Raw genomic sequence first — 144,179 nt, 5'->3', positions numbered from 1 at the left:
ACTGTCGTGGTTTGTGCTCAAGCACCAGCAGGAATTATACCGTTGGCGCAAATATCAACACAGTGGAAAGGGCAAATGATGTCTTAGAATTATTATAAAAAATGTTGCTTACCTTTGGGACCTCCAGAGGCCCACAGAGACTAACTCTGAGAACTGCTGGTCTGTTAAAATCATTCTACTCCATACTTCATTTGAATAATATAGAAATTAATATAGAAATATATCTTCTGATAGACTTACACAGTAGCAGATATACTTCCTCCAACTAAAACTCAGTATATCCCAAGAACTGCACGTGGCACTCCAGGAGCATACCTCCCACCGCCACCAAAATTTTGGGAAGATATGGTTGTTCTCCTTGACAAGAGTCTCGGAGGTTAGAAATGTGTCTACTTCATTTTAGTTTTTCTTGATGGAGCTGATATTTGTGAACTTACCTATATCTTTTTTGAAATTATTTCCACATTTAGCCTAGACACTCTTGGACTAGTAAGTTTTGAAACCTTGTATGTCAGCACTACTTTCTTGCCCTTTTTCCCCTTAAAGAATAGGTTCCGGGACTTCCCTGGTGGCGTAGTGGTTAGGAATCCGCCTGCCAATGCAGGGGACGTGGGTTCGAGCCCTGATTCGGGAAGATCCCACATGCCACGGAGCAACTAAGCCTGTGCGCCACACTACTGAGCCTGCGCTTTAGAGCCTGCGAGCCACAACTACTGAGCCCGTGTGCCTACAGCCCGTGCTCTGAAACAAGAGAAGCCACGGCAGTAAGTCCGCGCACTGCAACGAAGAGTGGCCCCTGCTCGCTACAACTAGAGAAAGCCTGCACGCAGCAACGAATACCCAACGCAGCCAAAAATAAATAAATTAAAAAAAAAAGAATAGGTTCCAGTTCCAAGGAATCTGGTAAAGAAGTATGCATTAACTCATTTTCGAACACAGTGCTGTGCTCAAATTAGGCACTCAATAAATATTTGTTGACTATAGAATTAATTTGTTTACCCTTTATAATCTTGATAGTTTTATGGTCTGATGATGACTTTCAGCCTCCATCCAACTAGACAGAAGAGGACTATTTTTAGACCTCTGTAACATTTGAAGGCAAATTAAGGCTCTATACTGAAAACAGAATGACTAAGGAAATTTCGACATACTAAAAAGTAAACCTGCTACCTTACCCAAGGCCTTTCCAAGGCATGGCCATGGCAGCCAAGACCCTGGCTGCCAGTCTTATCCACACACTCCTATCATCAGGCAAATGAATGATTCTGTCTGAGAAAACTGATAAGCCCAAGAGATAAGACTTAAAGATAACTGGCGGGCTTCCCTGGTGGCGCAGTGGTTGAGAGTCCGCCTGCCGATGTAGGGGACACGGGTTCGTGTCCCGGTCCGGGAAGATCCCACATGCTGCGGAGCGGCTGCGCCCGTGAGCCATGGCCGCTGAGCCTGCGCGTCCGGAGCCTGTGCTCCGCTACGGGAGAGGCCGCAGTGGTGAAAGGCCTGCGTACCGAAAAAAAAAAAAAAAAAGATAACTGGCATTTGGAGTTTTCCCCAAAGAACCAGATGGTGGACTTTTCTGGTGGCACAGTGGTTAAGAATCTGCCTGCCAATGCAGGGGACATGGGTTGGATCACTGGTCTGGGAAGATCCCACATGCCGCAGAGCAACTAAGCCCATGCGCCACAACTACTGAGCCTGCGTGCCACAACTACTGAAGCGCACGTGCCCTAGAGCCCATGCTCCGCGACAAGAGAAGCCACTGCAATGAGAAGCCTGCAGACCGCAACAGAGTAGCCCCTGCTCGCCGCAACTAGAGAAAGCCTGCACGCAGCAGTGAAGACCCAACACAGCCAAAAAAAAAAAAAAAAGAACCAGATGGGTCTTATGTACAGAAAGGCCTACCATTTGAGAAGCCTCACTTCATACAGAAGAAAGAGGAAGATGGTATCCAGCAGAAGAAAGGTGATAAGAATTTCTAGAATGTTACTGAATGAAGTCCTGGGATAACAAGTAAGTCAGATTGATACAAGCTGGAGCAGTCCAAGAGGGATGTCTCCAAGGGGGGTAAAATGGAACATAGAAATTACCCATTGAATTTGACCATATTGAGGGAAATTTTAGAGACCTAAATGGAGAGTTTAGGGATAAATTAATAGGTAAATAGAAAACTATGCAAGTATAAAAAACACAACTCCTGGAAAATTTTAAAGTTATGCAAGAAATGTGTTCCATGTACCACATGGCTCAGCTGAGAACAATGTTTATATGGGCCTCATAATGTAAACACTGTACATTGATTTAGCCAAAAATCATGAAAGATTTATGCTGGGAGGAGAGTGGTGGTAAAGTATATGTGTGTACTAGAGTCTAGAGGTGGTAGTTATAAAAGAGCCAGATCCTGATCTAGCAGAGAAAATCATGTCTAATCAAAAAGTAGCAGTATAGGTATGGTACTTCAAAAAATGGAAGTTAAACCCAGAAGAGCATAGAAAGTTGAAAGTAGTTCCTTTAGGTTGTGGAACTCAAGAATGGCAGAGTTAGGGAAGGTAACTATTATTGTTCATTATAAACCTTATAGAGTTATTGATTTTAACCTTCCTACATAGGTTTTCAATTACCTTGATAAATATAAAAAATGGAAGTTAGCAAGTCAAGGGCATTTCACTTTCCATGTAGATGGGTCTGACTGCATAACTAGACTTGTGCCTAAGAATCTCTTTTAAATGACTCTGTTTTGATTTTCTCCATGTAGAGACCACTAGCAGCCACATTCCTGAATTTCCCTGACATCCTTCCATCAAAATGTATCTGCTGTGCATCCTATTTCCTCAAAATTCTGACTTTATATAATTAATTAAATTGCAAATTTGATCTAACTTCCCTTTCCAACCTGATCCCGCTGTATCCCACGTGAACCATTCTCTCTGGCCAGGCTGCTCTGCTTCTTACCACTTGATTATGTCATTCTCATTTGGCCAAGGTTAAAATATCCCCCACCCCGCCAAGTCTTTGCCTACCAAGCTTTCGGTGGTAGCCCAAATCCTAATTCCTTGTGGAATCTACTCTTTTTGTTTAATCGTAGTTGATTTGCAATGTTGCGTTAGTTTCAAGTGTGCAGCAAAGTGATTCAGTTATACATGTATTTTTTTTTTAGATTCTTTTCCCTTATAGGTTATCACAAAATAGTTCCCTGTGCTATATAGTAGCTCCTTGTTTGTTACCTCTTTTATATGTAATAGTGTGTATACGTTAATCCCAAAATCCTAATTTATCCCTCCCTGCCTCTTTCCCCTTTGGTAACCATAAGTTTGTTTTCTATGTCTGTGGGTCTCTTTCTGTTTTGTAAATAAGTTCATTTCTATCATTTTTTTAGATTCCACATATAAGTGATATCCTGTGATATTTGTCTTTCTCTGACTTACTTCACTTGGTATGATAATCTCTAGGTCCATCCATGTTGTTGCAAGTGGCAAAATTTCATTCTTTTTTGTGGCTGAGTAGTATTCCATCATATATATATACCACATCTTCTTTATCCATTCCTCTATTGATGGACGTTTAGGAATCTAATCTTTTTTTTTTTAATTTATTTTTGGCTGCATTGGGTCTTTGTTGCTACGTGCGGGCTTTCTCTAGTTGTGGCGAGCAGGGGCTACTCTTCGTTGCGGTGTGTGGGCTTCTAATTGCGGTGGCTTTTCTTGTTGCGGAACACAGGCTCTAGGCATGCAGGCTTCAGTAGTTGTGGCTCGTGGGCTCTAGAGTGCAGGCTCAGTAGTTGTGGCGCACGGGCTTAGTTGCTCCGCGGCATGTGGGATCTTCCCAGACCAGGGCTCGAACCCATGTCCCCTGCATTGGCAGGCGGATTCTTAACCACTGCACCACCAGGGAAGTCCTGGGAATCTAATCTTGACCACTTCAGTTGGAAGTGATTTACTCCTTCTCATATACTATCTGGTTTCATTAACTTCTAACTTTTTATTGTAAAATGTACCTTCAATATAAAAGGTATGCATTATGTATCTGTACAGCTTAGAATAAAATAAGCATCACATAATTCACCTCTCAGTTTAAGAAACAGGACCTTACTCTTCAGAATTGCATCTCCCCACCCCCACCTCATAGGAGGAACTGCTATCCCTATTGGGTTATTCATTGTCTTGCTTTTCTTTATGACTTTATCATAACTAGGTGTATCCCTACATAATCTCTTAACTTGTTTTGCCTTGAACTTTATATAAGTGGAATCCTACTTTATGTATTCTTCCTTAGACTTTCTTCTTTTGCTCAAACATTGTTTTTGAGAATTAACTATGTTGGTGCATATAAGCTGTAGTTCCTTCTTTGTCATCATTCTACAGTGTTCAATTGTCTGAATATACTATGAGCTATTTATAGTATCTGTTGTTCATTGACTAACAGGTTGGTGTCAGAACTTTTCAATGATGACCAATGTTGCCGTAAACGTCCATAAACATGTCTCTCGGTGCATACTTCTCTAGAGCAGTGGTTCTCATAGTGTGGGCATTAGCTTGCTAGAAATACAAGTTCTTGGGCCCCATCTCAGACCTACTGAATCAGAAACTATAAGGGCAGGCCCAGCAATCTGTGTTTTAACCAGCCCTGGCGGTGATTCTGATGCTCACTCAGGTTTGAGAACCACAGATCTAGTGTGATCATGGCTTTGTCAGTTTCCTCTTGTAGTTCTGTCCATATTTAGTTTATATATTTTGAAGTCACATTATTGGGATATATGAATTAGAATTGATGTATTTTCCTGGTGAATTGGAACTTTTATGAAAATGTAGTGATTCTCTTTATTTCTAGCGATGCTTCCAGCTTAAAATCTATTTTGTCTGATATTAGAACAGTCTTGCTTTCTTTTGCTCTCTGCTTATTGTTTAGTTTTCCATCCTTTGACTTTTACTCTTTTGCTGTACTTAAGTTTTGGTTGAATGTGGACCTTGTAAAACAATATATTACCTTTTCAAAATCCAGTCTAATAGTCTTGTAGTTCAGTTTAGTCCACCTATACTGATTACTGGTCTATTTTAATTCCTTTCTACAATCTTATTTTCACATTGTTTGCTCTCATTTTTCCTTTTTTCTTTTTCCTTTTTTGCTTCTTTGGATTATTTGAGATTTACTTTTTCCTCATTCTGTTGTTTCCTCTGCTTGTTTTATGCTTTTAGTGTTTTTCCTAGAAATAATTTTTAAATGCATGTTTAATTTTTAAAGTCTGAATTTAATCAGCATTTCTACTCTGAACAATATAAGAAGCATATGACATTCTAATGTTGAATGGAACTCCTCCTGAAATGTGTTTTCTTAATCAAGGATTTTAATTTTTAAACTTACGTCTTAACTCCATAAACTAGATTTTATTGTTTTATTCCATTGTTCATGTTTATAAACCACGTATTGCTATTTTTGATGCTTACTATTATTCCTTGTAAATTAAGTCTTCTGGGATCCTTTTCTTCATGAAATCTGTCATGAAGTTCCTCTTTTAGGGACGCTCTGGTGGTGGCAAATTCTCTCAGTTTTTGTAATGAAAGGTTCTCTATTTTATCCTACATTTAAATGAAAGTTTCACTGGGTAAACAAGTCTACCATGAGAGTTGTTTTACCTTCAGCAGTTTAAAACTAGTATTCTAATATCTTCCCATTTCTGTGTTGTTGAAAAGTCAACTGCCTAATTGTTCTTTAGTAGTAAACCTGCCGTTTCCTCAAACTGATACTCTTTTTTTACTTTTTTGTTATACTTCTAGTTTCTCTACAGTGTGTCTCAATGAAGATTTCTATTTAATTTTCCTAGGATTTGTTGGGATATCTGAATCTAAGACTTTTTGAGGATTTGTTGGGATATCTGAATCTAAGGTCTTTTTGAGGAGACAACAATTCATTTATACAATTTTCATGTAACTTAAATTCTGTTACGTTTTCCTATGATCTTTTCTAGCAGTCTGATTAGACTGGATCATCTCACCCCTTGCTCAGTACCTCTAGGCCTCTCTTTTATATATTTTCACTCCCTTTCAAATCCTTCTGTTTTCTTTTAACTTTATTTATATATGATAATTCCAATATCTCCTGCCTTTGTGGATCTGTTTCTGTAGTTCGTTGTTTTGCTGATTCTTCCTCATGGTGGCTTGTTTCTCCATCTTACTATGATTTGGGAAGTGGAGGTGGAGAGAATGATGATGGCTGATGTTCCTTGGAACTTGACCTGTAAGAATTCATTTGAAGCCTGGATTTAAGGAGAATTTGTGTTGCTTCTGCTAGGTGTCTGGGGACAATACCAATTTGGGATCTTTTTAAACTCTGTATAGGTATTGGCAATTAGGGGTAACATTTAAAAATATTTAAACATTTAAAAATATTTTCCTATCCTTGTTTTTTATTTGTATTACACTACATTAGTTGATAGTGTCTTTTACTGCAAACCTTCTTATATCCTCTTTGAGAACACTTTTCAATCATCCCTACAAAATGAAAGGGATAAAGAACATCTAAAGGCTGGTTAATTATAACATTGGATTATTTTAAAATAAAACTTTGTTAGGATCTCAGGCAACACAATCCAACGTATCATGCTTTTAAAGTAAGTTTAGTGCATTGCCTAAGGCAATGATAGAATGAATTGATTTTAAAGAGCGCTTAGGCAGGCTCAAAATATGAATGAGGAAAACGTGGAAGTTCCAAGTCAACATTAAATATTTATATGGAAGTTAAGACTTAGGGACTTAGGGATTCAGACCTGGTTTGCTTCCCAATGTGAATAGGCAGGATGGAGCAGTATGGGCCCTGTGTAAAAGAGGATAATAAAGCTTCAAAATATGCTAGGGAAAACCCATAAGGGTAGAACAGTGTGTATAGTGTGCTGCCTTCCATGTAAAAATAGGAGGGGATGGATATGCCTTCGCTTGTGTGTGTGCATGACATACCAAGGGAAGGATACCCAGGAAGTCCAAAATATTGCTTGCCTCTGGAGATAGGAACTGGATGGCGGCGGGGAGAGGTGGGGGACAGAGGTGATACAGATTTTTCCACGTGTACCATTTTGAACCTCTTGAGTTTTGAGCCATGAAAATATATTATCTATTCAAATAAACGGATATACAGATGCATAGATAGATATAGACAGGAAGTCAATGAGTAAATGACTGAGAGAGTGAGTGAATGTATCCCCTCATTGGATGCACCAGATACTGGCTGTTGTCTGAGCCCTCTGTGCCTTCACTTCCTCATCTGTAAAATGCAGAGAATGGCACCTACCTCACTGGGTTGTTCTGAGAATTAAATAAGACAAGTTGTCAGAACAAAGTTTGGCACATAGTAAATACATACAAAAAAATGCTAGTGTCATTATTTGTTTTGCTAGAATCCTTGTGATCTTGAGAACATGGGCTTGTGTTCATCTATACCTCAACCTCTAAGTAGGTTCTCCTACTTCTGTGAGGATTTTTAACTTCTCTTGCCCTCAGTTTCTGTAACTGTAAAATGTGAATAATAATAATATAACAAAAACGATAATAATTAACTCAAGAAGACATCTCACTGATATTTGTTGATATTAGAAAATAATTGTTAATGTTTTTTCAATGTGGTAATGGTATTGTGTTTATTTTGGGTCCTTATATTTTATAAATACATACTAAAATATTCATGGATGAAAATCTTTTCTTCAAAAAAAAATACAGAAAGGAATATATGGTAGCATAGATCAAAAAGAGTGACCATGAATTAATGATTGCCATAACTGAGTCATGGGCACATGGGGATCATCAGACAACTCTCTCTGATTTTGTGTATGCTTGAATTTTTCCTAATAAAAAGCTTTTTCCTAAGAGGTTGTCATTAAGTGAGAAAATACATCCTCCAGTAGCAGGAATGCAGTCATGACTCAGTGAATGGCTCTGGAAGCGGGGTGTAGAGCTGGTGGCTAACAGGAGTTGTAGCATCCTATCTATTTTTATTAGCCTCAGTTAGATGGTCAGGAACAAAAGCTTGCAGCAAACAATGGATTAACTGATACATGTGAGGAAAACTGTCATATTTTTTAATTCTCCTGATGAAGATCCCAGCTTTCTGACATTTGGGGAAACACCAACCCACCCTCCCACCCCCGTTACAGAAATCTGCAGCATCCTGACACTTAACAGTCATAGCTCTCAGCCAAAAACCAGACCCTGGAAAACGGTAGGATTCTCTTTCCATTGTTAACTGGCAGTAACCATTTTACCTTCATTTTGAGCTTCAATTTTGAGCTTAAATTAAACAGTACCAAACGGGGTGGGTATTTTTGTCTTTTCATGCAAACATACCTTTACAATCAAATACCTTATTTTCAGCCCTTTAACCCTGAAGAACAAAGTATATTTCAGTGTGTGGTCAGTTTTAACGTGGACACTCATTAGTATTGGAGGAGTGGGGATTTGGAAATACTGCCTTCAAAAAAAAAAGTTTCCCCTTTAACTTATTTTTACCCTTCCCACCTCTGTCTCCATGGAAATGGGGTCAGAGGCCACAGGGAGCTCTCAGGGAGCCAGCAGCTGAGAATGAGAATTCTCACTTAGAGATTTCAGCTGAAAGCTATAAACTCCTTTACAAAGACCAGCTGAGTCTTGGCCACTATGGTCTCTGGTTTTTTACACTGATAAAGAAGGTGGGTTTTTTTTTTTTTCTATGTGGAGGAGGAAGAGATGCTATTAAGTAAAAACCATTTTTGCATTTAAACTTGACTTCTTCTGTGCAGTAAATCAAAGATAGAGACATTCCTTAAGAAATTATTTTCAACTTCAAGGTTTTAAATGATAGTGTACATTTGGAATTAAGCAATTATCACTAGTTTTATCTCTTTCCTTCTTTCAAGCTTATGATAGTACCAGATATTTGAAGAAAAACATATGTGAACTTATTCATTGCATGCTATCAATTGTAAATGATTCCGTCTAATGGAATATCACCATAGCACAATTCAAAATCACTTGAGTGAAAATAAAAATCTCAAGATTATGGGCGGCCAGTACCATTCCACAGAATGTTTTATGAATTAAAGTATAAACTACTATTGGCTCCTTATTTTTCCTGAACTGTTAACAATATTTCTTTCCTTCTTTCTTTCTATTTTTGTGTACTTTAAGCATTCAGTTTACTTTCTTATAAACCATTTGAAAATATCTGAGAAGGCTGGACACTCAACTATGCCAACTATTTTAAATTATTTTTATATATTACACATTATTCTGTTATTCAGTAGCAGCCAAGTAACTATTGCAACAATATGAAATGTAAATCTGGTTTTGAAAAAGCAGGTCCTGATTAAATTTGGAGCTAAAAAGTCTGTGTTTCAGGCTATTCATTTTTTTTTTTAATATTCTTTTTCTCTTCATGCCACACATCTTGATGGTTCAAAGTTTATAGATTCAGCATTATTCCCAAGCACTTCTGCAAAATTTCATCCTTACTCTGACATAGAACATTCAGTTATTACTTTTAATCATTAATCACACAACTGCTCTGAATTTTCCAGAATTTAGTTTCAGTGAACATCAGAACCACAGCACCTCTCTCGGGGGCTCTCATCAATCTCTCTCTCTCCTCTCCCTCCCCCCGACACACACACACTTTCACGTGGCCAGCAGTCTAAGGATGTCGTCTTTATTCCCTAGCATTTCCTTTGTCTCTTAGCCCTCTCGCATGTCTGTGCTGAGCCCTCTCTCTGTCCTGGGTTGCGCCCTTATTCCACTTTCCTTTGCTCGCAGAGTGAACCAGAACACTGTGTTCTGAAGCTGCCCCGGCACACATGCTTCACGATGCTGCCAAGTTTGCAGCTGACCAATTGGCCTACTTTAGAGGGCTTGATTTATAAAATTTACAACCCTTAATTTCCACCACCCCATTCCTCCCTCCCACCCCTGAAAAGAGTGTGCCAAATGTACTGATAAATCAAGAGTCCTTTGGTTTCGTTGCAACAAAACGGGCCGTCGTTTCTCTTCCCTTCATTGGCTCTCGGCCTTGCCATTCCCTCCTGAATAGATGGAAAATAGCGGTTGATGTGTTGCAGGAAGACATTTGATAGCGGCTGCCTCTGTATTAATAACTCATTTTAAAAGAAATGGACTAACAAAATGATACGCTCTTCAGTTTCTGGAACTCTGCACTTCTAAAGTAATTCCCATTCCAAAAACCAATTCAGGCAAGTTTGTCTTCTTCCAAATTAGGAAGACGGAGTTGGGTCCTTGATTTTTCAGTGAGGTTGGGTCAGGCAGGTCTTTTGTATTTAGATATTTTGAATACTCCTTCATTGGACCCTTCTAGGCTTTTTAAATAGATGCAAGACCAAATAGGAGAAGGTGAGGATTTAATGGAGTAAAGAAAAGCTGTGTGAATTGGTTTCTCATGATTTTAGTGATTTCTTAGGTTCTTTCTCCTGCCCACTTCTTCAGGAAAAAGAGCTCTGTCAGAGTAGATCCAGAAATTTACAAGGCCTGAAACTTCTCAAATATGGAGCCCTCTTTATGAAAGAGAATATGAAACTAGGTTCAAGGTATAGATCTATTTTGAATAAAAAAAAGAAACCATAACAAATTACAAATTCTAAAAAGCATGCAGGAAAATACCATTATTATCACTATTATTAATTAACAGTTATTGTTACTGTTGCAACTTAACTGCTTGACCCGCCTATATAATACATCTTTTCCCTATATTTTTGGCTTTATACTCTCTGATCTTTCTTCACATGGTAAAAATTTTATAGTACCATTTTGTGCAGAGAGAATAGAAAGATAATTTTGCCTTTCTTCTGGCATAGTAGATAGAAATATTTTTTTTGTTATTGATGGTTTAGGAAAGTTTCCTTAAGCTTCAGAACTTCTTGGTCATGCCACAGCTCAAACAATTTCTTGCCGTGGAGGTGCCTTGCGTCCTAGGAAAAGCCCTCAGAGGCTGCAGGCCTTTGATACCACTGGAGTGGGCTTCAGCTGGCCCTTTGGCCATTGCCTCAGTGGCTGGTCCAACTCAGCCAGTTCTGGCGTCTGGTTAGTGGTCCTGGGCAGGGGGAAGGGGACTGCAGGTGCAGTGGTGCTCATGATGGAGCCTCAGTCTGGCAGGCCCTCAGTAGAGAGGGGAGCAGCATCTTATTCAGAATCTTCCTGATGCCAGAGTTGGGTTCAGGATATTGGGGAGGTCCCACATAATGTAGAATGTCATTGGGGGCCAACCAAAATGAAGGGGTTACTGGCAGCCCACTGACCTCACCCGCAGATCAGGATATAGAGGCAACCCCCTTGCTGGGGAAGGGTCTGTGTATCCATGAGTCCCAAATCCCTGAGGAGGACACACAGAACCTTAGAAGGGGCCCATGAAAGCACGCAGCCATGAAGCTTAAAGTTCATTAGTTTTACTGAGAATCTAACTCTGTAGCTCTGTAGTATACAGTGGGCGTTCATGTAACTGAAAATAACACTGAAGTCCCTGGCCAAAGTGACCCCTAACTTAATATACTTAAAATTGTAGGGTCCACAGGCAGGTTCACAGCTGTATCCTTATCATTTAGAACAGTACCTAGCACATAGTTGGAGCTCAGTAAATATTTGCAAAATGAATGAGAAGTCTTTTTTTCTGAATATTTTTCCGTTTACAGAGAGGACCAAAATTAGTTACAAATGCCTTTTATTTTCCTGGGTTAAAACAGGCCAGCCAACTGGAAGCCACTGGGTATTGCTCACTTTTAATGTCTTCATCCACCCTTGAGATACTCTTTCTTACATCACCCAAGCTCCTCCCACCAAATGGGTGGCAGGGGGGAACTTTAATGCATAGTTTAAGCAACATGTCATTTTCTTCTCATTTTGAGTACGTGCTCTATTGCTGCCCAGATAGTCAAATGTCAAGCCTTTTCGACTGGGATTCTTCCAGTTATGCTATAATGTCCTGAACTTTTTCAGAGTGAAAAAGCTGTTTACTCTTTTAAAAAAAAAAAAAATTTAGTTAAAATATCGAGAGATTTTTTAAAAATATGAACATGTTTTCTTCTTGTTTCCTGAGGATTCTGGGGTGCTCCTTTTGACCTGTGGGGAGAAAATAACAGAGTCATCATGTTTAACGTGGGGATTTTTGTGACCTTTTCATTTCTGAAGCCTGCAAGTCACAATGTAGCCATATCATTATCCAGATAGTGAGTAGTGACAAAAAGAACGCATGAAGCTCGTAGAAGACATAGAGTCTCATGGTGACGAGTGACCTCATGTATTCTACCTCTTTATTAGTGAAGAAACTGCTGCTCAGAAATGTTAAATGAATTGCCCAAAGTTATAGTCATGACTGGCATTAATCAGAAGTTCTATAATGGCAGCATAATAAAGCTATTCCTCAATATAAGTTTTGGAACTTTTCTTATCTTTTATATTCATTTCCCTGTCAGCTCTTATCTCTAATACCATAACCCCAGTTAACTGTCTCTGCATCAGTAATGTTTGAAAACCCCATGTTTTATAAGGCGCACTGGGAAACCAAGTGCATCAGAGATGCTGCCTTGGAGGAAATTGACATTGGCATGGTGCCGAGCACCTAGTGGGCATTTGAAAAACACTTACTGAAATAAGTTGAATACACTGAATTCTTGTTTCTAATTGCCTATACGATACTGTGAAAATGTATTCAGCAAACACCTGTTAGACCACTACTCTAAGTCATGCACTTTGCTCACGGGCCTGTGTTGATAATTAAGACATGAACCCTGCCTTCCAGGAGATCACTGTTCAGTGAAGACAGTTGCATCATGTATTAGTTTCTATGGCTATGTAAGAAATTACAAATTTAGCAGCTTAAAACAACACCCATTTATTAGCTCACAGTTCTATAGGTCAGAAATCTGGGTAGAGCACAAGTGGGTTCCCTGCTCAGGGTCTCACAGGGCTAAAATCAAGGTGTCAGGTAGGCTACATTCTCATCTGGAGCTGGGATCCTACTCCAGGCTCATGTGCTTGTGACAGAAGTCAGTTTCTTGAGGTTGTAGGATTGAAGTTCTTTGCTGGCTATCAGCCAGGGGCTGTCCTCAGATCCTAGAGGCTGCCTGCATTCCTTGCCCTGTGGCCCCCTCCATTTCCAAGCGATACTGGATTATCTCCCTGGTATCAAATCCCTCTCACATTTTAAGTCTCTTTTGAACAGCCTCATCTCTTTTCAAAGCTGACCTGATCAGGTAGATCAGTCCCACAAAGGGTAATCTTACTATCTTAAGGTCAACCGATTTGGCACATCGATAAAGTCCCTTTTGCCATATAGTGTTACATAATCATGGGAGTAACACCTCACATTCACAGGTCCTCCTCACATGCAATGGGAGGGAATTATACAGGGAGCTCATTGGGGGATCATCTTAGAATTCTGCCTACTGAACATAACAAAAGGTTACAATCCACCAAGGTGAATGATATGTTGAAACTAGCTACAAAGAGCTATGAGAACCCAGAGGAGTGAACAAATAGCTCTGCCTAGTGAAATGGATAGAGTTAAGGTAAGAGAAAAGGTAAAGTTTAAGCTGATCATGGAGAATGAATAGGAGTGCAACAGATAGATAAAGGGCAGTCTCGTGTGTGTGTGTGTGTGTGTGTGTGTGTGTGTGTGTGTGTGTGTGTGTGTGTGTTTTATTTCTTCCTTGAGTTCACAGAGCATGCCACCTCTGGGGACTCCCTCCCCTCACCCTCAACATACCAAGTCTGCTCATGGGTTCATAAATAAGGCTTAAGAAATATTTTGATTGATAGACTATCAAATTTATGAGCATTGTATAATCTGGAACCTCTCACCTACCTTTTTCTTACCCATCAGAGATTTTAAAAATATAAAATTTAAAGTTATTTATTAAACAGTTGGGGAAATCGGAATGCTGATGTGATATTAAATGATATTAAAGAATTATTTTTAAGTGTCATAATGGTATCATGGATTTTTAAAAAGAATCTTTACATCAGAAATACATATGGACACATTTATAAATAAAATGATACAATGTCTTAAAAAAATAAAAATAGTAGTAAACTTTTATTTTGCAAAAGGTTTTAAGATTTTTGGAGATAGGCATGTGTGCATACACACACAGGCACACACAGAGAAATATACACCTGATTCTTGGTGACTGACTTCTATTAACTTCTCCCATATTTTTCTCTTTTGCTTATCCTACCGTTTTATACTAGGAATGTTCAGGCACTTATTAATTAAAGAGATTTGGGGTTTAAGCAACGGAATCCGACTCTACTTAATTCAAGGGAATTAAAAGGGGAAATTACTAGAAGAAGACTTGTTGTCCAATTGCAATAGCTAGTCTCTAAAGATGGCCCACAATGAACCACACTTCCCAGAGTTTGTGACCTTACATAGGTCCACACTGAATCTGGGCTGGTGCTGTCACTCTTTTTGTTGTTGTTGTTTGTTTGTATTGTTTTGTCTAGTTTTATTAAGATATAATTGACATTTAATATTGTATAAGTTTAAGGTATACAAAATAATGATGTATGTGTAGATTGTAAAATGATTACTACAATAAGATTAGTTAAAATCCATCACCTTATGTAGTCACAATTTTTCCTTGTGATGAGAACTTTTAAGATCTACTCTTTTAACAACTTTCAAATATACAATACAGTATTATTAAATATACTCACCATGCTATACATTATACCCCCAGAACTTATTTATCCTATAACTGGAAGTTTGTACATTTTGACCACTTTCAACTAATGTCCCTGAACCCCCAACCCCACCTCTGGCAACCAGCAATCTGTTCTCTGTTTCTTTGAGTTTGGTTTTTGTTAGAATCCACATATAAGTGAGATCATACAGTATTTACCTTTCTCTGTCAAACTTGTTTCACTTAGCATAATGCCCTCGAGTTTCATCCATGGCGTCAAAAATGGCAGGTTGTCCTTTTTATGGCTGAATAGTATTCCATTGTGTATACATACGACAATTTCTTTTTTTTTCCTTTTTAAAAAAATTGAGATATAATTGACATTTAACATTATATTGGTTTAGGGTGTACAATATAAAGATTTGATGTGTGTATGTTATTGTAATATGATCACGAAAATAACTCTAGTTAACATCCATCAATACACACGGTTACAAACTATTTTCTTATGATGAAAACTTTTAAGATTTGCTCTCATAGCAACTTTCAAATATGCAATACAGTGCTATTAACTATAATCACCATACATTACATCCCCAGGATTTATTTCTTTTATAATTGGAAGCTTGTATCTTTTGACCACCTTTATCCATTCTGCCTGCCCCAGTCACCCATCTCTGGCAACCACCAATCTATTCTCTGTATCTATGATTTTGGGTTTTGTTTGCTTGTTTTTAGATTCCACACATAAGTGGGTCAAACATATGGCATTTGTTTCTCTCTGTCTGACTTATTTCACTTAGCATAATGCCCTCAATGTCTACCCATGTTGTCACAAATGAGAGGATTTCCTTTTTTATGGCTGAAATACATACTACATATATATATATATATATATATATATATATATATCCTGTTTTCTTTATCCATTCATTCTTCAATGGACACAAATTGTTTCTACATCTTGGCTATTGTAAATAATGCTTCAATGAACATGGGGATGCATATACTTTTTGAGTTAGTATTTTCATTTTCTTTGGCTATAATTATTCCCAGAAGTGAAATTGCAGTATTAAATGGTAGTTTTATTTTTAATTTTTTGAGAACCCTCCATAATGTTTTCCATAGTAGCTACACCAAGTTACATTCCCACCAGCAGTGCACATGTGTTCCCTTTGCTCCACATTCTTACCAACTCTTGTTATTTCTTGTGTTTTGTATAATAGCCACTCTAATAGGTGTGAGGTGTTATCTCATTGTGGTTTTGATTTACGTTTCCCTGATGATTAGTGATGTTGAGCATCTTTTCATGTACCTGTTGGCCATCTGTATGTCTTCTTTAGAGAAATGTCTATTTAGATTCTCTGCCCTTTTTTTTAAAATCAGATTGCTTGTTTTTGTTTTTTCTCTATTGAGTTGTGTGCATTTCTTACGTATTTTGGATATTAACCTCTTATCAGATATATGATTTGCAACTATTTTTTCCCATTCTGTTTTCATTTTGTTGGTGGTTTCCTTTGCTGTGCAGAAGCTGTTTAGTTTGGTGTAGTCATGTTTGTTTACTTTTGCTTTTATTGCCTTTGCTTTTAGTGTCAAATCCAAAAAAAAAAAAAAAAAACATTGCCAAGACCAATGTCATGGAACCTATGTTTTCTTCTAGGAATTTTATGATTTCAGGTCTTATGTTCAAATCTTTAATCCATTTTGAGTTGTTTTTTTTTTTTTTTTTTTTGGCAGTACGTGGGCCTCTCACTGTTGTGGCCTCTCCTGTTGTGGAGCACAGGCTCTGGACGCACAGGCCCAGTGGCCATGGCTCACGGGCCCAGCCGCTCCACGGCATGTGGGATCTTCCCGGACCAGGGCACGAACCCGTGTCCCCTGGATCGGCAGGTGGACTCTCAACCACTGTGCCACCAGGGAAGCCCTTGAGTTGAATTTTAAATATGGTGTTGAATGGCTGTCAACACCATATTGACATCTACCATGTGGATGTCATCCACCATGTGGACCATGGTGGTCCACTTTTATTCTTTTGCATGTGGCTGTCCAGTTTTCCCAACACCATTTGTTGAAGAGACTGTCCTTTCCCAATTATGTATTCTTGGTTCCTTCATTGTAAATTAATAGACTATATATGTGGGGGTTTATTTCTGGGCTCTCTAGTCTGTACCATTCATCTATGTGTCTGTTTTTATGTCAGTACTATACTGTTTTGACTACTGTAGCTTTTAAACATAGTTTGAAATCAGGAAGTGTGATGCCTCCAGCTTTGTTCTTTTTTCTCAAGATTGCTTTGGCTATTCAGGGTCTTGTCTGGTTCCATACAAATTTTAGGATTGTTTTTTCTAGTTCTGTGAAAATGCCGGTGAATTTGAATAAGGATTGTATTGACTCTGTAGATCGCTTAGGGTAGTATGGACATTTTAAAAATATTAATTCTTCCAACCCATGAGCATGGAAGATCTTTTCATTTATTTGTGCCTTCTTCGATTTCTTTCATCAGTGTCTTAAAGGTTTCAATGTACAGGTCTTTTACCTCCTTGGTTAAATTTATACCTAGGTATTTTATTCTTTTTGATGCAATTGTAAATGGGATTGTTTTCTTAATTTCTCTTTCTCATAGTTCGTTATTAGTATATAGAAATGCAACTGATTTTTGTATATTGATTTGGTATCTTGGAACTTAATTGAATTTATTTATTAGTTCCAACAGTTTTTTGGTGGAGTCTTTAGGGCTTTCAATATATGGTAGGATGTCATCTGCAAATAGTGACAGTTTTACTTCTTTGTGATTAGGCTTTGTTTTTTCTTTTTCTATTTCCTGAGGTGTAAAGTTAGGTTGTTTATTTGAGAACTTTCTTGTTTCTTAGTGTGTTTACCATTATGAACTTTCCTCTTAGAACTGTTCTTTCTACAATCCACAAGTTTTGGTATGTTGTATTTCCATCTTCATTTGTTTCAAGATATTTTCTGATTTTTCTTTTGATTTCTTTGCTGACCCATTGGTCATTTAGAAGCATGTTGTTTATCTCCACATATTTGTGAATTTTCCAGTTTTCTTCTTTGAATTGATATCTAGTTTCATATCATTGTGGTTAGAAAAGATGTGTGATATGATTTCAAACTCATTAAATTTATTAAGATTTGTTTTGTGGCCTAACATATGACCTATCCTGGAGTATGTTTTGTGTGAGCTTGAGAAGAATGTATATTCTATTGTTTTGGATTGAATGTTCTATATATGTCTGTTAAGTCCATCTGATCTAATGTTATTTAAGGCCAGTGTTTCCTTATAGAATTTCTGTCTGGATGCTGTATCCATTGACCAAAGTGGGCTATTAAGGTCCCCTAGTATTACTGTATTGTTATGTATTTCTCCCTTTAGGTCTTTCCGTATTTGCTTTAAATATTTTGGTGCTCCTAGTTGGGTGCACAAATATTTACAAATATTATATACTCTTGTTGGATTGACCCCTTTTATAATGACTTCTGTATCTCTTATTATAGTTTTTGTTTTAAAGCCTATTTTGTCTGATACAAGTATAGCTACCCTACTTTTCTTTTGGTTCCCATTTGTGTGAAGTATCTTTTTCATTCCTTTACTTTCAGTCTGTGTGTATTCTTACAGATGAAGTGCATGTCTTTTAGGCAGCATATAGATGGGTCGTGTTTTTTATTTAATCCATTCAGCAACTCTGTGTCTTTTGATTGAAGAATTTGGTCCTTTTACATTTAAAGTAATTACTGATGGGTATGGACTTACTGCCATTTTGTTCATTGTTTTCTGGCAGTTTTGTAATGCCTTTGTTCCTTCTTTTTCTCTTGTTCTCTTCCTTTGTGATTCAATGATTTTCTGTAGACTCTTTTTTCTGTGACTGTTTTCAATTAACAGAATGCAACAGACAGGATATTGTAATAGTTTGGGCCCTAAACCTTAAGAAGGTATTTTTATATGGGGAGCCCTGACCACCATGCACTCAGTACTATCACTCAGCTGTTGGAGTAAGCCTCACCTGAAGCTTACATCCTATTGAACCAGATGGACTTAACAGACATATACAGATAGTAAATTTCTTTTATTACTTAAACCTTTATAAGTTGTGTTTTCTGTTAGTTATGTCTGAAATGATCTTTGTATCAGGGCCATTACCAAACAAGAGAGAATTTTTATGAGCTAGGCAAATACCTCAAGAGGTATCTACAAAAAGGAATGTGACTCCCTTTCACTTAGATCAAGAGCTATCTCATAAGCACAGAAATTTGGGACAGTAGAGGAGGATATGAGGTCACATGGTATCCCTATTTCCATCACAACTCTGGCTTCTGCGTGTCACCTGTTAGGAAGGGAGAATGATAGAAAAAGTAATTAAAACTAAAACTTACTGAGCCCCTACTATGTGCCAGACACTTGCCTTGGTTCTTTACATATCTTACTGAATCTTCACAAAAACCTTTTGAGTAGCTACTCTTAACACTGCAGATGTAGAAGGGGCAGCTCAGAGAAGGTAACTAACTTGGCAAACATCGTGCTCACATCGCTAAGTATCAGGCAGGTCTTCCATCTGGCTCCAAAGCTCTTTCTCTTCCCCTCTCCTTTGATCAATCCCAGAGTCACCCTTTCCTATCAGTTCTGTTATCACCACCATTATGCATAATTATCAGTGAGGTTAAGGAAAGGAAGGCATAAAAGCAACTCTGGGCACATAAAGCCCTGAGGGTGGGATTGGGGGCATAAGACTTACCCTCAGCTTCACTCTGTTGGTTGTACAGGCTGGCAAGTCTCATGGCCATATGCGTTCAGTGCAGAATCACTGAATGTTGGAGCAGTAAGAGAAACTTGTGTCATCTACTCTGATCTTTTCCTTTTACAGTTGATGAAGCTGAATCCAGGGAGATGAAATGACCCGCCCTAAAGTCACACAGCTAGAGACAGTGCTTGAACTAGAAACGGAGTGTGCTTTTAGCTCCATCCCTCTGGTCCATAGCATAGTGTTATTTCAGATTTCCAATACTGGAGCCATACTGCCTGGATTCAGTGCTTGGCCCCGCCACTTACTGAGTGGGTTGGGCAAGTTATTCCCTCACCTGTTAAATGGGGCAAAATAACAGCACCTCTCTCTTGGATATAAATAACATAAAACAGTGTCAAGAACATAGTGAGTGCTCTGTGTTTCTTATCATTGACCAGCTCACAGCACATGGTCTCAGTGGCACTGATTCTTTTTGCATCCTGGCCTCATCTTGAGCACCTCTCAGGGGCTTTGTTATACTCTGGTTACCTTCACTGTGAACTGACTTACAGTCTTTCAGTCATCTGCCTATATCTGCTTTAGAAAAGAACTTTTGATCACTGCACTATGAGGCAAGGGGGACAGTAGGACAAGACCCGTAATTTTGGTCTTAATCCATCTAACCTTTAGTTTTCCCTTTTCCTGAATGTTGGTGGAAATAGAAAGAGGAAGGCTCCGTGTTCTCCTCTTCCCACCCTCTCACTTTTGAAATCTGCCACCAGGAAAGGATCTGATAAGCTTATTCTTTAGTAACATACTGATAAGGCTTAACCAGTAACCTCTGCTTTTAGGGACATTTTGCAGTTTTACAACAGGTTAAAGCCTAAACCAAAGGATCTCTAATGTTAGGGTTTTGGTATCAGTCAGGAGTGGGACAGGTTTACACTTTGGTTTTGTGTTGCCGGTATGGGATTGGGGAGAAACAAAGCGGGGAAACCCATGTCTTTCCCATAAATTCGGGTTCCACCCTCCAGACTGGGAGTGAGCTAACCAGGTGGGCAGATGGGGAAGAAGTATTGCATTTTTTCTAGGACTTTCTGAGGTAGCCCAGCTAGGGTAGAAAATCAGAATTGCCTTCAGGGGAACCAAAGAGTGGTGTTGGAGGGTGGCTTCACCAAGAAACAGGGCCTTTACTGAGAACAAAAAGCATGCATCATATCTAAGAAGCCAGAATAGGACAGAGTGACCCACAAATAACCTCAGAAATGAGTCTGAGCCCAGAGGTCACACCCTTTTTTAATCTGAGTTGGCTCTGTGTCTTGGGGCAGGAACAGATTCAAGACCCCAAGACACAGACACTCATTGCTGCCCACTCTTGCTGCTCTCAGGGTTGGTACACTGTCCAAAGAGTTGTGGATGAAGGAAGCCATTGACCAATGTGACCAAGAGTTACTTGGTCTCTGGAAAAGCACCAGAATTCCAGCCAGGTCAATCCATCAGCCCATGTGGCGTTCCCTTCTGCACTTCCTTCTCACAAAGTTCTCTGGAGATGAGAGGAGGAAGTGGATCCATAGAAACTGGAAGTCCAGGTGGACCTGTTCATCTACTAGAAGAGAAGAACTAGGTCAGGTACCTAGTGATGGGCATGGGAGTGGGCGGGGTGGGGGGGGTGGGGAACAGCAGAAGTGCATGCTTTCCTGATTAGAGGTCCCAGGGGTTATTACAAGGCCTTATGCAGCAAGCACTAACTACAGACTTAGCAGATAACATGTTTTCACATATGTATGCCATTGGTTTTTCAAATGCATATGGAAGCTATAGTGTGGTAATGTGATTAATATCATCCCTAATTTATAATTATTTACTTTGCAATGAATAGATAGTAACATACAACTACTCTCATATGGGGGCCCATGAAATTATTTTGACTTTCAAAAGAGATTCTTGTTCTTGAAAAGATTGGAAACACTGGGTTACATCATTGCCTTTTCATTGCCACTGCCGTGTGCTTCAATCATAGGTTTATGAATATGATACCTTTGCCCACCACCTTTACCACCAGAGAGTGTGTATTTGGTGTCTCTTCTGAACACTGTATAAAGTAAATCAAACCAATATGTCTGTTAAAAACTTCCTTTAAAATATCACTCAGTGTCTTTTCATTGAGGATTGTCATTTCTGTTCTTTTTTAGGGTGAATTTGCTTAATCCATCCTGCCTACAAGCTCCTTATATAGATTTGGGGGCAGATTCTTCTAGAGAAAATTGAACTCTGCTTTCTGAATCTTCCTGCTCACACACACACACACACACACACACACAAATGTAGGCAAATGTGACCTACAGGCAAGATATACCAAAGTAATCTGGGACCTTGATAACATGTTAAAAAGCTTGCTACTAAGATTACTAGTCAAATGACAGTTCAAGGTGAAAGGCATCCCGCTAACTTTGTTCAGTTTCCTTTCTACTAAAGTAAGTTGACTTTCAGACAATTTTTAGTTATATTTCTAACATAAAGTTTAACTGTTTCAAAGTTGTTTAATTTACAAAAATATACTGTAAAACATTTAAACAAGACAGAAGTATACAAAGAAAGAGTGTTCTCATTAGTCCAGACAGAGGTGATTAAAATTTGAAATGCTTAGGAAGATAATGATTGTGCTTACATCTGAGGTTATTTTATGGTTGTTCATATTTTCTTTTCTTTTATATATACTGTTGACATCCAAACAAATGCTTGTGTATATAACATTGAAGAAGTGATGTTTCCTCCATCTCAAACTTCTATCCTCCTTCATCACCTTTGTCCTCCTCAGCAGCATCAAAGAATCAGCTGCCCTTTGTGTTTTGTTGGGAAATCCATGTTTAGAGTAGCTATCTGTTCCTACGTGCAGCGAGCAGACTTTGTTTCCTTGAGTTGAAACATCACCCTGAGACCCGGTAAAATGTGCTTCACCTCACTAACTCCTCTGTGAAAGATGGGGGCGGGGGGCTGTGGCGCTTAGGACATTGATCCTGAAAACACTCTGCCATATTTATGTTATTCAAAATAAAAACAACATTGGTCCCTAAAATAAATGTCAGGACACCCAACAAATTTCTGAATATCCCATGATGACTGCTTCCTTGCTTTCAGGAAATATTAAATCTGAAATTCTTTCAAGACGTGTATGTATTTCTGCTTCCTCTGGCTATCTGATAACTCAATCACAAAAGAGCTAGTGCACTTTATACTCTCTGAGCTCTGAAAGTCTATGATTTGATAGTTAAAATTTGGAGAGTGGGAGCAGAGGTGAAGAGATTAATTAACATAAATGGTAACAAATCAGGCTAAACAAGAAGAAATCACTTTGAGCAATGGGGGAAAATGAATAAGACTGTTTTAAAAGTCAACGAGCACCCCACTTAGGTGTGGGCTGTGCATAGTGACTTTGAAGGAACACACTATGGAAGGGGGGAAAAGAGGTAACTTTCCAGTGAGGAAATCTGACAAGCACTACCTCAGCCAGGTGATCAAGGTCAGCATCAACAGTCATAGGTCATGTTGTTAGTATATACCCTTGATATGGTGTGATGAAAATGGTACCTTACATCTGAGCTCCTCTACCCCAAAACCCATTAAATTAGTCTAATCATAAGAAAAACATCAGACCTATCCCCAAAGAGGGGCATTCTCTTACCTCTTATTGGTACACCTCAAAACTGGCAAGGTCATCAAAACCAACAAAAGCCTGAGAAACTCTCACAGCCAAGAGGCGCTTTAGGAGACATGACAACTAAATGTGATATGGTGTCCTGGATGGATCCTGACACTGGAAAAGGCCGTTAGGTAAAAACCAAGGAAATCTGAATAAACTATGGACTTTAGTTAATAATGTTTCGATATTAGCTCATTGATTATAACAAAGGTGCCTTAATTATTAGATGTTAATAATAGTGAAAACTGGGTGCAGAGTATAGGGGAACTCTCTCTGTACTATCTTCTCAATTTCTTCTGCAAATCTTAAATTGTTCTAAAAACTGGTATCTATTTTTTTATTAAAAAATTCAGGAGCAATTATTTAAAATAAGGACAATGACATTACATTTTTTCTTTACAGGTTCACCAAGCCCACAGTGGGGTGGGGGGAGGAGGGGAGGGTCTTATTCTTTCAGTATTGAGAAGGGATCCTTCTGCCATTCTGCCTAATGATTTCTACCTCATCTGAATTTTCCTGAAATTCTCTGTGATGAAAAGAGTATATAAATTATTGACTTACCCTGTATTCCCATGGCCAACTTGCCTTTCCTAGGTCACAGCCACCTGGCACCTTGAATTTAAAATTTACAAGGCAGAAGCTATATATTTCCCCCAGAAAGAGTAAAAGGTACTTTATAGTCATACCAAGATTGGATTCCTGGCTGTACCATTTATAAGCTGTGTAAGAATATTGAACAAATCATTTAACCTTTCTGAAACTCAGTTTTCTCCTTTGTTAAAAAAAACAGCAAGACGTTGCAGGATTATGGCGAGCACAACAACATGCAGTACTTAATTCAGTACCCAGCACATAGAAGTTCTCAGTAAACGACAGTTAATAATAAACAGGGTCATCAGTCCACATCAAGAGGCGAGCATCGCCTTTGGTTGTACGGAAATATAACGCAGAGGTTTTCCCTTCCAATCCTCCTTCACACCCCAGCAGGTCGCTCTGCATGGAGCATCTAGAAGACTCTCTGGCAGCAGCTGCAAGTGGTTTGTTATCTAAGTGAGTCTTGGTCACTTAGCAAAGTCAGGGCCTTTGTTATTGTTTTCATCACCGCTACTGAGCAGAGAAAGACCAAGCCACAGGGTACATCTCTGCCTGCCAAGGTCCTGTGTTCCCGAAACAAAAACGCAATAAAAATGGCAGCTAGTGGCAGACACTGAGCCCAGACTTGGGAGCCGGTGAGGAGGGGCCCCTCCTTCTCCTCTTCCTCAGCACCTGTCAGTGAGACAGGGTGGCCCAGCCCCGGCGGCAGCTCCAGCCCCTCGGCTCCCAGCAACGCCGCCCAGCTCACTCAGCGACTAGAAAGCACCCATTGAGGGCTTGCAGCTGCCGGTGCCGGTTGCCCAAATACTACATAAAGCCTCAACTTCAGCTCCGGCGAAGAAGTCACTACTGTGTTCTTCCTGAGCCCCAGTCACGGCTATCAAACATTCAAAGCAAACTGGCGATGGTTAAACACGGCATGTGTTTACACCCCGAATCTTGAATCACAATGGGACGGCTTGAGCTGCCAAGGCCCGGCGAGGCCCGGCTTTATCCTGGACACTGGAGTCTGCTCTCTGACCCACCCGACAGCAGTAGAGTTGAGTAAATACCAGATCGCTTTGCTTTTCATAGATGTTTGCTCTCAAGGACTTCAATGGGATTCGTCTCCAGGCGGGGTTGAAGGGCACATACTTGCGGAATCAAGATGCTGTCTCACGTGAGTGGGCGTTCAGAAGCTTTGAGGCTTTGGAAACCATCCCCAAAGAGAAGACCCAAGCTCTATAAAATAAAACATATCCAAACAAATGAAAGGATAACTGGGATCCTTTGAAAGACTGCTTTGAAAAAAAAGTGGGGAGGGGAAATGAGAGGAAAGAAGGATGGCAGGGTGGTTAATGGGGTGAGCTGCAGGGTGGAAGTTTAGGACCTCATAACACTGTTCTCTACTCTCGAGAAGTTAGACATTTTATTCATTAAAAAAATGCTACGGTAAAAAAAACCCTTTGCCTCTCTCCTTTATCCAGGCTACAATACAAAACATAGATTTTCTTTTAAATGTCCCAGTTTATTCTGTGTTTTTAACTTTTTCAGGTTTTTTTTTTCTTTAAATAACATGTCAGGATTTTGTTTTTTTCTGGTTATAAAAAAGTACATTATCATTGTGGTAAATTGAGAAATGCAGAAAAGACGTATAAAGAAGAAAATATAAGCCCCATATCTTTGAATTAGAACTTGTTAGTATTTCCTTTCAATCTTTATACACGCAGAGAGAGAGAGAGAAAGAGAGAAAGAGAAAAAGGTAATTTTTAACACACTTTAATGGAATCCAATTCTATTTAGCTTTATACTGTGCCTTTTTTTTTTTTAACTTCTAATGACCGTTCTCCATACCATTAGTTATTTTTAAAAGAATGACTCGTAATTACTTTGGAATGTTTTCACCCTATGTTTCTCAATGCCAGAAAATGTTCAAAACAGAGTTTTATTTATACCATGCCATACTTTAAAAAAATAGAACAGGATTTTTATAGCTAGAGGTTATAAGGAAATTTATTTTGCACTAGATATATACCACTTTCTCCAGAATAATTTAAGAATAGCAGCTGGATTCAGCATAGTATTTGGCAAGTACAAATATAATAGTAAGATGAAGTTTTCTCACCTTCAGATGTGCTCCAAAAGGGAAATGAGAAAAAGGAATGGAGAGCACAAGAGCGGGTTGTGGATGTGAGAAGTGAAGCCAGAAATGGGAGACGGTGACTCAGCTCACACACACACACACACACACACACACACACGCACACGACTTCTGCAGACCGTGCACCAGCTGATGAGACGTCTGTCTCTTATGAACTTTGGAATCAAAACTCAAAAGGATCCAGTGAAAATAACAAAGATTAAGAGAAAAAAACATATTACTTATTAGAAATGCAGAGCAAATGAAGTGATGGCAGGCAGATCCAGGGACTGGCTTTCCAGCATTGTCTGAGCACCTGCTACACATAGAGCCATACATTGGATACGAATATGAAAGAATAAGCCACAGTCTTTGGCCCCATGGAGCTCCCACCCTAATGGGGAAGACAGGATATAAGCAAGTCATTTCAGCTCCACGTGAGAATTGCATGGACGGAAAATTAAGGCAGCCCAGGGGGAGCCCGGGAGCAGACGGATGAGGATGCACGTGCGATCAGAAGGTCTCAGAGAAGATGCAACCTTGGAGCCAAGCTGAGAAGAATGAGACCTTACAAACCTAGGAGGAAAGGAAAAATCATAGGGGAACAGTCGAGTTAGCAAAGAAAAAAACTCTATTTTAAAATGTCTTTTTGTCACAGGCTTGGGACCCAGTGTTAGTTGATAAAGACTTGCCCTTTTTTTCTGTAACGTATGTACAGAATAAATAAATGATAAATATTCTGAAGTATTCCTGAAAAGTTTTGCACAGGACAAGCTTTGATAATTTTAAGCATATTCCAAATAAACAAAGGGACAGCCATTTAAAGAAACCCTACTGAATTTGTTTATCTAGATAACCCCTTATTCGTCTGGGTTTTTTTTAATGTGGGGTCTTACATACCACCTGCAGTTAGTACAATCGTGAAGATAGATGTCTCCCCACTTGTTTCATTCATTAGTTCCAAACCCAAAAGGACCTTGAATGAATTTTATGTTTATTTTCTGACGCCCCTTCTCCCACATATACATACCCATTTTCTTACTCAACTTATATAGTGCATATTAAAATTCAGATGACAAGAGGCAGGTAACAGCACAGGCAAACGTGGCCAGGGTGAATGCAAGTTTTAAAGATTAACCTCTTTTGAAAAAACAAATTGAGTTGATTTTGAAGACTACCGCATTTGCAAAGCTGATGTGGTATTTTTAATTCTCAGGCTTTTTTTTTTTTTTTTTCAGTCAGTTTGCCACCTCCCCCAACCTACGCAGTGACAGTTAAGGTAGGTCAGGACTAGAATTACAATGTGGCAAGTAGAGAAACCAAAATGAAGAGGCCAGGTTAGCTGTTAGCTGCTCTCCCAGGTAGGCCTTTAGATTGTCACCCATTAAATAGAGGTATTTTCTGCAGTGACGGGAGGATGCATCCTCAGATAAGCTCTAGGTCCGCTGAGTTATGACGCAGTCATTTTTAGGAGATGGATCATGCCCTGTACGTTAATCATAGCCCTCAAATCTTGATGGTACTGAAAATAGCTATGAGTTTCTGGTGGGATGGTCAGTTGCCCCACGAACTAGCTGAAGCGAGAGGAGATAGGAGTCTGTTCCTGTCTGCGTGTGTTTTTCCTCTGACCCCCAGGCCAGAGTGTGTTTCACTGCAGTTAGAGTAAATAAAGACTCAGGAGGTGACTTCTTTTTTCCCACACACACAAAAAATTATTTGTCCTGAAGAAGAGCCCTGATAGTATAAAAGAGGACAACTGTGGTTGTTACTTAAGGTATCATCTTGGTCTCATTTTTCTTAAATTGAATTTTTGTTGTTCACAATATAATGTTCCATGGATACGTTTCTAGTTTGAGGAAACAAACTACTTTTCAAGGCTATACTTTAAAAAAATAAGGCATTGTAGAACATTGCATGATTGTTTTATGTGGGTTTTAGGTCACTTGTACCACGCTTATCTTTCTCTCCTTGAGTATGCACTATATACTTATTGGAAAAATTCTTAGAATATAAATGTTTCTATGTTAACTGATTCTGGAGGAATTAAGAATAATTTTGGTGATGATGTTGTTGTGGTTGTTATTGCTGCATTAACACATTACCCTAAAACCAGTAGCTTAAAACCACCATTTTATTTTGGTCACAGTTTTGTGGGTTGGGAATTCAGAAAGAGCTCAGCCTAGGCACGTCTTGCTGTGGATTTTGCATTCTGTTGCAGTCAGGTGTTGGCTGGGGCTCCTACCATCAAAGGCTCCACTGTGCTCTCTCCTGAGTCCGTGGTTGCAGCATCCCCCTGGGAGCTCAGCATGGTTAGTTAACAGAGCACCTACACCAGCATGGCAATCCTGGGGTACTCAGACTTCCTAGATGGTGCACAGCTTCCCCCACAGCCAGCGTCCCAAGAGAACCAGGCAGTAGCCTTTGCCAACCTAACCTCCGACATCACACAGCATCACTGTCACAAGACTCAGCTGGTTACAAGAGAGACACTAAGCTTGGGCCCCTCCTGTTGGGAGGAATATCAAAGACAGCTTCTTAAACCGCCAGATGTGTGTTTTTGTGTTTTTCTTTAAAAATAACAACTTAGAGTGTATTATCTTAAACTAGCAACCTGGATCCTCCTGAAGACCCCACAAGTCTGTCAGTTCATTTTGTACTTCTGGATCCTAGCTCAGGCACTGTGTTGTAGTGAAAGCTCCAAAGTACATGTTAAACTAAACATAAGGCTGACAAGCTAAAGACCCTCCAATCCAAACCAAGGACTTCATGGCTGCCAAATTTTTACCTTTGGTAAGCTGCAAGGCTTATCATGCTGATAAAACCACTCTATATGGAGATAACAGAAAAGCTGGGGGGTTTAAAGGTAAAGGAGTCTCAGAGATCCTGTGGTCCCATCCTCCTCCCTCCCAGCCCTCCTAACCCCACCCCAGTTTTTTCCAGCTGAAGCCCAGATAAGTTAAGTGACGTAACTGAGAGAGATGGAGTCTCTAGCCATAAATTCTAGTCATTGCTTCTTTTCCATTGTAATACTTTTTGTCAGTCACTGTTGGGGGTTATGACTTTATCAGACTGTAGGGTCCCTGAGGTTTAGATCTTTTTTGCATATGAAGGTGAATGAGACTGAGACTCTGCGCACCTGTTGACCTCAGCCTGAGTCCCTTTCCTTCTGAACCTTTCTATCCATTCCATCGGGCAGATAAAGAAAAGTCCCAGAAAGATTTCACCGGGAGGCCCCAGGACTCCAAGTGACTCTCTTCAGATGTAGGCCAGAAAACCTAACTTCCTGACACTTTCCTCCTGTCTTGCAATAAAATATTGTAGTTTCTATATCTGGGGAAGTGCTGAGTCTGGAAGGCTTCCTACAATTTACAAAAAGCTGTGAGGTAACTGAGATGTCCCCGAGACTGCCTAAAGCCTGTCACAGGGACTGGCTGTATTTCTAGGTAGTGACCACACAGCGTACTGTGATCGTGTGCGACACCATCCTAGCTGTTTGGGGTCTTTGGAGGTAAAAAGTCAAGCCACTTATTTTGCATCACAAAGATGCAGTTTTATCAGGAAGAACAGTATTTTTAGAATGACCACCCAGTTAATTCACACAAGTAAGGAAATCACATCTTCTCCTTTGAAGCGTCTACAGCTCCCCTTAGCAGGAGAAGGCTCCTGCCTTAGCCTCTGTCAGGGCCATGTTCGAGGCTTGTTCAATTTAATAAATTCCATAGTTATAGGAAAAGGCAAGCAATACAACTGGTGTCTCAGACTTGTTCCTAAACTAATTTCATGGGTCAGTCAATATTCCTTTAATTCATTACAGTGATCTTTGTGAAAAAGACTGACTCATAGCAAGCACTCAGTACATGTTAACTCCCCTTTTCCACCCCCTCAGGACCGAACAGTGACTGACTCATGTTCACAGTGTTTCTCTAAAATCTTCTGAATCTTTGTTAGCAATGAAATGTCAATAATATTTGGCCTTCTGACCTTACTAAGGCAGAAAAATCCTCTGAGTTCCTTGTATTTGGGTTCCCCAGAGAACCAATAGAAAAAAAAAAAAAAAAAATATATATATATATATATATATATATATATATATATATATGTACATAGGGAAAGAATTGGTGATTATGGAGGCTGACAAGTCCCAAGATCTGCAGTCAACAAGCTGGAGACCCAGGAAAGCCGATGGTTTAGTTCCAATCTGAATCCAAAAGCCTAAGAGCAGGAGAACCAATAGGGTAGTTCCAGTCTAAAGGCCAGCGAGCTTTCGACTCAGGAAGAGCTAATGTTTTAGTCTGAGTCCCAAGGGAGGAGAAAAAGTCCCAGCTCAAGGAGGAAATACCCTCTCATCTGTGGGTGGGTCAGCCTTTTTATTCTATTCAGGTCCTCAGATGATTGTATGAAGTTCACCCACATTAAGGAGGGCAATCTGCTTTACTCAGTCTACCTACACACATGTTAATCTCATCTAGAAACACCCTCACTGACACATCCAAAATAATGTTTGACCAAATGTCTGGGTACCCCATGGCCCAGTCCAGTTGACACATGAAATGAACCATTACATTCCTCTTCCAAGGAGTGCTGGCCAAACTGAACTTAGAGATGAAATTTGTATGGTTGTAACACAAATGACTTTCCAGTTAAAATGGATGTGTTGCCAAGGATGTGTATTGTATCCAATTATCTGTGCCGTCAGGTGTTACTGTGTGCTCAGAACATTTCATTCTAGGGCATGTGAATAAATGGGATGCCCTCCATCCCTGTCCCTGCAAGCATATTTACAGGGATGATGCAAGGCCAGATGGAGGAGGATGTCCTATGCAAAGGGTCGCCTCTATCACTATCCCAGGAAGGGATGCCGATGCAAGCTCTCCATCTTCCCTTCAGAAGGTGAGAGACTTGCCTTTAGAGGTGTTACAGGACATGGAGATTATAGCACACTTCACAGACATTCGTGGACAGAAATGACATTTTAGTGCACGTAGTTGGAAGGCAAATCATCTGCACAATTACGAGTGATCTAAGATTCAGACGTTGTAAATGTGCTTCACTTTGGTCTTATTCAGAAACCAGAAGGCTTTTCTCATTGGATAGCAGAAAGTTTGCACTGTAGCATCAGGGGGTGTGGGTTGCAGTGGTTCAGAGCATGCAACTACCGGGACACCTACTGCAGATTCACCAACACAGAAGCAAAAATGGGGAACCTTGCAGAGTTTTAGAGTAGGAATAAAATTATAAAAACAATAGCTGAAGAAGGCTTGTGTTAGCTAGAATTTGTGCTCGTGTTAGCTAGAATCTGTTGTCTTTGTAATGAATCTCTACAGAGATTATATCTATATAATGTTATATACCCGTTGTGAGGGACACACTCTCATCCTTCCCATGGTACAGTCTGAAAACAGAAACATAGAGAACATAAGTAACTTGTCCTAAGGTCCCATAGCAAGTAAGTAGCAGAGCTCCCTGTAGGGGTTTGAAAAGAAAGAGTCTGGCTCCAAGTCTAATCACCAAACTAGATGTCCTGTGGTTGGATGGGTCCTCTCCTTGTAAGTCAAACAAACCCACAGTCTGCCCTAGTGACCCCACATGGTTGCTGCCTTGTCCTGCCAAGCCCACAGGGATTATTGGGCACACGTTCTCCTTTTTTGCTTTCAGGCCATGCCACTTAAGCCACAGGCAGAAGTTTATGGGGATGAAATGGAAGACCAGACCCGGTGGGGTCAGAGACCTTTCCTCCAGACCCTTCACCTGTCCTGAGTCTTTTACACCCCACTCCCTCCATCTGCCATCAACCACATGCCCCTTAAAGTTTTGTACTGCCCATTCCACTCAAGACTTGGGTTGCCCTCTGAAGTTTTTGTTAGTTTTGTAACAAAAATCTTGGTGCTGAATTTTAACTTCTGTAGCAGTAGGGCTGCCCTCAGGAAATATCACCCTCTCCTCCCTTGGTCCTCATAACAAAGAAGGAGGGAGTTCTATTCCAGAGGTAGACTGGGGACTGGAGATGCAGTGGTGAGCAAAGCAAACATGGCCCCTGCTCACAGAGTTTATAGCCTAATGGGGAACACAAACATGATTCAAACAATTACACATAAAGGTAAAGCCTACTGTGACGAGTGCCGTCAAGGAAGGGTTCAGAGTTCGATGGGCCCAGAATGGGAAGTTGACCTACTTGGGGAGGTCAAGCAAGTCTTCCCTAAGAAGGTGATACAAAGTGCAGATCTGGAGAAAAAGGAGAGTGTGTCACAGGTAGAAGCTGCTCAGAGGCCCTAGACCCAGGCAGGAAGGAGTGTGGGGACTTTGAGGAACCAAGAAAAGACCAGCATGGCCGAAGAACTGAGGATGGGGATGTGGCAGGTGATGAGGGCAGAGAAGGAAGCAGAGACAAGAGCATGGCCGGCCCATGTGAAGGATTTTGGCTTATATACCTTGACCAGCTCTGGCTTTTCATTAGACTCACCTGGGGAGCATTTTAGAAATGCTGATTCGGATCCCACTCCAGAACAATTAAATCCGGATTTCTGGAAGTGAGATCCAGGCATAAGTTTGTTCATTTGTTTGTATGTTGGTTTGTTGTAAAGCTTCCAGGTGATTTTACTGTGAAGCCAGGAAGGAGAATCATTGCCTAACAGCAATGAGGAAATCATAAAATGTTTAAAAGAGGATATGTGTATTGTGCGTGTTTGGGGGGAGATGGATGTCATCATCAAATTCACATTTCAAAAAGCATCCTTTGTCTAGAACTGTGGAGTTAGGGATGCTAGGAGTTAAGAGGTTTCAGAAAGGAGACCAATTAAGTGACAACTAAATGATGCAACTTTGGATTAGGGTAGCAGCAATGGAAATGAAATGGATAAAGATGAGAGATTTCTACTTGGTTAAACCACTGGGACTGGTGGAATGGTGAAATGATGGACTTGGTACAGGAGAAAAGAGAGAGGGTAATTACCTGGGTTTGGCTTACACAACAGACTGGATAATTGGCTATTTGTTGAGACAAGGTTAGAGTGAGGGTGGGGCTTCAATTTTAGCCTGTGGAGTATGCTTTCCTTCATCGCATGCTTTATTTCTCTTTTCTCCACGTCAGCAATATGTCACTCACTAGTCCTTCCTCTTTATTATTCATTAAAACAAACAGCAGAAACAACAACAACAAAACTGTTGAGCGCTAACAAAGTTCAAGTCATTGGTCTGATTAATCTGCTTTCAAGTGTAACTCGAAGAAGCTTACTAATGAGTAAATAAGCTTTCCTAGTAAATACACATATTTTCCTAGCAAAATTCGATTTCATCTTCTTAAAAATTTTTAATGCTGTGTATTTCTTGAGATGTTTAGTGCCTGCCAAGTGACAGAAGCCCCACTCCAATAAGCTTAAGCAGAAAGAACATTTCATTATAAGGATATAAAGGTATCTCATGGATACAAAGGTGAATGTGCAAGAAAAGCTGAAATCAGGAACTCAGGACTTCATGGTGGCTCTCCTCAGTTCCTCTCTCTGCACATCTGCTTTGTTCTTCTTTCTCTCTCCTCATGACCTTTCTTGTCAATATAAAAGGAAACATGGCAACTGACAGCTTCTGAAGTTTAAGTGTTAGAGCTCAGACTAACTCTTTCAACAGAAAAATCCAAAATCCTGAGGAAGGAACTCATTGGCTCAGCTGAGCCACATGTCCTCCTTTGGACCAATCATCCATGGCCAGAAAGTAAGACTTGAGGAAAAAGGGATGGTCATCCCACATTGATTCATATACCCCACTGAACTGTGGCCGAAATGGATGCTTCTGTGATAACCCTTGGGAATTGCGTTGGGACCGGGTTGCAAATCCTGGAGAAGCAGGGGCTAGGCAGATAGTGCAAGTTTACCAATACATCCCAATGAGTAAATTAACATGTGTGAGCCATCAGCTCTAACTGAAAACAGTCCCAAGAAGGTTGATAATTTTACAAAAGATTTCCTCTCTCTGGCCTGGTGTTACTATGGCATCTGAAGTTTCCAAAATTTCTAGAATTTCATATTAGATAGTGATGTACGCCAATAAATTTGCATTTGTATATGATTTGGACTATGAAGTTTTGAACGGATTCAACAAAGCAACACACTAGTCGTGAAATTATGCTGATTTTAAATGTCATTTGCATTTCTGTAGATAGAAAATTATATAACGATTTCTAGCTCTTTTGATTCTCATTAGTATTTGATTAACACTGACTCCCCAAAGCCCTAAAAGAAGGAGCAGGGGTTGTGATTTCAATTGCTTTTGGGAAAATATGTACTTTGTTCCCTTGGAAATGAAGGAGAACATGTTAAGTGACAAGTCATGAAGAAGCTGGTTTTGACAGTATTCTTTTGAAGCTCTAAGATAAAATGAGGGCTTTGCAAATGACTGGTGATGAAAATGAACAGAAATAGAGATCTCAGCTGAGCTTTCTTATGGGTGGGCCTTGAAAAATACTAGGAAATAATCAGGTCGATATTTCCATTCTGACTTCTCAGGGTGGGGCCCCCTTTGCAGACTCTATACCTCACGTATTCATGACCTTTGGAATTTCCCTCAAGCCATTTACAATCCAGTTAGGACTAAATGAATACATGGTTAATAATGTTTATAAAATCATCTATTTTTGAGTGTCCGGTAGACAGTCTACACTAGTTTAGAGAGAAGTCAAGGGCTGGGAGCCCAGGCAGGCTTGAGTGGCCCTGCCCTGGCTGGCCCTCAACAGAATTGTGAAGAAGTAGCTGCCTGTGTACACCTTTATCGGCACAGACTGGGTTTTCTCCCTGTTGGCCTCTCTGTACTTACCTTTAACTTCCTTCTGCATCTGCTGGATGGTCCCTCTGATTTGTTCCAGTCTTGTTCTCAACTCATCTTCAACTAATTCCTGCTCAGGCGCTAACTGAAAATTGAGGGGCTGTCTCAAACACAGCAGGACAGTGGGTTGGGGATTTGTGTTCTGGACCTGCATCTGCTGTTATCAGTGTCATCTAGGGATCATTTTTCTCATGTCCCCAGACCTCAGTTCCCTCTCCTTGAAGACAAACGAGAAAGAATTTGATAGATGCTAAACTATCTCCCAGATATTAAATTGTTAGTGTACATAACCACAGCCTTCAGATGTGTTTGTACTTCTAAAAGGTGAGAGAGGGACGGTCTCGCTCCTTCCCCAGTATAGTTCAGAGCAAGGGTCAGCAAACTCTTTCTGTAAAGAGCCAGTAAGTATTTTAGGCTCTGTGGGCCATGCTGTCCCTGTTGCAACTACTAACTCTGCCAAGCGAGTGTGAAAGCCACACAGATAATGGGAGTTATTTATGAAAATAGGTAATGGGCCGGAGTTGGCCTCTAAGATAGAGTTTGTAAGCCCCTGGTTTAGGAGATGCTGTCTGGGACCAGGTTGCTTCAGTTCAAAGCTCAGCTCTACCAGCTACCTAGCCTTTTGGTGCCAGTTTCCTTATCTGTAAAGTGGGAGGAATGGCACTATGGAGACTAAATGAATTCATATATGTGCAGCACTTGGACCAGTGCTTGATTATGTAATTAGTGTGGTTAACTATCATTCTTCTCCCTCTTTTCAACTTCATGTTGTGTTTCTGCACGCTTTTTTTCTGTTCACGAGTACGGCACAACAACTTTTTCTGCAGGGAGATGGTACTAAGGCAAGAGGCACTCGCCTGCTGGGTGAGGACCTGTCCCCGTAGAGAAACTTCTGTCTTCTGAACTTTCTACTGGTGAACAGTCATCAGTCTCTCCAAAGCTTCTTTTACTAGAGCAAAAGCATAGGAACTTGGCCTGCCTCAAACTAATGGCTCTTGTGCTCCTTTGTCGGATGCTACTTTGACTCTAAAACAAATGGTCTTGTAGCCTCCTGCGGGGTAGCTCTTGGTAAGCCAAGAAGTTTCTGAACCCCCTTCCAAGAAAGGATGAATAAGGAAAAGCTTGGCAAAGCCACCTCTGTCAAAGTACTGAGCCTCATGATGGGTAGAATACTAGGTTTTTAGTATCACACAGGGATTGGTGAGGGAACGTTCCCCACATGAGGGGACTATCAGGGCATGCTTTTAATGCGGTCCAACATGGCTTGCAGAAAGGAGGTGGTGTCGGTGGCGGTAGGGGGGGGTTGTGTGCCGACATTCATGGCCAGGTAAATGGTTTGGGAAACAGGTACATATTCTTTTTTCCCCTCGAATTCAGTGACTGAGGAAATAGCAGGAATTGCCATCTCTTTGCCATGGAACTGGGTGTTAAGAGTCTTTTACAGCATTTCAGGTGTAAAGAGGTTTTGTCCTTAGAGCGCATCATCAGCCTGCATGGTTCCTCCCGTCTTTCATGTGGCACAGTGCCTAAATTACGTACAAGATTATTAATCCTTTACAAGGCCGTTGTTGACAGACCCATAATCATGCATACACGTCATGAATCTTGTCTTCCATAGGTCAGCAGTACCTGTTATATTTGGCAAGGGCTCACCGGGCACTAGCTAAACCAGAATCGTACTGTGATGCCACGGGCTAGCCCAGTGAGGCCTACGGCCAGAGTTAGGAGACATAGGTTCTTTTCATGATTCTGTCACTAACTGGCTGTGTGACTTAGAGCATCACCTAACTCTGTGTCATAGAGACAGTTATCTAACTTCTCTGAGACTCTGTTTCTTTCTCTGAAAAAGAGAGAGTTAAGCTAGATGAGGCAGGCCCTTGCCAACTCTGTGATTTAGGGTTACCCAAGGGGGGAGAGGAGGTGGTCTCAGAGGTCTGAAGTTCTCTGTTGATCAGCCTAGATCCCTTTGGGCCCTTTCGCAGTTTCTCCTGGATTGGTAGTGATGCTAGATTAGCTGATAATTGCCATAGTTAGACTGAAAGTTGCCTAGAAGTGGCTGATCACAGATTCAGGGTAAGGAGCGCATCAACCGGAAGGGAGGTGTCACTGAACAATGAGGCAGCACATGCCGCAGTCCTAGAGTCGGAAAGCCCCAGCAGAGATTTTATTCCACTGCTCTCAGTCTATGAAACCCGGGTCAAATCACATAGTCTTCCCGAGTCTGTTGCTTCATCTGTAAAATGGAAATCAGGATGCAGGCTCTGCCTATGACCCAGGGATGATGCATCAGATAAAAGAATTCATGTTCAAGTCCTCTCGAAGCATTAAAATCTGATACAAAAGCCATCATCATAAGCACGGCTCCCTTCTTACAACAGAAAACCTAAGATGTATTTTTCAGACATATTCATGGTTAAAGAAACTCATGCCCTACAAAATATCATAAGTGAGGAATAGTCATTCCTTCACAATGCATTTTGTTCATAACTGAAGAAAGGAAATCCTTGTTAACATTGTGATACAATCACCCAACAAAAGATTCTAAGAATCTTAGAAAATTGGTACTGTCAGAAGATAACCTTACCTGATCTAAAGCGTTTTCTTTGCATACACAGCTTGGCAAGCCCCAGAGAAAAGGCAGTGTGGTAGGGGCTAGTCTGGAGAGGTTGATGGTAATGGGTTTCCTTTATTCTGCGAGGCTGTCTGAATACTCGGGGCTCAGTTCTGTCAGAAACACTGACAGTTCTGGATCCCCTCCAGTGGAGGGAACAAAGGCTGGGGTTTCTTTTGAAAAATTCTTTCTGAGCAGTGAGATTGTCCAACACAGTTTCCTTGATAAAGGGCTCATTATCTATCGGTGTGACTTTGCCCTTAATTTTTATGTTGGCAGTGCCAACATGAGCATATTTAAGCCAATCCTTTTACCCAGACAGCTGTAACAGCACCCTAACAATTTGTGTCAGTGCTCAAAGCTGGGGTGTAGAATATAATCAACTACGGGCGAAATTTCCAATTAGTTGAATCACCAAGAAATATAATGTATCAGCTTGCTTTTCATCATATTTACACTTTTTGTCATTTTTTAAATGCGAGCCCATTTTAAATTTAAAAAAAAGTAGCCGAATGTTTCAGAATTGCTTCCTTAGCTTAACGGATACATGCTTATGGATCTAAGTGGGTTGATTTTGTTGGAGAAAGGTGGCTCCAGAACTCTGGGAAAAGGTGACCCTCTGAAAGAGAAATCCACATTAACAATGAACATGTGATAAACCAGTCTGAGAGGGAGAGTCTGTCGATGGTGATGGAGAAAATCTTGCATCACCCAAGTCTAAATGAGGTGATTAAATTTTAGCCTCTAAAACTGGAAGGACTGGAATATGGTGTTAGCTCAGGAAGCTGAGAGCTAACTAAGCGTATACTATAAACTTTGTAAAAGATTTTTAATCAAAATGAGGAAGCTTCACGGAACCTACACAAAGGGGAGTCAGAGAGTAAGAGTGAAATAGAACCAGGCGCAACGTTTGTGATGTGGGACTTGTAAACACTGTGCTCACTAGGGAGGGGCACATTCCAGCGGGTGCCTGGGACACTTCAGTAAGGTTTTCCAAAGCCAGGATGAAACATCCCTCAAGCCTCCCCACCACCATGTACTCTGGATGTTTCTGAGGTTAGAACTCCATGTGTCAGAACTCCATTCCTTTTTAAGGCCAAATAATATTCCATTGCATGTCGGTACCACATTTTGTTCATCCATTCATCTGTTCATGAATACTTGTGTAGTTTCCTCCTTTTGGCTATTGTGAACAATGCTGTTCTGAACATTGCATACAAGTATCTATTTGAATTCCTTCTTATTGCGGTTTTAATTTGCATTTCCCTAATAACTAAAGTTGTTGAGCTTCTTCTATACATGAGCTTATTTGCCATCCGTTTATTTTCTTGGGTAAAGTGTTCAAATCTTTTGTCTATTTTTAAAAACTGTTTTTGCTTTTTAAGAAAATATTGTGTTGTGAGGGTTCCTGACGTATTCTAAATACAAGTCCTTTGTTGGATATATATTTTGCAAATATTCTCTCTAAGATGTGGCTTTTTATTTTCATAACAGTGGCTTTTGAGGAGCAAACATTTCTGATTTTGATGAAATTCAATTTACTGGTTTTCTTCCTTTTATAGTTCATGCTTTTTGTGTCCTAATAACTAAGAAATCTTTTCTAAACCTATATTCTCTTTTAGAAGTTTTATAGTTTCAGCTTTTAAATGTAGGTCTGTGATCCATTTCCAGTCAAATTTTTTATATGGTAGGATACCAGGATCAAGGTTCATTTTTCCTTGCACATAGCTTTCCAGTTGCTCCCAGCCTGGTGATGTTTTAGCAGCACTCGTAGACTGGCAGCATTTGTGACCCTGTTGCTCCGTCCTCAAGTCTGGCTCTGACTTAGGCCCTCAGAGGTTCTATCTGAACAACACTTGCATTCTATTCCTTTAACAGTTGCACATATAAGAATTTCATGTTGAGTTTCCTTTAAACCTCCAGACCATTCTCCTTTACTGAGTGCCCACTGTGTACCAGGAAGTCTATTATTTGCCGGAGTTATACAAAAATAAAGGTGGCCCTGGCATTCAAGAAAATAACTGCACAAAATTTTGTTTGTGTGTCTCATAGTTTATCAACTGAGATTACTGTGTTGTAATTTTTTTTTTAATCCAGCTTCTTATTACAGGGGATTTTGAGAGCAGATACAGAGTAGAATTAACTGAAACTATCACTAAGTTGGTTCATTTACTTCCATTGCTTGCTGGTTGATTTATTTAGTTTTATTCCCAAAGTATAGAGGACTGAAGAGCTGAAAGAGACAAGAATGCCCAGACCACAGATTATGACCAGGGAACTCTGAGTACAGGTGATTATGATCTTACGTGTTCTCTGGGGGTACAGTCAGGAAGTTGCCTCTCCTTCTAATACCTCAACGTGGTTAACAGCAGGTACAAGCTCAGAAATAACAGAATGAGAATTCTAAAACTGTTGGCCTTCTGAATTCTCCCTCTGCTAGGAAGCACTATTCCAGCCAATAATTTTTTTCATGCTTCTCTTAATATGTGTTTAACCTGGTTAGCTCACAAAGAGGGGAACATTTTCAGCTAAGTAATACAAAGATTGATTTTTCTCCCATTTCAGTTATCAGGGCAGGAGATAGGGAAAATAAAAATACTGGACGAAATTCCAGAGTGTTTTGCCCCAGGGCTGCTAGCACTGGTATCTCACCCATTACCAGTTCTCAGCCATTGAAGGCCTGCAATGTTTGGTGTTGTAGAGAACAGAAGACTCAAAATACATGATCCTTGAGATCAACAGTTTGACCTTCCAACAAGCCCATTCTCTTCTTGGGTGTGCTTCCTTTTTTTTTGGCCCACTTAATTTTATGATGTACAGCGTCCTAAAACTATAAACTACTGGTTGTCATAACGCTTATGTGGCCTAACCCAGGTTTCAAAAACTGTTGAGTGAATTGCCATCATTTAATAATTGGGAAACTGCCCAGTAAAAATCTGGATTTCCAGCTTCTCTCTGAGAATTGGGAGGCCTGGCAAATCTGGGCTCACATTCCTGCATGGCCACAGTCAGCTAAACTCTAGTATCAGCTGCTCCCTTTAAGACCAGCCATTTGGGCTCCAGTCTCTCCCCGGCTGGCTTTCCTGATGGTACCTTTCCTACCTGGATTCTTCAAGATGGTGGTTCTTGAACCTGGCTTCAAACTGTCAGGAATCACGTGAGGAACTTTAAAAGCGACTGATGCCTGTGTTGCAACCCCCAAAGATTCTGATATAATCCATCTGTTGTGTAATCCAGGCACTGGAATTTTTACAAGCTCCCCAGGCAATTCCAAAATTGAGGACCCCTGTGTAAGAGCATCTCGAAGTTTAGCTTACATATGAATCACCTGGGGACCTTATTAAACTGCAGATTGTGATTCAGCATGCATGTCTGGGATTCTGCATATCTAGCAAGCTCCTAGATGGTGTCAGTGCTGCTGGTCTATGAGAAGTAAGGTTCGAAGGCATTTGTCTTTGTTGTTTTGTTTTGTTTTGTTTGCGGTACGCGGGCCTCTCACTGTTATGGCCTCTCCCGTTGCGGAGCACAGGCTCCGGACACGCAGTCTCAGCTGCCATGGCTCACGGGCCCAGCCGCTCCGCGCCATGTGGGATCTTCCCGGACCGGGGCACGAACCCGTGTCCCGTGCATCGGCAGGCGGACTCTCAACCACTGCGCCACCCGGAAAGCCCTTTGTTTTATTTTGATTTTGAACCCTAAACTACAGACTTGGGTTTCAAGTCTAATGGAAGCTTATTCTAGCACTCGCATTATTGAAGTAGCTGGAGTGATGGTGGCAAATGAGAATGTACTACTGGTCCTCTTTGGGAGGGTACATCTCAGCTTGCTGTGGCCACTGAAAACCTTTTGGTGTTAGGGGTCCTTAACTCCCATAGGTCTGCCTTCCAAACCACCTTTGCTGTCACCAATGATGCATGACAGCCCTCTCTCCCTCTGGCAAACTGTACCTCCTTTGACATTTTGAGCTCTTTGATGGTGGGACCGCTCTCATCCACCAGTTCCGCTGTTACTGATTGCATGGTAGTGTTTGTGCGTTTATTTGAGCATTTTATTGCCGTGGTTTCAGTTTGTGTTCCCAGATGCCTTAGGCCTGGAGCAATGGTTCTCAAACCCTAGCATGCCACTTGGAAGGTGTATTAAAACAGACCCATAGGCTCCGTCCCCAGTATGTCTGATTCACTGAGGAGAGAATTTGCATTTCCAGCAAATTCCCAAGAGGTAATGCCATGGCTGGTCCAAAGACTTAGAGGCGCCCTTGGTCTCACCACATGGCTTCTCATAACAGTTACGTTTTTGGAGTCCAGATAAGATTTGATTAAAGGAAAAGGTTATTTTTTAAAATTTTGAATACTGCTGTTTTGGTGACTTTTGCTTTAATTATTTCATAGAAATTAATAGAAAATAAAAATAAATAAAAATTTGAATATTAGTGATATGGCGGGGAGGTATCAATTTAATAAAGATGAAACAAAGACTAAACTTATTCAATTATGGAAAGAGAGCCATACTGTCCTATCATGGAACACTCTTTGGATTTATACTATGTGTTCAAATATGACAGAAGCACATTAAAGAAAAAAACAACATATACTGGAAATAAGTTGTTGAAGTCTATCTAGAAAAGGAAGCTTGATTAAGGATTTCATGCTATTTTTAGGTTTGGGGGGAATAGAACCCCATTATAGCAGTATATAAATGTCTTTCCAGGAATTCATCGTGTATAAAAGGAGACAGCTGGTGAGGTTTCTTCAGACGCAAGCCTAAAGGAAATACAGCAAACGTCACAGCAGTTACATCTCAGCTTATTGGACCGGATCAAAGTAACTCTCTCACAGGGTGAGACACCTCATTTCATTTATAAAGCTCAGGCAAACAATATATGAGGTCCTTCATTTCACAGGATGGGTGGGAACCATGTAGCTTAGTAAACTTCATATTTACTTTTAGATGAAGTGGATTCTTAAACAAGACAAGTATCTGTCTGCTTTTGTATCTCCACTTCAAGAAATATGCTGTAATAACAAAAATGCAAGGGCCTAAAGTAGAACTAACTTGTCCGTTAGAATGTGAGTCACCTTTAAGAATGATTATATTTCCTTAGGACAGTCAATAAATTTCAGGATATTCTTTACTTCCAACGCCCAGAGGAATAAAGCACCAAATTCAAAGTTTGACAAAAGTCTAAGTGCTTGGTTTAAAAAAAAAAAAAAAGTAATATTCTTGCAAGGAAATTGGGAAAAGGGCTCTAGGGCAAGTAGGCTGGGCGGGTGCAGGTCTCAAAACCGCAAAAGAGGAATCTGGGAAGAGCTTATTAAAAAGCGGACTCAACATGTTTTCACGGGCGAAAGAGGAACAGAGGGTGCTGGCATCCCATCCTACTGTCAGAGGAAGGTTCGAATCAACGTCAGATTTTTCTTGAGCAACTAAAATAATGACGACTAGCTGAAGAGTGTGCATTTGAAAATTAACAAATTTAAGGAACCGTACAAGTCACATGAGTTTCCTCCACCGACCCCATGAGCAACCAAGGGGCCACGGTCTGCCTGAGCGACCTACATTTGCTCTGTCATCTCAGGACTGCGAGGGATCAGCCAGCGTGCGCCCTCCTCATAAAACTCTGCCCTGCTGGCGGGCCGGGCCGGCTCCCGGTGGCGGCAGTGCCAGCCAGGCTCCTGGAGTTCTAGGCAGGCTGCGGGCGCTCGTCCCTCCGCTTCACCCTTTCACCCCTCCTTCACCCCCAGGCGCTACGCGGGGTGGCAAGGATTTTCCGCCCACTCCCGCGGCCGCGCTGGCGAGGCCATGAATTGCAGGGCCTCCCGGCTTTGGCGAGCCTGGAATCCGAGTCCTCCCCGTCCCGGCCACTCCGCTGGGGCGCTGGGGGCTCGAAAGAGGCTGGGGTTTGTTTCAAGACACTGCGTTTAGAGACGCAGCTTCTAAGTCTGAATTTGTCCTCGATCTTCCCCAGACCCGCCGCCTCTGGTCTCGAAGACGCCCGGCAGCCGGCTCGGCCGCAGGCAGGCAGCAGCCTGGCCGGCCCGGAGGGCGCAAAGCCAGAGCGCTCGGCCCGGCAGCCCAGGGCATCCCCGCGGCTGGGGGCGGAAGGCGAGCCCGGCAGCAGGAAAGGTTCGCAGGGCCGGAGCTCCACCCGGCTGGCCGCCGGGCTCGGGGGCCCGCAAAGTGAACGGCGGCGGCGGAGGGCGCGGGGCCAGCGGAGAGGGGCGGAGACGCGGGCGCCGGTTGGCGCGGGCTCGGGGGCGGGGCGGGAGGGGCGGGGCCGGAGGCGGGGCCGGCCGCCGGGCGCTGGAGCTGCCGGCGCACGGAAAGGAGTCGCGAGCAGCTGGAGCGGAGTTGGAGGAAGCGGCGGCCGCGGCCGGGGCGGCGGGGAGCGGGTCGGGAGACGGCGAGCTTGGGTCGGGAACGGCTGGCGGGTCGGAGCCTGGTCAGGGGCGCATCGGAGCCGTGCGCGCAAGAGGCTGCCGCTGCAGCCTGGGCCCCGCAGAGGAAGGAAGCCGGCCGGCGGGGGAGGTAGGCGGCAGCAGCGGGTCCGGGTGTGTGCTCGGGAGGGGGAGGCGGTGCGTGCGCGCGCGGCTACCGCCGCTCTCTTCCTGTCACCAGCAGCCGCTTCTCCTTCTGCAGAGCCGAGCCGGGGGAAGCGAGCCGGCCGCCGTCCTCCCTGCCGCCGGCATCTCCCGCCCGCCGTGCAACCGCGGGCCCTACTCGCGGCCAGCGTCCTGCGTGCTCCCGGCCACCTCGCGGCTCCCGTTTCCCTAGTCCTCTTCCGAGCGGGTTGTGCGTGCCGCCGGGCGCATTCGTCCCTGGAGTTGCAGGCGAAGTCGGGCTTCCGCCACCCCTCCGTCACCTCACGCTTCTGTGGGTCCCCACTGTCGCCTTGCTGCAGTTTTCCGGCGCCTTTCAGCAGAGGAGAGCGCCCTGACCGCTGCCTTTGCGTTAGCGGGAAGGAGCTATGCCTTCCCCCGCGCCCTCCGGCTGCACCCGCGTTGCTGCCCGGGGCGAGCGGGGCGGCGGGGGTCCCCGGAGCTAGCCCCCAGCCCCCGCCCTCCGAAGTTCGCCTCCCTCCTCTTCCGGGGTGGGGGAAGTGCGCCTCGGGGCGGCCGGTCGCTGGGACCCTAACTCGGCGTGTGGTGCCGACCGGGCCTGGGCAGGTTGTTGGAGGCAGACTTAATGGGGTCTTGGAACAGCCCGGAAATCCAGGTTTTTTGTAACGCGGGGCGAGGCTGGAGGGACCGGCCCAGCAATATGGAGCCGGCTAGAGAGAGCGAGAGAGCGTGCAAACCCGAGCTGAAAGATCGTGGGGAATTGTCTGGAATCCACAGTTCTCACACTCACTTCCCAAGGGCAGAAACTGCCCCGCAGATCACAAGACAAAGAGAACAGGAAAGCTCAGGCCAACCGCTCCAGTGCAGAAATGTACTTTGGTAACCAGAATTCGATCATGAAATGTAAGGGTGTGAGCGGAATGGCTGTTACATGTTGAATGCAGAATGTGTGTGGACTGGATTTGGGGAAATTCTGCTTCTCTGGGCGCAATTAAGATCAGAAAGGTCTCACTTACACCGTTAATCCCTGGTTGGAGCTGCAGCACTGTTGGTATCTGAGTATGAGTTACTCTGTTTGGGGGTTTTGTGACTTTAGAAGTGATAGGGGTTTGGGGGGCTTTTTTTTTTTTTTTTTCAGTTCTTTTCCTCTTTGTCAGTGCGAAGTACGAATGGATAAAGCAGTTCCGGGTTTTGAATGCAGCAAAAGATTGTCATTTCAGTGTGATGGGGCTGGAGTTTTAGTTGTTAGGCGGGACATTCACAAAGTAAGTGACCCAGGGGTTATGTGGAATGGTTTTTGTTTGTTTGTTTTTTAATATTTCATTATCTTGTCTTGCGTTTGGCAGCTTTAAAGATGGTTAGGTATTAGCTAGAAAAGGTCAGAGTAGGAAGACAAGTTTATTTCTGAGACAGGCTATCAGTAAATGGGGCAGATCATCAGGAATTTGGTGACTTCTGCACAGAAGGCCACAAACATCTTTTATCGTTGGAAGAGGAAAAAAAGCACCCTCGTAGCCATAATTTTTTGATAGATTACACTGTCTTGAAATAAACAGCTTTTAAAAAGCATAGATGATAGTCTTCTTAGAAACAAAAGTTCTTAAACTTTGGGAATGTTTTGGTCGTGACAGAGAAAATACCCTGAGTGATTTTGGGGGGGGATCCCTCTTCAGTTTGGGAAGGTGTGTTTGGTTCAGAATCAGGCTTAAACTGGAAAGGCTGGTGGAGGAGGCTCCCTGCCTTGCAGAAGTGTTGGGTTATGTCACTGCTGGCCTCTTCAGCTTTTATATGACAATTGCAACTAGAGAGTTGTACTTTTTCCATAGAAGTGTATAGATTGTTGTGGTTGGAAGAAAGTTTTATATATCTGATACTGGCTTTCAAAGTGTGATGTGCATTTGCTTTATAACTTTCATCTTGATTTGGGACCTGTTCTTGTCAGTTGCATAGCAGATAATTTGCATTGTACACACTACTATCTGCTGTTTTATCTGTTTTTGTAAAATGACGGTATCACTGTGTCTTTTCACCTCTGTGATGCTGATAGCCAATGTGAAAAAGCATTTCACTTCCCATTGATTAATTATATTGTCTTTCCATAGCTGTTTCTTTAAATTTCACTTTATTAAGAACAGTAAATCCCCACAACATTAAGTTGGTTTTGGGAAACAGAAGTGGTACGATAAGTCATAGGTGATACGTATTTTGGTTACTGACAGTGATGATGGTAGTACGCATTTATTTGCTGGAAATGTTAAGTGCGTCTAAGCTGGTTTTTGAAGGGTTTTGGTATCTTCAGTGCAAGCCTGCTCCACTTACTCAAATTTTGTGTTATGAAGAGTGTTGCCCATATATTTAATTAAAATTTTCCATGAATGCCCCGTAATTCTTAGGCTAATATGTTCGTCAGAATCTCCTTTTTTTCCTTAGGTAGTTTAAGGGAGTATTCTAAAAAGGCATCCACCCTGAAAGGTTGTCCACACACTCATTAAAACAGAAACAATTCTAGTTCAGCTCTCATTGTGTTTGCATTTTGTCATATGCAAAATGAGTTTTAGTGAATAAAGAGATGCTCAGTGAGCACATTGAAAATAAAATGATTTCATGGTCAGTTAGAATATAGAAAGCTGAGATCATGTTAGCATTTGGTGTTTTGCTTTTAATTCTCCCACAACTGGGGTATACACAATGCAGAAGAAAAAGGGAAGTGCCTTTTTCAGTATATTATACATTTAGGTGGGCTCCCTACAGCTCTTCTGTCTTTTGGAGGATACAGGGATTGCCAGTGAAGGCAAGAGAATGGAGCATCTTACTGAAGCCCTCAGAAAACAAGAAGTTACTTATCAATGGAAGGAAGAGATTATCACTTCGTTTTTACCTTAGAAGGCATAATATCAATTATATAACAGCTTTTAATAAAAAAACTTATGTTGTAATTGATTTTAAAAATATTCATCCTATTTATTGTTTTTTTCCCCCGTCTCCTCCACCTACACCCTAATGTGATTACCTGCCATGGTTCTGCCAACCCTCTTATTGGAATTACTTGCTTAAGAGAGTGGCAATTAAAGGCCATTTCACGTACGTTATGCCAAAGCAGCTGAAAATAGACTATGTAATTACTCCTAAACTTGTCTGTTTGGGTGATATTAGGGGTTTTGTCTGTTTTATTTATTTGAAAGGATAGAATGAGTGTAGTGTACCTTTTGCTTTAAAAAAAAAATCTACTATAAAAACATCTTTGGAGATTGTATCCTCCCAACATTGTTTTCCTTAAAGTGAATCCAATAGGTACCCCCAGGCACCTGTAATCAAAATAGTTTTCATGTTAACGATCACCCAGAGAGTACTGCGAGTACTGCGATCACAGGAGTCTAGCAAAAGTGAGGAGACTCCAGCAGTGGGTGGAGAGAGTGAAGAAAGCAAGGTGCCTGGGCCGGGCTGGAGTGCTTTGCCCCTCTCCTTTTTGGCTGGACCCCCAGTGGTCTAGCCCCGGCGCTCAGCCCCAGGATCTAGGGCTGTAACAGGAGGACGCTGCTGCCTTCAGTCCCTGGAGAACCGCATGAGTGCTGTCACCTTTCCTCTTTGAGGGCAGCTAGGGAGCAGCCACCAAACCCTGCTGGAGAGGAGTGTTGTCCCCTAACTCCACCCCCTGCCTCATACCACCCTCTCACACAGCCCTGGCTCCTCCCAGGTCTCCTCTGCCCTGACCTCTATAGAGCCACCCTCTGCCTCAGGACTAGATGGGCAAAGTCCACAAGCAGCCCTTATCTGTCTATCTATTTACTCTGAAAAGAAGTTAAAGAAACAGTGGAGAGGTTGATTTTGGCTAGCTTGAGGATTCTTTCAGTAGACTCTGCAGCATTTAGAGGCAGGGCCAAAGAAAATTCTTGGCAAATGTTCCGGTTTTAAAATGAATTGTATAAGTGGTAGGAAGTGGCAATCAATATTAATAGTAATGACAGTAGTAACAATACTACTACTAGAGCTGTGGTTTACTAGCCATGTGACTTAAAGCAAATTATTTTACTTCTCTGTGCTTATTTTCCCATCTGTAAAATGGAGATGGTAATCATACCCACGATGGTTGTAATTAAATGAGTTGACATATGCAAAACCGGAAGAAGCGTGCCTGGCCCCTAAGAAGCACTGTGTTGGTGTTAAGCAAGCTCTAATTATCAAGCATGGAGTGCAGTCTTTGTATAAATAATTTCCTTTACTCTTCATAATAAATAGGGGCACGGAGAGGTTTAAGTAACTTGCCCAAGTTTAAAAATTTAGGCACCAATGGGGACAAGCATCTTTGAGGGTGAAACCCAGTGCTTATACTCACCTTCTTGCTCAGGATTTTACATAGTAGCATTGTATTTTCACAAGAGGGGGGACCCTAGATTGTCTGCTGTAGTCCTCCCATTCCATGGCCATCTCCTCAGGGCTTCTTCCCCGGGATGACGCAGAGAGCTAGAATGGTCCATCCCATGGCCTTTTCTGGGTGATGGGATATGTTTCTCAGGCTCTGGAAGCCACAGCCTCCCTGTGGTGACCACTGAGCCTGAGAACTGCCTCCAGCTGGACCTGTGTCTCTGTCGCTCGGCAGTGCTCCGCTATCCCATCACTTTGCTTTCTGCAGAGCCCTGTGTCCTTGTTGTTTGACCGGGGCTTGTCCTGTCCCCCCACCCCCATCCCCCCAACCCCCAGAGGGCTGGCGGGCAGGAGTTGTGCCCTAGGTGCCTTGCTTCCCCCCACAGTGCAGACCCAGCCCTGAGCGCGGCAGCCTGGGACACATTCTGGTTGGTTTGAAAAATGAATGGAGATACTTGAGGACTGTGGCTTGGGGCTTCCTCCGAGCCCATCATTTTATTTTGTTTTAATTGAGGTAAAATTTACATCCCATAAAATTTTGCCCTGAGCCCATCATTTTAGCTTGAAATGCATTTTGTTAATAGGAAATTTTAACTGTTCAGTTTGATTTTCATGATTTCCAGGACACTATTTGAAAGGTAAAAAGAGTTTTAAATAATGAATTGTGCCTTTTGTTTTTTAAAAAGGCTGTGTGGATTTAGTTAGGGAGCTTGCCCTACTCAGAGCTACCACACTGAAGATGGAGAGGTGAATGATAGGTCTGGGGGCCCAGGAACCTCTCTGTAGTTTTGCAGCTGGATTGAAAGTCCATTCTGTGCTGGGACCCAGGGCCGAAGTGCTGATTTCAGGGCAGGATAGAATCACATGATCAGGCTATATTCTTGATTTATTTAAAGTGATTTGAAAATATCCTTTATTCCTGCCTCCCCACCAAGTTTGCTAAATCCCCGTCCTTTGTGAAAGGGGAATGAGTAAGTCAACAAAGTCAGAGGACTTTTCAAAGAATTTTGTTTGGTTCTTTGCCCAAATGCCTGCGGGTTAGAGGGTTTAAATTGAAAATTTACTTTCAAGCAGTTGTACATTAAAAAGTCATGGATTGCTCCTTGTCGGGCATCAGAAACAACTTTATTCTGAGGAACAGAATGGGAATTGGTTGGTGTTTTAGCAGAGAGAGAAAAATCTGTCTTCCGAGTAATGGTATTGCAGGCAGTCTGTAAAAGGCTTGAAAAACAGGAGCAACATTTTTCCTGTGAAGGACCTTTTGAACTGCTGCATATGATGTTCTGTATGAGTAAGTTAATTTGTTATTTGTTCCTAGGACTCCTTTATACCTTTTGTTACAGTAACTTAGGTTATGCATTGTCTTGGAGCATGTGTCATAAAACTGCCTTGGTTATTTGAAAACATTAGATTATTCACATATAAAAATCTTAACTGGGGAAATAATTCTGTTGAAGCTGGCTGGAAACATTTCAATGAACAGGTGTATGTAGCCAAAGAGGTTGGAGGGGTAAGCTTGTGGATCTGGGCACCATATAGTTTCAGCTCCACACTGATCCCAGGAGAGTGATCTAGGCACTACCAGTGCCCCAGTCTGCTGAGTCTTCTGCTCTGTGGGTGAGAGAGAAATTTGAGGGTGAGAGAAAAGAGAACTTGCCAGTCCTCTAAATGTGATAGCCCTGGTGACTGTGGACGATGCGTCACATACCCCCCAAGGAGGAGCTGAGCTGTTAGAAGTTGTGCAGTGAGGGGCCTGGGGTAGCAGCAGGGGGCATAGATGCCAAGAAGCATGTAGGTGACAGAAGCTGAAGCTTGTAGAGCAGAAATGGGCAGGATTCCAGAAGAGGGCAGCCTTCCAGAAGTGATGTGCCCAGTATTCTTTGATTCACTAGTTCATGGACTTCTTTGGCAAGGATGCATCTTAATGAAGTCTCTTTGGAAGAACATCTGTGTGGTCCAAGTTGCTGAGTCTCAGACTGAGGGCACTCCTGCTGAGTTATAATGCTGCTTTTTGTGCAGGTGTTTTTGTGAAAGAGTCACAAACACTATCGGTAAGGCCACCGTCACAGAGAGCAACAAGCAGACCTTCAAGATAAATCTGAGAGGTCAGAGTGTGCAAGCGAGGAATCCGCACCATTGACCCCATGTATGTATCTGGGCCGTCCTGGGGCATCCGAGCAAGCTAGCTGAGTTTGGGCAGTAGGTTTTTGTTTGGTTGGTTTTTTTTGCGGTACGCGGGCCTCTCACTGCTGTGGCCTCTCCCATTGCGGAGCACAGGCTCCGGACGCGCAGGCTCAGCGGCCATGGCTCACGGGCCCAGCTGCTCCGCGGCACGTGGGATCTTCCCGGACCGGGGCACGAACCCGTGTCCCCTGCATCGGCAGGCAGACTCCCAACCACTACGCCACCAGGGAAGCCCTGGGCAGTAGGTTTTAAGGTGTTAAAAGTGGTGGCTCTGGAGCCAGCCTGCCTGGATTTGAACTCTAGTTACACCTCGCCCTCGGTGAGTGTTATCATGGCCAAGGTATCACAGCCAAGACACTAAACTCTCCGCACCTCGTTTTCCTCCTATGTAAAGTGAGAATGTTGATAGTACCCATCTCATGGTTACCTTGAGTATTGAACATGTCAATACACCTATAGCTCCCACTGAATATTCGATGGTGATGATTGAATGGGTTAATACACCTATAGCTTCCAGTATTTAGTGACGACGACAGTGGCAGCCATTAAAATGGGCATGGCCGTCAGGAGAAAGTGTACACTGTGTAGCAGGGGAGGGCCGCCCCCCTCTAGCCAAGGCCTCTCTGCACCTCCCCATGGGATGCGCTCCACTCACCACCCCATGGCTAGTCAGTGCTCCCTCTTTTTTTTTTTTTTTGTGGTACACGGGCCTCTCACTGCTGTGGCCTCTCCCGTTGCGGAGCACAGCCTCCGGACGCGCAGGCTCAGCGGCCATGGCTCACGGGCCCAGCCGCTCCACGGCATGTGGGATCCTCCCGGACCGGGGCACGAACCCGTGTCCCCTGCATCGGCAGGTGGACTCTCAACCACTGCGCCACCAGGGAAGCCCAGCGCTCCCTCTTAATTGGCACTGCATCATGGATGACCTTGGACTGTTTGGATTGGTCTTCCTGGCCTTGACGGTGGAGTCCCTGAAGATGAGTGGTGTGTGCTGCCTATGGTCCAAGAGTCATAGAAGATCTGGGCTTCTCTTGGTCAGTTGAGGGCCCAGAGTTCTGCATAGGATTCTTCTGCATAGGATTCTTCTGCACAGAAAGTAAGGTGGTTCTTACAAACGGTGGGGGAGGGGGACTTTGTAGAGACAGGTAGATCTCTGGCATCTATGGCGGGAATTGTTACTCTAAAGTCTGGTCTTACTGAAGTCTTTGGGTTCCTCAGGGTTCTTTATCTCCTTGCAGGGATTTAGCCTCAGGCCAGTGTAAACACAGTTTTTAGGTTTGTAAAACCTTGAGCAGACCTGGATCTTTTCTTACTGCAGTGTCCCCTGGTGAGGGACATGCATAGCTACATAGGTGCGCCGTGAGCAGGGCTTGGCGATTGCTGAGAGCCGTGTAGCGGGGAGAGGAGGAATTGAGGTGGACAGAGTAGGAGGGAGAGGGGAATTATTATACTCCCCATTCTGTTAAGAATCTCACCAAACTGGCCTCCTGGGCTGTTGAAATAGAGGAAGACATAGGCAGCAGCTGGCGGAAAGATCTACCCAGCCTACTAGTTGAGGATTTTTTTTTTTTTCAAAAAAACATACATTGCCAGGAAAAGCTAACAAAAATTTCAAGGCACATTTGGAGGAATTAAATTATTCTCAGGCATATTGCCTGGTTTCCAGGCATTTAGGGATATGTAAATTTTCATGTTCTGTGTCTCATTTGTAAGAGTACATTAGTACTAAAAATGGGATTTGCTAGTTCTACATTTTCTTGTGAATTTATGCAGCGAATATTTAATTTGATTCTGGATCTAGCAAAAGGAGAGGCTGTCTTCAAACATAACATAGTTTATTTTTCTCATATGCTCTGCTGGCTGCTTTAATTTTTTTTCTCTGCCAACTGAAATACAAAGTAGAATACTACTGCAAATTAATATTCTTGCTACACAAAGATCTCCAGTGTTTGTTTTTCCTTCTTTTAATATGTAACTCTCCTAAGAGCGTTATTGTATTACAGCTAAGAGGCTTTAGCCATGTAAAGTTGAATACTTTACACTTCTGAATGCCAGCATAACAATTAATCTGTGATTAGATTTGCTTCTTAAGATGCCTACACCGCAGAGTGCCTATAATAATAAACTTCTAAAGGGCTCCATTCTTGAAAACTTATAAAAGCTCTCTTTGACACAGCGCACCGAAATTGTGAGGCTATTGTTTTTATTGCTTTATTGTTCAGCCAGCTTAACTGAAACCTTGAGTTTGCTTTTCCTCTTTCTAACAAAGATAACGTGGAGAAATGAACGGAGCACATAGTGTGTCCGTGTGCACATTGTTCTCTACTGTTCTAGCAGCTATCCAAGCTGCCTTACTGCCTCTCTAACTTAAAGAGCCTCTGAGTCTCTAAGCCCTCTGCCTCTACTAGTTTAAAAAAAAAAAAGAAAGAAAAAACTTGCATTTCCGTTTCCCCCTCCACTGAGCTTATCTTCATAGTGTGATCTGCAGCCATCTCTACTTTCTTTTTATTCCTTAACTCCTTAAACTCTGGTTACTCTTCTCAATACTGCTAGACTAGAGTGGGCTTTCTCAAGTCCGTGATGATTCCACTATGGACAAAAGCCCCAGATGACCTAGCCCTGCCTGTTTCCCACTTCCAGAGGCCCCTGCAGGATTTAGTCTTAGAGATCACCTTTTCCTACCTGAACCCTCTTACCCCTTGTTTCCAGGACATTGCATTGTCTTCAGACCTTGACTTTCCCTCCTCAATGGCATTCATTGAACCTTGATGTTGGGTCCTTGGATCTTTTTTTTTTTTTTTTGACTTTTAATATTTTCCCTCTGAGTTCCTTCATTCCATTGAGCTTGGCCTTGCCTTATATGCGGCTGATTACCAAACCTCAGGTGTGTTTCCTCTCCTGAATCACAGACCAGGTTTTCCACGATCCACGCTTGCATTTGGGTGCCCAGCATCGCCGTTAGCCCATTAGGCCTCCTGGCTTCCCTTTGCCTGATATTGGTAGCTCCATTCTTCTTGTGAACTCAGGATCAGGCACCTTTTGCTTCTTTCTTTTTCTTCTTCTTTTTTAAAAAAATATATATCATTTTCATTGCTTTTTAAGAAAGGAATCAACGTAAAATTAAAACAGTAATCAATGTTGGGATAAAAGAGAAAGTGCGAGAGAGAGAAGTTTTTCCTTTTTATTTTGTTTTTCCTTTTTATTTTGTGCTTGTATTTTCTGTACAATTTATACTTTCTATTTTACTTTTTTGCTAGGAAGGTACCAACAAAATGACCTATGCTCTGCTGTTATGTACTAAGTTTTGTGTCTTTATTTCTTTGGCTTAAAAATACTAATATGTTGCTAAACAGACACACAGGTCAGTGTATCTCTCTGATTATCTCATGTCATGCAGAAATGAACTCTAAAATAGCTGGCAGAGTGGATCCTCTTTAAGGTCCAGCAGTCAGCTAGTACCTTGAACCTTGGCTCAGCCCTCCAGCCTGGGAAGAGCCCCTTCCCCTTGGCTTCTCTGCCATCCTGTTTCTCATATGCTGCAGTCTGTCCGTTTCCCCAACCAGGATCCAGTACCCAGTACCGTGTGCTTCTCTCTTTCTTGATCCATTTTTCAGCATTGCCACGTACCACACATGCTTCTTTCTCCCTTACTTCAGTCCTCCCCTTTCCGTACCTTCTGCTGCCACTTTGGTTCATGCCTTCATGGCCACTTGCCCAGATGGCTGCAAAACACCTTTCATGGCTCTCCTCTTCTGTCCCTACGCCAGTCCCTTCCACGCACCAGGATTAGACTGAGGTTCTTCAAGTGCCGCTCTGGTCTTGTTGTTCCCCTCTCTCCAAGCCTTTTTCCAGCTCCCCAGTGTAGATTGCATCACTCATAAACTCGACACGGGTGTGTGTGATGTTTGTTATACAACCCCTGCTTATCTTTCTAAACCGGACGTGATGTTCCCTCTTTGGCTTCACACATACCGGTCTGCCTGTTCTAGCTCTTCCCAGAATATGACAAGTGCTTCATCACATCTGTACCTAAGATCATGCCACACGTTCTCTTCTGTCTTCAGATGCCTGCAGTGAGATGTGGTCTCTCCCTTGTTTGAACTCCCTAGCATTCAGTCTCTGCTCTCTTATGACATTTACCTAGTGTTATAGATCCTTGTGTCCTGTCTTATCTCTGAGATGTTGCCACATTCCAGCATCCCTCCCACGCGCTGCCGAGTGTTCTTAGAAGGCTGGGACTGCCTGCCTCACTAATCTTTGTTGTGTATACCATGTCAAGCAAAAGCATACTGGCCTGTGTACGTCTGCCAGGTTGATTAAGTACTTGTTGAATGGAAGTCGAAATTCAGATTCACACAGATGGCCAAGTGTGCCGTTGATTCATAAGTCTTGTTTTCCCTTTGCTAGGTGCAGCTCGCATGTGGTGTGCGCCACAGTCAAATCAGATGACAGATGGACAGTGTGACAAGAGTGTCAGAAAGGATCGGGCCTCGAAGGGAGAGTCAGCCCTGAGTCAATGTGTTGACGAGTTGCTGAAAAGGAAGCCGGTGGGAAGACTGTGGCCACAGAGGAAGTGAGCCCTGACTTCAGTCACACCCTTGATGGAGGACAGATGGACGGCCGGATGGCCAATCACCTCTCCTCTTAAACCTTTGGAGAGTTATCCTTTATCCCCTGCTGGACGTGTATTAAGAATCTTAACACACTCTCTGAATTCACTTTGCATAGAAACGTCAGGTTAGACTGCAGTGTGCAGCCAGCCTCAGCTGTCGCATGGTCGCAGGTCGGCAGCCATGAGCGCCGAGGGGTACCAGTACAGGGCGCTGTACGACTATAAAAAGGAGCGGGAAGAAGACATTGACTTGCACTTGGGGGACGTACTGACTGTGAATAAAGGGTCCTTAGTAGCTCTTGGATTCAGTGATGGACAAGAAGCCAGGCCTGAAGAAATCGGCTGGTTAAATGGCTATAACGAGACCACTGGGGAGAGGGGGGACTTTCCGGGAACTTATGTAGAATACATTGGAAGGAAAAAGATCTCACCGCCCACACCAAAGCCCCGGCCACCTCGACCCCTTCCTGTTGCACCAGGTTCTTCAAAAACTGAAGCAGACAGTGAGCAGCAAGGTCAGTATTGATGAGTGATTGCTTCATGACTGCTTTTTTTTTTTTTTTTTTATAAAGGAAAAGTCTCACGTTGGTTGAGCTGGGCTGAAACGGTCTGGGCAGAAGTTGTTTTGGCAACTTTACCTGAATTTATGTATGGTGCATAAAAGTTTGGTCAATCATTACATGGCTAGAAATTTGTGTTTGTGGGGTGGAGGGTTGTTATAAAACTAGGGTGGTGATATCTGAGGACCTTTTCAGTTAGTGTCTCAAAACACTATTATTAGAGTTGCCATGGAATTAAACACCTTTTGCATTCTTATTCTTGTAACTGGTATTATATACCTAAATAATCATTTTGGGAAAGTAGAGGGTAAGTCTAATGTACGTATATTTAACATTAATTTGATCTGCATGGAAAATGGAGAGAGTAATAAAATGACCACAGAACTCAACAGAGAAGAAACCATTGCTTTTGTAACCTGGTGTCTACCTCTTGGTTTCCTCTCCAGGAATACTTGCTGAAGCTGAAACTCTATCCTGTAGTTAGTGTAGGCGCACAGGGAGTCCTCTTCCTGCCTGGGTAGTGTCATCTGTAGCATTAATGTCAAGTGTGCTTGGCCTTCATGAGAAAAAAAAAAAAAAAAAAATCACTGAATATTTTTCTCAAGTGGAAAACACCTTGATCCAAAGCCCACTCATTGTTCATTGGAGATGGTCCCCACTTCAGCTCTGAGCACAGCTGTTCCTTAAGGTATTTCTTCTGTTCAGTTTCACACAGAGACAAGCCTTTTAGTCCGCTTTGCTGTTAACAGCCTTGTCAAATCATTCATTTCGTCACTGGTAAATCTCAAGCATTGTTCCCCCTGTATAATCTTTTTCCCAGAGAATGAGAAAGGCGTGGAAAGATGTGTTTCAGATGGGTGGACTCAACTGCGGTGGTTATGTGTCAAGTAAAACTGACAGTGGGCATCACGGTGTATTTCTGGAAGAGATCCTGTTCCTATTGTGTCTTCTTTAATGTTGGCTTACTTTAGCACAAATGAATGAGGTACCGGGAGTGAAGAAGCAGAATGCAAGGGTCAGTGGAATTGGGAATATTTCATAAATGTCGAAGAACTCACTAAGGACACTTGAAGGGAAGAGCTTTCCTCTTCCCATCCCAACCCAAAAGGGATACTTGGAAATAATATTCAAATGATATGTACTTTAGAAATAATATTCAAATGATATGTTTTACTTGACAGTTCAAAAGCAAAAGTTAGGTTTTTTTCTAGATGAATCAAAAAAACTTGACTCTGAAAGTTTTTTGTATATATGTAATATATATACGATTTTGTCATTTTATATATATATATATATATATAATTATATATAATTTTGTCAACCATTGTGTTTCTTGCATAGTTTCACTTAGCTGAGGGGAGGTATATACATAATTGTTTTTTCCTACCAAACTACATATTTTTAATTTGACTTTTGATTTTTTAAGTTAGATACACTTCCTAATATGTAGTCTAATTCAAAAGGAAAAATGATATAATTTCTCCTGGCATACAAAAGATTACAGACATAAAAATATTTGAGTCAGGTCAGAAAAGATTATTTAAAAGGGGTACCTTGTCAAGATTAGGGACAAAAAGATTTTGTAAAAATAGCTTCTAAACAAAAATTGCATTTGATATTTTCATTTGGATGTAGTATACGGAAAAGCAAGTCTTTCCTTAAAAATGATTTTCTCTTTGTAGGATCTAAACTATTTTATAACGCTTTCTTTCTCACGTAATGTAACAACTGAGATTTTTAACAGCTTTTTCTTTTTTTTTTTTTTTAATACATAGAAAGTAAAATGAAATATTTTAGCAGAGTTTAAGAAAGAGACCCACGGTAATGTGCATTAAAGTATTAGAGCAGGCCTGAATATAAATGAGAAATTAGGAGCAATTGAAAGGTTGAAAAGACAGTATGGGGGGTTGGGTGGGGAGTTGAGGTACTAAATATTAGATTTTCTACAAATGTTACTCTTGCATTCTCATTTAAATATGATTCCTATGAAATGAGGATTCCACAGCTCCTGCTAGTTGCATGTCAAATTGATATGGAAAGTAGTTGTAAGGACAGACTTATTTGTTGGAACCTGTGGGGCTTTAATTTCTTTTGCCTGAGGGTGTGTTTATTTGAAAAGTGTTTGCAGGGACAAATTATATGAAGGTGAGAAAGGATAGTACTTTTCTCTTCTTACTGTAATTGAATTCTTTCGCCTTTTTTTCCTTTTTACTCCCTCACCTTACTTAGCCTGTTTTTCATGTTTGACTGTATTTTATTGAGAAGGTTACCCCGGTGACATGCAGGTCTCTTTTGCTGAGGGAGTGTTATGGGGACAGTGGGCACGCCCCCGAAATGAGCGTGGGATAAACCTACCTTTATGCCCCTCTCACCAGCTTCCCTCTTTGTATTTAAAAGAACGTTGTCTTTAAACTCTGCCCACAAGTAGCATCTGTGTGAGGAGTTCCCCCTGATGACGGAACCCACTTTTTGCTTTTCTTGCATGTTCCTGGAAAGAAGGCTGTGATGTCTCACATTTTGGGGAAAAGAGAGTCAAAAACCCATTTGAAGATCTGATCCCCAGCTCCTCTCAGGAGAATGTACCTTCCACCCATCCAGTTTGCATACAGTTTTCTTATGAAGCCCTGGCCTAGTTTGGATTGAATTTGTATATTGGATAATCTTGTATTTCTTGGAGTTTAAATCATTCGGTAAATATGAACTGAGCCCCTATCTTGTGCTAGAAAGCAGGGATGAGAGATGAAGTCGGACCCGAGAGAGACGGCGTGCCCTCTGATGCCCTTTCCGGTTCTTCTCCCACCTCCTCGGGCCTCTGCTTGGACAGCTCTTCCTCAGCCGTCCTCTTAGCTGCCCCACTCTCCACTCTTTGCGTAAAGCTTTCTTCTCAAGGAGGCTGGCTCTGCTCATCTCGTTTCACATACAATCTGCCCTTCTGCTTTTGCAAAGCATTTATCATCTAACCTACTCTAGAATTTACTTACCACATTGTTCGTTTATTATCTGTTCACTCTGGTAGATTGTTAAGCCCTGTGAAGGCAGGGGTCTTGGATGTCTCTCCATTATCCCAATTACCTAGAACAGCATCGTAGGTGATTAGCAAGTGGACAGATGCTTGCTGTGGAAACGCATCCTCCAGCTGTTTCACATCCCACGTGACTCTGGAAGTGAGCCACGTGCTTGGTATGTCTCGTGCAGGCACACGGCTGTAACAGCCCATTCTGTTTTTAAACATCACGGTTTATTGTTAGTCACCTCATTCACATCTGAAGAATCTTGACCTGGCCTTGACCATTGCATGCTGTGTCTCCAAAGCTGTTATTTTTTACCCCATTTCCTAGGACGAGTAGTTCTGCGGGTGGGAAAGCATGTTGAGCTGAGAGTGTACTCTGTCAGCCACTTAAACAAAGTTAATAGAGCACATGTCAAGATCAGCAAGTGTCCTCGGGCACAGATTTTATGCTGTCCCTCCCCCTCTTTTATCTCCTCTTTGCATGGAAGCTAAAATCACAGATATCAGCATCACATTTCATTTTCCCACAGCCCAGTAAAGCTCTGTTTTACCTTCTTTGGAGAGAACCTCTTCCCCGTCTGGTGCAGGTGAACGGTGTGATGGGGGTGCACAATGGTGGTACATGCTCCTTAGGGGAGCTCTTGAAAGACCATCTTCCTACTCTTTCTGCATTCAGCGGTGCTTCCATATTTCCCCTGACACAAGGAAATGAGTTGGTGGAAGTGGGGATTTAGGGATAAGAGAATCAAACTGTATTCCTTCCATAAGTAAGCTGTCCAGTGGGACTATTTCTTGAGACAGTATTTTGAGAGCCTTTGATTAAAGTCACACTAATCCAGACTATTTAGCCTAGTGAGATTCCATGAGCACATCGGTTTGTGTAGGATGTTGAAATCTGCTAGCTTGAAAGATCACTTAGGAATCTGAGTTCATCCCCACTTCCATCCCCCATCTGCACACCCCTCCCCCAGCTCCCACTCTGGACTCTGACAGTGGGTCCCAGCTGGTCCTACATATAAAACATAAAGCACACATTTGGTGTGGGCTGTTTTAAACTTTGATCAAAATTCCTTCTAAACAGAAGAAGAGAAAAGCCTGCAGCTTGTGTTTGCTTTCATGGTCTCCCCAGCCACGTGATTTTTCCATTTTTCACACTCAGCATTTGAGTGTCCCTCCATGTTGTCGCCCCCTGTCTAGAAAGCAAGGCTGTAATACATCACATAGATTGACTACACTGTACAGAGGTCGCAGAGGATGGTGACCCGATCCCAAATTATACACCTTTGCTGAGCCCCCTGGTCGGAACGTACTGCTGTTACTCACAGAAATAGTCCCTGTGAAAGTAGTTTGCTTTGCTTCACGAATTCCTGCCTTTATGAATTCTGTTTTAGTTCAGAAGCTGCCTTGTCATAACTTTCCTCACCTTTTCTCCTGCTTAAGTGAGACTTTGCTGTGAAGCGGGAGGACTGTGGTTAACCGCCCCCAGTGATGGGGTGAGACCTCTGGCTTTGGTGCTGACTCCCTGTTTTTCATTGATCACTGTGTTTTGGGAAGCAAGCAGGCCTGGTTGCAGGATATTTGAAGATCAGGGCCTTGGAGTCCTGTCTTTAATTTCTGACCCACCAGAAAAATTAATCAGAACAGTAGAGATTTTTACCCAGATGTAAACGTATACCTGTTTTTTGTTTGTTTGTTTGGGGATTTGTTTGTTTGTTTGTTTGTTTTTCTTTTTGGCCACACAGTGAGGCTTTCAGGGTCTTAGTTCCCCGACCAGGGATTGAACCCGGGCCCCGGCAGTGAAAGAGCTGAGTCCTAACCACTGGACCGCCAGGAAATTCCCAACATGTAAGTGTTTGCCCTTCGTGTTTTCGTAGGAAGTGACATCTGAAAGATGTCATCAATATAATTGACTAAAGAGCAGGCCTGAGAAAAACAAATGTGGTGATCATTTTTGATAAAATCAGGTGAGCCTAACCAGTTCTCTTATGACAGACTGTATCACTCAGGCATTTAGTTACATATTATAACAGTTCTCCCTCTCAGGAGCACCAGCGTTTCTATTCTTCTTAGTAAATTCTTGATTTTTAAGATGTTTTCCCTGTTAATTTTAAATTTAATTCTTTTGTTTCCCCAGAAATGTGAAGGAGAAAGTAACCCTAACAAACAATTTCCATATCCACAGTTATTTGAAAAGGAGATTGAGAAGAAGAGAAAGTGTTCTCGCCTTTGCTGCTTTTTAGCAGAAAGGTTCTGCCCCGAGCTGGCCCAGCCATGTTAGAAATTAACAGGGCTCCCAGAGGTGGGATGGGCAGGAAGGTCCCCTTGTCTCCCAGAGAGGAGAGGACTCCTCCCTCCCTCCTCCAGTCTGTTATTAGACAGGAAGGATTTGATTCTCGCTTTCCTGGAGCTGCGGTGACAGCTAAGTTCAGGGTTACAGATAAGACATTATTTGAGGAAAAGCTTTTCTGCCAGGCTACCATGGCATGTGTCATTTAGAATCACAGCTGTAGTATGCAAATTATATATATTTTTTTACTTAAGTGAGATATATGTTCAGAGGCTTTCATTAAGGCTGCTGGCTCTAGAGATTTCACTCTGTGTTCTTTTTTCCAAAATGGGTAAAGGGTCCAATGTCCATGTCTGTATAACCAAATGAAGCCCTCACACTTCTGATTCGAGCAGGAGCTGTGTAAGTGGAGTGATCCTATTTTGTTTACTATCAACCGAGGTAATGTTGATGTTCTAATACAGTTTTCTTTGTCATGAAAGTAGAATTCTGTATGTTAAAAGTGTTTCTATTTTTAACTTTTTAGCTTAGTTGTCAACAGATCCTTTGATAACTTTGAAGTCGGTCTTCCCTTGTTTGTAGGTGAATGCATCTTTGTCTCAAACAGGCAAAATTCTGATTAACAAACACTTCTCCACTAAGTCAGAGTTTGAGAAAATAAATGTTCAAAATTCTGAAATCCAACAACAAATGGCACCTTATATGCTAAGTAGCTTCCAAAAAGGGGAGAATCTGGTACCTCTGGCAAATAAGAATACCAAGTATTAGATGCCATTTACATATCCATGTTTTTCTCAGTAAAAGAAAGCAGACGTTAGCAGTACAGCTGGCTGTTGCATATTTGTGTCTTTGTTGCTAACAAATTTCCATGAGGAAGGACGTAAAATTGGTTTGAAGGCTAAAATAGGAGAAAATAACTTGGTATTTTAACTAGAAATGAGAAGGATAATTGCATGATGGATTATATCTTAATTTTTGAGGTCCTGATTGAGTTTATAGCATTCAGTATCAAAACAGTGTTTCCAGTTTCAATAAAAGAATCTAAATAGAGAAGGTCAAAGCGAATTAGAAATTGACTGTATTTTAATTACTTGGGTACAGTTTCCCTAAAATATCGAGTTTAATGAAATGTTGTCAGAATACTTTATAAACGCATCATTCCTACTTACTGGTTGATGTAAAAGACCGTGATATTTTGCTTCTGCTACAATAATTCCATACGCTGTACATTTAAAAAATGTTCTGATGAAATATAACTTTGCAATTAAAAACAAAACAAACAAGCAGCAGATCTTTCTGTTTAATTTTGCATGGAGAACTTTGTCCTAGTGGCTTTATGCCACCTAAAGTATGGCTGTCGTTTTCAGGAATACCTTCTCTGTTCTGTTTCTTGCTTGGGGGTGTTTGTATTCATCTATTTATCTCTTCTCAGTTGGTAGCTTGTATTGTGCAATGCTTATAGATTCTCCTGTCCTATCATAATTTGATGCGTATTGAAGTTCCCACTGTGAGTTTATTAACACTGTATTGTAGAAGACTATTTGTAATTTGATGATCAAATCTGATATCCAAGATGGTAAAGATGTAGCCATAAGTGAAACATAAATCCCTGTGGTATATTATTTGAATCAGAAATTCCACTCTGCTTTGCTTTCTGTAAATTCCATAACCCTTCTAATCCCAGTGTTCTCTACTTTTAAAACAAGAAGTAGACGCTATGTCTTCTGAATTCTGGCTGTATTTTTATTTTAACCTCTTACTGACACTTGATCAGTAAAAGTTTCTCCATTCCTACTCATAAGAATTGTTGGAGAAACAAAACGCAGAAAGTGTAAGTTCTCACTAGTACTGTTTCCCCGGTAGTGCAACCCAGAAGCTAGAAGGGAAAATAATGAAGGAACTCAGAGAAATAAGCAAAGATGGTTGGGCAGATGTGCTCACATGACCTCACTGTAAGATCTGATTGGAGGTTGGTCCTTGGGATGATACAGGATTGTTGCTAATGAAAGCGCCAAATTGGTACCAAGTTTTTGCAAATCTACATACTGTATGATTTTAAGATCTGTTTCACCAAGTGTGAGAATTATGCTCTAACTCTGTTGGTGGGCACTCAGCAGTTGCTGACATCAAAATTGATTTGAGATTCTTCCTGTTTTACACATTGCAGTTTATCAGCGAATTCAAAGACATTGATGGAATGCCTCTCTTGGACTGTGTCTGTGTGGCATAGCTACATTTGTTGACATGATATGTGCTCAGAGTTCCTAGGGATTTTTCTAGTGGGTTTTTCGTTAAATTTTCCAAGGCAGATAGAAGGTGATGTTTTTAACATTTGCCTATTCAGGTTATAAAGATTTGTTTATTCAGACCTCTTCAAATTTATGTGATAGCAGTGTTAAAATATGTACGCAAGAGATAACACATTAGCATAGGCATTATGTGAGTCTTCATTGTAAAGCCAGAGGGACTGTTGGGTGGTCAGTGTTATATTCCAAATTTTACCCTAAGGAGCAAAACTGCCATAGTGCCTTCATACTGCACGAGGTACCACCGTCACAGCGAGAGACAGTCAGCGTTGGTTCCAACTTGCTACTGGGTTTTGGAAAATGCAATCTTCAAAATGACTTGAGGTTGTTCATAAGATAATCTATTGTGAATCCGCATTAAACACTGCTGGCTTTATTTTTTAACCTGTTTAAAAATTTTCTAATGTTTAAGAATGTTGCTTCTTCAGCAGTAAATAGTTCACTTGAAATATCTTTCTATTCCTGTTCTTAACTATAGAAACGTAGTTGAATATTTATATCGTTATTAATTTATAGTTTCCGAGTATTTTACAACATTGCTTACTTAGGTCTTACCGTGTTTTTTCAGGGAGCAAAAAGTAAATTTTCCATTTTCAAAGGAGACAGGTGCAAAGAAGTTTGAGCAAGATGTGACTTTATTGCTAAATAATCGTGATTATCGACAAAGTACCAAGGAACGAGATGTAATGAATTTGGTTAGAACATATCAAAGTATATATTAGAGTCATTGTCCCATGTTTCCCCATGGGTCTATTTAAATATTGAAAATGGCTTTTTCCAAATATTCCCTAAAAATTTGCTGACTTACTGTTTGCCAAGCATTCTGCTCAGCATTTTAAAGACATTTTTCATTTGATCCCTACAGCCACCCTGCAACTATGGCATTAGAACCATTTTCCAGATTAAGGAACTAAAGCTCAAATGATTGTGTAAATATTTAAAAAGGAGGGGGCTCCCTAGGAGGAGCATTCAGAGGGTTCAGGAACACTCCAGAAGGCAGTCGTGTGGGTCTTGTTCAGCAGTCCTTTGTGAAGTTATCAGTAACTGAAGGAACCGGCTCTTTTCTGCTTTTTGGGTGGTCTGTAATTATGTCTGTTTTATCTGTTAAGTTTCATTGGCTGTTACATTCGTACCATCACACAAATTATCTTGTTTTACCTACAACTTATAGCATTTTCTTACGTCTGCTAAGTATATGAAAGAGTTGAGTTACAAAGAGACTGATAAGGCCATGAACCTGAGACAAAGTTTGGGGTTATATGTGTGTATGTGCAGTTTTTCTCAAATACACCTTGATCAGATACTCAAAAGTTATGTACCATTGATAAGTGATTTTCCTTCCATTTCTGTTATTTTTGAAGAAGTTAAATGTCTGCTTCAAATGTTTCCCTGAGCTTCACATTTTCTTACTTCTGATTCATAATTAAATCATTTTGGTTAAAATTGAGCAGGTTATTACTTGCTTCTTAAAAGCCAAAAGCTGAGGATATCCAGCATAAAAATTATGTGTTTTGGCATGTGGACAGCAGCTGCTTAAAGTCCCTAAGTATAAGAAATCTGAAGTGGACTCACATGAATCTGAAGTCTTGTACCTGAGTTCTGTCAAAATTAGCAGTAAACGCCATTTTTAAAGTTTGGCTAAATGACTAAATTCCTTTGAATGTCAAACTTTATTTCTCAGGAAAGTTAGTCACTGCCAAGTTTATAACATAAACATCATGTTTCTGTTACCTGAATTCCAAGGACAAGAGGGTAGATGAGGGCAAGTGAAAGGCACAGGTGAATTTAATCCTAGGTGTTTAACTTAAAAGGACACTGTGACATTGCACAGAGAGAGTCTCTCCAAGGACACGAGTGCCCGTAAAAATTCTTGGATGCTTTTATTGTTTTATTTTTCCCCCCCAGTTAAAAAAGAAACTTATTTAGAAGTTTCCTGATTTAAAAAGGCCTTTGCCTGGTAGCCCTGACACACTTCTCACTAGAGTCTCTAAGAAGGTAGAGAAAAGTCCTTATATTCTAAACAGTTATAAAAACTAGAACTAGCAGGAGAAGTGTCTACTGTAAACCAAATGGAACTGGGTTTAAAAACACAGGCAGAATTAAGTTTTGACCACCTAAAAATAGGTAGGCAGAGACATGTCCTCCCCAGCTCTGCCTGTAATTCAGAAAGAGCCTAGCAGCTGTCCCCAGAATGCTCTTCCTTTCCTCTTTCTAATCTCCCCAACAGTGCCTTTTTATTCAGTGGAAGGTCATAACTCAGAAAATAACCAGGCAGAGCTGGGAGGGTGGGGTAGGGGCATTATTAATACTGTTACCTCTTGAGAATCTTACTCCACAAAAGTAAAGTGTTGGAGGTGGGGTAGAGTTAGACCCGTGTTTCCTGAGGGTTTCAATATTGTTTGAGTCCTCCATCCTTCAGAGCCTCAGAAAGCCTGGCAGTAAAGGTAGGAGAAGGTTTGCTTTCAGCAAAACTGTATTGAAATGAAAATCACATTGGAAATTGGCCTGGGAACTGTTCATCTCAACCTGCCTACCAACTCTTGGTCTGAAGCCAGCACCCACGTGGATCAAGAGTAGCTCAGAGCAGGGCTTCCCTGGTGGCGCAGTGGTTGAGAGTCCGCCTGCCGATGCAGACGACGCGGGTTCGTGCCCCGGTCCGGGAGGATCCCACATGCCGCGGAGCGGCTGTGCCCGTGAGCCATGGCCGCTGAGCCTGCACGTCCGGAGCCTGTGCTCCGCTCCGCAATGGGAGAGGCCGTAACAGTGAGAGGCACGCGTACAGCAAAAAAAAAAAGAGTAGCTCAGAGCAAACACCAGGTCCGGGCAGATATCTCCCTGTATGGTGATCAATAAACAGGGGGAAAAAAAAAATAGCTGAGCCCACTGAAAAACATTGCTCTGTAAAGGAAAGGAGAGATTGTATCAAAGATTTGAAGGAAGAATAGACCTCCAGCAATGGCCCAAATGAAAGAGGGACAGAAAGTAGATGATTATGAGCTGAAAAGAACTGGATGGGATGAAATGGGAGTGAAACCATTTAAAAAAAAAAAATCGTAAAGAAATTAAGAATGCAGTATAACACATTAAAATCCATAGGAGAGGCAATAGAGAGTAGATTTAACACAGCTGAAAATAAAATTAATGTTGTAGAGAAGAAACTCAGAGCTCTTCCAGAATCGAAAGAGAAAAGAGATGAAAATGAAAGAGAAGATTGTAGATGCATAGTAAGAAGGTATAACATGGGGATTTTCAGTGTTGATAAATGAGTAATAAGTCATATCAAATGAAAAAGAACAAACATTATAAAAATAAGCATGCATGCATTTTGTGCAGATTTGGAAGCGTGGTCCACATTGTTTAGATGAAATCAATGACAGGCCACCTCTAGATATGTTTTGGCAATTTTTTTTTTTAATTATAAGAATGCTGTTAAACGTCTTTCCAAAATATCTGGTTAACTATCAAGGAGCAGAATTCAGGCTTCCTTGTCTTTTGTAGCAGTAAATGCCAAAAGATGGTGGATGCAGAGTTTTGAGGAAGAAAGAAGGTGACTCAAGACCTTAATGTGTTGCTTCCTTATATATCATGTGGAAGGAATTGAGAGGCGTTCTCTGATAAGCGAGAGCTCAGTGAGATATATTCAACTTCTCATGTCACAAGGGCGAACTTCAAAATTGCCATTTCATTGTTAAGCTTTATAATTAGAAAGGCATAGTTTAAAAATGAATTCATTTTGATTAACTTAAAGAATAATTGCCAGAAGAATAAAACTGTAAGTTATATATTTTCCAAATACCTAGAAATACAAGGCGTATTCCAAAAAAGACAACAAAGCATAAAATTATTATTGACGTGGGGAATGTCAATACTATTACTATGTATGAAAATTTACAGAAATACATGTATTAACATATATCTACATACATAAATATAAAGCTGAATTTATACCTACCTACATTTATGCGTTCAACAAATACTAGTTTTGTGTCAGATGCTATGCTAACATTTTGCTACATTAACTTGTTACTTTTCATTAGAACTGTATGACATTGGTCTTACTATTATTATACCTGTTGTAAAGATAAAGAGATTAAAGCTTAATTAGATGATGGCCCATGGTCACACAGCTCAGGCAGGAGTTGGGGTTTGACCTCCAACCATGTGACTTTTGACCCAGAATTCTTAAGGAGCAGTGTGATACAGTGGAAGGGCCCTTGGGTGGTCATGTTCATGCTGTGCGACACTACTGTATTTCTGGCCACAGTCTGTTAGCCAGGAGGGCAAGTCATCCCCTGGCTTGCCAGTGACCTGTGAAGCAGACTGATATGCAAAAAAATGAGTTAAAACAACCAGATTTTCTCACTCTCAGGCAATAGACCCAAGAAAATCTAAAGAGAACTAAACAGACACGTGAGTTACTCTTGCTTCCAGCAAAAGAACCTCATCAGAACAGGCTGGGAAGAGGTGATTAGTTTTAAGGGACAGTTCCTTCCCTCCGCAGGTTGGAAGCTATGGGGCTTATTAAGTGGTTAAAATATTAACCTTCGAGTTAGCCCTCACTTGGCTAGTGCTTTCATATATATATGAAAACATGACTTTATAACATGGTAAGACATTAATATAAAATCATTTATATAAGTTATATAAATGATTATATATTAAATACATTATTATATAAAGTTATATAATTTATATAAATATGTTTATGTATAATAACATTTACATAGATAATGTTTATGTAAACATCTATCTGCTAGTACAGTATATAAGGCAATATAGAAAAGTCATCATTGAGTTAATGGTGGAAATGTAATTGATTTGCTACTTCACTAAAGGAGGCTTGAAAGGATTGAAAGCTAGCTCTGACTTGCTCCTTTACTAGCCATCATTGTTTGTAGTTACATGCACAGTTACATGGTAACTGTCATTTGTGGTCTGATCTTCCCCTGAAGGGAAACTTGAGAAACCTGGTTGGCTTTAACATTTAGAGGAAGTTTAAACATATTGGAACATAAAATTTACAGTTGTTTAGGTTAAAACTCTGTTTCTTGTCAGACCACATCTATCCAGCTCTTCTGTGATCAGAATCATCTAACTTTGGCCTGAATTAAGGAAGAGTTTCACAAGATGCACAAAATATTTACTCGTGTTTTCTTTACCAGCTTCCTGAGCCTGTGCAGCGGACTGAGACCTCTTCTTATCTAAAGGCAGTGTGGTCACATAAGCCAATTGTCACCAGTTAACTGTTTTCATCCCCTGAACTGCTTTTGGTGAATTCCAACCTAGTTATTACGTCCCTTTAATATTTTCAGTAATTTATATTCTTTAACTATAAGAGTGAAAATATTTGTGAGTTTATTTTGCGGGGGGTGGGGGGTGATTAGTTATAGTCTAGCTGTGAGGCTAGTTGCCTTTCATATACTCTAGAAGAGAAGGATGGGGTCAGTTTCACAATGATCTTTGTCCAAAATACAAGACCACTGTCACTCCCACCTCTCAGGCAACCCCTGCTCCATCTGTTTTCTAGAACAATTTAAAATATAGCCAACGCTTTTGCTTCAGCGTCTCTTGATTCACTGGATCCCTAAGGGACCATCTTTTGCCAGTGTCAGATGCTGTGTTTATTTCGCATTTTGAAATATTCTAAATTTTATATCCTAGCAAATATAGTAGTCTTCAGATTATGTTGTCTCACATTCATGTATAATTTCCTAAGAAAAGGAAATGGAGAGGGTGGGGGTTAATAGTTAGAGTAATTAAACCTTTTTAAAATGAAAGGGAAAAAAATCTTTTGTTTATAGGAGGTGAAGAGACCATTACTGATTGATGTTAGCCTTTTCCCAGAAATCCGTCTCACGGAGTTGATATTGAGTGTTTTAGGCAAAGGTGGTGTAGGCTCTGATGAACTTTGTTACCTTATTCTGGACCTTTTATTTATGGGCATGTAACTGAATGATTACATGAATTTTTGATTGCTATAAAAAGGTTGTATTTGCAGTTTTTAAAATATAACTGTTTTTAGTTCATTGCATCTGAACGCTGCCTTTTTCTTTTCTTAAATACGTGTCAGATGAAATGTTTTACCTCTGAGATGAAAATTTTGAGGTTTATTCTTTATTGATATGTTTGCTGGCACGCATGAGCATTTGCTCTGTGCTTTACCTCCATTATCTTATTTAGTGCTATTTACAGGTTGAGGCTTAGAAAAAGCAACCTGCCCAGGGGCAAATACTAGTAGGTGGTGGACAGCTGAGACTTGCATGCAGACCCTCTGACTCGAGGACGTGTGCTTGCCAACACCACACTGTACCACCCTCAAAGTGAAATGCGGGAGGACGGAACCTCTAGTTAGGATTAACTTCTCCAGAGGTCATGTCATATTAAAGCTACCACAGGTTCTGAAAGCAATTAAATAAATATTAGGAAATGGTGGCCTATAAATTGTAGGCTTTTTAAATACAGTCTCACATCTTTGTAACTTTTGCCCCATAATTCAGTTACCCTCAAACTAATTGAAAAATCTTAGAGATATTAAAAATGCTTGATTGACCAATATTTTGTTTCTGTTAAGATCATGTGCTTGAGCCATATGTCAAACCAGAGACTTATACTAGACAATTTGTATGAAATCATCAACCTCTCTAACAGTTTTCTTGCAATAAAGAGGGAAGAATATGTCATGTATGAGTTGAAACAGGGACCTCATACCATTCATGCAAAAGTATTGTGCTAGCGGGGCAGTGTCAGCGTTTGACCCTGGAGTTGGACTCCTCGATTGCAGGGCCAGTCCAGAAGAATGTGTGTGTTTTAATGGATCATTTAAATGAAAGTTTAATCTTTACTCAGAGAAGAGAGCAGCTCTGACTGAGAGCATTTGAAGCTAGAACATGGATCAGGGGGCTGAATGTTTCCATTTGGCCTCTGGTTGAGTCTTGCTCAGGGAACACAGCAGTCAAACTTCAGTTCGTGTCAGTCATGGTGTAGGAAGCCAAAGGAAAAGTCCTTGGTTCTAGTGGTTTTCTTAAGTCATCAGGATGGATTTAATGATTTTATTTGAATAATTACTTCCGGTGAACCACAGCTGGGGACTCAGAAAGAGAGGTCTTCCAATGGTAGACAGGCCCTCAGATGCTTTCCCAGTGTCCACTACTGCAATATGGCTTAGCCCTAAGGCAGAAAAATCCTCCCCTCTTAGAAGTGAGGGTATGCTCTGTAGCTGTGATTGGGGAAAATTCACTCCCATGAAATGGGAGGTATGCTGGGTTGACCAGATAGCCCAAAGCTGAGCCATGGCCAAGGATTTCTCAAATTCGCAAGGCCTCCTTTTTGAGCTTGTCTTCTTTCAGACTTAACCCTCAGTTTCTGGGTAAGTTGCAATACATCTGTAGGGAAAGCCCCTGGTTTGGGTTTAGTCAAGCTTGCCAGAGAAAACTGGATCTAAGCGGGAATAAAATTTACTGACCCCTGTTCTCAGAGGTTAACATTTTCATTTATGTTTTACATGACTCATTTTAAATTACAGTGCTCTACAGATATAGAAAGAAGCCTTCCTCTTCCCACCCTCCTCCAGACACCACATAATGGAAAAAGCAAGAATTTTCTGCATGAGCAAGGCTTTTTTTTTTTTTTAAACAAAAAGCCAGTCTCTGATGGGACTTTTTTTCCTGCCAGAATTCCCACTGGTCCACTGTCGCAATATTTACAAAAGGCCACGATGAAAGAGGAAGGCCCATTTGAGCCCTTTGCCTCTGTGTTATGTGAAACGTAACTTTTATTTCTGTTCTTGGTATCAGAAGAATTGTTATTTTTGAACTTCTCTGATAGGCTTGTAAACCTACTAGGTCCTTTTAACTCATAAAGTATAATTTTGATTAAGAAAAGATTTGTCCCTCTGCTCTAACTAGACACATAAAACTTTGAAAGGTTTTGATGTTCTGTTTCCTGTTTTTTTTTTTAAAAAATGTATCCTCTCTTATGAACTCCAACTAGATGAGAGGATTTTCCTTAGAGAAAATTCAGCTCAGGGAACACCATCCACGAAGGTCGTAACCTAGAACATTTTTGAAGGGAAGTTTCAGTGAATTAAAAGAGGGCGGGGTTAGGAAGCAGAAAGTTCTGTTCTCCCATAGCTGTAGCTAAATAAATCATTTCACTCTGGAGCCTGGGCAGTTCTGTAATTTATAGCTAATTGTCAACAGAGGTCACTGATTACAGTTCATCGTGGAGGAGAGAGGTGGTCTGGGGCCCCACTAGGAATTCATATTAATAGTTGTACCTTTCCTTCTTCCCCAGAATGTTCACTGGAGAACATTCTGTTAACCACTGATCCTCAGTGATCTTTTATTTCTACATAAAAACCTTTTAAAATGGAAATAGGTCGACTTGATTTTTTCTTTTAGTCAGGTAGAAGATAAATGAATCTGCTCAAAGCACAATTAAAAAGTGTGTATTTGCTTGGGTGCAGGACTGAGGGATGGAAAATTCTGTTCTTTTATTCAGTGGGACTCAACAACCAACTGTGGTGAACACATGTATCCCATTGTGCAGCCTTTCTTTTGCTTTAGGGGCAGTTTGATCTACTGACCAAAAAGAAGCGACATTAAGACTAGCTCCCAGCCCAGGGCTTTAGCAAGTGCTCAATTAATTTCGGTGGCTCAGGGAGAGAAGCACGTTAGTTTGGGGATCCAGATTCTAAACAGTCTGCCATTGAACCACCTCATAGACCGGTGACAAGAGACTGTTTAATTGAAGCTTCATAAAATGGTTCCTTAAACTTCATGGACAATTGAGAAACTTCAGTTTCCTCTCTTTACTCTTGTTTACTTCCTGCTCTTCTAGAAGGTATTCTGATCTCTTACAATGAGAAGATTAAACAGCTGTAGCTTAACTTCAAGCATTGATTTGGAGTGTTCTGTGGCTGCATTCATTATATCTTTACTAAGATTGCATTCCTGTGGATTGGGCAGAAGCGTATAAGCAGCGGTGTGGCTTATCCAGGGCAAACCCAGATCCTGTTAACCACTGAGCCTTGATGGTCTTTTATTTCTACATAAAAACCTGTAACACTGGAATAATTCGCCTAGATTTTTTTTTCTTCTAGTTAGGTAGAAAAACAAAAGAATCGGCACGGAACACAGTTGTGAGGAGTGTTTGTATGGGTGCGGGACTGAGGGAGGAAAATTCTGTTCTTCAGGCAATGGGACTCAGCAGGAAGCATGTGTTGAAAGTTTCTCACCTAAACTGGTCATAATTACAGACTTTAGGATTTATTTTTTTGAATTAGAACGTGAAGCTCACTCAGCGGTCCTTATGAAAACTTTCCTTCTAACTGCATATTTTATGTCAAATCATAAGTTAAATTTCTGTGGTACAAAGAAGAGTTTTTTGCTGTAACCGTATTGTAGCCCACGCTGAATATATCAATGCTACTTTTCACTGAGTAGTTGACTGGTCGGATCCATTGTTAATTTTAAGTTTTCTTTCTTGTTTTCTAAGAATAGTCTTAAGGCTGTATGTTTTAGAAAAATGCGCTTGTTCAGAACTTCTCAGATCTAACCTGGCAATCAGTGGGACTAGAGGTAAGAAATAATAGCTTTAACTGAACATCATCTAAAATGCTGTAATATTCCATTGCATGACACATCCCATGTGTCTTACAATTTCTAAGAATTCAAAGTAGTGTGCAGTTTTATTAACCACCCTGCATCCCTGTAGCACAAGGAATTATTTTTGTTATTGAGCGGACAAAACAGGGGTGAAGTGACTCACAGTTAATTGCCGGATTAAATCAGGCATCCAAGTCACTCTGTTTGGGGTAGATTCTCAGAGACTCAGCTGCTGTCTTCAAAAGGAAGAAATACATCGCAGTATGCGGAAAGAACATAGCGTGCGATATGTGACGGGTCTTGTTAACTATCTCTTGTTTTCTGATCAAAGTAGCCTCTGGGTTGGAGGAAAATTTTGTACTACTGTAGTGCAAATCCTTATTATATTTCATCGTTATTTATTGCGTTGTAAATGAATGTATTTAACAGTGCTAGTTTAGGAATTCTTGGTAAGTTTAGGAATTCTAATCATTTTTCTTTTTTTTTTAATTTTAAGATGGTTGAACTTTGCATATGCTAAGTTTTGGCCTTTGTGGGTGTGTGTAAGATGCACAGGAGAATGAGTTAGTGATGTTACAGGAGCACCAAAGCAACCATCACACTTTCGCTCAGTGTACTTTTTCATTGTTCTTGCTTACGTGGAGCCCTTGTGCACAGGCTGGGCATCTCGGGGCTTTGAACAATGCCTTTGGCCAACCGTTAGTCCTAATTGCTGTGACTAATTTGCTGTGTGACCTAAAGACAGTAACATACTTAACTTTGGTTTTATCATCTGTAAAACAGAATTAATGACACTCTACCAAGCCAAGGCTTTCAGTGAGGCATCATCATCACAAGCAAGCCCCTAAAATACTAATTAGAGTATTAAAAAGGATATCTTCTCGGTGAAAACCAAATACTCATTGATGCCAGTCAAAAACCTAAAAAACACATTTGCCACACACACATACAAAATTGTTTCTTAGACTTAAGTGATATGTTTAGACCTGAAGGAAATGAAAGGAATTGAGATTGTTTAGCTGCGGGAAATAAAGACCTGGGGCCGATTTAAACAGTTGAAAATTATTTGAAGGAGTGTTTTGTCTCCATAGTAATGAACTTTTTTTTAGCTTCTCTGAGGCTATTCAAAGAAGAAATGAGGTTCAATTACAGCAGAGTTACATAAGTTAGATAGCAACAGTAGTGCTACCAATTCTTTGTAAGACATAAACTTGAACTCACTTCAGTTTCAATGAAAAGGGCAGTGAATTTGCCAAAGAGCTGTGTACGTGTTGCCTCAAAAAGCAAAAAAAAAAAAAAAAAAAAAAAACCACAAAAACACTGGAATAGTGCTTTGAAGACGTTTTCTAGTTAACTCCTGCATTCTTTCTACATTTGTGTGTCTTCATTACCTGTACCATTTGGTTGAGAGCTGTTTCAGAGTCTCTAATATGCCATCTGGGTATACTGTGTACTTTGTCTTTGCTGTACTTGAAGGTAATAATACTGCCAAAACCATGCTGGGACAAAAAAAAAAAAAGGAAAAAGTCGTGTTTTTGGTGTGTTTCTTTGTGAGGAGGTTTTCAGGTCGTCTTTTTCTCTTACGAAGCCAAAATTACAGTACCTTAGTAAATTACAACTCTTTCACTTTTATAATTGCTCATCATTTAACAAATAGCTCATTAGTTAAAAAAAAAACAAAAAAAATTCTGAGCCTTGACAGGAGAAAGGGAAAACAATCTTCCTCAGCTGAACTTGCCTAAATAGTCTTAGCAATAAAGATTGCCACCTATTGGTTAAAGAAAAGAACTAAAACTAAAAAAAGGTTTGCCACTCATACAGGTAATGAGTGTGATCAAAACAATTATTTCGATGGTGCTCTGGGTTGAGGTATTTGAAAGTGTGTGATTTGATGAGAATCTTTATTCTGTGCTTTGAACTTCGCATCACCAATAGCATTAAATTATAGCAGGTATTTCAGGAGAGGAGGTATGCTGCTCTCAGGATCCCTTTTGAAAGCATATTTTTTGAGACTGTCAGAATTCCATTGTAATAGAATATTAAGTGGATAAGTGCATTTTTATTTTTTTTATTTTTTTAAGTGCATTTTTAATTGGACAAATGTTGGAAGCTTGATTTTGAAAACATTTTTCTAACTCTATTGTTAGTTTGGACTTCCCTTCAGTCCAGGCTTTGAAATCCAGCATTTCCTGTCCAACCAAAATGGGATGGGCTTGGTGACATGGGCCTTTCGTGCCTCTTGGTGCCAGGATCTGTTTTTCCCAGATGATGAGCGCTATATAGACGATGCTCTCTCCAGTGTCATCAAACATCCTTTTAAGGTACATTTGATAATAATTTAAAAAAAGTTCATATTTTGATGTTGAAAAGTCTCAAGTGGTTGTACACTGGGAAAATGTTCGTTTTAATAATTTTTCCCCAATATTATGTGTATATAAATTCAATTTTCAGGAATACTTGTATTTAATTATAAAACAGCAGTGCAGCAATTTTTTATTGTTAATAGTATTATACCATCTTAAATCCACCTTCCCTCTGTGTGTCCTCAATATCTACAGATCCTTCACATCTTGAGATTATTAAAATTTACATAGGTAAGTGTTTCATCAGTGATTGTGTGTGTACACATATGTATATGTAGGTATATATCCTAACAAATTCAGGATTAAGGCCATCACTGCTCCTGTGTTCTCTATTTTTTGCTCATGTGTCTGTTTGTATTTGAAATTTTAAGCATTTTTATCTTAGGTACTTCCCAAATAATCATTCGATGCCCTTTGTTGGCATTGTATATTTGGTTAATTAATTTGACAAAGCCTGTTTACCACCAACACCGCCCTCCCGCCTCCCCCCAACACGCCTGGGAACTAAGTACTCTAACAGCTAAAGAAGAGGTGGTACAAGGAAAATTGGAAGAACCATATGTTATTTGCTTTAATTTGTACATAGTACACCTATATATGTGTGAAATATATATATATAAACTGTTATAAAGCAACATATTGATGAATTTAAATGAGTTAGGCACAATAAAAACAAAAAGCAAACAGAAGAGTGGTTGGAGTGAGGCCATAATAAATCAAGGAATGTTTTTTGAAGGAGGTAAAACATATTTATATTTTGCAGCTGATTCCTGTGGACATCAATAGTAGGCTTATACCTGCTGTATAATTTGAAAAGCTGAGATAGAGGAGAAAAAGGTAGCTTTGTGAACATTGTCAAAGAATTTAAGACCTGAGTGTTTTTATGTAGGAAAGTTGACATGCATTGTTACAGTCAGTTTGTGTAATTTCCTTCTGTAAAGACCTGCCCATTTACCAGTAATGATACCTTCTTTCTCTTCTATTTTTGTCCCTTCCTTTAGGAAAAGGAATATATGCTTACTCATTATTTAAAATTCAGAGTCATTTTCCTGTTCCAGTTGGTGGGGTTCCTACCATTAAAGAAGAGTGGAATTAGGCACACGTGAAACTCTTCCCTCCTTAACTTGTGCTCTTTCCAACTATCCAACTTTTATCCCTTTTAAAATTCTACTCTTTCAACCATCAATTCTGTATAGTGGTTACCTCTCCTTGGTCTTTTTTGTAGTTTATTCGCATGAAAGCAGATGTACTGGGCTTTTTCAGTGCTGCCCAAATGATCTGCCTTGGCAGTAAGAGGTCCTGTCACAGAATCCAGTACTTAAGCACACACAATCAAACTAATTAAATTCAAATTCATTTATAAAGAATATTGTATTAGGCAGTTGGACTTCATGACTAAAGTTTATTTCTCCAAAGACATGTTAGTCCAACAGGCCATTCTAGGAATTCTGCTTCCCCTATAGCTCCTGTTACTGCACTACTATGATAATGATTTAACCTCTCATAAAGCTGCATTTTAATAGGTGTTTATAGGCATCACTTACCAAGCGTTTCAAGTATTCTTTGAATAGAAACTGCTGGGGAAAAAAAGTTAACACAGATACTTTCTCAATCAGGCCACCATTTGAACATTCTGCATAGAAGGCAGTTGGTAGATGATTTGGTGAGTACATGAATATAGTCATTTGTATTCAGATGGTATTTGTTTACCAATTAATAATATTTATTATTCAGATGGGTAAATGAATACCCAGCTCAGGCCAGTGACTTTCAGTTGTTCCCTCAGAGAACTGGAGGGGATTCCCTGGGTGCCTCTGTTCACAGTCATTTATTATGCGCTTATTGTATGCCGAGTACTGGGCTGAATGCTGTGGTCGCCATAATGAATAAAGCAACCTCACCGCCTGCAGTGAAGCTCCAAAACCTAGTAGAGGGAAGCAAAGAGCACGAGCTTAGTGCCACCCCCGCCGTGTGAACAGTGAACCTCGGAAATGGAAGGAGGTGCCTTCCCTCACCTCTGCCACAAGCTCCTCTCCTGCATCACTGCCCTTCTCTCTGGGATATAGGTTGCTTGGGCTGCAGTGCCCCCTCCTCAGATTGTACAAGCAAGAGAAGTGAGTGGGTAGCCTCTCACAGAGTCTTGGGTCTCAGTGACAGTCCCCAGCATGGGAAGAACCCACGTGTTCCTTCCTGGCATTGCCAGGTCTCCTCTGACCCTTGCTTTCCACCCGTTGTAATTCCCCCAGCTCCGTCTCTGCCTGCGCCTCTAACAACATTGACAAAGAGGGGAGGACTGGATTATTCCTATTGCTCTTGAAATACTTAGATACAGAAATTATTATAAGTGGGTTAGGTTTCCATGTCTATTTACTAAAATTTCAATTACCCATGATGCCACTGAACTATGCTCATTTGTAGTTATCACCAATGTAGCTATTGAAAATAAGACTTTGGTGGTCTAATCTGGGGACCTAACCACCTTTTATAACATTTCTGGGGGAAAATGTGTTCCAAGTTTTGCACAACCAACTTACAAACGAGCTTGGGAAACACAATCCATATGTAAGTCGGAGACTTCCTGTATTGACATTCAGCTGCGCTGGGAGAGTTTGGTTTTGCTCGTGCTTGTGTGTCCCCAGCCTTCTGTTCCTAAAAGCAATGCTGCTGGGGATTTTGAATTGACTCTCTGGGCTTCTTGAGGTTACACAATTCAAAACCTGCTTACCAGTGCCACCAAGCTAAAGGAAACGAATTCATATCCGAAAAGGTCCTTTAAATCAGAAGTGTGTGTGTTTGCCTTTTATGTATATACCTGCCGCTCCATCAGCTTGTTGCCCTGTGACTCTCCAAGGGACTAGGGAAGCAAGGGGAATGATTAATTTCCTGACACAGTAATCACCTCTTGGGTATTAAAGATTTATCTTCAGAACCTCTCGGCATACAATGGGCTACTGCTATTGCTTTCAGATAAGGATCCCATTTAAACTATCCTAGGGTTTGTATTGTTTGTTTGGTTAGGTTTTCTGCCAGGGAGGTTCTTTAAGGTAGGTGATTCTTTAAGGTAGGTTAAAATTCCTGGATTCTAGATTTGATTTTAAAATAGCTATTTCATAATGTATGGTGGAAAAGTATTCTTGATAAAACCTTTTTGGTAGCCCTGCTGTGCATGAGATGACCCAGAGGTTCTTGGTTCAGCAGATGAAAGGCATAACCAGTGTTTCTGAGTTGATTTTTCAATGTCCCCTGCTATGTTTAAAAAAACTTTTTTTATAATGAGTGTGTCTTTCTGAGCCCTACTGGTCCTCAAGGTTTTTACTTATTTGACTGAACTTAGCGGGCTGGATATTTGTGAGCCGTTGACTGACACTCACAGGAAGTGCATCAGAGTCAGTCTGTAGGTTGAGGTTGGGGTGTGTGGAAAGGCAAGTTCCAGGAGCCCTGGATTCATCCGTTCGCCGATTTTGGATGGGAGAACCAGCTGCCAAAAGTAGGAGGCCTTTCTTATGGGCTAGAACAATTTTCTTTCAAATCTTCCAGCCTTTTCATTCGCCCATTTTTCAGACTTTGCAAGTTTGAAAATCAAGTCTTTTCTATCCAGAGAAAGGCACGAAGTTGACAGCGTTGATAGAGAGAGGAGGAAAACTCGGTGTCCTCCAACGAGAGCCTGAGACCCGGAGGTCTGCAGGGGCCCACCCTGCTGGGGGTTTGGTGGAGCCTTGGCTGTGTGCAGAAGGAATGGCTGACCATGGAGATGTTCCGGTTGGATCATGCATTTGGGCTTGGAAAGCCCTGCCTCAAGTTCACCGGCAGGAATGAGGCAGAATTCACAATGTGGTGTCTTAAGACCTTAAAGTTTGCCAAGTGTTTGAGCAATGCCTCACATCTCCCGTGGATGGGAAGAGCTGTGCCTTGTCCCACAGTAAATCCAGCAGAGATGAAAAAGGTCAGCCTCTTGCATCTCTCATGGGTTGTTTAGACTAAGACCTAGACCTTGTTAGACCCCTCTTGGCACACTGTCCTGAACCTGAGGATCCTCAGAATTACAGGCCCAATTTCAGGCCGACTTGAGGAGTTGGTGTCTGATGACAGGCAAGTACCTACATGTGTCTTTCATTATTCCGTTGCCTTAGGAGATGGTGTTTAAGTTGGCAGATAGACTTATTGAAAGCAAAGCTTGTCGCTGGTGAGATTACTGACTTCACAAAAAAAAAAAAAAAAAGAGGGATCAAATGCCAAGGGAGAGGGAGGGGAGTGTGTAGTATTTAAAAGTGTGGTGAAGCCATCAAGTTAACAAGAAAAAGTAGAATAAAATGTGGTTTCAATTTGTTGTACTGGGCTTGGGATGATAATGTTTCAATAGTAAACTGTAGGGGGAGAGAGAGAGAGAGTGTGTTTTCTGAATTTCAGAATCCTAGAAGTTATTTCGAAGGCTTAATTTGTTTCAGTCCCCAATTCTATACTATAGTAAATCAGTATTTTTTGCAGGACTTGCTGATGACGAGAACAAAGGTTAGCAACTCCTAGGACGGAGGTCCCCAGCCTTTTTGTGGAGAGGAGCTACTTTTTATTTCCTGAAGCCTTGGGTTATGGGGCAGAGCGTCTTAGGAGTGTTGAATGACCCATCCTAACTCTTAGCAGTTCTTACCTATGCGACATCCCGCTGCCATCCAGTGGCAGCTGCCAGACAGCATGGTAGCTGTAAAATCTACCTCGTTTTGCTCTCCCTTCCTGAGCGTCCATCTTTCTGCTGCTTCTGGTTTGGGGTCTTTCCCCCAGATAGTACCCGACACAGTATTTGATGGGAAAACTTGACTATATGTCTCGCTTCAGTAATTCAGGGTGAATGTGCATTTACTTACCTTGTCCCTTCTTCCTAGCAATACTAATTATTTATCTGCATTGCTGTTTTTCCTCCCCAAATTACTGATAATGTGCATATTTTTTTTTCTGTTTAAATTTTTTTAATTCCATCAAAGCAGTATAACATATACTTCCCATAAAACACTTTTTTAAAGAAGATCAACAAGGATTCTCTTACTGTTGAGAATTTATCTTCAATATACTCTTCCTTTAGAGGCACAAAATTGTGATCAATCTTGAATTTTCTTTCTGAAATGCAATCTAGCAAATATATTTTGAGACATGGTAGAAATGCTGATAGATCCACTCAGTTCTAACACTGTGTGCATACTTTTTCCTTGAATGTTTTTGTTTCCTTGGCTAAAGAATTATGGCTGGTGGTATTTCTGCTATAACTGTTACAGTTTTCATTCAAAGTGGGTCTTCACTTATATCTTTGTGTTTATGCTTTGAGCTGTGGTGTCCCAGTTCCCAAGTATGTTTCATGACACTTATCCTACATTTCAGACAAAGTTTTATGTGTCCCATAGGATTCGAGCTGGACTCGGAGAAAGAGCCAACTAGCAAATGGAATTATTCTGTCTTGTGAAAGGTTCCAGCCCTTTTAAAACGCGACTCAGAGAGAAAACAAATATTCTTGGGAAGAAACTGGGTTTGTTAGTACTTGGAGAGAAATTTTCGGAAAGGAAAGAACATTTCCCCTGGCCTCAGGAGCACATTCAGTGTGAAATATTACTGTTTTTAAAAGAGTTAAATTTATCTTTGGGTCATTTATCTGACTTGAAAATAAATGGATCTAGTCCTTACTAAAAAAAAAAAAAAAAGATACAGAATCCTGTCTTAAATAAAATGATAGTTCAGTAAATTAGGTGAGATGTTCTCAACATCAGCTCTGCACTGAAAACAGCTGGGACTTACGGAGGTGTTTTCAGAGATCTTCAGGAGTTGGGGAATGGACAAAATGTGGCAGAAGTTAGTTCTGACTGCACGCATTTGCCTTGTCCGAGCTCTTTATGGTGAATGAAGCGCGTGCTTCCTACTTCCTTATAGTCAGATTCTGTCAGCAGTTGACTAATCAGGTGGAAGGTTTATTTAGTCAGAGGAATGACTGAAAACAATGAAGTATAAACCCATCGATAGCCATTCCAAGAAAGAGCTATTAATGTCTTCTTTTTATTTTCCCACAAATCCCTTTTTTGGTGTGTTTTCGTAACCTTTCTAGAATCTTGAGTGATTTTGAAACGTTTGCCATTTGGTCATAAATGTGGCGAGTGAATGGGAGCCTGTACACTTGGACGTGATATAAAGCAGTTGACCCACCAGTGTTGGGGCGAGCTTCTGAGGATGGTTCTATGAATGCCCGCCCTTCTGGCACCGTCAGCAAGTAGGAAGTGGACCAGGAGAGATTTGCTCTCGACAAAAGAATGATCTGCGTCCTAACTCTAAACGTACACTGTTTAGATGTTGCAGTGTTTGGTATGGTCAGTTCCCTTCTCTTGTCCCCTCCCCTTTTAATTAGGGTGGAAAATGGAAAGTTTACTCAACAGAATTTTGAGTGGAATTTTAGATTTGAAAAGGACTATAGGGATCATCTAGTCCAAATTGGAAAAAAAAAAAAAAAGAAAATCCAAAGAGGATGAAAGATGTCGTGTTGGGATACTGGAATCTCTTCATAAAGTAGGAATCATCGTAAGGTATTTTCATCTTAGACCTGTATCCAAAAGGGTATCTTTACAAAGACTTTGCTTTAGTGAAGTCTTCAGTTAAAAAAATGGCCCTGGGTCAGGAATTCTAAGGACAGGGTTATGGGTATGTTTCCTGAACATGAGTGTAATATTTAAGTCATTCTTACCTTGGTGCTGGTCTGAATAGACTGATAATTGTTTGAGTTAGTCGCCATCTGTAACTTACTTTGTACAATTTTAATGTGATTTAAGGGAAGACACCCTTGGAAGTACTTAGCTATGGTTCATACCTATAATCAATCATGTTTCTTTTTTGGTCTTAAAACTTCATGTAATACAGAAAAGTAGATTGCATAAGTACAGTCTTTGTTTTTCAACGAGGCAAATGAAGCAGTATCTTAAATTAAATCAGGGTTTCCTGAGGTTCCGGAATCTTACTCCTAAATTTTCCACTGGGTAACCTCCAAATCCTTCTCTTGCCTCTGTCCCTAGTTGACATGAGTCAGGCCACGATTTGTACCACGAATGAATACGATGCTGCTCTGAGGCTGTACTTGCTGGGGAGAGAAATCCTTCAAGGGAAATAAACCTAGAATGGAATGTTAGTCTCTGGGTGACTCCAGAAGCATTTTAGAGCTTAACTTCTGAGCTTCTAAAGGGGGTTGAAATTTAACAGCATCTAATTTTCTAAAATTACCAAAGGAGAATGGTATCGGCCTGTGATTTGCAAAGTACTCACTTTACAGTACTCTCAAAATTTTTGTCGGCTAAAAGCTTTTTCCGTGCCACAGATGTGGAAGGAATAGCCCACTCTTGCTGATAAAGGGAAGCTAGTGTTGAACGGGAACAAACAGTGAATTCAGGGCTTTTCCAGAGTCTTTGGAGGTATTCATTCTTGACCCAGCTATGTGCGAATAGCATCTTTATCCGGGTCAGCCTCTGATTCAGCCTCATCATCTACTTCAGCAATGGAGTAAACAAATGTCACTTGTTAGCTACTTCTTCCTGACCCTGACGGATCAAGCATTAATTTGAAGCCATGCTCCATGAAACAGTCCTTGGGGGAAATGGCTTAGTGATTTTATAAATGATAGTAGGGTTTGGGGAAAACACCTAAGCTTGCTTATAATGATTGTATGTATCTCCATTTTGATTCTCAGCCTCACTACTTTCATAGTATTCTTTTAGGATCCCAGCCTGACTTGTCCACACCACGCTGCTTCTTATAACTTGGAAACTGAGGGCAAGAGAGAAACATGCTGGCTGTCGGTGTGAAGCAGCTACTCCCCTTCTAGCATTGGTGTCTGTGGTCTTTAATCACTCTTATAATGGAGAGATTATAACACACATGTTCATCAGAGTTCTTATGTCGACTGGAACATTATTTATGCTTTGCACAATTCCCAAGAGTGGTGCTTGGGACTTTGGTCTACAAGACATTTCACATTAAAATGCAGATAACATCTTCAAAAACCACAAAGACATGGGCTTTGCAGGCTTGGTAACTGAGTGCCTTTGTGGTGTGGTTTTATTCTTTTTTCTGAAGTACCTGGTTGCAAGTAGTGGAACACTGAACTCATAGGGATGTATTCACTAAATCTTTAAAACCAAGTAGCTGTTTATTCCATATAGCACATCATTCAAAACAACTTTGATGACCCCAGCTGGATGTTTTTCTGGTCTCAAATGATAACACCCTGAACTTATTTATTAACCCGGTCTTTCTCTGCCTCCCTTGACCACCCCCCTCTGCTTTTCTCTTTATCTAGTTTCTCTCTCGAGAATCAAAAAAAAAAAAAAGAACAAACATATAAAATCATTTTGTAATCTTTTAAGGGGTCTAGAAATTGAAGGCATTATTGTCACACTTCTTTTACTGTTGTGGTGTGAAGTGGATTGTTGTTGAAGTGCTAACAGCCAGCATGGTTGGGCGTCTTAAATGATCATCTGGTCTCAGCTTTGCAAAATCCACCATGAACTGGAGCATTTTAATGATCTTAATTAGACCCATTCTCATGATCCACTTCAGAGCAGAGTACTAAAGGACCATATATGTGGGTGTATGTTTTCAGAGAAGATTATGCCTGGAATTCTATAGAAGAATTCTGCAAGCAGACCTTATTAAAATCAGCCGTGTCCCTCTGATGTGATACACGAAGCTTTGTCTGTCATTTCCATTTCAGTGTGATTGTTTATCAGACCCCTCCCTTATAAGAGACTGGTTTTTGAGCGGGGATGGGAGGGACGGGGGGGAGTGGGGGAGTGAAGGGGGGTTGAAGTGGGTGGACGACAAGAGAGACCACGGGGCACTGAGTGGTCTCATGGCTTGGGGAGGAGGCTTAACAAGAGAGTGGGATAATGGAGGAAGGAAAATATTGCCAAGTTGGGAAGAAGGTTCAGGAAGGGAAGATGGAGGCATTCAGGACAAGCCTCCTGGTTTTCAACTGTGTCGAGGGCTTGCCCTGTTGAAGAAGGTCAGTGCATCCACCAGGCCACTTGTAGCTTGATGCCCGCCAGGTTGGGGTTGCACTTGTCCTGTGGTAGAGAGCGGCCTCCTCAGGGCGTGGCTACACCAGGGAGAAGCAGGTGTGGTACGTAGGCCACTGCATAGTTCACAGTCTGAGCTGGGAGCCCCAGAAAGAGATGAGGGCTGCAGGGCTCAGCCAAGCCCGACTCACCTCCACATCCTGTCTCATCTTTCTCCTCTTCAGTATTTTGAATTATAAGAGCAAGTAAAGGGGTTCATAACTCAAGGAAATGTGATAGATGACAGTAGAAGCTGTCCCCAAAGTTCCGTCTACCTGCACATTTCACCCCCTCTCATCTACCATGCAGCCATTACCATGACCGAGTAACCCAATAATACAGGCCTGACCTTTAGTAATTTAATGTTGGTCCTTTCATGCCTTTGGCTTACTGTCTGTGAAAGACCCTAAAAGGGAGCAATGTAGTCTTGACAGTTGGGTAGGATGGGGAAGGGGGCTTTCACTGCTCTGTGAAGTTATGACACTTTTACTTGCATCCTGCAAAACAGTATTCTCCTTCCTTTGTTAGACTGTTTTTGCAGAACAGGTTAATTGACATTTTCAAACATTCACTGTATATGGTGTTACTTAGGGTTTTGCTTGTTTGTTTGGTTTGTTTTTTATTTTTTCTAACACCATAACATCTTTTTATTGTTCATCAGTAATCTCTGAGTTATTTATACACCATCTTCAGGTGCTGGGTAAGGAAAGATCTATTACTTATGGTTGCTAAAATCGTGGTGATACGTTACTTTAGGGTTTATGTTCAGTATTGTTAACAGAAATAGATAACACAGTTGCTCAATTATTTTCAAACAGCAAGTTCGGTTCGTAACATTGTTCAGAGAGCACTTGAAAAGATCTTAGAAATGATCTTAGAAAAGATCTTAAGCCACTCCGTATAGTTTATGTCTAAGAGAACTGAGGTCCAGAAAGAGTCAACTTAGAAGAGTCCAACATTCATTCATTAAAAGGTTTTTTTGTGTCAGGCACTTGACAAATCACAGGGTCCAGTGATTGACATCCTTGCTCTAGATCCCTGCCTAGAGACACCACCCAGTGGAAAAGAGGCAGAGGTGTCATTTGAACCCGAGTCAAGCTAATTCTAAAGTGATGCTCTTTCATGACATTAAGTAAACTGCCTAAGGTCTCTTAATTAAGCACCTCAAATGGATCGTAATCTGTCCTAAGTTTCATCTTCCAGTTGTCCTCTTAGAACAAAAATTCTTGAACATTTGGGGTGAAATGGACCTCTTTATAAATGCACTCAGTCAGTTGATCACATCCTCTGTGTCCTGGTACAACGAGTTTGGGGCACATTCCAGGAGTGACCTCCCAAAGCCTGTACTCTTGGTGATCTTTAGCCACTTCCTTGAAATATGGGTTTACATCTGAAGTGAAGCTCCTCTAGCTGTATGGACCCAGTTTTACAAACCGCACACTTCCTCCTGAGAGCCAGTTTCCTAGGTATCACCATAAAGTAGCACATTCTACCAGAGTTTCACCTGCAGAGTCAAACCCTAAAACCATTCACATTGACACCTCAAAAGCCATGCTACCCTGATAAACTCGCTGTGTCAACTGCCTTACAAAGGGCAAACTCTTGCGAACCTCTGCTTAGAAGTTCAGGCATCATGCCCCTCACTGCCTTCAGGCCTGGAGGCCTTATCCCAGAAGGAGCCCAGAGGTCTCAGCAGGACGCTCACTGCAAATTTCTGTTCTTTTCTCGTCCCCTTTCCTGAATCAGAAGTTTTGATTCAGTGCCTTTTAGCTCTTTCTGATGTTATCACGTCATCTGAGGTAGAAGCTGCTTGCCACTTCCAGCCTCTGCCACCCATAAAACACTTCACATTTGGAGAAAACAATAGCAGCTTGAGTTTTTAAAGGAAACAGCTTCTCTTCTGGGATCAAACTGAAAGCAGATATCTGAACTGTGAAACTTTTTTTTGTTGTTTTTAAGAAGTATCTGGAGCTGGATTGAAGCGTCGTGTTCCATGTACTTGGACAAAGTCAAGTTTTAGGACTAGAAGCAGGCAGCATGGGCACCTGCTTCAGGAGAGACAGCCTTCAACAGCACAGGCTTCCTCTTAAGTTTCTCCACCCTTGTCCACAGCCCTGTGTTTTAGCAGAAGTTTGAAGTCCAGAACACACTTACTGTTAAAACCCACACAGTCGAGAAATAGTCTCCAAGGTTTCATAAGAATGGATACATTAAATTATATGTTCTGGAAAGAGTGGTTGTATTAGAAACTTTGAACATAAAGATGCTGGGCTGTAAAAAATACCCACATTGGACCATCTTATCAGAAAGAACACTCCCTAAGGTGCCTGCCTGTGCCTGTGAGAGTAGGTAGACATTTTGACCTCCGCCCTTTCATTCTGACTTCTGTTCATTTATCCTGTAGCAAATATCAGGCATGTTAACGATCCCAAATTTTATAAATGAAATTATTGCAGCTCACGCTGTCAGGATGTGAACCTAAGCAGACCTCATATTTTCTGACTTAATAGCCAGACTGTAGCAGCCTTCCCTTGATAATGGAAGCTTCTGTCAGCTGCAGTCAGCAGCCTGTCTCTAACAGGAGGTACCCAGACACATTGAATGCAGATTTCAAGGGTAACTAGTAACAGATGGAGAGCCACCAGGTGAAGCAGTTTTACTAATCATGGCATTTCTGAAGAACCGACTTACAGGTCTGCCTAATGTCCTGACCCTAGGCCAGGCACTGTGACGGACACCAGGCCTCTGCTGCCTAGTCTTCCAGAAGGTTCTTAGTGCATAATGAACCCTGCAGGTGCCCCAGCTCCCAGTCAGCCTGGACTCAGTGCCTTCACAGTATGGTTAAAGCTGGTTGTACTCATTACACACTGAAAGTAAAGAACTCAGAACTCTTAATTGATCTTTTGGGATATAAGGAATATGGTTCTTTTTTGTATATCTTTTTAGTATTGATCCCAAAGCTAGCATCTTCTGCAGATAACCAAATTCACACTGAGACAAACTGAAGGCTGTCCTTCTAGGGCTGTGCTGCCCAGTACAGGGTCCACCAGCCACATGTCACAGTCACATGTGGGAAATGCGGCTAGTCTAAATTGAGATGTGCTGTGAGTGTAAAAAAAGAAATGAAAAATGTCAAATAGCTCATTAATAACTTTTATACTGATCATATTTTGAAGTGATAGTACTTTGGATATATATTATTAAATAAAAGATTAAACTTTCCTCTGTTTCTTTTTGCTGGTAACGTGGCTGTTAGAAAATTTTAATGTATATGGCTTACATTTGGACCCCACCATCAAAGGTACTGAAAGCCATCTTTCTCTGAATTTCTGGTATAAACTCAACTATTTTGCATATTCTGTTGGATTTCTTTTCATGTATATCTGTGTCTTTTCTTCCAAAATGAACTGTTAACCTGGTCAAAGACAGGACCTTGGAAATGGTCCATCTCATACTGTGATTTTCAGCGATGGAGAGGGTGAGTGTTCGCCGTGCCTGGGGAGTTCTCTCCTTTGTGGGACAGAGCACATATGCTCAACATCCTGTAGAATATCATAGAATTCAAACAATGTGGTTAATAGGGACATGGGCCAGTCAGGGAGTGCTGTTCTCTCTCTCTCTCTTTTTTTAATATTTATTTAATATTTATTTATTTAAAAATATTTTTTAATATTTATTTAATATTATTAATATTTATGCTGGGTCTTCGTTGTGGCATGCGGGATCTAATTCTCTCACTAGGGATTGAACCTGGGTCCCCTGCATGGGGAGCGCAGAGTCTTAACCACTGGACCGCCAGGAAAGTCCTTAGGGAGTGCTGTTGAACTCTCTGCCTTCCAGGTCTGTCCTTGGACTGGAGAACTCTCGTCAGCTTTGTTTTTTTCCTAACTCTATGGTCTGGCTCTTGGCCATCCCAGTTTCCAGAGTAGTGCACTGGGCTGCACCAAGGAAAGGTGCAGTCTTTAAAGAAAACATGTGCCCTATGGCACTCAGAGGGAATGACACACAATTAGTACAGAAGGATCCCTTGCAAGGAAGGTGCCGTCTTGTTCTCTAAACCCCTCTCAGTTAAGTCCTGGCTCTGACTGGAGCAGCTGTGTGAGCCTGGACAAAGCACTTAACCTCTCTGAGCCTCAGTTTTCTCCTGTGTAAAATGGGGATGCTGATAGAACCTTCCTCATAATCTAATAATTTCAGTAAAGCAATTTAGCACAGTACCTGACACATCACAAATGTTACCCGTTTTTATTATTACTATGGTGGTAATGAGAGCCTCAGCTACTAAGGGCAGTCTTGAATGTTTTATTCCTGGTCTTGTGTGATTTGGGATTATTCCTACTGCCACATTTTTGAGAATGAATTATTTTTCAAATGACTGAATGGCCAGTCCCAAGTCCAGAGGTTGTACTGGACTTGGGACTGCTCTGTTCCCCAAACCCAAAGATCTAGGGTTTGGGGAACAGAGCAGTTTCCTCTGAGTATCTAATTCACCCCTTTACCTCTTTTATCACTGATATTTGTACTCACTGACTGCATAGCATAGATCACCAGCTCGTTTTGCATGGACCCGCCCATCTCTTAGAACCCAGCCGGTCACTGGGCGGAAATCTCAAGATGTTGAAAGGAACTGCATTGACAAGCAACTTGATTCAGAAACTCAGAAGACGGTGAACAGGAGAAAACTCCCTGTAGGAGAAATCACAGGTGAAGTAGAAAGAGCAGGGCCCTTGGATTCAGACAGATGTGGGTCGTGGTATGTGCCCTGGCAAACACTAGTCAAGCGATCTTGCCGTAGCCATCTAACCTCTCCCGAGTCTTCCCCACGTACCCAGTGAGACCGATGGACTTTGCAAGGCTGTTACCATGACTCAAGGAAATGGCCTAAGGGACTAGAGCAGTATCTAGGCCAGTGACTGCTCAGCCCTCCCGCCTTCCTCACTTGGCCTGACCCTCACCCTCCATTTCCTGATCTGCCCTCCCCCCACCCCCCTAAACCATGGTATATAGAAGCCAGTTAGTGTTACATTCCCTGACTTGTAGCAGCCATGGCTTTGGAGTACATTTAAGAACATGTGGTTACCTGTCTTCCGTTAGATCCATGTACAGAAATGTGAGAAAGGTTTTAGTTCTTTTGAATTTACTGTTCATTCTGGCAAAGTGAAAGTTTATATCTCACTTAAAAACACTTTCAAAAATGTTTCCCCTTCCCTGTTAGAAATTGTAAACTATCTTAATGAAATATAACTAAATTTTGCCGTTTTCCCACTTAATTTATTGAATTTATCCCCCCCCATATTTGAAGTAAGTTGTTGCTTGATGCCAACACCAGCCATCCCCAGGTGCCTGTGATTTTTGCCAGCTTTGCAACAATATGATGGCTAAAGGGAATATAGAATTATTTTTAGAGTAATTTATGATTAAATGCAATTTAGTATTTTATATTGGCCATGTGATCTCCTTGACGTTAATCTTCAAATCATGGAATTTTAAGAACTAGAAATTATTTTAGAACTTCTTATCTAAACTTTACCACTTTAAGACCCAGAGATATTAAATGTTTTCCCCAAAGTTCCCCAATCTGATAGAATAATAATCCTGCATAGGTATGGCATTTAATAGAGCTTTTTTTTTTTTTTTTTTTTTTTTTTTTTTGCGGTATGCGGGCCTCTCACTGTTGTGGCCTCTCCCGTTGCGAAGCACAGGCTCCGGACGCGCAGGCTCAGCGGCCATGGCTCACGGGCCCAGCCGCTCCGCGGCATGTGGGATCCTCCCAGACCAGGGCAGGAACCCGTGTCCCCTGCATCAGCAGGCGGACTCTCAAACTGCGCCACCAGGGAAGCCCAGTGCTTTTTTTTTTTAAACAGAAGTCACAGAAAGGATGCAATGTGTTAAAAGACCCTGATTTTTAGTTTCTCCAATAGATTACGTTCAAGTAATAGCCAAAAAGTATTTTACAGACTAAAATTAAAGTCTTTAGTCTTTAAAAGGCTAATGCAAAAAGTGACCAATGGGGGGAAGCTAATACAGCCTTTTGGATTAATTAGCTTAACTTCGCCTAGCCCCTTTTAAAGAATTACCCAAGCTCCCGTTGAAGCCAGCAAAAAACATCTGTTGACTTATTTATAGCCACAGTTTCTAAGAAGCATATTCTATAGCAGATGAAAAAGTAGTTGACAGCTCGTAATTCATAAAGTTACTGAGGCCTAATCTAACAGAACAAAATGTACAAAACTCGCTCCCGTGGTTCAGGCCCTATCACTTCCCTTTTAACTGAAGACAGAAGTGGTGCAACAGAGTGAAGCATAGGTTGCTCTGGTGGTTAAGAAAGAGGTGACTGGGTCCTTTTTTTCATTAACAACATCACAGGTATTGCAATATCTCCATTGTAGGAAACCAGCATTTTTCTGACCATTCCCACTTTTCACTGGAAGTTTGAACAGGGTGCGACCTACAGATTGTTACCAACGTATTTTCTATCAAGGATCTGAAGGGTTGATGAAAATGACGGATTGAATACTTCTGTATCTGGGGCAAGCTTAACTTTTTTCTTCATTCCTTTTCTTTGACCACTTGTTATGTTTGACATAGCCACTATGATATAGTCAGCCCTGCTGAATTTTAAGCAATTATAAAAATACACCCACTCCTCAGATGTCACCTATCTATATTTTTTAGCTCACTTCTGATCATCTTTTTGGGAGCATAGTCAGATATCTTTCTAAAATCAATATGTTTTATATTTTGCTTCTGGTCTAGACAGGAAATCCTGTCTATCACAGTTTTTTTTTTTAAAAAGGTAGATTAGTCTGGTACAAATAAGTCTTATAGCATAGTACTATTTATTACCCTGTGCTTTTTTTTGAGAATGTAATGATATGATCCAACTGCTGCCCAAATTGACCCATCTAAAATTGTTATCTTTAAAAAGAAAATCATATCCAGAACAAGTCCATGGATTTCTTTAGCTGAGAGGTGAATAGCCTCTTGTTCATTTCACTGTTGATTTTTGTACATTGTGAGATGAGAGAATTTATTAGCCCACAAGAATTACTCACATTTGTCTGAGGTAGTGAAAGTATTGCTCTGTTTTTTAAAAACTCTGATCCCTCACACGATTGTTAATGGTTGTGTTTACCTTGGTCTCACAATTGCTACCCTTTATTGTATATGTGTTTAAAAAACATTTAATCAAAAAGTAGGATTAAATACTATCGTCCCTTCTTAGTTTTCTGTGCTAGCTGATAGGGAATTTTCTATTCAGTTATTTTCAGGCCCCTTGTCTTTCTCGCCTTTATTTTCTTTTTCTTTCCAATCCTATAGACACGTCATCTTTTTCCTTTTCTCTGCCTCTTTGATCATGAGCATTTTAACTCCCTTCATATACTTATTAAGCATATCGTATTAATATTTCATTTTGGAGTCTTTGAAATATAAGTTACTATATATATATATATATATAATATTTTTTTGGTACATTTTTTGCTGGGCCCTTTCTGCATCTGATGATTAACGAAAATAAGTCCATTTGTACGTTACCGAAGGTGATGTTAGCCAGCTATATTTAGCTTAACAAAACCCATTACATCCTTGGGGAAGAATGTGCTTAGTTTAGCCTTATGAGAAAATATTTAATAAATGCTGTCCTGAAAATATTTAGCCTGGCTGAGTGGACTGGCAAGAGTTTAATCCTGATAAAGCCGAGGTGATGGCGAGAAGCCGGCCCTCCAGGCCAAGCTCAGGTTGAACAAACGCACCTCTTGTCACTAAGGGTCGTAGCTGTGGGTGTCTCCTGTTGCCAAGTGCTTCACCATCAGTATCCTGCAAAGATTTTCCACCCCCTTCTCGTGGCTTCAGAATGGCATCATGCAGCAGGTCTGCCTAAGGAGGAAATGAGGTTCACGGAGCGGTTTTATGGCCAGCTTGGAAGCTGATCTGTTCTTTAAAATCCTAGCTTTACCACGGACTGCTGGCATGTCTTTGACCAACTTGCTGAACTTAGCCTCAGTTTCCTCCTCTGTAAAATGGGGACAATTACAATACCACACAAGGTTCTGCACACGAAATGAGATAAAGCACACAAAGCATTGAGCAGTTTTCAACACTTATTGTTCAATACTATCAGTAGTATTGGGAACTAATACTGCTAGTAGATGGGAACTATCAGTAGTAGTAGTACTAGTAATAATGTGTTAGGTCAGCCTTTCTAATACATCCTTGCCTTCCCGCCACCATCCGCCTACCCACTAAATTTAAAGAGCTGAGTTTTCTTGAACGTGGCAAGGTAGGAAAAGCTCTGATGTGGACATCAGAACTGAGTTCTAGCCCTTGGCCTGAACTTCTGTGGGACCTTGGGCAAGTTGTGACCCATGCAATCTCACCCCACACCGTGGTCCACAGATGCACAGAGCAGTAGTAATAAGGTCACACTACTTGGCCTGCGTTTTGCTGGTGATCTTTAACTGAAGGCTTCCATCAGCCAGAACCTTGGAAGAGAAGAAAAATGCTAATCTCTCTCTTTTGGTATCTAATTGGGTATAATAGCAGATCTAATTAGGGTTGATAGCCAGACCCTCTGAGTTAGGCAGCCTCACTTGCCTGACACATGTTTAGATGTTGGGCCACGGGATCTGGTATAAGATCAGCCCATGAAGCCAGGACATTTAGGCAGCAAGTTATCAGTGTGGAGGTTAATCGTTGGGAGTCTGTCTCCCACAGAGATCTGGATTTCCTCTCTCTGATTGGTGGATTCACTCTTAATCCTTGCTACTCAAAGTGTGGTCTGAGGACCAGCAGCCTGGGCATCACCTGGGAGCTTGCTGCAAATGCAAAATCCTGAACCTCACCCTGATCTACTGAATCAGGTTATTAATCCACATTAAAGTTTAGGAAGCACTGCCCTAAACATCTGCTCTTGGGAGTATTCTGTCTGGCACAGAGGATGTTTACTAAATACTGGTAGAATTTGTATTTGGCATTCATTTTTTTCTAGATTTACAGCTTCTTTCCTCTCTTTGGGTATAACATGTTGATGTGTTAGGTAGCTCGGATTGCCATGACAAAATACCATATCCTGGGTGGCTTAAACAACAAAAATTGGTTTTCTCAGTTCCGTTCATGTGGCAGGTCTGAGATCCAGGTGCCAGCATGGTTGAGTTCTGGTGGGGGCCCTTACCTGGCTTGCAGACAGTGCCTCATTTTGTGTTCTCATGTGGCAGAGAGAAAAAGAGGAAGCTCTCTGGTGTCTCTTCTTATAAGGGCACTAATCCCATCATGATGGCCCCCACCCTCATGATGTCTACTTAATTACCTCCCAAAGGTCGCATCTCCAAATACACTCACATTGGGAGTTAAGGCTTCAACATGTGAATTTGGAGGGATGCAGTTCAGTCCACGGCACCCGATTTCTACACCTTACTTTGAGATGCATCCAAAAAAGTAAGATGGGCTGATGGAAAGATATGTAATAAATATAGTAAATATTTAAATATAGTAAATGTTAATTATAGAGTCTAGGATGAGGATATATGGACATTCACTGTACAGTTCTTTCTGGTATGTTCACAATTGTCAGAGAAAAAGCCCTGCTCTTTCTTTAGAACAGAATCTGGTGGTTCTTTTTTCTGATTTCCATCCGGGCTTTCTTAAAACTGCCTCACTGGACAGCTTTGCCTCTTTGGCAGTGCCCCCCTCTGCCCGCTCTCCTTGGTCAGCCAATGTCCTGCTTCTTCGCTGTTAGTTAGTGAGGTTCCAGCCTCCACTGAAATGCTTCTTTCTGGTCTCTGGTTTCCCCAGTAGTGTCCTTCTGTCCAGTTTCTCTCTTACCTCTGCCCTCTCCTGATCAGAGAGTATCCTTCAATTCTTGTGAGATTGGGGTTTCTCAAGTTAACATTGGAGGAGGCTTCTGTAGTGTTTTTAAGCATTTCTACCATTTTCTGCCTTTGACGGTGAAATCTGCTGTCAGATAAAAGTGGGAGAGAAGTGAGTGCCATGCTCTGCCCCTAGGGAGAGAGCATGGCTCACCTGGGGCCCCAACCTCCCTCTTGTTGTTCATGGGGCTCCCATTGTTTTCTCTTTATGACCTTAATTATCTGCAGTTCAAGATGTTTTCTAGTGACGGGTGATGTACTGACTTGTATATTTGGGGAGAAGCTCAAAAGCTCGTGTTATTAGGGTCGTTTTACTTGAACACACCAGAAAGTACTATGGCTGCCCACTTGTAGGATGGGGCATCCAGTATCTGTGTGTCATGTGACACCCTTGCCACAGTTACCCTTAAATTAGCCTTGGTGTGAAGTTCGGGGAAACTTATCACAGGTTTCTCTCCTTGACTGGGACTTGTAGACTCTGGTGGAGAGAAACAGGTCCAGGCTGAACTCAGGGACACTATTCATGAGCTTTGTGACCAAATGACTTAATTTCTCTCTGTCTCCCCACCTTTAAATTGAGGGTGATAAGGAACTGCTATGAAAAATAAGCGAAAGCATGTCCGTAAAATACTGAGTGTGGAGGTGTGAGTCCTCATTGATGTTCAGTAATAGTCATGCACCCAAGAAACTCAGGGCCCATTGGGTATGTGTCACATGATTTTCCCTTCTTTCCTTCCTTTCTGGGGCCTCTCAGTCACACTTCATACAAAATCTTTCTAAGCCAACAGACCAAAGGATCAACTTCCCTTATAAACCATTAGCCTCCGAAATCCCGGGGACTCAACTATAAATTATTTTCCTGGTGGGGAGAGGTGGGTGTTCCCTTCTCTTCCCCATTTATCTCCTGCCCAGAATCTTAATTTGCTGTATGCTGTAAATTGTAATCTTTAAATCAGACTCCAATTTAGGTGATAAGCATCACAATTAGGCTAGCCTGTCAAAAGATTTAAGTGTAATCTTGCATTTCAATCTCCACGCAGAGGCTTTAGCGAGGCCATCAGAAGCGAAGCTGTAATGTCTGCTTATGTTTAATAAAGTCTTTGCCTGCTGTTTGTTTCCTGTATAGTCTCTTGTCTAGAAATAAATTAAATGGGCAGAGGATCTCAGATCCCTTTCATTTGTTTTTAAGCTGTGAAGCAGAAGAGATAAACGGGAGAAGATAAACTTAAAGATATTAAAGACTAATTAGTTTAGGGTGTCTGAAAAGATCTGCAAACTTCTTGTTTAAATCTGTTGACAACTCTTATTAATTCCCTCTGACTAGTTATCCCTGAAAATAGTGTAGTTATGGCTGAAGATCTACTTTCACATCTACTCTTTCTACTCCCATTTTCAGTTGCCCCTATTTTTTTTCCTTCCTTCTCCTGCAAAAGAAAAATCCTCGTTTCCACCAAGTTCAATATCCTTCCAACTTCATCTTTCCTTTACATTCAGAAAACTGGAGTATAATAACTCAAATAGGTAGTCCTTATAGGAGAAAGTGCAATGTATTGAAAATCGTGTGATAATTTAGATATGAGTTCTGAAAAGATATTGAGTGTTTTTATATGTAGAAAGGCAAAATGCAGATGTCTACCCTAATTAAATGTTTCCTGTTTGCCACCTTTAAAAAGTATTGAGAATTCTTTCTGTCTTATAATAATTTCTGGTGTTAAAATTTGCCATTGCAATTGGGTATTTTAAAAATCTGTAAATAATAATGAAAAAGAGTACATGAATAAGTCTCAATTAATAATAGCTACCCAATAGTTTGTGCTTGCTACATTCTAGGCACTGTGCTTACCCATGTTTGTTGATACAGTATTCATTTAATCCTTGTTACACTTAAAATTATTCCCATTTTACAGATGAAGAAACTGAGATTCAAGTTAATTAGCATACCCAAGATTACACTCAGTAAGTGGCAAAACTAAGATTAAAACCCAGGTCTCTTTGGCTTTAAACCTGTGTTTTTAACAATTTCTCTACTGCTGATTAAACAGGTGTGTTCCAAAATTAAGGAACTCATAATTGGTGGTGGGGGGGTGTTTTTTTGGGGGGGCTTTGTTTCAGTTTTTAAGTGCATTATCTTAGCCAGCATTGGTTATGGCTTTGCCCATAGAACTTAAGAAGTTTAAACCTTCAGAGTATTAACCGTTATAAGCATAAAGTATGAACATGCTTATAAGGCTTATTTAAGAAAAGTATAGGGATTTGTTAGATTTTTGCCCACCAGAATGTCCATTTTTCATTTGAAAGAATGAGAGAGACTGTGTTAGGCAGGACTAAAGTTTTGATTCAGCTACAATTTAACAGACAAGCATCTTGATTTAATATTGATCCACACTTTGCACATACTTTCTTTTCTGTGTATTTGTATTACATTTTAAAAGGTAAGTGGCAGCTTTTCATGTACGTCCAAGCTGCTTCCATCGGTAATGGAATACTTGGCTTGGGCAGTCTCTGGAGTCCCAGAATTTCAGCTTAAACTTTCCATTCGTCCCTTCCAGGCACTAACTCTAAAATATCCTTTTTTATGGAGAAGGCCTCCAAAAGGTGTAGCTGTGTGCTGGTTTCATCTTGCACTTTGTAGCGCGTTGGCACCATTTAACGTGAGGCATGCCACTATCTCCCACACACCACTGGTGCCCAGGGACTGTTCAGGCCTGTCCACGTTAGTGATTTGGGAAGGGCCTAAGTCAGGAGAGAAGGCTCTCTTCTGTGTGACTCGTTGTCACCAGGGCAAAGGGGGAAAATAGAACTAGTGGAAAATGCAGCACTTACGATGTGTCATCAAAAATTCTTTCTACAACCTGGGACACCTACTTCATTGGTGTTCCTGTTAAGGGCTGATTCCTCTCTTTTTTTGAAACAATGCACGTCTTGGCTTCACCACTGCTTTTAGACCCTTTTGCTGTTCTTTCTTATCTCCTTTCTCCTTAAGTAATACTGATTTCTTTTGCTGAAAAGTGATTCAGCTAAGTGAAAAACTGGTGTTGGCTTGTCGTCGAGGACTCTAAAATTCACCCAGTTTTAAGAGTGGACTTGGCTCTCCAGACGTGTACACTGGCTACAGCAGGATTCAAAACCCAAAAAACATTCCTCATTCAGATATAAAAATCTGTCTGAAAGGTGAAATCAAATGAGAATTTACATGTAAACTTGATGAGGATCATGCTCTGCTAATTTGTGTTTTGTTTAATAGCCACCATGTACGATCTCCACATTTTGTGTGTGTGTGTGTCTCTCTCTCTCCCTCTCTCTCTCCCTCTCTCTCTCTCTCTCTCTCTCTCTCTCTCTCTCTCTCTCTATATATATATATATATATATATTTAGTTCCATTATGTTTTAGTTTATTGAACTGTATGATGTGGTACTTTATCATGGACTTTTCAAAGAACAACTTGCCAAATTTGGTACTTCCTAGCAATTGTCATTTCCTGTTGGAATTTTTTAACATGGGGTCTAACGGAAGCGTAAATATTGACCTTGTGTATTTAATAAAAGTAAAGGAATCGTTGATTTTAGGATTATTGAAATAATTAATATTTTGCTTTAGAATGCTTTTTAGACTTTCACTGTTAATTGATCCTATTGCCCGAAATAGAAAATGGGAACTTTAAAAGCTTACTGGGTGAAACTTCCACATCCCATATGTTTAAATATTTTAAAGGGGAAATGGATTGAATCATAGATATTGTACTAGAGAATAGGAAATCCTTGAATTGTTATTTTAAAAAACCTTGTCTCTTTGTAAAATTTACCTTTTAAAACTCCCATTGAAAAACTTCGATCAATAAGCTTTTTTCAGTATTAACAAAATTCAGTGGTAAATTCACTCGATGTGTTACAAAGGAGTACCTGTACTTCCTAATGTATATGTCTAGTTTTTATCTTTTTAAAGTATTCTGGGGCGTACTTTGAGAAAAATGTCGTTATAGATACCTGATAGCCATCACAATGCTTTTTAGAAACTTCATGTAGTACTTGTATGAGTGAAAGAAATGATATTTTGCAGCTCAGGATATGCTGCATGGAAAGTAAACTACCATGTTTTGCCAAAGAAACATTGAAAGGACTAAGGAAAGGCTTTTTTTTCCCCTCCTTCTTCAAGCTGAAGTGAAGAAATAAGAGCGGCAGAAACAATTTTATATGTAGTATTTGCCAACCCAGTAATATAACAACTCTGGGGTGCATATTTCAGTCACAATTAGGTGAAATCTTTAATTATCACTTAATTTAACTTTCATATTTGCCTGCAGAAATGACTGTGTTGATAAGATTCTGAAAGGAGATAAACCTTTATTAAGTAATTCCATTTTTAGTTGCCAACTTTAAGGGGTTTTTTTTCATTTTTTAATTCAAAAAAATGCCTGTGTCATTTATGAGGGAAGGAAAAGAAGAACGAGGCATGTTAGTTGGATGAGTGTCGTGTGGATATGTGGGTTCATGCATTTACTGTTTAATCTTTAGCTTTTTGCATTTGGCTGTGCTGAGTTCTGTAAGTTTGAGAGGGCTAAGAAGAGAAGCTACAGTGAGTCCCAGTTAATAATATTTCTCTACAATATATCTCTACTTTTACGTTTTCCTTCTGTTACATGTGCTGATAGGATGATATTTCATTTTGCTCAGTGTAGAAGGCATCTATGAGGGAGGCTGTTTTTGTGAGCTGATAATCTAAGGCAAAGGGAAGTAGTTTATAACGTATCAGAGGAATGAGATGCTATGCTCTTTCATTTTATAGTATTCCTTTTTTTATTTTACAGTGCTTTTAACTAAAAAAAACTATGAAACTTTCAAGATATTTTTTTATTAAAGTATAGTTGATTTACAATATTGTGTTTCAGGTATACAGCACAGCGATTCAGTTTCATATATATATTCTTCAGATTCTCTTCCCTTATAGGTTATTACAAAATATTGAGTCTAGCTCCCTGTGCTGTGCAGTAGGTCCTTGTTGGTTATCTATTTTATATATAGTAGTGTGTATATGTTAATCCCAACCTCCTAATTTATCCCTCCCCCCACCCCAAGATATTTGTATTTTTAAGTGCTTTTCGGGTATACTCATATTTTAACAGATTTGGGCGACGTCATTGCTGGATTTTTTCAGGCACGGGGTGGGGGTCACCCGCATGGATTTGCTTATCATATACAGCATGTCCTAAAACTTACTACTAACCCAAAACAGATGACTAGCTCCATTCCTGGATATTCTGATACTGGGGGTTTGTAGTCATACCCAGCATTCTGTCTTCCTGGCAAGTTCTCCAGATGACCCGTAGGCACAGGCCAGTGGGGAAAGCACCAGTGAGATGAAGTGTCCATTCAGCTCTCTACATCGTGACTGTCTGGCAAGTCAGTGGCATATCTGTCCTGCTTTCATGAAGTGCGAAATGTGTTCAAGTGCTGTTGCAGTAGGACAAAGTGGCCCAGGAAACTCAGTGATAAATTTTGTGTGCCCTGCGTTCAGATGTTGATAAGCCCCGTGTCCAGATGCCATGTCCTCTGGGACAGCTTTTAGTGGGGTCTTTGCAGCACGAAGTCAACTCAGGAATCTTTCATCTGTTGCTGACAAAACTTGCCCTTGCTCAGGCTATAGGACTGCGCTCTTCAATAGTGTGGCCACTAGCTACATACAGCTATCTCATTTTAAATGACGACAATTAAAAATTCACTTCCTCCGTTGCAATAGCTACATTTCAAGGGCTCAGGAGCACTTGCTGGGTAGCACAGCTAATAGAACATTTCCATCATCACAGAAAGTGCTTCTGGAGAGTGCTGCTATAGGATTTTCTTCCATAACGTAGCTCTTCTCCTTTTATCCTGGGTACTTGGAATGGCTAATAGCGTTAGGTGGCAAGATCACGTTACTGTCTATCTCAGGAAATAGTGCCACCTAAAAGGGTCTTCTGCTACAGGGTCTGGGTTTCCGAAATGACGTAAATCATACTTAATTCTCTAAGGTCCAGATTTAACATAATCTTACTTGACTATTGTCTTGTGAATCTGTTGTTCTTCTGTTCTGACTCACTGTTAGAAAGATGGGCTTCGTTAGAAATGTGCTTATTTAACATGATATATGGCTTATAATAAAAATCACACCACTAAAATCTCATTGAAACAAAATTGTCAGTATTTAGTCTTTCTTATTAGATTATATTAACTATTCCTAGGTGAGAGTATATACACAGCATTGAACCTTAAGTGTCTGCAGATCAATAAATGGCTGATAAACAAACTGCACATGTAGGTATTTTCATGAAGGCTGTCATTTTACCTATATTTTGCACTTTGAGAAATTTGAGATGAGTATATTTAGCTCCCTCTTCTGGTATATTATGAGAAAAATATTTGTACTTTACTTTCGTATATTTTTGGGGTGAAAATACAGTTATCAGTGTTATGTTGAAGGGCATTATTTGTGTCATCCAATTAGACTTTTGTTTTCCTTTGTATCATTTGGTAAAACATGTGAATAAAAGCATGGAAACAAGTTCATGAAAGCATCACATTTCTGAAGATATTAACTGACCAAAACATATGTAAGCAAATAAAGGCTTTTCAAGAGCAGGTCCATGGGGATTTAATTTGAGTCTCACGTGGCCAGGGAGCATTTGTACTGGCTTCGGATCTGATATTAAGCCCACCCCGCCATTTGTGGGGCGTGGGGCAAAAAGACAAAAGGAAGGCCAAGCCTGTATCTAAATATTTTAAAGTTATAAATCGTATATTGATTGTTAACAGACTGTTCAGTAAGATACGTTCCATTCTCATACCTGGGAAGTTACTTCTTCACAATGACCAGCAAGCTGGATTTGTATTTAGAGTTCTTGGGTTCTCAGTTCTGCCTGAGAGTGTGGTGATATGGGGAGCGCTGGTTCCCAGCCCGCCCCTGGCTTGGCCCTGCGCTGCCGGGACCTTTGCACGTCCAGACTCCGTTCCATCCTGACCCCCACTCCCCACAGCCCTCGCCCACTCCCCAGGTCCAAAGGGGCACCCCTGCAGGGAGGTCTGCCCTGGGGAGGATGGACCTGGGGAAGAGGCCCGCGAGGCCACTGGGGCAAGGGATTCCAAGCTTCTCGAAGTGTTCTGAGTGTGTCCTAGGAGAGAAGCAGTGGGCGTGTCCCCTTGGCCCCCCAAACTCATCACACTGTGGGAAGAGGCACAGCTGGGGGGCGGCCCGCAAGGAGCCTCCTCAACACAGGGCCCAGCACGGGCTCCCTCTCGTTCCGGCCTGAGGTTGCTGCCATCCCAGTAGGACTACATGACTTTGTGTTCTAGTCATCTTCACTGATGTTTACTGCGTTGGATTACCCCCGATTAAACGTAACCGCACAATTGTGTTCATTTGCAGCTGCGACTCTTCCAGACCTTGCAGAGCAGTTCGCCCCTCCTGACGTTGCTCCACCACTTCTAATCAAGCTAGTGGAAGCCATTGAAAAGAAAGGTAATCCAGCTGGTAGAGGGAGTCGGTTAACGGGTTATGGCCTGAGTTCGTGGGTGTTATCATTTGTATTTGTCTCATGGACGTTCATTAAATACACTCCTTGCCACCTGTGCTGGACCCACAAGCTGTTTGTTGCAGTGACCTGGGGAGATAGTCTTGGTCTGACTTCTGACTCTCCACTAACATGTACTTATTGCATGGAAACTGTTAACTTCTCCCTATTTTAATAAAGAGAATTAACTTGCTCCTCAGTGGCCAGGTGATGTTGCCAAAATTATTGACATGCCATAAGATGAACAGTAGGAGTTGACTTCCAGGAATATTTGGTACACATCTAGAATAGACACTGGATGGAAACTGGAATGTCTCTCTGGCCGCAGGCTCACACATTCTCCAGAGAGCTGTGTTTTGCATACTCAGTCTGTTTTGTGTCCTAGGTCTGGAATGTTCAACTCTATACAGAACACAGAGCTCCAGCAACCCAGCAGAATTACGACAGCTTCTTGATTGTGGTGAGTGTCACAGAGCTAGAAATACACATGGGAAAGGCGATTCTTACCTTTCTGTTTCAGGTAAAGCACAAAACATGTGAGCTTAACTGTGCAACATTCTCAGTTTGAAGGGAGCTCAGAAATATGCACACTTCCCTCTGCCCTGTTATGGTAAGAGGGCAGACCTCTGATGTTTGTCTCCTGAGTTGGGGTGTGTGTGGCTGCCTGCCTGCAGGTACTTGGCTGTCATCACAGCCATGAGCCCCTGGGTGCTGTAGAAACTGCAGAGGAGAGAAGCATCTTGGGATTTCTCTGCCTCTGCTTATCTGCCATCTTTCTCTGACCCTGCCATTGGCTACATCTAATTCATCTGGACCAGTTAAAAAATTATTTATAAGTCTATGTCATTTAACAAAGGTCTCTTCTGACCTTTCCCCTTTTCCCTTTCTCTCTCTTTTTCCTTTTCTTTTCCCTTTCTTTGTCTTCCTTCCTTGCTTGCTTGCCTTTTCATGCCATATTTACATCAAGTAATACCATGATATTGTTATCTACTGTAATGTGCTGGTAAACCAACTCTCTGGGGGGGGGGGGGAAGCCCTGGTTTGTAGCATTTACCTACTTCTGTGGTGTAAATGTTCTCACCGTGGCTAATTTCAAGCTACCAATGTGTCATCACTGAACTCTTGGGAAGAATTGTGAGCCAGTACAAGTCGGCTGAAGCACACCATTGGTTAAATGACGTCAGTTAATTTAACCAGGTGGTGGCTTTATTATTTGTCCCTGCCCTCCTTTGCCATACAGAATAAAACTGTACAAATGTAAATTTACTGGCCATCATTCTAGCAAGTCATCTTCTACATCAACTTCTAGAATCTCTCAGAGCCTTCATTCCTTCCCAGTACTTTTCTTTTTATTAATAATTTTTTGCCTCACACTATTTTAACTAAATTTGGGTGTTTGAAACAAAAGGAGTGAAACCCAGTTTTGGAAGAAGCACCTTCAGGCGTGCAGTTATGCAAAGAATGCCCACATGACATTTAATAAACGAAAAAGTTTGAAGTGTGAGGCAGCTTCAAAACGAGGCAGCTTATGAAAATTTCTAGAAAAGATGTTTCTGGGAAAAAAGAAGGAGATTAGATCTTTATCTGTCGATAGTTTTACTTGAAATGCACCGCCCAAATGTTTGAAGCTTAAAAAAAAAATTTTTTTTTAACTTTCATTTTTCCTTTGTACATGGAAGTCAGTCTTACACACACACAGGGTACATCCTCCTACATACATCCAGAGTAGGTCATTAGAAGTTGACTGGCAGAAGAATCAAGGTGAAAAGACTTGTTTTTCTTTATCTCTAACAGCTTTACCAGGGTGTTAAGGAAACACCAAGTTTTGTCCTAGCCAATTGAAATAGACATACATGTTTTGGTCAGAAAATTGGTCAAATCGAACATGTTAAAAGTCACAGGAAGTGTTTAGACTTCAGAGACTGATGAAATGGAAGTTATTTGTGAAAGAGCGGTTACGTTTTTTAATGTGACCAAAAACAAAATGATGCAGTTTGGCTTTAAAAAAATCTTCACACCACCTGTAAGATGGAATAAATAACCCAAATTCACTTCAACAAGATATTTTGACAGACAGCTTTCTTTGCGCATTTGAGTTCAAAACACACATAGAAAACTGGTTTCCCTTGGATTCTGTGCTATAAAAGTGAATTTTGTGGCAAAACAAAAAGAGTAAACATTATCTCAATTTAGGAGTGAGGATCCTCCAGGACTGTTTCCAGCTTGAGGAGTTTTCAGTCTATAAAAAAATCGTAATATCCTAGAGGAAGCTCAAAGATAAGTCACTTACACTAAAAGCAAAAAGTATGGCTTTTACCCAACCCCATGAATTACCAATGTCTGAAAAGGACAGACGTGGGTGGAGGACAACAGCCTACATTTATTAGCACCTACTGAGTTATTTTATTTCATCCACACATCAGTCTTGTGATATAAATATTAGTAACTGCTGATGGTAACGCCATGACTTGCATCCAAATGGTTCTGACTCTCAAAGCCCTTATTCTCGTTTTTCCCCCACTATATTGCCCTAAAATAAAATGTTTCTTTCTTGGTTTTTTTTCATTTTAATGGTGTGAATTATTTTCTTTCTCTCTCTCTCTCTCTCTTTTGGTTTCTCTTAACCTGAATTAGGCTTTTCCTTTAAAAGTTCTCATTACCAGAAAAACCTATGTGTGTGACACCGTGTGGTGATGGATATTAACTAGACTTACTGTGATGATGGTTTAACCATGGTATATACAAATATCAAATCATTATGTGGTACACCTGAAACTGATACAATGCTATATGTCAAGATACCTCAATTTTAATTAATTTATTTATTTTTTTAAAGAAACGGTAGAGATTTTTTTTTTTTTGGCTGTGCCACACGGCATGTGGGATCTTAGTTTCCCGACCAGGGATCGATCCCACACCCCTCTGCACCGGAAGCACAGAGTCTTAACCACTGGACCTCCAGGGAAGTCCCAAGATACCTCAATTTTAAAAATCAGCCTTCTGCAGCCTCAGCACTGTGGGCATTTTAGGATGGATAATTCTTTGTCGTGAGGGGGCTGTTGTGTGCGTAGGGTTTCAGCAGCACTCCTGGCCTCCACCCACTAGATGCCAGTGGGATTTTCCCCTGGTTGTGACAATTGGAGATGTCTCCAGGTGTTGAGAGATGTCTCCTAAGGGTGGAGGTGGGGCAGCAAAATTGAGGACCCCAGTTGAGAACCCTTTACTTAGATAGAGATCAGTCGGGGAGGGGACTCCATTCCAGTGGGAGAAGGAGTGAAGTGTTGGAGAGTCTGCTCGTTGCCCGTCAGGAGTAGACTCAGAAAAGCAGGGTAGAAGAGGGTGTAAACGCCCCAACCCAGACCTAAAGATTGGGTGGCGCTCTCTGAACTGACTTCCACTGTCATCACATGACAGATGTGTCTAGCCCTTGGAAGAGCACATTAGCATAGCTTTAATGCAGAAAAGGAGACTGCTAGAATAGAAATCAGAAACCCCAAGGAGCTTTAGAAGTTGTCTATAAATAAATAGAACATACTACATCGGCTCTAGTGGAATTTGACATAAGGTGAGCTGATCCAAAGACTTGAAATAAGGTTATTTCATTCAAAGGTTATAAAGGCTCTTTGGAATACACCTCATGTGTTGGAGAAGGGCTTCAGTGAGTGAACATCACTCTCAGGACTTTGTGTAGCTCAGCTCACAAACATTCAACAAGCACATTCTCTGCTGAGCACTGAGGGATATGAGAAGAGCAGGTGAGAGCCACAGTCCGTGCCTTGGAGGGACTGTCAGTCTAGGAGAGAGACTCGCAATTACCATAGTGGGAAGTGTCAGGTGTCATAGAGAGATGACTCCTGCCGGGGGGACGTGTGGAACCTTTCGCATCTTAATGTTTATACCTCATCGCCAAATGGTGTTTTAGGATGAGCAGATTAAGTAATAAGAATTGGCTGGGCAAAGTGATATTAAATGAAGTATACAGGGGGCAGATTTGGGGGGAGGGGCAGCCGCTTGCTGTAGAGTGGGTGGCTATGGGATGCTCCAACAGAGATGCACGCACAGTTTTGTGTGACAGTCACACTAGTAGTTGCATTACTTTCCACATGGACCCTTTATGCAGAGACCCAGTCTTGCCCTTCCCCACACTTATTAGAGATGTCATATGCCTCTGGTTTGTTCTTTGTGGGACACTTAAGTGATTTAAGCCCTTGCTTCTCCACCTTTTCATTCTTTTCCTCAAACTAACCTATCCACATTTGCTACCAGCTCAGGACTTTCCTGAGCTCTATGGTATTGTACGATTATCTTTCATAAGTTCTGCTTAGTTAGTGGGACAGGTTTGGCTGATGACGATGCGTCCAAGAAGCTTTGTTAACTCAGCCTAAGTGCTTTATAATATCACACCTGGTTCATGGGCATCCAGGATGCCACTTCTCCTTCTCATGCTGAATACCTGCGAGTAAACTTTGATTCTCTCTCATCCTCTCCTAGGCCACAACCCAGTCCTGTCAATCTCCTAGTTAGGTTACTTTTTTTTTTTTTTTTTACCGGATATTCATTTTTAATTATTATTTATTCATTTATTTATGCTGTGTTGGGTCTTCGTTGCTGCGCGCGGGCTTTCTCCAGTTGCAGCAAGCGGGGGCCACTCTTCATCACGGTGCGCGGGCCCCTCACTATCGCAGCCTCTCTTGTGGCGGAGCACAGGCTCCAGACGTGCAGGCTCAGTAGTTGTGGTTCCCGGGCCTAGTTGCTCTGCGGCATGTGGGATCTTCCCAGACCAGGGCTCGAACCTGTGTCCCCTGCATCGGCAGGCGGACTCTCAACCACTGCGCCACCAGGGAAGCCCTAGGTTACTTCTTGATAATGTCTCACACGTTTCTAACGGTCCTGAAATCCAGATTACCCCGAGTGGTATCAGCACTTCCAGCAGCGCTCCTTTCCGACTTATTTTGAATGCCACGATTAATAAAGCTGTTTAGAAATGTAGCATTCTGCTCGTCAGGGCCCCTGTTCTCCACTGAGTACATGCACAAGTCCCCAGATAATTTCCCTCAAGTCATCTTTCCTGTCAGTAGTGTGCATCCTTCTGTGGTCCTTCCTGCCCGCAGCACCCCTTCCTTCCACCAGGCAGTGTGCCTCATTCTACCCCAAGTACTCAGAGAGCGGCTGTGATTCATACTACCCCAGTGTTGAATTGCCTGACCTGTTTTCCAGATGAAAGATTTACTGGACAGACTTCATGTCTTATCTTTCTTCTGAGATAGTTCAGTGCCCACCAGTTATATTAGTGATACCTTAATCAGAAATACCCTGTCAGAACTAGGGAGAAACATGCTAAAGATGTTCACATCATTTTTATGGCCGTTCTTGAGACTGACTGCTAAAATTCTGTAATAGCTTACTGTTTAATCAATCAGTCTGTACTTTATTGGATTAAATTTATATTAGTTCTGATATGCAGTATTGAGCAATTCAAATTTTAGGAAATCTATGGATTTGCACGTCATGTTTTCTTGTTGCAATTTTAGGAAGTATTTACTGTGTGATTCACCATCCCTAGAACAGAACCCTTCTCAATCAGGGCAGAACCACCGTCCAGAACGTACTTGCAGACATTGTGGGGGGCTGCATTTGTTTGCTGTGGCTGCCATAACAACATTCCACAGACTGGGTGGCTTAAAAAACAGAAATCTGGGCTTCCCTGGTGGTGCAGTGGTTGAGAGTCCACCTGCCGATGCGGGGGACATGGGTTCGTGCCCCGGTCCGGGAAGATCCCACATGCCGCGGAGTGGCTGGGCCCGTGAGCCATGGCCGCTGAGCCTGCGCGTCCGGAGCCTGTGCTCCGCAACGGGAGAGGCCACAACAGTGAGAGGCCCGCGTACCGCAAAAAACAAAAAAAAACAGAAATCTATTTTCTCACAGTTCTGAAGGCTAGAAGTCCCAGATCAAGGCAGGTTTTGTTTCTTCTGAGGCCTCTCTCCTTGGCTTACAGATGGCCGCTTCCTTGCTGTGTCCTCATATGGCCTGTCCTCTGTACGTGCACCCTCGGTGTCTCTTTGTCCAAATTTCCTCCTCTTATAATACCAGTCAAATTGATTAGGGTCCACTCTAATGGGCCCATTTTAATTTAAACACCGCTTTAAAGGCCCTGTCTCCAAATATATTCATATTCCGAGGTGCTGGGAGTTGGGGCTTCAGCGTATGAATTGTAGGGGAAACATTTCAGCCCACAGCAGGAGCCCTGTTTTTTGTTGCCCCCGAAGTCTGGGAATGTGTTCCTGGCATTGTGGGCAGGGGCCTTCATGCTAAATGCTTACAGGGTGGGGGACAGACCTACACAAGGGAAAAATGTTCTATTCGAAATGCCAGGAGCAACCCCTGCAAGAAACACTGCTCATAAATACGCAAGCATCTTACATATGTCCTCATACTGCTTCCTTTCATGTGTCACACTGAAGTCGCACATTCAGAAAATCGGCCCAACCAGTGCATAAAATGTCTGAAAAAAATTTTTTTGCATATTTCTACCATAGATGCTGCCTCCGTGGACTTGGAAATGATCGATGTGCACGTTTTAGCAGACGCTTTCAAACGCTATCTCCTGGACTTACCAAATCCTGTCATTCCAGTTGCCATTTACAATGAAATGGTTTCTTTAGCCCCAGGTGTGTTGTGTCTTCTGAGAACCTCCCTGAACGTGTATTGAGATGTGGATGTACTTGTCAACTCAAGGGCTGCAGATAAAGAGAGATTTCTTAGAAAATGTTAGGAGGGGTCTGCCCCCACTCCCATCAGCACAAATTCCCTCCCTTACCAGGGCATCCGATAGAAGAACCAGATTCTAGTTTGCTTAGGAAGGCCGTCCACATGTTGAAATGGCTAATTGTTAACCTTTTATCAGTATTTTAAGGTTCACTACGTCAGCGAATGCCTCAGCGTGCCAAGTGCCATCCCTGGATTCAGGGAACCGGACTAGGACCCAGGGACTGGGGATGTTCCCATCAGCTTCCTCCAGTGGCCATTAGAAAATGAGTTGAGGGAAGAGGACTCTCCGTTTTAGGAGCTAATGCTCAGTTAAAGTGCTTTGGGGACAGGAAACTGGTTCGTAACCTTCAAAGTTAAAACCTGTGATACTTATCTGATGCTCCTCCGAATTAGCCAATCACACTCAAAGCCGCTCCGTGGACGGCAGCACACCGAGAACTTCTTGTGGTTTTGTACACCAAGAGTTTCTTGCATTTCCATTTGACTTGAGATTTTGACTTTCTCGTAATGCCTTTTCTAATGAGAAGAGCAAATGTATTGTCTGCTGTTTCTGATGCCTTGGTTTTAAATGATCCCTCGGTAGCTAGAACAGAAATTTTCTAGGTGTTTATTCACTAACAGCTAGAAACAGTCTCTTATTCCTTTTGCTTTCTTTCTTTCGTTCTTTTTCTAACCTGTAGAAGTGCAAAGCTCTGAAGAATACATCCAGCTGTTGAAGAAGCTCATTAGGTCGCCCAGCATACCTCATCAGTACTGGCTCACGCTGCAGTATTTGCTAAAACATTTCTTCAAGCTCTCTCAAACGTCCAGCAAAAATCTTTTGAATGCAAGAGTACTCTCTGAACTCTTCAGCCCCCTGCTTTTCAGATTCCCAGCAGCCAGGTAAGTGATAGAAGAGCAACCTGGATTTTGGGGTGATGAGGGTGGTCCTAAGTTTATGGGTCATTAAGCTCCTTCTGAAGATACCAGTTCACAAATGCTTGTACATAGTTCCATCAGACACATTCATTTGAATATGCAGAAATGAAAATAAGTTTGTTGTTTGGGGAAAAAGGTATCTAATGGATCTTTTTTTTTTTTTTTTTTTTTTTTTGTAGTTCTGAGAATCCTGAACACCTCATAAAAGTTATAGAAATTTTAATCTCCACCGAATGGAATGAACGCCAGCCTGCACCAGGTAATGCCTTCGGAACATTTAAAATTCCCTCACTGTTCGTTTTTTAGAGCCTGAAAAATGGTGGTTTTTAGTCTCCTCTGAAGTGCTGTAAGTTTCTCGTGGAATTGAGATCCGTAATAACATGTTACCTCATGACTTAAGGGGAAAATAGCTGGGCAGCAGCGCTATGGGTCAGTATTATCCAGCTTTTGATATTTGTGGCTTTTACATGGTCTTGGTTTCAGGTGAGGGTTGCTGGGAGAGCTCCCCGACCCCCTTAACTTGATGCTTCTGGTTGTTGCATAAATTTTGGCGTTGATTTTCGTTGCTGACATTTTTGTTTTTCTTTCTCATACTTACAAAGTAGGGGATTTATAATTACTATATAATTTAAAGTATTTTGGAATGTGTTTTTTGGAAGCAGGTAGGCTGAGAAATGTCTTGTCAAAATAAACATTTATAATAATGCAAGTAGTATGAAACTAGGGGTCTACTGCAACAAGTTCGAGCAAGCCAGACACTTCTGTGAAAGCAGGCTGGCATTCAATTAGCCGTTTAACAAAGCGGGAAATGTAGACCGAGTTAGCAGTGGATTTCATTTACACTGATGTATTTTTCCTCTACTGTGGAAAGTCTAAACAACCCTACTTTGCTGTATACTGGTTAAAAGTGAGCTGGTCATTTAGAAAGTGATGAGGGCCCTAGAAGTGAAGTGGAGTTTCAGGACCAGTAGAAGGTGTTGCTTGTAGTCTGAATTTATGTCTGGAATTTAATTAAAACATCATGAATTTATTATTTATTATGAGTAACTCATGCAAATTACCAAACTTATCTCTGTATGAGCAAACGTGGGGACCCAGATATCAGTCATGCAATGGCGGACCATGTTGTGCTTTTTATTAAGGTGTTCCATAGCTAGGCTCAGTTGTTTGCATCTGGAAGGGGCAGACAGAGAGGTGAGGGCCTAGACTTAAAACCCACCTGTAGGGATGGGATAAAGGATGGGATGGGTAACCACTCATGAAACAGGTATTGGGAAGGGCTTCTGTCGACAGATCCAAAATACGGGATCCACAGGTAAGAGTGGCAGCATAAATACTACGTAAGGCAAGCCTGGTCCATTCCAAGTGTTCCAAATCCCAGCAAGCAGGATATGTAACAGGGATACCCTGGATTGTAAACCGCATCAGAGAAATCTGTCAACAGGTACGGCCCAGGACTGGAGTTCCAGAGGGTGACCAAAAGGTGTCATATCGTGTGACTGCTTGGGTCACTCGATAATGGATTTGGGAGCTCTGTGTTGGTGTTCAAAGGCTGCCTTTGGGCTCAGTAGGAAACGATGCAGTGATAGATTAGAAGTACCCTGTGGGGAGGGGACAGGGGCAGGTGTGAACGTGGCACTGGAGCCGTTTATTGACTACCCACTCCTAGACTGATCACATGGGTGGGAAGAAAGAGGACCAGCAAGAACAGAACAGGACCCCCGGCCAAAGGATCGAGCTACGATCTTTCACTTCCTCCTGACCCGTGTGGAGGTCCACCTCAGAGAGAGGGAGAGCTGGGCCCTGCTTGCAGGGAAGGCGGGGGAGGTGCCCAGTCTTCTCAGTGGCCAGCTCTCTGGAGAGGGGGGAGACATGGAAGCTAAAAGCCAGACAGGGCTTGACACATACCCACAAGCGAATTTATCGCATGGAGTTTTCGAGAATTTCTGCTACACGGGGTGTAGTAGAATCAGTGGTGGAGTTTAATGCTTCTGCTTCTGGTGTAAACTGGTTAAACGTCTTTCTCAGTTTCAGCCTAATTCCACCCAAGAAAAACTTCATCTGCATCTGTTTTGATAATGCACACTTAAGACTGCTTGCTATGTCATAGACCCTACCTACATCCTTCTACTAAGAAATTGGTGTATCAGTTTCAAAGGCAGATGGATTAGTTCCATCAGCTCTGTTCAAGAACGATCCATAAAGCCTTGAACGTTGCTAGACTATCCCAGAACACATGCAGCCTCTTCCAAAAAATTGCATCCACGTAATTTTTAAGTCCTAGTTGGAGGCATTTCCCCCTTTGTGTGATCTCTGTCAACTATTCTGCAAATCGTATGGGACTTAGGGAATTAAAAGGTTGCTTCAGCGTCTCTCACTGGTGAAAACAGACTACCCACCCCAGGACAGCGTCCTCATTAACACCTTTGTATTCAGGAATGGCTCCAGTGAAGATGATTGGCAGGGCACCCTGGGTTAGAGAAATGACTTCTCTGGCCTGGTAGGAATGGGATGTTTTCATGGAGTCTTTCATCATTACCCCTGCATGTGCTCATCCCAGTGGGCTGGGAAGCACCGGCGCATCTCCAGGGAACACTCGTAAGTCATCCATTTGCAGTAACTTTGTCATGAATAGAAATGAGTGCTTGAATGATATTTGGTGGGTGGAGGACAAGCAAGACTATTATGGGGCAAATAGACACCTTTTCTAGTTGTTATCAGTTAGAACTTGAGATGATAGGCAGGGCTAATGATGTGTGAGGCAGCGTGTCAGTTGCAATAAGACCCGTTAGCACACAGCGTCTCATTAAATTCTGGGCAGGAGGGTGTGTACTGTAAGTATAAAAAGAATTTGAGAGATGTGGTTGGTGACTTTTTTAGTAGACAGGAAAAGCTCATAGGAAAAAAAAGAACTTGAAGTGGGCTTCGAAGAATAGGTACAATTTGAAAAGGGGAAGGAGAAACAGCATCTCAGTTCAAGGAGTTTCAAAGATTTCTTCAAAATAGATTGGAAAGGACAAAAATAACAGCTTGATATTTTTACCGGATTTGAAAAAGCAGTAAATATTTTAGGTGACAACGTCATAAAAAGCATCACTTGAGAGCTGAATGCATTGTCCAGCTCTCCGTTTGCACGTGAAGAAACTGAAGACCACAGAGCTTGACGGTTTCACCTGGTGCCACCCCAACCAGTGTGAGCCGGAATGGGTCTGCCGGGGGTGGGGCACCCGGCCCAGACACCAGGCTGCTGCTCTGTCTGCTACCCGGGCTTTTGGAACCTTCGTGGGCAGCGGGACTACCCGTAGTGTCCAGTCAAAAAGTCCTCCGAAGTTTCCAGCAAGCAATAGACCAAGAATAGGTGATATTTGTACCTATGGGTCACATATAGTAAAGAGCCCCAGTGCGACTGTTGGTAGCTTTGGGGATCAGGCTCAAGGTCGCTCCGTCGTGTGTCATGCAGTGGAAAGAACAGTGCAAGTCACGTCTGGGTTTGAATCCCAACTCTTGTTGCTTACTTACCGAGTTCATCACCGGGCCATTCAGCCTTTCCAGACGGTGTTCCAGTCTGTGAAATGGGAATAACGCCTCTCTCCTGGGATGGTTATGAGCATTAAATGAGGTGAGGAGTACTGAAGCTTACGACCCTGTAGTATGTCCTTGGTGTCGTTGTGTCAGCTCTGGCGTTTAAGGCCCTGCCGGAGCTGGCCTCGTTCAGGGCTCCATGTCCTCGAGCCGCCTTCCTGGTTAGTGCCGTCTGAATCCTACCAGGCCGTTCTCCCCACTGGTCCCACATTCCCATGTTCCCGACCCGTGGAGCCTGGCCTCAGGATGCCTGGAGGGGACTTAAACGCAGATCTGAAAAGGACACTCAGTGGGCAGTTGCTGCCCCGTGGGCGCATTGCTTGGAGGGAGGAGGATGCCTTTGTCTGACCCCCTTTGCTCCGTGTGCGACTCAGGGAGTGGAGGCGCCTGGATCTCCGCACCAGCCCCAGCGCCGCCGCCCCCCCCCACCTGCACCGCACCTTGCCCAGGTGCCTTTACGCAGTGCACGCAGTGCACAGCCGTCCCCAGTCGCCCCGAACAGTGCCATCCTCTTCATCTGCACCCAGGGAGCTCCTCCCCTGCTTGATGTGCAGGGTTTTGACCCATTCACTACATTTATGTCCTTAAGCCCCTTGTCCTCTTATACGTAACTGTTCTGTAGTTGTTCCGGTAGTTTCATCAGCTTAGCTACATTTCTCAAGGACAAAGGCTTCTCCTTTTCAGCTCTTCTTAGCGTAGAACTGGACACAGCATAATAGTCATCCAAATGAAATCTCAAAGAACTCTAACACACCAGCTCATTTAATGCATCCAGCATACCTGTGAAGGAAGACTTCTTCCCCTGTAGGGAGGGAAACTAAGGTTTGAAAGGCTAAGCACAGAGTAAGTTCTCCGAACTTGGTTGACAGTTTGCTGTTCTCTGTTACTAAAAGTCTTAAAAAGGGTTAAAGCTGAACAGCGGGTTTTCTTGAATCACTTCGTGTTACGTTTACCCTACTGATCCTTAGGTCGCTGAAGTAGATTTCTATAGGGCAACTAAGGTAAAAACGGACCATTTAACACTGAGTGCCTTTGAATGAAACCCATTATAAGTGTATTTACATATTTCAGATTTCATGGATATATTCAGAAATATTAATGTAGCATAATTGAAGTTTAATATTGCACCCTCAAGCCCAGAGGGAAAATAAATGACTCTTTCTCCCCCCTGCCCTTCTACACCTGTCAGAGTTAATTTTTAACCGCTGGTGCATTTGCAAAACATTCATCCTGAAGAGCCCGATTCATGAATCTTGTTTTAAATGCTCTGGGCTTGGTTTGCAACCAAGACTAAAGCAAGCACTAAGGTAGAAGGAAATGACTTTCAAAGAGTTTTACTTTTCTCTGATTTATTTTTTATTGGGTTTAAAATGTGGTCTGACATTAGAAGGTTGTTTCAAAGGTGAGAAGTGAAAGTTTGAAAAAGCTGCACGTGTTTAGAGGGGCAGGAGTAAGCAGGCAAGGCGTGTACTAGGTTTTGTCAAAAAATAGGAAGTTTTATTCGTGCTCTGAACAGGAGATGTATTGGAGGGTATAGTTCAGTTTTACTTTTGTTTTCACTGTGCAGCCTTCTCTTTCTCTCAAGGGACATCTGAGAGGGCAATTGTGGAGAAGGGGTCCTTTTTTCTACTAAGCAATGGGCACACCTTTTCAGATACTTTGTAGAATGTATCACTTTTATGCATCTGTAAACCTGAGTTTATTTATAAATTCAAATGGACATTTTTCTTAGTGCAGGGTCATTCAGAGCCCTGGATGTGGACTAAAGAATTGACATCATCCTGAAGGGCCCTTCTGGCCTAAGTTGTCTTAAGTTAAAATTATGAAAGGAGGCATTAATTTAACCCCTAAAAGAAGATTTTGGCTCATTTATTTTTTTCTCAAACGGGTTTTTTTTCAAATGGGCTTTTGTTCATAAATCGTGGCCCTTGACAAAAAACCATTTAAGAAGCTGTGCAGGATGAAAGCTGCTCGTGGAGCATTTGCTACTTGATGGTGATTGGCACGTATGAGATACAGTGTTCAGTCTGTAACTTTTGCACTATTTTAATGATTAAGGGACATTTTCCTGACTAGATCATACCTGCTGAGAAGTGACACATGGCCTCATTTTGCTTCTGAAATGAGTTTTGCAAAACCTTGAGAGAGAGGAAAGTAGTAAGACTTAGTGTTTTGAAGAATCTAGAAGGTAAAGATAGTTTTTCAATTATGTAAGTTTTCCAGTGTGGTAGACTAGGCTTTGGGTTTCAGAAATTACAAGTTTTCTTACAAGAGCTTATTAGCAGGCATGTGAAAAATATTTCCAAGGTTACGACATCTGTGCATTTGATTTATTAGTGATTTCTTAGTGAATCATATAGATTTAAGTGACAGTTGGGCAATTATATTTATTTTGTGTGAACTTCTGGACATAGTGGGAGATGAATGAAATACACAGAAAGTTGACCGTTTTCTCTGGAGCAGAAGTTACTGATTCTGTTCTACCAGCAGAGGGCTCCCTTTTTAAGCTAATGAAGAGCATGTTTTTTGCAGATCACTAAATTGACTAAAATTGGGAAAAGACTCAGCTCACACTTTGAGTAATATAATAGAACTTCTAGGGTAAATGATTGTACATATTGTGAGAAATTTGAAGCAAAGTTTTCAAATCTATTTTAAGACTTTCTCTAAGTAGAGAGTGTGCCACTTCCCAGTAGATAATTTTCTTCTGAAACGGGAAATAGACTGTCAGACTAGAGAACACTTTAATCTTAGAAGGTTTTGACATGACATATCCTGTGAATCCAGACAGGTATGCTTATGTGACTGATGTTTCCAAGGTTCCCAGCTTCAGAAAGACTATTTTTTAAAGTAGGGCAAGATTATGCAGCTCAGGAGGCAAGGGTATTCTGTGAACTAACCCTATGTCTGTGATCAGCTGGCAGGAACTGTGTCTACTCACTTATAGACTAATTTTTTCCCAATTGGAAAAGTAGGTGTTTCGTATGACCTCAATTGCACCAAAGGAGAGCTTGTAAAATCACTTTCATTGTGAGTGTAGCAGCACTTCCCAGATATTGCGAGTAATTCTGAAGCTGGTTCCTGCCTGTGTGGACTCTTGTGTCAGCCCCTAGATCTTCCTTTGTCACTGCCTGTGACCTTTGGGTCACCTTGTCATACAGAGTCTGAGGGTATTATAGACAGAACCCGTGTTTCTTCAGAGATAATTAGAAAGCAGCTTTTTTTTTTTTTAATTAAACTAAAAATAGAAAACAAAAGTTTTGTTGTAGGTGTGAAAGTTTTTGCATGGGGCTTAAAAGAAGTTAACTTCAGTTTCACTTGTTAATTTTTACTTTCTCTGGCAGAGGGAAGTAAAGAGCAGGGCAAGTGAGTGGAGAAAAAGGAGTTTAGGACCAAACATCGGAAGTCTGGGTTCTGGTCCTAGTGCTCTAATGTTATTGCAAACCACTTCATTCTGGGTGAGAAGCGTACACGCGTGTGTGTGTGTGTGTGTGTGTGTGTAGCATGAGGGAATTGAAGTGATCTCTAAATTTTTTTTCTGGTTTTAAAGCTAGTGATTTTGGGATTTTACATTGGGTTAAGGTTCTTGGGATAACAGTAAAGCCGTCTATGCTGATGTGAGTGGAAATTTTCTTTGGCCAAATTTTAGTTCTTTAAGTAGTAGCCAACAGTCCTAAGTTTGGTTCCTTGCAACTTTTTCGAATAAAGGGAAGAAAAAAAAATCCTCTAGAAAGGTGTGCCATTCTCCTTGCCCTCCCGTCCTTTGCTCCGTGTAGCATCTGCACCAACCTCATGCAGGCAGACCTTTTATGGCCATTTTAACAGGAGTTGAAATTGACTTCATACAAACAGCTGCAGAGTAGAGTTTTTATCTGGGAGTGTATTTTTAATACAACGGAGCTTAGTGTACCCATGCCGAGGCGCAATACTCTTCCCGAGGAGCCTCCTCCTGGGAAACGTTTGGAAACCTGTTCCCTGCAGGGTGGCTCCGCCGGGCTCTCCTGTGACACCTGCGGGGCTGTCTGTGCTGGTATGTGGGAGGAGGTGGACGCGAGCAAGGCACGGTGTTCTGGGCAGCTCTGAGAGGTTCAGGCCTTTACAAGCAAGGCTTTGATTCTATTTTTTGCTGAACTAGCTCAGCCACTTCCTGTGTTTGGCAGCGCCTAGTGCCTCGCTGCACTGTGGCCACTTGAGCCCCGCGAGCCTGCGAGCCGCGCGCCGCCGCAGCCGGTTCTCGAGAGCCTATTTTAGGTCCCCTGACAATGGCCTTCTCACTTCCTCGGCGAGGAGGAGGAGGAGGACCTGGGCTGGCACTGGCCACTTGTTAACGATGATGACAACTTCGACTTGGACTTGGGCTCCCCTCCCCCACCCGAAATCCCTAGCTCAGCAAATATTTGAACCTGCCCAAGTTAATCATGAAGCCGCGATCGTTATCTGAGAGGGACGTGCGAGCGCCCGGGCTCCTTCCCTCCCCGGCGCAGCCTCGGCCCCGGCGCGCAGCCGGCTTCGGCTTCTGCACGGGCGGCGGGCGCTGAGCTGCGCTGCTGCCGGCGGCGCGTGCGAGCCTCGGGGTCCTGCGCCGCACAGGCTGGAGGAATCGCTTTTCGGATTTTTTTTTTTTTTTTTCCGTTGTCGGATACAGGCATTTCTAAGGGAAACCGTTGAAATGCATAACCTGCAAAGTAAGTTGCCTTTCGTTTGGGCACAGCTCTGCCCCTTGGCTGTTTCACTGTTTTGGGGGACTTCTCTGAAAGGTTCATTTCTGCAGTTTGTCTTCGTGTGTGTGTGTGTGTGTGTGTGTGTGAGAGAGAGAGAGAGAGAGAGAGAGAGAGAGAGAGAGAGAGAGGGAGAGCGGGAGAGATAGTAAGCGCTGCCTGGGGAGGGCAGATGAGAGATTAGGGGAGACACTCCCCCATTTCCTCGAGGGGCACAATGTGAGGGAGAGATGGGGCTTCGGTTGGAAATGGGGAAGGAGGAAATTACCAAGTGCTGGTCTGGAAGTTGGGGCCTGGCCAGGCCTGGGAGAGACGTGGAAAGTCACCTGTCTCCCTGCCCTCCTCCCGGGGTCTACCACATGGGTTCCAGCAGCAGGACCGGTTTGCACCAAGTGCTCCCAAAGGCATGGGGGACAGGTCCCCTCCGGGCTGTCGCGCTGCCCTCCACAGCTGCTGGGAGGACTTGGGTCAACATTTTTATTAAATTAAGATTTTTTTTTTCTGAGGACATATCCCCACCACCACCATTTTTCTTTGCATTTAGGGTTACTTCAACCTTTAGGCAAAGAGAGCCTGTGAGTGGGAGACGGTGGGAGGGTATAGGTTGAATCTGCCTGCCTCCTTAGTGGGAAACTGAATTAAACTGGAGGAGAGACACGTGAACAGTGCTCAGAGGCTGTCTTGCCTTTGCTCTATTTCTATATATTTTATGATTCCAAATTTGACAGAACGTCTAAGAATAAATTTCCAGGGCTTCTGTGTTCTCTAAATTGTCACAGAAATATGTGACATGCACATGTACGTCGATCACACAGCCCACTCTAGTTTTTTAAATTAACTACATTTATATGGGTGGGGGGAACCTTTTCTCCCTTCCTCCCCTCCCACTGTAGGAGAACTAACATTAATTTAGATTTATAGGGGAATTGGTTTCCTCACATTAAATACTGCTAAGAAGGAATAATAACATTTCTTCCCAAAGTGAGGCATTTGAGATGGAGGGGACAAAAGCCCCCCCCGCCCCCGCACACACACACACACACACACACACACACACACACAAGTGATTACATCACCCACCCCCCCTCAAGCAGTATTTAGCCCAGTAAATCTGAAGATGGGCTCATCAGTGAGAAATACTTAGCAAAGATAGCTCTGCCTGTACTCTACATTCTGATATGTGGCCTCTCTTTTTTTTGGATTTTCATTCCATATTCTATAGTTTTAACTGCAGTGTTTAATAGAGATTTTTGCCTCTACCTTTTTTTCATTGTGCTGCCTATAATGTAGCACGTTTGTGACAGTGTATAAGTTGAGTTTGCAGTGAATTATGGAGGACTGAAATTAAATATCCAGAGTTCTTGATCCTTCCTGCTTTTAATATATATCAGAGGCATTTTAGGACTTTAAAATATATCTTGAGTATACTATTTGGATGCCTTTGTAAGATTTTTAAACCAAGAAATGACCGGGCTATCTATAAACCCAGATGCACGGGGGGTGGGGGGGGGGAAGCTACGTGCCGCAGCGTATCAGCTTTTGTCAACCTGCCAAGAGCGGAGCGTACCATGCTGCACGGAGCAATAAAAAAGGAATTAGAAAACTCACGGCTAGAGAAGAACAGTCAGATTAAACACCTTTTTGAAACGAAGAGCGTGTATACATTGCAGTTCTGTTAAATGTAGGATCTTCGTGAGATTTGGGGCTGTGTTAAGGCTGGTAGAGAAGAGAAATGATGAAGCAGGAGTGGTCTGGTGACATTTTTCTGACTTGATTGGCTGGGGTGTGTGATGTCATAGGTTACAGTGCAGCCCCTTATAGGTTTTGAAATGAATTCCAAGACACCATTACAAAGAAAGCCGGACTCTTTTTTCTTATAACTGAGCTCAGCCCAGGAAACTCTCGCACAAATGTACAACACTGTTTGGAATATGGAAGACCTGGATTTAGAATATGCTAAGCCAGATATAAATTGTGGCACAGACTTGATGTTTTATATAGAAATGGATCCACCAGGTAATACTGCAGTATTCTTATAGAAAGCTGGTTAATGTTGTGGCATTTAATCTTTCTGACAACTACGGTTAACAGCTCCTCTTTGGATGTCTGTTTTTATTCATTTGTTCTAATTTAATGAGTTTGCTCATAGCTTGAAAATGAAACAAATGGTTTGACTGCCTGTGGGAGCAAGTCAGGCTGTGTGGGGTAAATGCTTATTCTTAGTTGAATGGCTATAAATTGGATTCCAGTTTTTCACTGGTGTCTTTTGTTGCTGTTTGTTTGGGTTATATTGTTGTATGTCGTTCCTTTAATTAAAAGGATGCAACCTCGGTGCCGCTTTCTCTGTTGACAGTGGACGAGGACAGTGTGGCACTTTGCAGTGATAACACTCGGTACTTTAGAAAGCATGTACCAGTGCTGCTATCAAATGTGGCAGTGATTGCAACTCAGTTCTAGGTGCCCTGAAACTATTCTGAATCAAATGTTGAGACTCTGCTCTCTCTTCTGTTGAGATACTGCAGTGAGAGAAGTTGGCTTCTTCCCATTACTGAGTCTCGGTCTTTATAAAATATACCTGCTAGACTCCTGACATTTCTTGCTTAAAATAATAACAGTGCTTTAAAACTTATGACTTAGAATTTAGCTAGACATCCTAGACTTATTTTGCTTTCTCAATTATTTTCGCCTTCCTCCCAATTAAGAAACACTGCAGTCTTTCTTTATTTGTCACCAGTTGGTACATGAATACTGATTTGACATTGAGGAAGAGGGATATGGTTTTTAATCACTCTTGGCATAATATAGAGCACAGTTATCCAATAGAATATTATCATGAATACTAAAGAGATTGAGGTCACAGAGGAGTTTCTTAAAGTGGCTTTTGGCAGAACAGTGCCTGAAATACTAAGATTAGAGAAACCCAATTCCGCCTCTTAAAACATATTCCTGTAGATGAGCTTTTTTATTACCACAGCAGCATTTGTGGAGGACAGAAACCAAATTTGTCTTTTATAATTAAATAAGAGGAGGAAATTAAAACCAAGCCATGTGATTCCTTCTGCTGTTCTCTTTGTGGTCTCTTACTTTAGATAGATTTGACCAGATATGAAACTTTAATTCAACTCAAACCTGAAAGTAGAAAATGTCGTGACTGACTCTGGGTTTACTTTGAAATTCATTCACACGGCCAGCCCATTTTATTTGTTGGTCTCTAAGCTCTTTTCTTTTTTTCCATTATGGTCTATAGTCAAAAAGATTTCTGATTTTTTTTTTTTTTTTAAGAAAAGGTTCATGGACTCGTGCATTATTGCTGTGTTTCACAGTTGAAAATGTTACTTAAAGGAACTTGGGTCGACTTTTAAACGTTTATTTGTAGTTGGGACTGCAAAAACTTTTTCTTTCTCCTTCATCTACAGCACTGCCTCCTAAACCACCAAAACCCACTACTGTAGCGAACAACGGTATGAATAACAATATGTCCTTACAAGATGCTGAATGGTACTGGGGAGATATTTCGAGGTAAGGCTACAGAGACTCTTTGAGTTTCTCACCAGAGCAAGGGAGTTTTAGATGAAGAGAAAGAAAAGCAAAACGCACCAGCTTGCTAAGTTCCATTTTTAGGCTATCATCCAACATAAGCATGAAGCTGGTTCCCTTCCAAAGACGACCACAGAAGTCACTGAGCTCTGGGGAATTGTGGGTGCTGGATGCCACAGGAAATTAAATACCCGAGAAGTTTCATTACTGACAGAGCTGTCAGGGGGGCAGCAGGGTGAAGTGGCACTGCCTCAAGGCAGAGTGTAAAGTCACTCTCTTTATTAGACCAAAACTCTAAGAATTAATGTTATCAGCTTCAAGTGGCATTTCTCGTCTCAGCTTTTTTTTTTTTTTTTTTTTTGAGGGGAATGAAGAGTTGGGAGGAAACCTTTTGGGGATCACGACTTTCTGTGCTGAATTTGTCAGAATGACTTGTGTGTTAATTCTTAAGCTCTGAAAATACAGTTAAGAACATGTAACACGAGAATCACCAAATCCACTAGGTGAGCATTGTCTCATGTTCTTTTCACTTCAGGGAAGAAGTGAACGAAAAACTTCGAGATACAGCTGATGGGACCTTTTTGGTACGAGACGCATCTACTAAAATGCATGGTGATTATACTCTTACACTAAGGTGAGTTAGGGCATGTGGCTAAAATTCTAAAATTGGCGTGTTAAAGGGGATGGGAGAACACGCTTTTTTTTTTTTTAAAGAGAATTCTAATGCCGTTACTTATATATTGCATTTGCAGGAAAGGAGGAAATAACAAATTAATCAAAATATTTCACCGAGATGGGAAATATGGCTTCTCTGACCCATTAACCTTCAACTCTGTGGTTGAACTGATAAACCACTACCGGAATGAATCTCTAGCTCAGTATAATCCCAAACTGGATGTGAAATTACTTTATCCAGTGTCCAAATACCAACAGGTAATCACATACTCATGTTAATATTTTAAAAAGATACTTTTTTAATGTTTAGAAACTATTTTGAAGCAGATGAATTGCATGTAATCAAGCTTGAAAAACGTTCAAACTGTAATTTTGTGATCACAAGTGTCTAGTGGCTCAATAAAATACTTTCACAAAATAAATGACCATTGTTTGAGGATTTTTCCCATGTCAGATAAGTACCTTATCAACTGAATTTATATTTTGTCCATTTTCTTCTAATCCTTCCAGGATCAAGTTGTCAAAGAAGATAATATTGAAGCTGTAGGGAAAAAATTACATGAATATAACACTCAATTTCAAGAAAAAAGTCGGGAATATGATAGATTATATGAAGATTATACCCGTACTTCCCAGGTGAGTTTTCTGTGAAAATCACATTAAAATTGTAGAGCTCTTAGTTACTAGAAGCTAATGCATGTTATATTCAGCTTCAGAAAAAGAATTTAAAAGGTTGAGTTTTTGCCAGTAAGAAAGTGGGGAGATCATTTATTTGTGAATCGTTGATTATTCTAATAATTACTTACTATAAACCTTTTAAATCAAGCCTGTAAGTATCAGAATAATAAATTAAGTTGGATTGGCATAACTGCAGATTGAAGAATTCTCTTTAGAGTGAAAGCTAATAATACTGGAAGTGCCACAGACTTGTCTAACCTCTGAAATGGGGATTTAACCCTGCGATGCCCTTACTGTGAAAGGGTTGAGGCTACATGTACTGCCTTGTTTTCCTAGAGGCTTTAATCTCCTCTAGACCATCACGTATCTGGGACCGCCAGAGGGAGCAAAAGGATGGCATAAGCTGCTGATAAAGTGGAATGGTTTTTAAAGACGATGAAAACTGTAGAAAACTGTCAAGCAGTCATCTTCCAGAGACTGGGAAAAGTCTCCAAAGGAAATGTGTGCCTCTGTGATACTATTTTAAGGGCTTTTATGAATTTGAGTCCCACCTTGCTAACAAAATACTTGCGTGCCACATAGTAGCGCCGGTCAAATGTCCTGGTAGTGTCTTGCCGTAAGAAATTGTCTTTTCTGTGAAAGGAATGACCTTGTCTTATTAAAATTGGGTTGCAGGAAATCCAAATGAAAAGAACAGCTATTGAAGCATTTAATGAAACCATAAAAATATTTGAAGAACAGTGCCAAACCCAGGAGCGGTACAGCAAAGAATACATAGAAAAGTTTAAACGCGAAGGCAATGAGAAAGAAATCCAAAGGTTGGTGACCCAGGAGGGTTTCCACTGCCCATGTGCTAGAGCACCACAACTCTCTTAAACTGTTTAAAGGTGACCTCGCTTTCTGTGAAACGACAGGGAGAGAAAGCATTCTTTACCTGAGGAAAACTGCTGGGAATCAATACTGCAACCTTGGGGGAACTTTCCTGATGCTCCAGGTAATTATGGATGCATTGCTCTTGCCTACAGGATTATGCATAACTATGAAAAGTTAAAGTCTCGCATCAGTGAAATTGTCGACAGCAGAAGGAGATTGGAGGAGGACTTGAAGAAGCAGGCTGCCGAGTATCGTGAGATTGACAAACGGATGAACAGCATTAAACCAGACCTCATTCAGCTGAGAAAGACAAGAGACCAATACTTGATGTATGTACTGGAAATGGAACCCTGCACGTGCATGATTGGTCATTGCAAAAATCAAGGATCGGTTCTTAATGCATTTTCCTTTTAAACCTCTTTTCCAGGTGGTTGACTCAGAAAGGTGTTCGGCAGAAGAAGCTGAACGAATGGCTGGGCAATGAAAACACCGAAGAGTAAGTAGTTAGCACAGATGGGAGGTAGCAAGGGTGTTTTTTCATTTAAGGAAAATGCACAACTTGCTTCGTTTGCAGAGCAAGTGAGGAATGGCACGTCTCGTAGGAGAAAATATTATCAGTCTCATTACCCAGAATTTTAAAAAAGGAAAGTTTAGCAAGGGAGAATGCAGATTTCCTTTTCCCCCATGGGGCTTTGAAGTGACACTGTGTCTGTGATGATGTCCTGGAACCGTCTAGAAAATCCGAACATATTTTGGGACCGATGTGGGTGGGGGTGGGGGTGGTGTTGGGGGGAGACAACCCTGTTTAGCATATTTTTAAGGCTTAAGTATATGTTTTGTTTCAATTATTTGAAAACTGGTGTTCCTCCTAGTCAATCAATTTCCTGATCTAAACTGGACAAACGGGATTGTTTAATACCTTGCTGTCTGCCGCAGGTAGCTACTGACTGACTTGAAACAGGAAGAGTATCACTTAGTGCTACTAAAACTCTTTGTTCGGGGGTGGGGGTTGAAGGCTAAACTCAATGAGGAAACTCAGGCCAGAGAGGCTGGTCGAGTCAGACCCACAATCGCTGGCCTGACTTGCTTGAAGGAGGGGCAGGAACTAGGTCGAAGCGAGGAGAGGGGCAGGCTGCTGGCTGCCATGTACTTCATTTAGAAACCTTCTCTTCTACCTTTGTAGCCAATATTCGCTGGTGGAAGATGACGAGGATTTGCCCCACCACGACGAGAAGACGTGGAATGTTGGCAGCAGCAACCGAAACAAAGCCGAAAACCTGTTGCGAGGGAAACGAGATGGCACTTTTCTGGTCCGGGAGAGCAGTAAACAGGGCTGCTACGCGTGCTCCGTAGTGTACGTACCCCCAGCCAATTATTTGTCTCGTCAGACAGCTCAAGGAGGTGTTTCATTCATTCAGCCAGCCAACCGTGCGGGCAAGGATTTGGAAAAGTTCTAACCTTTAAGAGTGTTACAGTAGTACAACGGTGGAGAAGAGGAAATGAGACCTACTGTTTTCAAGTCTAGGCAGGAATGGCTGTCGAGTAGAAAGAAACCTGCTGTTTAGGTGGGAGACTAGGGCTTGGGAGAAGTCCTGTTTTCCTTTTTCGTCAAGTGGAAATAGCCACACTTGCTGCTTTTGGGGGGGGGGGCTTCCGTATAGTTAGAATCTGAGGCGATCCACATGGAAGCACCACCCACAGGTAAAGTCCCATCAGCGACAGGTTAAAACAGTAAGAGAAAGGACCCTGCTCACTGTCCCTGAGATAAGTACACCCAAGAGAAGACATTTCCGTCCTATGGCCTGTTTTCCTTTGTTTATGTAATAGTTCGGGGGTACTTTGAAGAGTGAGGTTGGTTCACTGACATTATTTCAGAGACGTGAATGTCCTCTAGGAGAGAAAGGGTCTCCGAATATTTTATAGCCCATCACCTCCCTCCATTTAAGCAGAGAAATATCGCTACAGGAAAGAAGTGAGACCTTTGAGTGAGGACAAGGGAATAGGAGAATAGATGGAGAGGTATGTGGACGATTCCAGGCCTGCCTGAAAGGAGGAAGCCTGTTAATCATTGTAATGGTACCACTCTGGTTGGGCGGCAGCGCTCATAGGAACGGCTAAAGTCACCACCCGTTGCCTGCTCACCGCGCTCTAGGCATCCAGCAAGCCCCTTCCGTACACCTCCTCTTACAGATGGATGACTACTGTCTCCCTCTTAATCCATGCTAAAGATGGCAACCCAGTGGCTCAGTGAAGCTGGGTTACCTCCCGAAGTTAGCCAGCCAGTAAGTGACAAGGGACAACTCCACGAGTCTAGGGCTCCCCCAGGACTGGTCCCCAGGTGGAGGCTGGCCTGCATCGGGGATTTTCACGACGCTTTTACCCAAAACGCCTCATCCTGGCCCAGCTCACCCAGGCCCTTGTGCTCTCTCTCCATGTGCAGGGTGGACGGTGAGGTCAAGCACTGCGTCATCAACAAGACGGCCACGGGCTACGGCTTCGCCGAGCCCTACAACCTGTACAGCTCCCTGAAGGAACTGGTGCTCCACTACCAACACACGTCCCTCGTGCAGCACAACGACTCCCTCAACGTCACGCTAGCCTACCCGGTGTACGCGCAGCAGCGGCGATGAAGGGCCGCCCTCCCGCCTGCTTCTCACCTTCAGCTCCCCGAGGCCTCCAGCAAGCACAGGGCTCCCCTGCAGCCCGACCTGGGAACTGAGCTGCGGACACCCAGCCGCCCGTCTTCAGATGTGACTCGAGCTTTCGATCACACGGCAGTAGGGGAAGACACATACGCGGCGGGCTCGCACTGGGCGACGACCAGCGTTCCTCGTCTGGAGTGCTTAATTAGCCTTCCTTCCTTTCCTCTTCCTTTCTTTTTGGTTTTGTGTTTTGGATTAATTTAAAGTCACAACCACACACGACACCAAGAGAAGAAATGCAAAAATCTCTGCGTGCAGGGACAAAGAGGCCTTTAACCATGGTGCTTGTTCGTGCTTTCAGAAGCTTTACCAGCTCAAGAGTTGGGACCTTGGAGACCGGAGCGGGGACGGGCTGACGAGCCCTGGCCTGGGGTCGCTCAGTCCAGCCTGGGTGTTGCCGTGCACGGTGGCCCCAGACACATCGCACTGTGGATTATTTCATTTTCTAACGAAATGAACCGATATGTAGCAGAAAGGCACTTCCGCTCACAGGGGACACTTTGGGGAACGTCCGCTCACGTACGTTCAGAGGAAATTCTGTTGTAGCAAAGTGCCAGAAAGTGTTTCATTAAAACTCTACAAACCAAGAAAACCCACCAACAGAAAAATGGAGCTTGGAAAATAGGACTTCAAAATGACATTTAGTATATAAAATATGTACATAATATTGAATGACTAACTATCAAATAGATGATGGATTTGTATCAATACCAAATAGCTTCTGTTTTGTTGTGCTGAAGGCTAATTTCACAGTGCTATGCAATTCTTAATTTTCATCGTTGTTACCTGTTTTAAACGTACCTTCAGAATAAGCTTCCCCTGCCCCAATTTTTGTTGCTTGAAAACACTGTCCCTGATTTTTTTTTTTGTTAATATTCATTTTGTTACTCGTTACCTTTTTTTTAAAAAAGAAGAAATGTACAGGATGCCAGTTTAAAAAAAAAATGGCTTCAGATTTAAAACTATGAAATATTTTACAGTTTTTCTTGTACAGAGTACTTGGCTGTTAGCCCAAGGTTAAAAAGTTCATAACAGATTTTTTTGGACTAAATGTTTTGTTGGGCAGTGCCTGATAAGCTTCAAAGCTGCTTTATTCAATAAAAAAAGAGAAAGATATATGAATATGACAAAGTATGGCTGAGTTCAACAATATTGTTTCAAGACTTAAGATACGGTACCTGGCAATGTTTGTTTCATAAAGAATTGTGAACTTCTTGACTCTAGGGAGGGGAATGTAGCAAAGGGATGTACAGGTGGGGGGGAGGGTGGCAGGATGGCATGCACTTTCTCTTTCTTGTGATTACAGAGAAGTGGATCACTGCAAAGTGAAGTCTTTTCCCACTTTGATCTGCTACTTACTATACCCTCATGACAAATACAAACCTATGGGAATGCTGGGTCTTAGGAAGGCAGGCAGGCAGGGTCCTGGAGCAGTGTTCACCCTTGTTGGAAACACCCATTTTAAAGTATCATTGCTGCATTTAGAAAACCTGTCCCTCTTTAACATTAGACTACCCGTTAACAACCAGCCAACATCCACTGTAGAAAAAGCATGAGCTGAAAAGATATTTTTATCTGGATATCTGCTATTTTCCTAGCTTTCCACTCAACTTAGATCAGAAAGCAAATAGATGTGGTCATAATCGTTCCTGCCCCGATTGTGGGGAGCTTGTTCAAGTCATGGCCATTGTAGGAATCATAGTACCAGTCCTCATTCACCCAAATAATTGTATGTGTTACACTTCACTTCACCGTGGGGAAAAGGAAGGGCTTGTTAGAGTATTCTTGCCAACTGAAGGCGACAGCAAGAGATCTCTCTCCCCAATTTACATATGCAAAAGCTTTTGGGTTCAGTGGGAACTGTACCTGTGTTGGGAGGAATAATGGGGAGATTAAAATGGAATCTTAACAACTTCAGTTTTCCTTTCCTATTTAGATTCACCACAGCTTTATTTCTCTTTCCTTCAACTACTGGGGGGAAGGGGGTTTTGTTTTGTTCTTTAATGTTGTTCCTTTTAAAATTCTTTTGAAAGAATCAGTCTAGTGGCTGACTCAGTCAACTGTAGAATGTATTTTTTTTTTCCTTTTTACATGAAGCTACTCATATCAATAGCAATAGTCAGTCTTACAGCCAGACTGTCAGCCCTCAAACTTGACTGTACTGACCTGACCATCTCCCTCACATCTCCAGACAATTGACGATTCCCCTGGTTTTATTCTGAGTGTCTCCTTTACAACTATCCTTCCATGTCATACAGCAGCCCAACCATTAGTTAATAGTAGTTTATCAACTAGGTTTGGTGGTTTTTTAGTAGCACATCTGTGTATGCTATTAAGGAACTTTAATTTCTAAAATATAAGATCTGAGATGGAATATTGCGTTAAAAAGCTACCATTCTGTCCACGTTTTTGCTTCACCACTTCACAAGATGGCATGGTATTTAGGCACTTGCCTTATTTCTGCCTCTCACGAGCAGAAATGCAATAGGTTTTTCTTTGACCAGCAAAGGCAGGATTCATTGTTTCCTGTCACCTTGAGTCACAACTTACCTATGATGCTACGCCTGTGCCCAGTACCCTTCTGACAGCGTGTGGCATGCCATCACATCTGTCCTTGTAGATGTTTGACCAGCAGGGCTCTGAGTCCAATCATTCATCTCCTAACCACACTGAGCAGCTTATGATTAGGGATGGAGACAGCAGAGGCCCTCCTGATACATGCTTACATCCACGCATTGATTTTCCCCACCCAGCGCAGCATCCTGAAGATACAAGCCAGAAGCTAAGCTGGAGAGAGGCTGTGATGGGGCTTTAGAATTGGGAGCATTGGGATCTGATACAATACATGAGGGAAAAATCATAACCACGTTGAAAAGGCAAAAAGCCTGCGTCTGCAACACCGGACGACTTCACGGCCCTCGATATATGTATATATGTATATGTGCATGGACTGTGTTTCCAGTACACCTTTCAGCCAAAACAGATCCACAGTCGTTGAGTTCAAGTACATAACAAGCCAATGTCTAGTACAATTCTTGTATGTGTGTATGGGGTTTTTTTTTTCCTTTGAAGTTGCTTTGTTTTGTCTTATAAAGGTGAAAAGTGTTTGCAAGTGAAGTGAGAAGAAGTTCATAATTCTTTGGCTTGTTTCTGTTGTTTAAAAGTTACTCCTCTTGGGTAGCTGGTCTACGTGACTCGCTGAACTCGGAAATCCTCGTTTTCAGTGTGTCAAGTCAAAATGTGTTTATGTGAGCCGTCACTGTGGGGAACCAATTGCTTTGTCATATAGCTGGTTATGAGCTAGTAACGTGTTTGGGAAGTCCTACTGATGTTCCTTTTTGGAAGAAAAATTCTGCTGGTTCTAACAACTGTGCTTTTGCTATGCATGGTATCCAAGTCAGTTGGAGAGCAGACCCTGAAATTGGAGGTCAGGGTCATTTAAGAAAGGGGCAGTTTATAGCATAATGCCTCACATGGGACAAAGTTCTGAAATGCCAAATTCTTATTTTTTAGAAATCTAGGTATATAAGTTACTAGTATAAATTACTAGTATTATGAACAAAATTGGGTTCATTGGAAACACTAACCGACCTCACCTGGAACTTGTCACCGTGAGATAGCGTGAGCTGCCCAGGGTGCTGCTATTTAAAAACAGAAGAAAAAAAGGCAAAACAAACAAAAAAATCTCATTTATATGTGTGTATTTTTTAAAGCTACGATCTCTTCGACGTTTTTACAAATCTGTTTCTATGACATTGTTAAAGTTGGTCTTTTGACGAGAGGGAGGATGTCATGGTCAGTTGTAATTTTGCCTTTACAAGGCACCTGGGGTGGGGGGCGGGGGGACTGTGCCTCCTTGACATTTGTTCAAGCTATAGATTCAATGGAGCTATGTCTTGTTGTTTTAAGTTGCTTTAATGCATTGTATTAGGTCTTCAAACAGAATAAAGTTTGTTTTGAAACTTAGGTTATGGTTTGAGATTTCAGTGATCACCGAAGACATATGTTCTCTTGCTCTTTCGGTTAATAATGTTGCTTCTCCTGGAGTCTCCCACCCACCCCCTTTCACTGTCATTACATTATCTCATTTTTGTCAAGTGAGAAGAACACAGTGTCATTTACATCGGTTCACTATATCCTTAATGATGAAAAGAAGTAGCTCTAGGTGATGTCATTGCAAGGCATGTTCTTGGTCCAAAAAAAATGTGATCTCTACTGTCCCTTAATCCCTCCCCTTCACCATCCAACCCCAAACCTTCAGAATGGTTCTCTACAAACTATCGTTAGTGAAGGTGTCTGGCTTTGTCTCTCTGTTCTACAGGCTGCGTCTTTGAAACGGGCACAGTGCAGGGACACTGTGAGGCACTGTGCAGCAGGCAGAGGTGTGACATGGGGTTCTAGACAGGGAACAAAGACTCACTACAGATGCTGGTTTCACACTCTAGTATCTAGTCAATATATGCAAACCATTCTTAATCTAAAATAACTTTCCCCACTTGTTTTGATTGCTGAATGAATTTATAATGAGGCCACTTTGCACGTACATGGCACTCAACACCTAAGCACAGTGAGGGTCCTAGACATGGAGGCATGGTCTAGTGATGGCGATGAGAGGGGCACATAAGTAATTACAGTCATGGCAACAATGACTAATATACTGTGTAGAGGAGTAACTCTTGAGATTCATTTCCTGCTTTTCCCCTGCTCTGTTCTGTATCCCAGAGAACTATATACTCAGGGTCTCTTGCCCTCTGGCTTCTAGGCAGTGAATCTCCCCTGTGGCGCCAGTTCCTGCCAGAAAGACTCTTTGGAATCTGAGCAGCCCTACTATGCTCCTCTCTCCCTCTCTGTTCCTCTGGCAACAGTGCCTCCTCCCATTTTTATTCTAAGCCAAGGGGTAGTTGCAGCTTTCTGTTGTTGCTAAACCTCTGGTTTCTCTCACCACCCCCAGTTTGGTTTCTGAGTCCTTCCATCACCTGAGTAACCAATCCTCTTTATTCAGGTCTTTCTTTAAGAGCTAGAGTCATTTTTTTTTTCCTGACTGGTCTCTGATTGCTAGACCAAGTGATTATTGTTCATTTAAACTCTTTGTATGTGTTATCTGATTTAATCCTTCCACAATTATGAGTTAGAAGACAATATCTCCATTCTACAAATGGGGAAACGGAAGCACTGAGGCTAAGCGACTTATCCAAGATCATGCAGCCATTAGAACACAGAATAGAGCACCTAGGCCGTCTGACTCAAGCCAGAGCTCTCCACCCCCAAGCAAGTGCTGAAAAAGGCACTAGGAAGGTCAGAGAAAAGTTCACTAGTTGCTCTTCCTGCTGGGGGATCTAACCATGTGGCTCTCAATTGGTGGACAGTATACAAGTGGCGCATAACAAGTAGCAGGAAATGGCATGGGTTTGCTTTAGACCAACTAGGTTCCCGAAGTGTGGTCTCTAGGCTAACAGCATTACCATCAGGACCACTTCGAAACCTGTTATAAAGGCCTGCTTGAGGGCCCCATCTACTAACTCAGAGTGACACCATCTGTTGCAGCAAGTTCTCTGGGCAGTTTTAAATGTATACTAAAATTTGAGAATCACTAGAATCACCAGATTGTTGAAATAGTACTTCCAGTATTTTAATTAAAAGCTACTACTATTTTTTTTTTTTTTTTTTGCGGTATGCGGGCCTCTCACTGTTGTGGCCTCTCCCATTGCGGAGCACAGGCTCCGGACGCGCAGGCTCAGCGGCCATGGCTCACGGGCCCAGCCCCTCCGCGGCATGTGGGATCTTCCCGGACCAGGGCACAAACCCACGTCCCCTGCATCGGCAGGCGGACTCTCAACCACTGTGCCACCAGGGAAGCCCCCAAAAGCCACAACTATTAATGAGTGATATATATTTTACTTTATGGTATAATTTGTGCTCACAGTATAGATTCTATACAGGAAAGATAATAGACCCATTTACAGCTTAGGAAGGCCTAGCTGGGTCTTAGCTCTTTCTTTAACCAGCGATGGGAATTTGACCAACTCCATTTACCTATCTAGACCTCCAACTCCATACCTGTGAAGTAAGGTTATGAGTCCAGAAAGTCTTCAGGACTCCTAGAGCATATACTGTGGTCTGGTGTACTGAATGAAACAACTCAATCCCCCAGTTCTCCACTTCTAATTTGACCAAAATGATAACCCACAATGTGACTTGTAACTACAGACCACTGAAGTTGTAGTACCGGCCCTTTATCAGTGACAACGGTCAAGAAGCATTAGCCAAATTAGAGTCCCCTTATCTTGCTGATGTCTTAAAGGTACACTCCAGGCGAATCAAAATGGTAAGCCAAGTTCTCCATAATGTGATGAGGAGTACGTTGGAAATGACACTTTGTCCACCTATCTAAAGCACAAGGCACGGAGTCAGAGAACTTGGCCTTCCAAATCTTCTGGGACATGGTGGGAGTGAGGTAAGTATGGTACATTAAGACTTTAGGGACTTCCCTGGTGGTGCAGTGGTTAAGAATCTTCCTGCCAATGCAGGGGACACAGGTTTCAGCCCTGGTCCAGGAAGATCCCACATGCCACGGAGAAACTAAGCCTGTGCGCCACAACTACTGAGCCTACGCTCTAGAGCCTACGAGCCACAGCTACTGAGCCCGTGTGTCACAACTACTGAAGCCCACATGCCTAGGGCCCGTGCTCCGCAACAAGAGAAACCACCGCAACGAGAAGTCTACACACCGCAACAAAGAGTAGCCCCCGCTCGCTACAACTAGAGAAAGCCCGTGTGCAGGAACAAAGACCCAACGCAGCCAAAAATAAATTAATTAATTAAAAAAAGACGTGATACTTCTTGATACTGTGTCAACTCAAAAATTTTTTTCTGAACTTGTCCCTTAAAAAAATATATCTAAAAATAAGAATCCTGTAAAGACTTAAATGTAAGAACTGAAACCATGAAACTCCTAGAAGAAAACATAGGGAAAAAGCTCCTTATATAGGTCTTGGCTATGATTTTTTGGATATGACACCTGAAGCACAAGCAACAAAATCAAAAATAAACAGGAGGGACTGAATCAAACTAAACAGCTTCTGCACAGCAAAAGAAACAATCTACAAAATGAAAATACAATGAACAGAATGGGAAAAAAATATTTGTAAACCACATATTTGATAAGGAGTTAATATCCAAAATATATAAAACACTAATGAAACTCAATAGCAAAAAACACACAAATAATCCAAAATGAGCAAAGGACCTGAATAGGCTTTCTTTTTAAAGATACTGAAAAGGCCAACAGGTACATGAAAAAGATGCTCAACATCACTAATTATCAGGGAAATGCAAAATGAGCTAACACTCACTCCCCCTCACAAGGGAAACAGTTAACAACAATTCATGGACAAGACACAACTAAGAGAATCCTAGAACAAGGGAGTGAGGCGAAAGCACCCCCCCCCACCCCGTGCTTCAGTAGTAGTCCCAACCAGCGGCTTTGCTCATCTGTAGAACCAAGTCGATGGCCCAGTCTGACTAGGGTACTTGGCAGGGTACAGGTCTATCTGATTCAAGTCCCCAGTGGAGGAGTTTTGTGGGCCCTGGAGCCTGGTCTGACCACTCCCAGGCAGAAAAGCTGAGTCACAGCCCTACCAGCTGCAGAACATGGCTCCCATCCCCATCTGACAGGAAGGGCTGGTGAGAACATCTGGAAGCTGTGTAACCCAGCAACACTTGAGCTGAGAGGCAGGTGGACAGAGCTGATCGCCCCCAGAGTAAAGCGAGTGGCCCTCTTCAGCCAGGGAACTTGGGGCATGGGTCTACTTGAGTCAGGATCACAAACAAAGAGCCTTAGTGGTTTTGGAGCTGCTTTTCTCACTGTGCCCAGGCAGGGAAATGAATTCATAGCCCCGCTCATTGCTGAATACAGCCTTCAGCCTGCCTGACCAGGGAACCTAACCAGAGCACACAGGAAGCTGCACAGCCCATCCAACAGTCCTTCTTACATTGGAACTTCAACAGAGCATAGCCCATGCTTTCCCTGTCTGCAGAGCAAAACTGGTGGCCTCACCTGACCAGAATATTCAGTACATACTGTTGCCTGATTCAGGTCCCCAAACAATGAGTTGTGCAGGCTCTGGGTCCCATCCTGCTGTCCTAACAGGGCAGGGAAGCTAATTCATAGCCCCACCTACTCTTGAGTATATTACCCAGTCCCTGCCATCTAGTAAGCCTGACCAGAGAATCAAGGCAACTGTGGAGCCCATCCTATAGCCTCACATGGGCAAGGAACCAAGCCAGCAGTCCTTTCCAGCTGTTCTCAGCTAGTGGCATACACCCCCACCCCTGACCTCAGCTTGAACAGCTGCCTCACCCCAAAATAAACCCTAATAGCAGGCTCAACCTGCCCAAGGACATTACTAGGAGACATGTCCAGAAACCCAAACTGAACTAACTGGTGAAGAACTGTCTCTGCCAAAGTAAACATGCGAAGTCTGGAAGAGGAGACCACATACTCAAATGCACAGATACCCATTTAAGGAATCAAGGATCACAAAAACATCAGGTAAATATCATACCACCAAAGGAAACTAATAAAGGGCTAATAGCTAACCCTAAAGAAATGGAAATCTATGAACTGTCAAAAATTTCAGAATAATCCTCTTGAAGAAGTTTAGTGAAATATAAGAACACAAAGCCAAACAACTAAATGAAATTAGGACATCTGCATGACCAAAACATGAAGTTCAATAAAGAAACAGAGACCATAAAAAAAAAAAAAAAGACATCCTAGAGCTGAAAAATAAAATAACTGAACTGAGAATTCAACAGAGAGCTTCAAAAATAAACTCAACCCCACAGAAGAAAAAATCAGTGACCTAGAAGATAAGATGTTTGAAATTAACCAGTCAGAGGAGCAAAAAGACAAAAAAAAAATGACAGAGAAGAAAGCCTACAGGACTTATGGGACACAATAAAAAGAAACAATATTCATATTGTGGGAATTCCAGAAGGAGAAGAGAAAGAGAAAGGGACAAAGTAAAACTAAAGCAATAATGACTGAAAAGTTCCCAAAACAGAAATAGATATCCAGATCCAAAAGGCCCAAAGGACCCCAAATACATTGAACCTGCACAGGACTGCACAGAGACACATTATAATTAAATTATCAAAAGACAAAGAATCTTATGAGCAGCAAGAGAAAAGAGAGAAATTACATAAAAGGGAATCCCCATAAGACTATCAACAGTGTTATCAACAGAAACTTTTCAGGCCAGGAGAAAATGGGATAACATATCCAAAACACTGAAAGAAAATAACTGTCAACCAAGAATTCTACACCTGGTGAAGCAATCCTTTAGAAACAAAGGAGGAATAAAGACTTTCCCAAACAGACAAAAGTTAAGGGAGTTCATTACCACCAGACCTGACTTCCAAGAAATGATAAAGGGAGTTCTTTGAGTGGATAGAAGAATGCTAATTAACATCATAAAAACAGGATTGGGAGACAACATGGCAGAGTACAAAGATGTGAGCTCACTTCCTTGCATGAAAACACCAAAATCACAATTAACTGCTGAACAAACATTGACCAAAAAACACTGGAACCTACTAAAAAAGATATCCTACATCCAAAGACAAAGAGGAAGCCACAACAAGATGGTAGGAGGGACGCAATTGCAATAAAATCAAATCCCATACCCACCAGGTAGGCAACCCACAAACTGGGAAATAATTAGATCACAGAGGTTCTCCCACAGGAGTGAAAGTTCTGAGCCCCACATCAGGCTCCCCAGCATAGGGGTCTGCCATCAGGAGAAGGAGACCCCAGAGCATGGCTCTGCCCACCAGAGGGACAAGACCCAGCTCCACCCACCAGTGGGCAGAAACCAGTCCCTCCCACCAGGAAGCCTGCACAAGTCCTTAGACCAGCCTCATCCATCAGGGGGTAGACAGAAGAAGCAAGAACTATAACCCAGCTACTTGCGGAATGAAAACCACAATCACAGAAAGTTAGACAAAATGAGATGGCAGAGGAACATGCCTCGGATGAAGGAACAAGATAAAATCACAGAAGAACAACTAAGTGGAGTGGAGATAGGCAATCTGCCCAAAAAAGATTTCAGAATAATGAGAATAAAGATGATCCAAGAGCTCAGAAAAAGAATGGAGGCACAGACCAAGAAGAAACAAGAAATATTTAACAAAGAGCTAGAAGATCTAAAGAACAAACGAACAGAGATGAACAATAAATAACTGAAATGAAAAACAAGCTAGAAGGAATCAATAGCAGACTAACTGAGGCAGAAGAATAGATAAGCGAGTTGGAAGACAGAATGTTAGAAATCACTGCTGAGGAACAGAATAAAGAAAAAAGAATGACAAAGAAATGAGGACAGTCTAAGAGACCCCTGGGACAACATTAAATACACCAACATTCACATTATAGGGGTCCCAGAAGGAGAAGAGAAAGAGAAAGGACCTGAGAAAATATTTGAAGAGACAATAACTGAAAAATTTCCTAACATGGGAAAGAAAACAGTCACCCAATTCCAGGAAGCACAAAGAGTCCCAGGAAGGACAAACCCAAGGAGGAACACACCTAGACACCCAGTAGTTAAACTGACAAAAATTAAAGACAAAGAGAAGATATTAAAAGCAACAAGGAAGGGACTTCCCTGGTGGTGCAGTGGTTAAGAATCCACTTGCCAAGGCAGGGGACACAGATTTGAGCCCTGGTCCGGGAAGATCCCACATGCCACAGAGCAACTAAGCCCGTATGCCACAACTACTGAGCCTGCGCTCTAGAGCCCATGTGCCACAACTACTGAAGCCCTCACGCCTAGAGCCCATGCTCCACAACAAGAGAAGCCACTGCAATGAGAAGCCCATGCACCACGACGAAGAGCAGCTAGCCCCCACTCACCACAACTAGAGAAAGCCTGCATGCAGCAATGAAGACCCAATGCAGCCATAAAAAATAATTAATTAATTATTTAAAAACAGCAACAAGGAAAAAGCAACAAAAACATACAAGGGAGCTCCCATAAGGTTATCACCTGATTTCTCAGCAGAAACTCTGCAAGCCAGAAGGCAGTGGCACAATATATTTAAAGTGATGAAAGGGAAGACGCTACAACCAACAATACTCTACCCAGCAAGTCTCTCATTCAGATTTGACAGGGAAATCAAAAGCTTTACAGACAAGCAAAAGCTAAGAGAATTCAGCACCACCAGACCAGCTTTGCAAGAAATGCTAAAGGAACTTCTCTAGGGAAAGAAAAGGCCACAACTAGAAACAAGAAAATTACAAATGGAAAAGTTCACCAGTAAAGGCAAACATACAATAAACACAGGAAATCATCCACACACAAATATGATATGAAAATGAGAAATTATGAGAAGACAGTACAAATTCGGGATATTGGAAATGAATTTGAAATTTAAAAACCAGCCACTTAAAACAATCTTGTATATATACAGACTGCTATATCAAAACCTCATGGTAACTGCAAACGAAAATCCACAGCAGATACACATACAAAAAAGAAAAAGGAATTCAAACACCAACATTAAATTTAGTTGTCAAGTCACAAGAGAACAAAAGAGGAAGGGGAGAAAAAAGACGTACAAAAACAAACCTGATTCAGACTATACTACAAAGCTACAGTTATCAAAACGGTATGGTACTGGCACAAAAACAGAAAGATAGATCAATGGAACAGGATAGAAAGCCCAGAGATAAACCCACGCACATATGGTCACCTTATCTTTGACAAAGGAGGCAGAAATGTACCATGGGGAAAGGACAGCCTATTCAATAAGTGGTGCTGGGAAAACTGGACAGCTACATGTAAAAGTATGAAGTTAGATCACTCCCTAACACCATACACAAAAATAAGCTCAAAATGGATTAAAGACCTAAATGTAAGGCCAGAAACTATCAAACTCTTAGAGGGAAACATAGGCAGAACACTCTATGACATAAATCACAGCAAGATTCTTTCTGACCCACCTCCTAGAGTAATGGAAATAAAAACAAAAATAAACAAATGGGACCTAATGAAACTTAAAAGCTTTTGCGCAGCAAAGGAAACCATAAAGAAGACCAAAAGACAACCCTCAGAATGGGAGAAAATATTTGCAAATGAAGCAACTGACAAAGGATTGATCTCCAAAATTTATAAGCAGCTCATGCAGCTTAATAACAAAAAAACAAACAACCCAATCCAAAAATGGGCAGAAGACCTAAATAGACATTTCTCCAAAGAAGATATACAGAGTGCCAACAAACACATGAGAGAATGCTCAACATCACTAATCATGAGAGAAATGCAAATCAAAACTACAATGAGATATCATCTCACACCAGTCAGAATGGCTATCATCAAAAAATCTAGAAACAATAAATGCTGGAGAGGGTGTGGAGAAAAGGGAACCCTCTTACACTGTTGGTGGGAATGTAAATTGATACAGCCACTGTGGAGAACAGTATGGAGGTTCCTTAAAAAGCTACAAATAGAACTACCATATGACCCAGCAATCCCACTACTGGGCATATACCCTGAGAAAACCATAATTCAAAAAGAGTCATGTACCAAAATGTTCATTGCAGCTCTATTTACAATAGCCCAGAGATGGAAACAACCTAAGTGTCCATCATCGGATGAATGGATAAAGAAGATGTGGCACATATATACAATGGAATATTACTCAGCCATAAAAAGAGACGAAATTGAGCTATTTGTAATGAGGTGGATAGACCTAGAATCTGTCATACAGAGTGAAGTAAGTCAGAAAGAGAGAGACAAATACCGTATGCTAACACATATATATGGAATTTAAAAAAAAAAATGTCATGAAAAACCTAGGGGTGAAACAGGAATAAAGACACAGACTTACTAGAGAATGGACTTGAGGCTATGGGGAGGGGGAAGTGTAAACGGTGACAAAGCGATAAAGAGGCATGGACATATATACACTACCAAACGTAAGGTAGATAGGTAGTGGGAAGCAGCCGCATAGCACAGGGAGATCAGCTCGGTGCTTTGTGACCGCCTGGAGGGGTGGGATGGGGAGTGTGGGAGGGAGGGAGATGCAAGCGGGAGGAGATATGGGAACATATGTATATATATGGCTGATTCATTTTGTTGTGAAGCTGAAACTAACATACCATTGTAAAGCAATTATACTCCAATAAAGAATGTTAAAAAAAAAAAAAAAAAAAAACAAACCTGAAACAATTAACAAAATGGCAATCAGAACATACATATCGATAATTACATTAAATATAACTGGACTAAATGCTCCAACCAAAAGACATAGATGGGCTGAATGGATACAAAAACAAGACCGTATATATGCTGTCTACAAGAGACCCACTTCAGATCTAGAAACACATACAGACTGAAAGTGAGGGGATGGAAAAAGGCATTCCATGCAAATGGAAATCAAAAGAAAACTGGAGTAGCAATATTTATATCAGACATAATAGACTTTAAAATAGAGACTGTTAGATGTGACAAAGAAGGACACTACATAATGATCAAGGGATCAATCCAAGAAGAAGATATGACAGTTGTAAATATATATGCACCCAACATAGGAGCACCTCAATACATAAGGTAAATACTAACAGCCATAAAAGGAGAAATTAACAGTAACACAATAATAGTGGGGGACTTTAACACCCTACTTTCATCAATAAACAGACCATGCAGACAGAAAATTAATACAAGCAGTTCTAAGAGGGAAGTTTATAGCAATACAATCTTACCTCAGGAAACAAGAAAAATCTCAAATAAACAACCTAACATTACACCTAAAGCAATCAGAGAAAGAACAAACAAAACCCAAAGTGAGCAGAAGGAAAGAAAGCATAAAGATCAGAGCAGAAGTAAATGAAATAGAGATGAAAACAATAAAAAGATCAATAAAACTAAAAGCTGTTTCTTTGAAAAGATAAGCAAAATTGATAAACCTTTGGTCAGACACACCAAGAAAAAAAGGGAGAGGAGCCAAATCAATAAAATTAGAAATGAAAAAGAAGTTACAACTGACACTGTAGAAATACAGAGGATCATAAGAGACTACTACAAGCAACTATATGCCAATAAAATGGACAACCTAGAAGAAATGGACAAATTCTTAGATAGGTACAATCTCCCAAGACTGAACCAGGAAGAAATAGAAAATATGAACAGACCAATCACAAGTACTGAAATTGAAACTGTGATTTAAAAACTCCCAACAAACAAAATCCAGGACCAGATGGCTTCCTAAGCAAATTCTATCAAACATTTAGAGAAGAGTTAACGCCTATCCTTCTGAAACTATTCCAAAACATTGCAGAGAAAGGAACACTCCTACTCATTCTGTGAGGCCACCATCACCCTGGTACCAAAACCAGACAAAGATACCGCAAAAAAAGAAAATTACAGGCCAATATCACTGATGAACATAGATGCAAAAATCCTCAACAAAATATTAGCAAGGGATGCAAAGATTTTTCAATATCTGCAAATCTATCAGTGTGATACACCACATTAACAAATTGAAGAATAAAAACCATATGATCACCTCAATAGATGCAGAAAAATCTTTGACAAAATTCAACACCCATTTATGATAAGAACTCTCCAGAAAGTGGGCCTAGAGGGAACATAACTCAACATAATAAACACCATATATGACAAACCTACAGCTAACATCATACTCAATGGTGAAAAGCTGAAAGCATTTCCTCTAAGTTCAGGAACAAGACAAGGATGTCCACTCTCACCACTTTTATTCAATGTAGTTTTGAAAGTCCATAGTTTTGAAGTGACCAACAAGGGACTAATCTCCAAAATATACAAACAGCTCATGCAGCTCAATGTCAGAGACAAACACCCCAAACAAAATATGGGCAAAAGATCTATATAGACATTTCTGCGAGGAAGACATACAGATGGCCAAAAAGCATACGAAAATATGTTCAACATCACTAATTATTAGAGAAATGCAAATCAAATCTACAATGAGGTATCACCTCACACCAGTCAGGACGGCCATCATCAAAAAGTCTACAAACAATAAATGCTGCAGAGGCTGTGGAGAAAAGAGAACCCTCCTACAATGTTGGCGGGAATGTAAATTGGTACAACCATTGTGAAGAACAGTACGGAGGTTCCTTAAAAAGTAAAAATAGAGCTACCATATGATCCAACAATCCCACTCCTGGGCATATATCTGGAGAAAACGAGGGTTCGAAAGGATACACGCACCCCAATGTTCATTGCAGCACTATTTACAATAGCCAAAACATGGAAGCAACCTAGATGTTCATCAACAGAGGAATGGATAAAGAAGATTTGGTACATATACACTATGAAATATTTTCAGCCATTAAAAAGAATGAAATAATGCCATTTGTAGCAACATGGATGGACCTACTGATTACCATACTAAGTGAAGTAAGCCAGACAGGAAAAGAAAATATCATATGATATTGCTTATATGTGGAATCTAAAAAAATTATACAAATGAACTTATCTACAAAACAGAAATCGACCCACAGACATAGAAAAAAAACTTATTGCTACCAAAGAGGAAAGGGGGGGGGGCTAAATTAGGAGTTTGGGATTAACACATACACACTACTATATATAAAATAGATAACCAACAAGGACCTACCATATAGCACAGGGAACTCTACTCAATATTTTTTAATAACTTAAGGGAAAGGAATCTGAAAAAAATGGATATATATGTATGTATAATTGAATCACTTTGCTGTATACCTGAAACTAACACAGCATTGTAAATCAACTATACTTCCACAGGAAATTGAAAAAACACAAATGAGATATCACTTCGTACCTATTAGAACAGCCATCCTCACAAAGAAAAGTGAGAACAAATGCTGTCAAGAACGTGCACTGTTGGTGGGATTATAAACTGGTGCAGCCACTATGGAAAACAGGATGTAGGATCCTCAAAAAATTAAAACTAGAACTACCATATGATCCAGCAATTCCAGTTCTGGGAATATATCCAAACTAAATGAAAACACGAACTCAAAAAGATATCTGCACCCACACGTCATAGCAGCATTATTCACAATAGCCAAGACAGAGAAACCACCTGTGTCCATTGATGGCATTGACGGATGAATGGATAAAGAAGTTGCGCGCGCACACACACACACACACACACACACACACACACACAATGGAATATTTTCATCCACTAAAAAAAAAAAAGAAAAAGGAAATCCTGGCATTTGTGACAACAGGGGTGGACCTGGAGGGCATTATACTAAGTGAAGCAAGTCAGACAGAGAGAGACAAATCCTGTATGATCTCACTTATATGTGGAATCTAATAGTAAAAAAAGAAAAAAATAAACTCACAGAAAAAGATCAGATTTGTGGTTACCAGAGGTGAAGGGTAGGGGGAGGCAGAATTGGAGGAAGGTGGTCAAAACGTACAAACTTCCAGTAATAGATGAATAAGATGATTAATGTACAGCATGATGACTATAGTTAACACTGTTGTAAGATATGTATGAAAGTTAAGAGCATAAATCCCAAGAGTTCTCATCACCTGGGAAAAAATTTTTTTTCATTTCCTTTTTATTTTGTCTATATGTGATGATGGATACTAACTAAACTTATAGCAGTAATCATTTCACATTATATGTAAGTCAGGCCATTATGCTGTACACTTTAAACTTATACAGTGAGGTATGCCTGTTACATCTTCATAAAACTGGGGGAAAAAAGAATGGCCATTACTGAGCTTCCCTGGTGGTACAGTGGTTAAGAATCCGCCTGCCAATTCAGGGGACATGGGTTCGAGCCCTGGTCTGGGAAGATCCCACATGCCACGGTGCGCCACAACTACTGAGCCTGCGCTCTAGAGCCCGCAAGCCACAACTACTGAGCCCACGTGCCACAACTACTGAAGCCCGTGCGCCTACAGCCCATGCTCCACAACAAGAGAAGCAACCGGAATGAGAAGCCCACACACCACAATGAGGAGTAGCCCCTGCTCACCGCAACTAGAGAAAGCCCGCACGCAGCAACAAAGACCCAACACAGCCAAAAGTGAAATAAATAAATAAATTTATAGGGAAAAAATTGGCCATTATCAAAAAGGTAAGAAATAACAAAAGCTGGGGAGGATGAGGAGAAAAGGGAAGCCTGGTGCATTGTTGGTGGGAATGAAAACTGGTGCAGCCACTACAGAGAGCAGTATGGAAGTTCCTCAAAAAATTCAAAATAGAACTACCATATGGTCTAGCAGTCGTACTTCTGGGAATACATCCAGAGGAAACAAAAACACTGTGTCAAAGAGACATCTGCAACCCCACCGTCACAGTACACACATACACACACACACTGGAATATTATTCAGCCATAAAAAAAGAAGGAAATCCTGCCATCTGTCATAACATTATGGACTTTGAGGGCATGATGCTAAGTGAAATAAGGCAGAGAGAGATAAACCCTGTATAAGCTCATGTATATACGGAATCTAAACAAACAATAAACAAAAATGAAAGAAAAAGCAAAACTCATAGAACAAGAGATCATATTTGTGGTTACAAGAAACGGGGTGGTGGGGATTAAAGGCGGTCAAAGGTACAAGTTTCCAGTTATAAGGTAAGTAAGCATGAGGGATGTCATGTACAACATGATGGCTATAGCTAACACTGTGTGGTATATCTGAATGCTGTTAACAGAGTAAACCCTAAGCACTGTCATCATAAAAACCATATTTTTCTTTTTCTTTTCGTATCTATATGAGATGATGGATGTTAACTTACTGTGGTAATTATTTCACAATATATATAAGTCAAATTATTATGCTGTAAACTTATACACTGCTGTATGTCAATTATATCTCAGTAAAATTAGAAAAAATAGCAAGAATCCTGTTGTGCTATTCTAAATAGATATATAATTGATTGTTAACCACCCAAGCTTCAGATAATCTTCTCAAAAGATAGCAGTTTTTCTACCTCCAGCTTGGTCCTGATGTCGTAAATCAGCTCAACAGAAAACTGCTGAGATGCATTTGGGAGAAAGTAAAAGGGAGGGGCAGGGGATAAACCAGTAACCACCAACATGCTTATCTGCATTTACTTTCCAGAAGGAAATTCAGAAATTCCCTGCTCTGTGTAGCACTCAATCACAGCTGTCTGAAGCATGACCTCAGGTTTAACCTTCTCTTA

The 144,179-nt window shown here is 41.6% G+C and overlaps 1 protein-coding gene across 8 annotated transcripts; it reads left to right on the top strand.

The window, feature by feature from the left end:
• The first annotated feature begins 43,505 nt into the window (after positions 1 to 43,505).
• On the top strand, positions 43,506 to 129,941 carry PIK3R1 (phosphoinositide-3-kinase regulatory subunit 1). Of its 8 annotated transcripts, XM_027100953.1 has the most exons (17): positions 43,547 to 43,725; positions 43,837 to 44,660; positions 54,711 to 55,430; positions 101,380 to 101,472; positions 101,910 to 101,984; positions 108,061 to 108,192; positions 108,973 to 109,174; positions 109,390 to 109,469; positions 120,927 to 121,029; positions 121,583 to 121,681; positions 121,800 to 121,980; positions 122,233 to 122,358; positions 123,076 to 123,218; positions 123,426 to 123,602; positions 123,701 to 123,769; positions 124,457 to 124,627; positions 125,714 to 129,941. In XM_027100953.1, the coding sequence occupies exons 3-17, from the start codon at positions 55,097 to 55,099 to the stop codon at positions 125,901 to 125,903; spliced, it is 2,175 nt and encodes a 724-aa protein (XP_026956754.1). In that variant the 5' UTR covers positions 43,547 to 43,725; positions 43,837 to 44,660; positions 54,711 to 55,096; the 3' UTR covers positions 125,904 to 129,941. The 8 variants fall into 8 exon arrangements, with proteins under 8 accessions (XP_026956757.1, XP_026956756.1, XP_026956754.1 ...); XM_027100952.1 differs by lacking the exon at positions 43,837 to 44,660; XM_027100954.1 differs by lacking the exons at positions 43,547 to 43,725; positions 43,837 to 44,660 and adding an exon at positions 51,173 to 51,399.
• Positions 129,942 to 144,179: the final 14,238 nt, after the last annotated feature.

Source organism: Aethalodelphis obliquidens, unplaced genomic scaffold (assembly GCF_003676395.1).
Source record: "Aethalodelphis obliquidens isolate GAN/ISIS:26980383/991018 unplaced genomic scaffold, ASM367639v1 scaffold4, whole genome shotgun sequence".
In the NCBI taxonomy this organism is placed as follows: domain Eukaryota; kingdom Metazoa; phylum Chordata; class Mammalia; order Artiodactyla; family Delphinidae; genus Aethalodelphis; species Aethalodelphis obliquidens.
The sequence above is the reverse complement of the archived record's forward strand: the minus strand, read 5'-3'. Positions and strand labels throughout refer to the sequence as shown.

What these genes read in the sequence shown, in the direction of transcription:
- PIK3R1 (XM_027100952.1), top strand. Translation starts at nt 55,097, where the DNA reads ATGAGCGCCGAGGGGTACCAGTACAGGGCGCTGTACGACTATAAAAAG. An exon ending in GATTATACTCTTACACTAAG is followed by an intron (nt 121,682 to 121,799) that starts GTGAGTTAGGGC and finishes TTGCATTTGCAG; the next exon opens with GAAAGGAGGAAATAACAAAT. An exon ending in GGCAATGAAAACACCGAAGA is followed by an intron (nt 123,770 to 124,456) that starts GTAAGTAGTTAG and finishes CTACCTTTGTAG; the next exon opens with CCAATATTCGCTGGTGGAAG.